This window comes from Oncorhynchus kisutch, linkage group LG14 (genome assembly GCF_002021735.2).
Source record: "Oncorhynchus kisutch isolate 150728-3 linkage group LG14, Okis_V2, whole genome shotgun sequence".
Taxonomy (NCBI): Eukaryota; Metazoa; Chordata; class Actinopteri; order Salmoniformes; family Salmonidae; genus Oncorhynchus; species Oncorhynchus kisutch.
The window spans coordinates 81,013,009-81,156,723 of record NC_034187.2 but is presented as its reverse complement, the minus strand read 5'-3'; the positions used below and the strand labels follow the sequence as shown (position 1 = coordinate 81,156,723).

The window sequence follows — 143,715 nt, the reverse complement described above, 5'->3', positions numbered from 1 at the left end:
CCCACTGTCCAAACAGAAGGGGTCACAACCCACTGTCCAGACAGAAGGGGTCACAACCCACCATCCAGACAGAAGGGGTCACAACCTACCGTCCAGACAGAAGGGGTCACAACCCACCATCCAGACAGAAGGGGTCACAACCCACCGTCCAGACAGAGGGGTCACAAGCCACCATCCAGACAGAGGCGGTCACAACCCACCGTCCAGACAGAAGGGGTTACAACCCACTGTCCAGACAGAAGGGGTCACAACCCACTGTCCAGACAGAGGCAGTCACAACCCACCGTCCAGACAGAAGGGGTCACAACCCACCGTCCAGACAGAGGGGTCACAACCCACCGTCCAGACAGAAGGGGTCACAACCCACCGTCCAGACAGAGGCGGTGAAAACCCACCGTCCAGACAGAGGCGGTGAAAACCCACCGTCCAGACAGAGGGGTCACAACCAACCGTCCAGACAGAGGGGTCACAACCCACCGTCCAGACAGAAGGGGTGACAACCCACCGTCCAGACAGAAGAAGTCACAACCCACCGTCCAGACAGAAGGGGTCACAACCCACCGTCCAGACAGAAGGGGCCACAACCCACCGTCCAGACAGAGGCGTCACAACCCACCATCCAGACAGAGGGGTCACAACCCACCGTCCAGACAGAAGGGGCCACAACCCACCGTCCAGACAGAAGGGGCCACAACCCACCGTCCAGACAGAAGGGGTCACAACCCACCGTCCAGACAGAAGGGGTCACAACCCACCGTCCAGACAGAGGCGGTCACAACCCACCGTCCAGACAGAGGGGTCACAACCCACCGTCCAGACAGAGGGGTCACAACCCACCGTCCAGACAGAGGCGGTCACAACCCACCGTCCAGACAGAGGGGTCACAACCCACCGTCCAGACAGAGGGGTCACAACCCACCGTCCAGACAGAGGGGTCACAACCCACCGTCCAGACAGAGGGGTCACAACCCACCGTCCAGACAGAAGTGGTCACAACCCACCGTCCAGACAGAAGGGGTTTCAACCTACCGTCCAGACAGAGGGGTCACAACCCACCGTCCAGACAGAAGGGGTTTCAACCCACCGTCCAGACAGAAGGAGTCACAACCCACCGTCCAGACAGAGGCAATACCAAGACAGATCATCTGGACGTAAAGAAAGGAGAGAGAGAGAGGAATGTTAAGGAGGTGTAGCTTGCAGAAGACCGAAGCAGGAGAGTAGAGAGGAAGAGGGAGATGTGACTGTAGATAGAGACGGCACACAGAGCCGTCTCGTGTTACAAAGAATCTAGAATCTGTGAGGTAACTCAGAAATGCTTGAAGTGGATGGAAGAGCATTGTAATCTCATGAGAGATAGACAATGAACAGAAAAACATCCAACTTTTTCAAAGCCTTTGTCTGTAAACGAGGCAGTACCATTATATAACATCCTGCCCTTGGTACATCCTACCAACATGTCCGTTCTGAAAGCTAACATTTTAATAGTGTTTTTAGTTGACACATTCTAACTAACATGATCATGGATATTAGACACACAACTAAACATCCAAGACCTGGAAAAACACACACACACACACTAAGGTTGAATGGTGGGAACTCGGATACCGAGATTTACCGTGATTTAACTGACCAAAACCACTCCCTTTTCCCGGGATAAATAACTGTGAGAAACTGGTAAATTATAATAAATCATTTATATGAACAGCATGGCGTGAGATGGAACTGTTATATTAGACACAAGGTCTAAATCTGGCTTCTCTACGGCCTCTAAAATGATGAATTATCAACACTCAGCGTGGGGACAGACATACCATCTCAGGGTGGGGACAGACAACCCATCTCAGCGTGGGGACAGACAGACCATCTTAGGGTGGGGACAGACAACCCATCTCAGGGTGGGGACAGACAGCCCATCTCAGGGTGGGGACAGACAGCCCATCTCAGGGTGGGGACAGCCCATCTCAGGGTGGGGACAGACAGCCCATCTCAGGGTGGGGACTGACAGCTCATCTCAGGGTGGGGACAGACAGCTCATCTCAGGGTGGGGACAGACAGCCCATCTCAGGGTGGGGATAGACAGCCCATCTCAGGGTGGGGACAGACAGCCCATCTCAGGGTGGGGACAAACAGCCCATCTCAGGGTGGGGACAGACAGCCCATCTCAGGGTGGTGACAGACAGCCCATCTCAGGGTGGGGACAGACAGCCCATCTCAGGGTGGGGACCGACAGCTCATCTCAGGGTGGTGACCGACAGCTCATCTCAGGGTGGGGACAGACAGCCCATCTCAGGGTGGGGACAGACAGCTCATCTCAGGGTGGTGACAGACAGCCCATCTCAGGGTGGGGACAGACAGCCCATCTCAGGGTGGTGACAGACAGCCCATCTCAGGGTGGTGACAGAGAGCCCATCTCAGGGTGGGGACAGACAGCCCATCTCAGGGTGGGGACAGACAGCCCATCTCAGGGTGGTGACAGACAGCCCATCTCAGGGTGGGGACAGACAGCCTATCTCAGGGTGGTGACAGACAGCCCATCTCAGGGTGGGGACAGACAGCCCATCTCAGGGTGGTGACAGACAGCCCATCTCAGGGTGGGGACAGACAGCCCATCTCAGGGTGGGGACAGACAGCCCATCTCAGAATGGGGACAGACAGCTCATCTCAGGGTGGTGAAAGACAGCCCATCTCAGGGTGGGGACAGACAGCCCATCTCAGGGTGGTGACCGACAGCTCATCTCAGGGTGGGGACAGACAGCTCATCTCAGGGTGGGGACAGAGGGCCGATCTCAGGGTGGGGACAGCCCATCTCAGGGTGGGGACAGAGGGCCGATCTCAGGGTGGGGACAGCCCATCTCAGGGTGGGGACAGACAGCCCATCTCAGGGTGGGGACAGAGGGCCCATCTCAGGGTGGGGACAGACAGCCCATCTCAGGGTGGGTGACAGACAGCCCATCTCAGGGTGGGGACAGACAGCCCATCTCAGGGTGGGGACCGACAGCTCATCTCAGGGTGGGGACAGACAGCTCATCTCAGGGTGGGGACAGACAGCCCATCTCAGGGTGGGGACAGCCCATCTCAGGGTGGGGACAGAGGGCCCATCTCAGGGTGGGGACAGACAGCCCATCTCAGGGTGGGGACAGCCCATCTCAGGGTGGGGACAGCCCATCTCAGGGTGGGGACAGAGGGCCCATCTCAGGGTGGGGACAGACAGCCCATCTCAGGGTGGGGACAGACAGCCCATCTCAGGGTGGTGACAGACAGCCCATCTCAGGGTGGGGACAGACAGCCCATCTCAGGGTGGTGACAGACAGCCCATCTCAGGGTGGGGACAGACAGCCCATCTCAGGGTGGGGACAGACAGCCCATCTCAGGGTGGGGACAGACAGCCCATCTCAGGGTGGGGACAGCCCATCTCAGGGTGGGGACAGCCCATCTCAGGGTGGGGACAGAGGGCCCATCTCAGGGTGGGGACAGACAGCCCATCTCAGGGTGGGGACAGACAGCCCATCTCAGGGTGGTGACAGACAGCCCATCTCAGGGTGACAGACAGCCCATCTCAGGGTGGGGACAGACAGCCCATCTCAGGATGGGGACAAACAGCCCATCTCAGGGTGGGGACAGAGGGCCCATCTCAGGGTGGTGACAGACAGTCCATCTCAGGGTGGGGACAGAGGGCCCATCTCAGGGTGGGGACAGAGGGCCCATCTCAGGGTGGGGACAGAGGGCCCATCTCAGGGTGGGGACAGCCCATCTCAGGGTGGGGACAGTGCCCACCTCAGTATGGAGCGCAGTTCCATGCATGTAGACCTATCATCTCATCATGGTAACTTTTTCTTTCTTGTGACAGGTAGGCCTGCCTTTAGTGCAGCATACTCTATGCTACAATAATATAAAGACCGAATGTGGTTCTAATTTACGCCACATCCATCTTATTTTTTAATTGTAAAGATTACTTTTTTAAATTGCAGCTGCAGAGTTTTTACAGAGAGTACAGAAAGGGACTGAGCACTCACCCCTGAGAGGCCCCTGTGTTGAGGATCAGCGTGGCGGATGTGTTGTTACCTACCCTTACCACCTGGGGGCGGCCCGTCAGGAAGTCTAGGCTCCAGTTGCAGAGGGAGGTGTTTAGTCCCAGGGTCCTTAGCTTAGTGATGAGCTTTGAGGGCACTATGGTGTTGAACGCTGAGCTGTAGTCAATGAACAGCATTCTCACATAGGTGTTCCTTTTGTCCAGGTGGGAAAGGGCAGTGTGGAGTGCAATAGAGACTGCATCATCTGTGGATCTGTTGGGGCGGTATGCAAATTGGACTGGGTCTACAGTTTCTGGGATGATGGTGTTGATGTGAGTCATGTCCAGCCTTTCAAAGAACTTCATAGCTACAGACGTAAGCGCTACAGGTCGGTAGTCATTTAGGCAGGTTACCTTAGTGTTCTTGGGCACAGGCATTGTAGTGGTCTGCTTAAAACATGTTGGTATTCCAGACTCGGACAGGGAAAGGTTGAAAATGTCAGTGAATACACTTGCCAGTTGTTCAGCGCATGCTCACAGTACACGTCCTGATAATCCGTCTGACCCTGCAGTCTTGTGAATGTTGACCTATCTAAAGGTCTTACTCACATCGGCTGCGGAGACCGTGATCATGCAGTCTTCCGGTACAGCTGGTGCTCTCATGCTTGTTTCAGTGTTATTTGCCTCGAAGCGAGCATAGAAGTAGTTTGGGTCGTCCGGTAGGCTCGTGTCACTGGGCATCTCTCGGCTGTGTTTCCCTTTGTAGTCTGTAATAGTTTGCAAGCCCTGCCACATCCGACGAGCGTCGGAGCCGGTGTAGTATGACTCGATCTTAGTCTTGTATTAACGCTTTGCCTGTTTGATGGTTCATCGGAGGGCATAGGGGGATTTCTTATAAGGTTAGAGTCCCGCTCCTTGAAAGCGGCAGCTCTACCCTTTAGCTCAGTGTGGATGCTGCCTGTAATCCATGGCTTCTGGTTGGGGTCACTATGGGGACGACGTCATCGATGCACTTATTGATGAAGCTGGTGACTGATATGGTATACTCCTCAATGCCATCGGAAGAATCCTGGAACATATTCCAGTCTGTGATAGCAAAACAGTCCTGTAGTTTAGCATCTGCTTCATCTGACCACTTTTTTATTGATCTAGTTACAACTGCTTCCTGCTTTAATTTTTGCTTGTAAGCAGGAATCAGGAGGATAGAATTATGGTCAGATTTACCAAATGGAGGGCGAGGGAGAGCTTTGTATGCATCTCTGTGTGTGGAGTATAGGTGGTCCAGAGTTATTTTCCCTCTGGTTGCACATTTAACATGTTGATAAAAATGAGGTAGAACTGATTTAAGTTGGAGTTCCGGTGTAGAATGTGAATGGAGAAGAAGCTTGTGGACGAGGCTCCTACGCATGAGTTAATTTAGCCAAATTTGTACTTTTCATTCCACTTTCTTACATATCATATTTGGATTGATGAGTTCGTAAGCTACCTTTTTGATTCAAATGTCACACGACCTGAGGATCAGAAGACCTGTAACTAAAGTTTCAACCGCGATGACAAACGTGAATGGTAATAATGGCGCCGACTCCAGTCCAACTGTTACAGAGCCGCGTGCGGTCACACTCCCCATAGATCTTCAGAACCTCCGTACGGTTCTGGTCTCGGGAAATTACAGCTAACAATTGCCAGTCAGCTCAAAATGCCATCGATGCTGTTCTGGACCCCTTCTCCTCCGTCCTAGATGGTGTCCGAGTCGCTGCGGATGAACAAGGCCGCCGAATTGACGGCTTTGAACATGACCTGTGTGACTACAGTGACCGCATAAGTAGTACTTGAGAAAACGGTCGCCCGCCTGAGATCCGAAAAACCAAAATCTGATTGACAAGCCTGATGACGTGGAATCCCGTTCTTGGTGTTGTTGGAATACCAGAGAAACGTGAACTCAGTTAAGTTCATGTCAGAATTCTTTGCGGATGTGCTGGGTCCGGCCATCGTTCTATCACCCCCGAAGCTGGATAGAGCCCATTGGCCCCTCGCCAGGGGGGCGGAGACGACAACTCCAAGCCTAGAGGGTTTATCGGAGCTCATCCTCCAGAGGCAGGGCAGAGACCAGCTACACTTCTGCGGACACAAGGTGTTCATCTTCCCTGACTTCTGCTCGAATGTCGCCAAGAAAATAACTAAATTCCTTGATGTGAAATGCAAACTTAACGAGAAGAAAGTAAAAATCTCACTCCGTTTCCCTGCTCGTCTGCACATTGAACATGCCGGGGGGGAAGCTACAATTCGACTCCCACGAGGACGCCCAGCGTTGGTTCGACAGTCACTTCTGAGCCGTATCTTGGATATATGATCTACTATTTTGCCAGGTAGCATGCATAGCCTAGCCTCTAAGTCGTATCCTGGATCTATGACCTACTATTTTAACAGGTAGCATGCATAGCCTAGCCTCTAAGTCGTATCCTGGATCTATGACCTACCATTTTGCCAGGTAGCATAGCATAGCCTAGCCTCTAAGTCGTATCTTGGATCTATGACCTACTATTTTGCCAGGTAGCATGCATAGCCTAGCATAGCATGCCTAGCCTCTAAGTCGTATCCTGGATCTATGACCTACCATTTTGCCAGGTAGCATAGCATAGCCTAGCCTCTAAGTCGTATCTTGGATCTATGACCTACTATTTTGCCAGGTAGCATGCATAGCCTAGCATAGCATAGCATGCCTAGCCTCTAAGTCGTATCCTGGATCTATGACCTACCATTTTGCCAGGTAGCATAGCATAGCCTAGCCTCTAAGTCGTATCTTGGATCTATGACCTACTATTTTGCCAGGTAGCATGCATAGCCTAGCATAGCATAGCATGCCTAGCCTCTAAGTCGTATCCTGGATCTATGACCTACTATTTTGCCAGGTAGCATATAGCCTAGCATAGCCTAGCATAGCCCAGCATAGCATAGCCTAGCCTCTAAGTCGGAGGTATGTTTGACTTTTACGGCAGGGCATTTTTTTCTTCTCTCCCTGTTGCTATTCCTTTTCTACTCGGCAGAAACACTAACGTTATTGAACTCTGATAAAAAGGACTAATACTATCTTGTGTGGTTGTCATTTAAGCTACACATTTGGGAGGTCCTTTTTATTTGGCTAGATGGCTAATGTAGTAACGCATGGCTACCTATGTTAGTTTTCCTTAGTTGTTTTGTTCTTTATTTTCATCTAGATACTTACTGAAGGACTTTACACCACTTTACGCCCTGTTGAACTTTCGTACATGTACGGACACTCTGCACCTTTTCTTTTTTGTAACAGGGTAACATACAGTGGGACACTTATTTGGCCATCCTTAAGACACGTTGTACGCGTTGCACTGATTGAAGACTCCCTGAGTCAGGACAGTTCCGTTACACTGTTATGGGGTGTTTGTTTTGGTTGACCTACTTTATCGGTTGACCTACTTTATCGGTTGACCTACTTTATCGGTTGACCTACTTTATCTGTTGACCTACTTTATCGGTTGACCTACTTTATCGGTTGACCTACTTTATCTGTTGGCCTACTTTATCTGTTGACCTACTTTATCGGTTGACCTACTTTATCTATTGACCTACTTTATCTGTTGACCTACTTTATCTGTTGACCTACTTTATCGGTTGGCCTACTTTATCTGTTGACCTACTTTATCGGTTGACCTACTTTACCGGGTGACCTACTTTATCGGTTGACCTACTTTATCGGTTGACCTACTTTATCTGTTGACCTACTTTATCTGTTGACCTACTTTATCTGTTGACCTACTTTACCGTTTTGTGAATGTCTTTTCAAATGTATTACACGACTGGTGCTATGGAGCCTCTCTGCATTAGGATAGGAAGGTTTTCTGTTTATATGCACCGAAGCTGTGCAAACTTCAACCTGCTGTCTCCATTCGCTGGGGAAGGAGACTTTGGGTTTGGGTGGAAGGGGAGGTGGAGTGACCTTTTTCGGGCCTATTTTTGTCATTTTTTTCTCTGCGCTTTTTTCATCAATTTTCTCTGTTATCTTTGGCAAATGTCTGTTTTCACACCTTTTTGATTTCAATATTTTAGATGGCTAACAACGCTACTATAGGTAGGCCTAATCCTATGAAGTTTTTATCTTGGAATACTAAGACAATGAACAATCCTGTCAAGAGGTCTAGGGTCTTCTCTCATTTGAAAAAGCTAAAAGCAGATGTGGTATTTTTACAAGAGACCCATTTACGCATTAAAGATCACTCAAGGCTGCAAAACTCCAGGTTTAGTCAGGTTTTCCACTCAGACTTTAACTACAAAGCCAGAAGGGTTGCAATTTTGGTTAGCAAAATAATACATTATTATTATTATTATTGTTATTTCAGACATTAACGGGATATATTTATTTGGCACACACCTCTAGTATTGGTCAATGTATATGCTCCCAATTGTAATGATGTTGAATTTGCCAATGGGTTGCTGGGTAAAATCCCTTCTCTGAACACCCATCTTTGATATTGGGCGGGGATCTGAATTGTGTTATTATCCCGGCTTCAGACAGCTCTAACCCCAGAACTATGTCTCCTGCTATGTCAAAATCCTTCTCAGGTTTTATGGTTCAGAATGGGTGACCAGATCCCTGGAGATTTCAGAATTCCCAGGCAAGAGAGTATTCTTTTCACATGTACACCATTATTTTTCTTTTATTGACTATTTCTTTATCGATCATAAGTTACTTCCAAATGCCACCTCTTCTGAATATTTACCCTGTCACGCCCTGGCCATAGAGAGGCGTTTTATTCTCTCTTTTGGTTAGGCCAGGGTGTGACTAGGGTGAGCATTCTATGTTATTTTTTCTATGTTTTTCTATTTCTATGTTTTTGGCCGGGTATGGTTCTCAATCGGGGACAGCTGTCTGTCATTGTCTCTGATTGAGAACCATACTTAGGTAGCCGTCTCCCCATCTGTGTGTTGTGGGTAATTATTTTTCCGTGTGTGTTTGTGCACCTCGGTTGGGTCACGTTCTTAGGTAGCCTTTTCCCCGTGTGTGTGTGTGTGTGTGTGTGTGTGTGTGTGTGTGTGTGTGTGTGTGTGTGTGTGTGTGTGTGTGTGTGTGTGTGTGTGTGTGTGTGTGTGGTGTGTGTGTGTGTGTGTGTGTGTGTGTGTGTGTGTGTGTGTGTGTGTGTGTGTGTGTGTGTACCTCGGTTGGTTGGGTCATGTTCGTTGCTGTTTACCTGTTTGTTTTGTTGGTTGTTTCGGTTTCACTTTCATTAAAAGATGTGGAACTACATGCACCCCGAGCCTTGGTTGATTTATGACAGGGAGTTTGAGGATAGCGAGCGTGACATACCCATTGTCATTTTTGACCATAGACCTTTAGCCCTCGACATAGTCCTGTCAGGACAAACTCATACTCCTCTCTGGAGATTCAATTCTCTTCTCCTGTCTGATTGCAGACTTCTGGAACGTTATCTCCACTTCTATTGATCATTTCATTTTTTCCCAATCAGACTCAAGCTCAACCTCATGTTCTCTCTTATGGGAATCACTTAAGGCTCTATCTTAGCGGAGGAGTTATGTATTATTCTTCTCATTTAATCAAAACTCGGAAAGCTAAACTAGCAGAAGTCACTAAAGCCATTCTTAACTCAGACCATCAATATGCCCCGACGCCATCTCCAGAGCTAATATAAAATCTGAATTCAGTCTCTTGTCCACTACAGATGCAGAACTATTGCATTCATGTGGTGTACCTACTATGAACATGACGACAGGGCATGTCGTCCGCTCGCACACCAATTAAAACGCAGTGCTGCCACCCGTCTGATTCCCCAAATTAAAGATTCCACTCAGCTTGATTTCTGACCCTACGGGGATCAATGACACCTTCAAATCTTTCTATTCCTCCCTGGGGCGGCAGGGTAGCCTAGTGGTTAGACCGTTGGACTAGAAACCGGAAGGTTGCAAGTTCAAATCCCCAAGCTGACAAGGTTTTGTCTTTCTGCCCCTGAACAGGCAGTTAACCCACTGTTCCTAGGCTGTCATTGAAAATAAGAATTTGTTATTAACTGACTTGCCTGGTTAAATAAAGGTATATGTCTGAATTTCCATCAGATACTGCCAATATGACTATAAATTTGTGTGAACTAGAGACTCCCACAATTGCAACTGCAGATTACCTTGATTCTCCTCTCAGCCTTGAAGAAGTTATTCCGTCTATCAATTCAATGCAGAGCAGCAAGGCTCCAGGGCCTGATGGGTTTCCAGCTGAGTTCTTTAATAAAGTCTATAAAAAAGAAAGTCCAAGTTGGCCCCTTTAGTTTTATCTATCACTTGAACGTGGCTCATTGCCACCTACCCTAACACAGGCTTCAATAGCGCTTCTCCTTAAAAAGGGGATAGACCCCACTTCCTGTTCTTCATTTAGGCCCCTAAGTCTCCTTAATGTGGATGTAAAGGGGCTAGCTAGGTGTCTGGAAGTAGTCTTACCAGGACTCATATCACAGGAACAAACCGGCTTAAAAAAGGAAAGATATTCACTTGTTTAACATTCGTACGCTGTTTAACATTATATTTTCTAAACAATTCTCCAACTCCCCTGAGGTGGTAATCTCCCTAGATGCAGAGAAGGCATTCAACAGAATTGAGAGGGAGTACCTATTTGCTGTTCTTAAAAAAATGTGGATTTGGGGACAAATTTAACTAATGTATCCGTCTCTTGTATACATCTCCCCAGGCCAGTATCTCTAATAATGACACCCATTCTGATTATTTTGTCCTGGAAAGTGGGAAACGCCAAGGCTGCCCACTGTCCCCTTTATTGTTCGCCCTCGCCATTGAGCCCCTTTCACTTCGCTTTGCGGACATCCTCCTCTTTCCAAGGTGTAACACGGGAAGGAGTTGAACATTATATGCAGATGATTTGTTACTCTATGTAAATAACCCTGTAACAGTTTACCTTCTATCCTTTCTATTCTGGATAACTTTGGCTCCTTCTCTGGTTACAAGCTGAATCTTCCCAATCAATCCAGCAGTGGTCCAGCAGACAGACAGCAAATAGGTACTCCCTCTCAATGCCCGCCCGAGGTAGAGTTTCTCATGATAAGCCATTTCAGCTTAGACGCTCTGGTTTCATATACATTGGAGTAACTCGTTCATTACATGCTCTTTTTTGCTGCAAACATTGCTCCCCTTCTTGCGCAATTGAAAACTGATTTTCAGAGATGGGATAGCTTACCACTATCGCTTATAGGAAGGATTAATGCTGAAAAAAATGAACAGTTTACCCAAATTCCTTTATCTATTTCAATCTATCCCGTTGTTTTTACCAAAGTGTTTTTTTAAGTCAATCAGGCTGGTGCCAGCCTCTGACCGTTGTGGTATGTAAACAGCTACAAAGAATATAGATTAAAACTCTCTCGGTAGGTAATGTGGTCTGCAGCTTATCATGAGAAACTCTACCTCGGGCGAGCAATGGCTCGAGACTTCCTTAGATATCGTACTCCAGCTGTTGTTTACAAAAATGTCGAAACCAGGCCTTCTTGGGAAGGTATGTTAATTCTTAACCCATCGTTTTATACAGTTCATTCAAAAGGGGCGGTTCCGTCAGCTGAAACGCTCTCTGACCTCACTCAAGGTGGGAGGTGACTACTTACTTGTACAAAGTTATAGAAACAATTTACTCTAATATTTTTGAAAATCACATCCCTCTCTCAACAAAAACACTTTCATCATTTTTTATATTTCATGAATAATGCATCGGATGGACACTTCACACCTATAGTGTATATACTTTTCAAGTTCTAGTATTTCCTTTATAAAAATGTTTATGACATCACAAAAGAACAACCAATTATTTTGCCCATTCCCCATGTTCTATGTTAGAAATATTGTTTCAGTATTCGCTTTAGAACGTGTTAATGTACTATCGGGAAAATGTCTGTGTAGACAAAGGCACATTACATCCGTGAATTTGGAGAGGGAGATGGCTAAATGTTCTATCCTTGATTTAAAACAGGGCGTGAGTTGTCAACCCCGCCACCAATTCCCTCCCCCCCCCCCCCCCTGTGTGTGAGAGGAGTTCTGGTTGAAGTTATTTATTGCAAAGCTGATCTGAGCTATTCAGACTCATCCTCCCAAGACAGTCGTGACAGCGTCATACCAAAAAAGACTCGAGGCTGTAATCACTGCCGAAGATGCTTCAACAAAGTACTGACTAAAGGGTCTGAATACTATGTCAATTTCAGTTTTTATTTTTAATAAATGTAAGAAAAATTCTAAAACCTGTTTTTTGCTTTGTCATTAAAATAATGACAGGATTTCACATGGTTGGGCCTGGGAGGGCATAGGACTACCCACATGAGGCCCAACCGCCCAACCGCTAGGGAGCCAGGCCCAACCGCTGGGGAGCCAGGCCCAACCGCTGGGGAGCCAGGCCCAACCGCTAGGGAGCCAGGCCCAACCGCTAGGGAGCCAAGCCCAACCGCTTGGGGAGCCAGGCCCAACCGCTGGGGAGCCAGGCCCAACAGCTAGGGAGCCAGGCCCAACCGCTGGGGAGCCAGGCCCAACCGCTAGGGAGCCAGGCCCAACCGCTAGGGAGCCAGGCCCAACCAATCAGAAGGAGTTTTTCCCCACAAAAGGACTTTATTACTGACAGAAATACTCCTCAGCAGCCCCCCTCTCCCCTCTGACGATCCCCAGGCGAAGAAGCCGGATGATGAGGTCCTGGTCTGCGGTTGTGAGGCCGGTTGGATGTACTGCCATATTCTCTATAACAACGTTGGAGGCGGCTTATGGTAGATAAATTAACATTCCATTACTTGGCAACCGCTCTGGTGGACGAACCTGCAGTCAGCATGCCAACTGCACGTGCTTTCAAAACTTGAGACATCTGTGGCATTGTTTTGTGACAAAACTGCACATTTTAGAGAGGCCTTTTATTGTCCCCAGCACAAGGTGCACCTGTGTAATGATCTTGCTGTTTAATCAGCTTCTTGATATGCCACACCTGTCAGGTGTATGGATTATCTCAATAAATGAGAAATGCTCACTAACAGGGATGTAAACAAATTTGTGCGTAAAATTTGAGAGAAATACGTCTTTGTGCATATGGGAAATGTATGGGATCTTTTATTTCAGCTCATGAAACACGGGACCAACACTTTACATGTTATGTTGATATTTTTTGTCCAGTATACATGGGTCGGCAGGTAGCCTAGCAGTATAGAGCGTTGGGCCTGTAACCGAAAGGTGACTACATGAAAAATCTGCCGATGTGCCCTTAAGCAAGGCACTTAACCTGGACAAGAACGTCTGCTAAATGGAAAAAATTTAAATATTCAAAAACAATGTATCAAATTGGTTGCATATTGAAATCCAATTGATTACAGTATGTAATAAACTTAAGGTTAATCTATATGAAATGTATATTGATGACTTCTATCTATGTAGTAGTGCCTCATAGTAAATGATGTCCGTGATTTAATCACATAGCACATCTAACTGGCAGAGACTGTTACATCATTGTTTAATTAGGCACAGCTGCTACCAGAGAGACAGGACCAAATTAGTGGCTAAATGAATGTGTTTGTATGTTATGATGATGAATCGATCTCATTTCAAGTGGAGCAGCCATAGTGATTCCAATGAAGCCTTTTTTGTTTTGTTACGATGATGAATCGATCTTGTCTCATCGCTGCAACTCCCCAACGGGTTCGGGAGGCGAAGGTCGAGTCATGCGTCGCCTGAAACATGAACCGCCAAACCGCGCTTTTTAACACCCGCTCGCTTAACCCGGAAGCCAGCCGCAACAATGTGTTGGAGGAAACACTGTTCAACTGACGACCGAGGTCAGCCTGCAGCCACCCGGTCGGCCACAAGGAGTCGCTAGAGCGCGATGCGCCAATTAAAGCCCCCCCCCCGGCCAAACTCTCCCCTAACCCGGACGACGCTGGGCCAATGGTGCGCCGCCCTATGGGACTCCCGATCACGGCCGGTTGTTATACAGCCCGGGATCAAACTAGGGTCTGTAGTGACGCCTCTATCACTGTGATGGCTTTAATGAATGTATTACTTGTGGTTACGTTTTACATTAACTGTTGATTTCATCTGATCACTATGGCTTTTCATTTCATCAGATCTATTTTTTCCCCCCAAGTGTTGTGTGGATAGTAGTGACTAGTGAGAACTGTCCGGCTGCCTATGTTCATTTGTGTTGCATCAGTATGTCCGTGTGTATCCTGTGTGCGTGTGCATGTCCGTCTGTCTGTGTGAGAGAGAAGATAAAATCTTGTGTGGTGGGAGGGCAGGGTGTCCATCTAACTCCCCCATCTCTTTTCTTCCTATTTCACTATCTCCTCATGTCTCCCTGCTTCACCTCTACCTCATCACCTTAACCACTACTCTCTGGGAACCATTCAGTCCTTGTATACTTTCCCATCCCTCTCTTGAACGTGTATCAACCTACATACACCTTCTCCTTCCCACCCCCATCTAACTCTCCTCAAACATCCTCCTACCTTCCCCTTCCCACCCCCATCTACTCTCTTCACAAGTCTTCCACATTCCCCTCCCCACGCCTCATCCCTCCTTCCCACCCTAATCCTCTGCACCACCCCTGTCTGCTCCACCCTAACCCTGTCCCACCCCCTCCCTGCTCCACCCTAACCCTGTCCCACCCTCTATCTGCTCCACCCTAACCCTGTCCCACCCCCTCCCTGCTCTACCCTAACCCTGTCCCACCCCCTGTCTGCTCCACCCTAACCCTGTCACACCCCCTCCCTGCTCCACCCTAACCCTGTCCCACCCCCTGTCTGCTCCACCCTAACCCTGTCCCACCCCCTGTCTGCTCCACCCTAACCCTGTCCCATCCCCTGTCTGCTCCACCCTAACCCTGTCCCACCCCCTTCCTGCTCCACCCTAACCTTGTCCCACCCCCACCTGCTCCACCCTAACCCTGTCCCACCCTCTACCTGCTGCACCCCCCACCCTAACCCCGATCTCACCCTGCTCCACCCAGCCGTTGGAAATCTTTGTTGATGATGAGACCAAGCTGACTCTCCACGGGCTGCAGCAACGAGAAACGGAAGGACAAGGAGAAGAACAGGAAGCTCTTTGATCTCCTCGACGTGCTGGAGTTCAACCAGGTACTGTAATTCAATCATGATGTTCCAGAGTCACATACTGTAGCAGGAGAAACTGAGGATGTTTTTTTTTACAGCTAACTGGGGAAGTTTTTATATGCAAATTCAGTGTGAAGTCAGTGTCTGAGTTCAGCCAGGTACTGTGTTTCATGTTCCACCGTGGTACATAACAGGGAAACAAAAATGCTGACTAGACGAGTAAAGTTTTAAAAATGCAGAACGTGTGTAGTCAAATGTGTTGTTGTTTCCTGGTGGTGACCTCTGACCCAGTGTGTGATATTATTATAGATGGTGATCTCTGGTCCAGTGTGTGATATTATTATATATTATAGATGGTGATCTCTGGTCCAGTGTGTGATATTATTATATATTATAGATGGTGATCTCTGGTCCAGTGTGTGATATTATTATAGATGGTGATCTCTGGTCCAGTGTGTGATATTATTATAGATGGTGATCTCTGGCCCAGTGTGTGATATTATTATATATTATAGATGGTGATCTCTGGTCCAGTGTGTGATATTATTATAGATTGTGATCTCTGGTCCAGTGTGTGATATTATTATATATTATAGATGGTGATCTCTGGTCCAGTTTGTGATATTATTATATATTATAGATGGTGATCTCTGGTCCAGTGTGTGATATTATTATAGATGGTGATCTCTGGCCCAGTGTGTGATATTATTATATATTATAGATGGTGATCTCTGGCCCAGTGTGTGATATTATTATATATTATAGATGGTGATCTCTGGCCCAGTGTGTGATATTATTATAGATGGTGATCTCTGGCCCAGTGTGTGATATTATTATAGATGGTGATCTCTGGTCCAGTGTGTGATATTATTATATATTATAGATGGTGATCTCTGACCCAGTGTGTGATATTATTATAGATGGTGATCTCTGGCCCAGTGTGTGATATTATTATAGATGGTGATCTCTGGCCCAGTGTGTGATATTATTATATATTATAGATGGTGATCTCTGGTCCAGTGTGTGATATTATTATATATTATAGATGGTGATCTCTGACCCAGTGTGTGATATTATTATAGATGGTGATCTCTGGCCCAGTGTGTGATATTATTATAGATGGTGATCTCTGGCCCAGTGTGTGATATTATTATAGATGGTGATCTCTGGCCCAGTGTATGATATATTATAGATGGTGATCTCTGGTCCAGTGTGTGATATTATTATATATTATAGATGGTGATCTCTGGTCCAGTGTGTGATATTATTATAGATGGTGATCTCTGGTCCAGTGTGTGATATTATTATATATTATAGATGGTGATCTCTGGTCCAGTGTGTGATATTATTATAGATTGTGATCTCTGGTCCAGTGTGTGATATTATTATATATTATAGATGGTGATCTCTGGTCCAGTGTGTGATATTATTATAGATGGTGATCTCTGGTCCAGTGTGTGATATTATTATATATTATAGATGGTGATCTCTGGTCCAGTGTGTGATATTATTATATATTATAGATGGTGATCTCTGGTCCAGTGTGTGATATTATTATATATTATAGATGGTGATCTCTGGTCCAGTGTGTGATATTATTATATATTATAGATGGTGATCTCTGGTCCAGTGTGTGATATTATTATATATTATAGATGGTGATCTCTGGCCCAGTGTGTGATATTATATATTATAGATGAGTCTCTGGTCCAGTGTGTGATATTATATATTATAGATGAATCTCTGGTCCAGTGTGTGATATTATAGATGGTGATATCTGGTCCCCATCCCTTAACGACTGTTGAGGTGAACATCAGCGAGCTGCCGCCTGACGAGATCTACATCGCGTCTTAAAGTAAGTACTGCTTAGTTCCTATCATCAGTCTTGGATATCAGTGGGTCCTGGGCAGGGGTATTCAACTCTGACCCTGCTATGTCTGGAGCCTGCTGCTCTTCTGGTCTATCAGTCCCTGATTAGAGGGGAACAATATAAAAATGCAGAGGAACTGGCTTCGAGGTCCAGAGTTGAGTTTGAAGGTTCTAGCATGACACTAGGTTAAAAACCAAAACATGCACCCAGGTGGGGCCCCGGGACAGAGTTTGGGAAACACTGTTCTAGAGTAAAGGCTATCGTCTTTGCTGGTCATCTGTTACTTATTAGAAAATGTATTATGTTAGGAACATCTATTTCATTACTCATCAGTGGAGGAGAGAAGATTATCAAGTGAATGTTCTGCTTTAACACGTTCTGCTTTAACACGTTCTGCTATAACATGTTCTGCTTTAACATGTTCTGCTTTAACATGTTCTGCTATAACATGTTCTGCTTTAACATGTTCTGCTTTAACATGTTCTGCTATAACATGTTCTGCTTTAACATGTTCTGCTTTAACATGTTCTGCTTTAACATGTTCTGCTTTAACATGTTCTGCTTTAACATGGTTAAACATGTTCTGCTTTAACATGTTCTGCCTTAACATGTTCTGCCTTAACATGTTCTGCTTTAACATGTTCTGCTTTAACATGTTCTGCTTTAACATGTTCTGCTTTAACATGGTTAAACATGTTGTGCTTTAACATGTTCTGCCTTAACATGTTCTGCTTTAACATGTTCTGCTTTAACATGTTCTGCCTTAACATGTTCTGCTCTAACATGTTCTGCCTTAACATGTTCTGCCCTAACATGTTCTGCCTTAACATGTTCTGCTTTAACATGTTCTGCTTTAACATGGTTAAACATGTTCTGCTTTAACATGTTCTGCTTTAACATGTTCTGCTCTAACACGTTCTGCTCTAACATGTTCTGCCTTAACATGTTCTGCCCTAACATGTTCTGCCTTAACATGTTCTGCTTTAACATGTTCTGCTTTAACATGGTTAAACATGTTCTGCTTTAACATGTTCTGCTTTAACATGTTCTGCTTTAACATGGTTAAACATGTTCTGCGTTAACATGTTCTGCTTTAACATGTTCTGCTTTAACACGTTCTGCTCTAACATGTTCTGCTTTAACATGGTTAAACATGTTCTGCTTTAACATGTTCTGCTCTAACATGTTCTGCTTTAACATGGTTAAACATGTTCTGCTTTAACACGTTCTGCTCTAACATGTTCTGCTTTAACATGGTTAAACATGTTCTGCTTTAACACGTTCTGCTCTAACATGTTCTGCTTTAACATGGTTAAACATGTTCTGCTTTAACATGTTCTGCTTTAACATGTTCTGCTTTAACATGTTCTGCTTTAACCCTCAGTTGAACCAACACGGTAAAGACGTATTATCCTGCGGACATTGTATCAGAATTGTGATTGATATTTTACCTTTGATTTTTAACACTGATAGCTACGGTCAAATCAACTATTATCAGATGGAACAATACAAAAACGTCTTATTCTGCTGGCGGTCATTCGCACCTATAATGAATCAATTAGGACTACTGTGAATTAGCACCCCCCGGTGGATAGAAAGGATATTTCTAAACATTGTCGGGCCTTTTCCAATGACCTTTGTTTAATGATGTTAATATTATTTTGTTGTATTTATCTGAAAACTAGGTAACGGTCACTGAATTAGTTATTTTTGTGTGTGTTTTATTCCCAATGTCATTTGGATGGCAAATGCTGCATTTTATTGCCTGTAAAAATAGTTGACCTGTTACCAAGCGGTAGATCCTAGAGCGACGGAAATGTTACACTGAAGGACATTTAAAGATAGACACTAAACAAGCTCTGTGCTGCGCTTAATGTGGATTCATAAATGTTTGACTAGATATAGACTTGCTGCTTCTTCTTGCCTCAACATCTAAATCTTGTCATTGTCTCAGTCTGAGGTGTCAGTCCGAAAAGATCAACATGAACAGACTATCTTCCAAGGCACTGAGTCAATATCCAAACACCCGGGTTCAAAGGTTGCATCTCAAATAGTACCTTATTCCCTATGCTACCTGGACATACTGATGCGTTTATCACCTCAGGACTGTTGCCTTTAAATAGCTAGTGAGATCATGCCAGCAGCTACACGATAAAGTACAGTCGTGACCAAAAGTTTTGAGAATGACACAAATACTAATTTCCACAAAGTTTGCTGCTTCAGTGTTTTTAGATATTTTTTGTCAGATGTTACTATGGATACTGAAGTATAATTACAAGCATTTACTTCAGTGTCAAAGGCTTTTCTTGAAAATTACATGAAGTTGATGCAAAGAGTCAATATTTGCAGTGTTGACCCTTTTTCAAGACCTCTGCAATGCGCCCTGGCATGCTGTCAATTAACTTCTGGGCCACATCCTGACTGATGGCAGCCCATTCTTGCATAATCAATGCTTGGAGTTTGTCAGAATTTGTGGGTTTTTGTTTGTCCACCTGCCTCTTGAGGATTGACCACAAGTTCTCAATGGGATTAAGGTCTGGGGAGTTTCCTGGCCATGGACCCAGAATATCGATGTTTTGTTCCCCGAGCCACTTAGTTATCACTTTTGCCTTATGGCAAGGTGCTCCATCATGCTGGAAAAGGCATTGTTCGTCACCAAACTGTTCCTGGATGGTTGGGAGAAGTTTCTCTCGGAGGATGTGTTGGTACCATTCTTTGTTCATGGCTGTGTTCTTAGGCAAAATTGTGAGTGAGCCCACTCCCTTGGCTGAGAAGCAACCCCACACATGAATGGTCTCAGGATGCTTTACTGTTGGCATGACACAGGACTGATGGTAGCGCTCACCTTGTCTTCTCCGGACAAGCTTTTTTCCGGATGCCCCAAACAATCAGAAAGGGGATTCATCAGAGAAAATGACTTTACCCCAGTCCTCAGCAGTCCAATCCATGTACCGTTTGCAGAATATCAGTCTGTCCCTGATGTGTTTCCTGGAGAGAAGTGGCTTATTTGCTGCCCTTCTTGACACCAGGCCATCCTTCAAAAGTCTTTGCCTCAATGTGCGTGCAGATGCACTCACACCTGCCTGTTGCCGTACTTGAGCAAGCTCTGTACTGGTGGTTCCCCGATTCCGCAGCTGAATCAACTTTAGGAGACAGTCCTGGCGCTTGCTGGACTTTCTTGGGCGCCCTGAAGCCTTCTTAACAACAATTGAACCGCTCTCCTTGAAGTTCTTGATGATCGGATAAATGGTTGATTTAGGTGCAATCTTACTGGCAGCAATATCCTTGCCTGTGAAGCCCTTTTAGTGCAAAGCAATGATGACGGCACGTGTTTCCTTGCAGGTAACCATGGTTGACAGAGGAAGAACAAGGATTCCAAGCACCACCCTCCTTTTGAAGCTTCCAGTCTGTTATTCGAACTCAATCAGCATGACAGAGTGATCTCCAACCTTGTCCTCGTCAACACTCACACTTGTGTTAACGAGAGAATCACTGACATGTCGTCAGTCCTTTTGTGGCAGGGCTGAAATGCAGTGTTTTTTGGATTCAGTTGATTTGCATGGCAAAGAGGGACCTTGCAATTAATTGCAATTCATCTGATCACTCTTCATAACATTCTGGAGTATAATGCCAGCAGCATACCACCCTGCATACCACTGCTGGTTTGCTTCTGAAGCTAAGCAGGGTTGTTCCTGGATAGTTCCTGGGTGGGAGACCAGATGCTGCTGGAAGTGGTGTTGGAGGGCCAGTAGGAGGCACTCCTTCCTCTGGTCTAAAAAAAAATATATATATATCCTAATTCCCACTGCCCTGTGTAGGGTGCTGTCTTTCAGATGGGACGTTAAACGGGTGTCCTGACTCTCTGAGGTCATTAAAGATCCCATGGCACTTACCCTAAGAGTAGGGGAGTTAACCCCGGTGTCCTGACTCTCTGAGGTCATTAAAGATCCCATGGCACTTATTGTAAGAGTAGGGGTGTTAACCCCGGTGTCCTGGCTAAATTCCCAATCTGGCCCTTGAACCATCACGGTCACCTAATAATCCCCAGTTTACAATTGTCTCATTCATCCCCCTCCTCTCCCCTGTAACTATTCCCCAGGTTGTTGCTGTAAATGAGAATGTGTTCTCAGTCAACTTACCTGGTGAAATAAATATACACATTTCCATCATACAAACTGAGGCAGCAGACTTTATGAAAATTAATACTTGTGTAATTCTCAAAACTTCTGGCCACGACTGAACAGTAGCTCTTAGTCTAAAGCAGAAACCTACCCAGACCAATTATCTGTCAGAACAGTGTGTTATAGCGACCAACCGCTGTCATTTTCTCCCGTTTCTAAATGTACAAATCGGTTTGCAAATTATGACAGGTATTCTGTTCAGAGGTGCTAGCACTTCTTTTGGCAGAATCTTGACAATCCTACAGGGCTGTCTATGCCTCATCATAGCTAACCTATATAAGTAATGGGAAAAGCTAAATAATTTAATATAAAATGTACTAAGCTTGAGGTATTGAACTAACTAGCTTTGGACACTCCGGCTTGATTTGGAGAGTCTACATCTTTGAGTTAACAAATATATTTAGGGAGTCACAGTTGATCAGCCAATAGTCTTAAATACTGTCATCAATGGTCTCCTAGTCTAAATCTACTTGCTGAGTCAGTTGATCTCTTCTATTCTGGATTGTAAAAATGTTTAAAAAATAATAATAAATCAGACCAGTGTTTGTGAAACAGGAAGCAAGACCGGTCAGGAAGTCAACAGGATAAGAGTGCACTCGACAGGAAGTGGGGAGGGATAGCTTAGATTGAGTCCCAAATGGCTCCTTATATAGCCCATAGGGTTCTGTTCTAAAATAGTGCACTATACGGAATAGGGTGCTATTTGGGACACGGACAAGAGGTTATGGGCACAAGTGGGGAAACGATTGTTGGAAAATGACCAGGAACAATAACATTAGCGGACACTCAAAAGTTAAGACACAATGGATTTATGGACAAATAGCAAAAAATAGTCTGTTTTATTTGCAACGTATTCCAAGTTATAAACACGTCAGGCAGTGGTTCTTACACATCACCATTTAGGACATATGAATCGATCTTCCTGACAATCAATCACCCCAGAACTAAGGACATGAATAAAAAAGCACCCTTCACGTATCACCCAGTTACGCCCGCCCAATCACGTAAATCAAGAAAACATGGAAAACAATCATGATCATTGTTGTTGTTTTTCTTCTTCAACAAACACAACTGTAGCAGACCACCGTTTGAATGTCATGGAATTACAACCGACCATTCATTTTGAAAAAGGGGCTAAAGTATATGGACGTCCCAAATGGCACCCTTTTCCCTTTATAGTGCACTTCTTTTGATCAGAGCCCATTGGGTTCTGGACAAAGGTCGTGCACTACATAGGGAATAGGGTGCCATTTGACATGAGCACAACATAATGTCACATACAGGTGTTAAACTGGCTCGCTGCAAGGCAATATATGAACCTCTGATCGTCTCTTTAGAAAACCATTTACAAGAGATAAATAAATCATTCCCAAAATAGTATTTCCCCCTCCCCAAAAAATCATGGTTTTAAGAATAAATCAGATTATATATTTATGATAAAAGTTTAATACCAGTCTAACTAATATTTCGACCTCATTCATTCACTTTGAGTGAGTGGAATACTGCAAGTTCTTCTTAAAGTAGACATCTGAGAATAGAATGTAGACAGAGGCTGTCCTAAATGGATCCCTCTAGTGCACTACTTTATACTACAGCCCTATGGTTCCTAGTCAAAAGGTAGCGCAGTAAACAGGGAGCCATTTGGATCTTTTAAGATCTGGTGACACAGAAAAAAAACACACAAAAAGCAAGTCTGAGGTCTCCAAATCCACGTAATCAACCTTTAGGTTTAAGACATCACGTTGAAGCAAACCACGTGTCAAATTCATTTCACGGAGGGCCGAGTGTCTGCGGGTTTTCACTCCTCCCTTGTACTTGATTGATGAATTAAGGTCACTGATTAGTTAGGAACTCCACTCACCTGGTTGTCTAGGTCTCAGTAAGGAACTCTCCTCACCTGGTTGTCTAGGTCTCGGTAAGGAACTCCCCTCACCTGGTTGTCTAGGTCTCAGTAAGGAACTCCCCTCACCTGGTTGTCTAGGTCTCAGTAAGGAACTCTCCTCACCTGGTTGTCTAGGTCTTAGTAAGGAACTCTCCTCACCTGGTTGTCTAGGTCTTAGTAAGGAACTCTCCTCACCTGGTTGTCTAGGTCTTAGTAAGGAACTCCCCTCACCTGGTTGTCTAGGTCTCAGTAAGGAACTCCCCTCACCTGGTTGTCTAGGTCTCAGTAAGGAACTCCCCTCACCTGGTTGTCTAGGTCTCAGTAAGGAACTGCCCTCACCTGGTTGTCTAGGTCTTAGTAAGGAACTCTCCTCACCTGGTTGTCTAGGTCTTAGTAAGGAACTCCCCTCACCTGGTTGTCTAGGTCTCAGTAAGGAACTCCTCTCACCTGGTTGTCTAGGTCTCAGTAAGGAACTCCCCTCACCTGGTTGTCTAGGTCTCAGTAAGGAACTCCTCTCACCTGGTTGTCTAGGTCTTAGTAAGGAACTCCCCTCACCTGGTTGTCTAGGTCTTAGTAAGGAACTCCCCTCACCTGGTTGTCTAGGTCTTATTAAGGAACTCCCCTCACCTGGTTGTCTAGGTCTCATTAAGGAACTCCTCTCACCTGGTTGTCTAGGTCTCAGTAAGGAACTCCCCTCACCTGGTTGTCTAGGTCTCAGTAAGGAACTCCCCTCACCTGGTTGTCTAGGTCTCAGTAAGGAACTCTCCTCACCTGGTTGTCTAGGTCTTAGTACGGAACTCCCCTCACCTGGTTGTCTAGGTCTCAGTAAGGAACTCCCCTCACCTGGTTGTCTAGGTCTTAGTAAGGAACTCCCCTCACCTGGTTGTCTAGGTCTTATTAAGGAACTCCCCTCACCTGGTTGTCTAGGTCTCAGTAAGGAACTCCCCTCACCTGGTTGTCTAGGTCTCAGTAAGGAACTCTCCTCACCTGGTTGTCTAGGTCTCAGTAAGGAACTCCCCTCACCTGGTTGTCTAGGTCTCAGTAAGGAACTCTCCTCACCTGGTTGTCTAGGTCTCAGTAAGGAACTCCCCTCACCTGGTTGTCTAGGTCTCAGTAAGGAACTCTCCTCACCTGGTTGTCTAGGTCTCAGTAAGGAACTCTCCTCACCTGGTTGTCTAGGTCTTATTAAGGAACTCCCCTCACCTGGTTGTCTAGGTCTCAGTAAGGAACTCCCCTCACCTGGTTGTCTAGGTCTCAGTAAGGAACTCCTCTCACCTGGTTGTCTAGGTCTTAATTAAAATAATAAAAAATCAGCAGACACTAAGCCCTCCATGGAATGAGTTCGACACCCCTACCATAAAGCGTTCCAGCTCTAGCAGGAGAACAACCAAGCATTAAATGGTTTGTAATGTCAGTGAGACGTTCTGTGGTTTCACTGCCTGGGTGTCGCCCTGTGTCACACTGTGCCTCACTCTATCACATATCCCTTCCCTCACCTGTCTGTTTAGCTTCAGCTCCTTCATGTTAGCTTGTTTTTGTTTTCTTTGGTTTGAGAAGGTGTTCCTCTCTGTCGAGTCTGTCTTCGATAACATTCGCAATAAGTCCTGTTCAAACCTCTCAGCTCCAGCTGACGTCGTACTTTGTCCAGCCCTCAGGTGGGGTCAAGAAGACCCGTCGTCCACGGGACAGGAAGCTGACCACACCCCTGTAACCCGCACGGGGAACCCCCGATTTCAAGTCATCCATCACCCCTAAGTTACGGGCCAGAACCTTAAAATTGTCTCGGCTGGAATATTGCACCCGGTACGGACCAGTTCCCGTCAAACCACCCCCTTGTTGTAGCTCCTCCACCTTAATCAGAGGGGCGCTGTAAACCTGCTTCACAAAGTCCACGTCAAAGTTCTCCTTCATCAAGTAAGACAGATCCTGTTTGGTGAAAGGCACAAAGTCAGTGTTGAGTTTAATATAACGCAGATACTGGTCAAAGAACTGACCCAAGCTGACACCCTTGCGTCCGAAGGTCATAGTTCTGGAGATCTCTGGGCGGATGCAGGAGCGCTCTTTACGCTGCTCGGGGTGACGCATCCAGTCGTCCCAGAAGGCTGTGGGCCACTTGGGTTCTAGTTCTGCCCAGATGTCCTTCAGCAGCATCCAGCCCAGCCCAGGGAAGAAGTCTGTCCTGTAGAGGAGGTCCGCCTTCCCAGGGTCCACCAGGCCCTCCCGGCCATTGTCGTTCCAGGCAGACGCACACCACAGGGTGGGGTCAGAGGTCAAGATGGGGTGGAGGGCACGGAAGTACTCAAAGAAGTCTGGGGCAACCTTGGAGAGAGAGTCATCTGATTAGTAAACTGTGTTACAGTGACAAATTAGTAGGCTCTCCTGACAGTGATAAGAAACAATCATTAAAATCAGTATATACAGTAGACTTCATTACTAGTTATGATCACTGAAAACTACTAGCCTGAACCCAGATCTGTTTGTGCTGCATGTCATGCCTAACATAACGAGTTGGCAAAAGAACAGAAACAGACTGGCACCCAGGCTATATTACAAAAAAAGAGACCAGAAACAGACTGGCACCCAGGCTATATTACAAAAAAAGAGACCAGAAACAGACTGGCACCCAGGCTATATTACAAAAAAAAGAGACCAGAAACAGACTGGCACCCAGGCTAGAAAATGGCCTCTGCTGTATGAATCTATGCAAAACAAGCAAAGGACCAAAATAAAAACGTGAGCAGGCCTGATAAAAACACCCATATGGGCCTCAAGGAATGACCAGTCAAATGTTTGGCCTGATTAATACAATGCCAAATGGTATGTCAACACAAAATGACTTGCCAAAAACAAAAACATGTCTTTGTCAGCATCTACAGGAACAGTTACATAAGTGGACACAGTTCCCAGTAACGGTTCGCCCTCCCTCTCTCTCTCTGGGGAGGGTGTGGGGGGAAAGTTTAGCCTAAAAGCTTTAAACTGGTGACTCAGGACAGTTCTGTTGTTTTAGCCATTTCCTGTAACTCTCATTACACCTCTGGTGCAGAATTCTGTCTGACGTTTTTTTTCCCCCAGACCATTTGTTCACCCAGCTGGCTGTTTCACTTCGTCTGCTACTCAAATGGCACCCTATTCCCTATATAGTGCACTACTTTTGATCAGAGCCCTATGGACCCACAAGGTGCCATTTGAGACACACACTTGGTCTGATTTGATGGGGGACAGAACGAACCGAGCAGGATTTAGGGATCCTTCCCATCACCCCTCTCTGCTAGGTGCCAACGTTGGTCAATCCACTAATCAGTTAAATGTGCTAATCTGGGAAGGTCAACCAGGATTACAGCTGTCCACTGAATTAGGCACATTGATTAAGACCTGTTCTGCCCCCCGACTCCTCCCCCTCGGTTCTGCCCCCTGACTCCTCCCCTCTGGCACTGTTGGTAGAGCAAGATCATGGGTTCGATTCCCACTGGGAATACAAAACATTAATGCAGGACTGTACGTCGTTTTGGACGGAAGCATTTGCTGAATGGCATAGCCTATATACTAATGTTTAGGGGAGTGATTTACAAATGATTGACTGAAAATTCCTTGGGTCTTCACAATGTTTACATACCCTACATTATTCATCTCATATGTATATACTGTACTCTATATCATCTACTGCATCTTTATATAATACATGTATCACTAGCCACTTTAACTATGCCACTTTGTTTACATACTCATCTCATATGTATATACTGCACTCAATACCATCTACTGCATCTTGCCTATGCCGCTCTGTACCATCACTCATTCATATATCTTTATGTACATATTCTTTATCCCTTTTACACTTGTGTCTATAAGGTAGTAGTTGTGGAATTGTTAGTTAGATTACTTGTTCGTTATTACTGCATTGTCGGAACTAGAAGCACAAGCATTTCGCCACACTCGCATTAACATCTGCTAACCATGTGTATGTGACAAATAAAATTTGATTTGAACACAGTGAAAGATCCCAAGTGGCAGTGTAACCACTGGTCACAATAGACTAGTAATTAGACTATCAATATCAATAGGCTAGATCAATAGGCTAGAGCCAAGCCAAAATGCTGGCTACAAAATGTTAAATGTTTCAGTGAGGAAAGCTCTGTTTTAGGTATCAAATTAAATGTGTTCTGTGTAAATGAACATTATAGGATCCACTTTCATCATCATGATGATTCCATATTTAAATGTGAGACAGATTTTAAATACACTGAAATATATATATATATATATATTAACACATGTAAAGTGTTAGTGTTTCATGAGATATCAGATCCCAGAAATGTTCCATACACACAAAATACATTTTCTCAAAAAATGTTGGGCACAAATTTTATTAAATCTGTTTGTGAGCATTTCTCCTTTGCCAAAATAATCCATCTACCTGACAGGTGTGGCATATCAATAAACTGATTAAACAGAATGGTCATTACACAGGTGCACCTTGTGCCGAGGACAATAAAAGGCCACTCTAAAATGTGCAGTTTTGTTACACAACATAATGCTACAGATGTCTCAAGTTGAAGGAGGGTGCAATTGGCATGCTGACTGCAGGAATGTCCACCATAGCTATTTCCAGAGAATTGAATGTTCATTTCTCTACTACAAGCCACCACCAACGTTGTTTTAGAGAACACGGCAGTACGTCCAACGGGCCTCACAACCACAGACCACGTGTTACCACGCCAGCCCAGGACATCCACATCCAGCTTCTTCACCTGCAGGATTGTCTGAGACCAGCCACCCAGACAGCTGATGAAACTGTGGATTTGCACAACCTAATCATTTCTGCACAAAATGTCAGAAACCGTCTCAGGGAAGCTCATCTGCGTGCTCATCGTCCTCACCAGGGTCTTGACCTGACTGCAGTTCTGCATCGTAACGGACTTCAGTGGGTAAATGCCCACCTTTGAAAGTTACTGGCACACGGGAGACGTGTGCTCTTCACGGGTGAACAACGGCACAGGGCAGACGGCGCTTAAATGTTTTGCTGCAGGCCACGGGGTCGTTGGTGACCTTAGAAGAAGTTATTGTGTTTGTCTGCCTATCGCTCAGCTCTGTGTTTTAGGACGTCCTTCTGGCGACATTTTCCACGTGATTCTACATGTAAAAATCGGTGCGGACTTGGTTCGCAAATATGTTCAGAGGTGCTAAGTACTCTCGGCCAGCAAACGCTACTGGTGTCTAAGCGCTTAAACCAACTGCAAACCATTATGCCAGGGATGGAGAGAGCAACTGCAAACCATTATGTCCGGGATGGAGAGAGCAACTGCTAACCATTATGCCCGGGATGGAGAGAGCAAATGCTAACCATTATGCCCGGGATGGAGAGAGCAACTGCTAACCATTATGCCTGGGATGGAGAGAGCAACTGCTAACCATTATGCCCGGGATGGAGAGAGCAACTGCTAACCATTATGCCCGGGATGGAGAGAGGAACTACAAACCATTAAACCATCATTAAAGGCAGCAATAGATAAATCAGCTACTTATACAAAAGCCTCGTGCAAGTCACTAAAAAGTCTTGATGCTTCACATCAATGCCTTGGGTGCCAAGCAGGGATTTCAGTTCATTTCACCGACTGAATTAATCTTCTATTGAACGTCATGCAAATCACCAGCAACTCAGACACTTCTAATCAACGCTGTCAACACATACAGACTGAGGTGCATTTTAAATCCATTCCTCAATTACAGTGCATGCAGACAGTGGTGTGTGGATTTCAGTTACTGATCACTTACCTCCAAGTCATCTTCCACGATCACCACGGTGGAGTGAGAGAGTGTGTTGAACACCTGGTTGAGGGCCCAGCGGTAGTGTCTGGCAATCTTATAGTAACCCTGGAACTTCCTGTGCTCCGGCCGTACCCGGATGTCCGAGAGGTCTGGTTGGCTAATGTGGGTCACCTGACTGCCATATGAGCCAATCACTTGGGCAGTCTCAGCATGGCCACAGTCCTGGCTAACTATGATTGGGTAGAGTTCTGCAGAGGGGCGGTATTGGATCAACTTGTCAAGACTCCTTTTCACGGTCACCCTGTCACAGGCGATGACCAATATGGGAATGACAACTTGTGGGCTGATGACAGTAACATCCAATTTGGTGTAGTCGGTCAGCTCTTTTATTTCATTGTCCAGTTGTGTGTCTACTTTAGGGTCTCGGACTGCTGTAATGATCAATTCCGGTGTATTTTCCTCTTGACTTTGGTCCTTGTTCTCTGAATCGTCCTTTGGAGGTACTGCAGACAACTGTGGCGGAGGTTTGTGTTCCTCCTCTTTATTTTCTACCTTCCCTCCATCCGTCTGTCGTTTTCCCATCCCTCTCCTCTTCTCCCACAGTGACCTGTGACTCTGAATCTGTTTCAGAAGTTCCTTCTGGGTCTCGAGTTCCGATTCTACCTCTTCGGCCAATCGGATCACCTCGCCTGCCAGATTAGTCCCACCCCCTTTTATTTTGGCCACGCCCCACTCTTCCCGCCCTCCTGGTTCAGCCCCGCCCCCTTCCCCAAAGCGACCAATGGGAGTTCGTCCCCAAAGGAACAGGAGAAGCAAGCCATTGCAGGCGACGAATAGGAAAGCTCCACACAAGATAAGGGAGCCTCTCTTGCGAACCATGGCCCAATGACATCAGAGGATGGACTACAGAGAGGAAAAGAAAACAGTTGAGGTGGGACAGTGTTGAAGTGACAAACAGCCAATAGGGTCCAAACAAAAACACAAAGATGAGAAAGAAAAAAAAACGTTGTCCAATAGGGGTGGAGAGAACTGACGTCCAATCATAAGATCCTTACTTCTCATCCAATCATTGTGTGATCAATAACACGACAGGAGAACGATCCAGAACCTCTATTGCTGGACGGAGACGGAGACGTGCTTTGTTGTTATCCGCTTGGCTGTTCTCCATGAAATAGAGGAACAAGAGAGTGAGTTGGCTCAAGGGGAAATGGAGAAAAACAGGAAAGTTAAAAAAAATTAAATAAAAATGAGGAGAGAGGTGATAAGATAAAAAGGAAGACATAGGGGTCACATTGGGGTGGAAGGGCTGAGAGTCCTTGCCGTTATCCCTCGGACATCACCCTGAAAAAGGGAGGGAGAGAGAAAAATACATTTCAATTGACATGTTTTTTCACATCAGTGAAACAGTCTGAAATGAACAAACACCATATGATCACAAAACACACAGTAGTCCCCTTATAGAATACAACTAGTTTATATTATCTACAAGTTATCAATCAGCCCGAGTATCGCAGAGGAACAGGACCTATCAGCCCGAGTATCGCAGAGGAACAGGACGTTTCAACCCGAGTATCGCAGAGGAACAGGACCTATCAGCCCGAGTATCGCAGAGGAACAGGACCTATCAGCCCGAGTATCGCAGAGGAACAGGACCTATCAGCCCGAGTATCGCAGAGGAACAGGACCTATCAGCCCGAGTATCGCAGAGGAACAGGACCTATCAGCCCGAGTATCGCAGAGGAACAGGACCTATCAGCCCGAGTATCGCAGAGGAACAGGACCTATCAGCCCGAGTATCGCAGAGGAACAGGACCTATCAGCCAGAGTATCGCAGAGGAACAGGACATTTCATGTGTGTGGTTTTAAAACCCCACTGTAAAGTGCAGAAGCATAATGCCAATGCCATCCATATACTATTCAATGGAGATGTTTTTTTAAAGCTTGTTGGCTAGACAGTAACCCAAGGGACCCTATGTGCTATATCCAAATGATTTAATTCACCCAGCCAGCTCCACAGGGAGTCTCTGAGATAACACATGTATACCAGCCAGCATCCACAGGCAGTCTTTCTGAGGAGCTCGATACCACACTCCAACCGAACACGGCCCTAAATGGATATCACCTTTTTGTCTCTTTGTTGATGGAAACAAACACAGCACAACAGCACTCGCAGGTTCAGCCTTCAGGGAAACACACTGTCAGGGTATTATCCCAAATGGCATCCTAGTCCCTATATGGTGCACAACTATTGATCAGAACCCGGTGGTCCCTTACGGAACCCAGTCCAAAGTAGTGCACTGTATAGGGAATAGGGTTCTATAGGGCCTTGGTCTAAAGTAGTGCACTGTATAGGGAATAGGTTGCCATCTGGGACTCACTGTAGGACCTCTGGTGATGGTTCACCACCAGCAGGTTTCTCCAGATAAGGAGCATCAACTTTGATGGGTGTGGGGGGGCCACACAAAAAACTAATGAGGGGCAGCCATGGCTCGCGGGTCTGTGTACCTATAACAGTATAACTTTAGACCGTCCCCTCGCCCATACCCGGGCGCGAACCAGGGACCCTCTGCACACATCAACAACAGTCACCCCCGAAGCATCGTTACCCATCGCTCCACAAAAGCCGCGGCCCTTGCAGAGCAAAGGGGAACTCCTACTTCAAGGTCTCAGAGCAAGTGACGTCACCGATTGAAACGCTATTTAGCGCGAACACCGCTAACTAGCTAGCCATTTCACATCCGTTACATCAGCACCACCGCTAACTAAGCTAGCCATTTCACATCCGTTACATCAGCACCACCGCTAACTAGCTAGCCATTTCACATCCGTTACATCAGCACCACCGCTAACTAAGCTAACCATTTCACATCCATTACATCAGTACCACCGCTAACTAGCTAGCCATTTCACATCCGTTACATCAGCACCACCGCTAACTAAGCTAGCCATTTCACATCCGTTACATCAGTACCACCGCTAACTAGCTAGCCATTTCACATCCGTTACATCAGCACCACCGCTAACTAAGCTAGCCATTTCACATCCGTTACATCAGTACCACCGCTAACTAGCTAGCCATTTCACATCCGTTACATCAGCACCACCGCTAACTAAGCTAGCCATTTCACATCCGTTACATCAGTACCACCGCTAACTAGCTAGCCATTTCACATCCGTTACATCAGCACCACCGCTAACTAAGCTAGCCATTTCACATCCGTTACATCAGTACCACCGCTAACTAGCTAGCCATTTCACATCCGTTACATCAGCACCACCGCTAACTAAGCTAGCCATTTCACATCCGTTACATCAGTACCACCGCTAACTAGCTAGCCATTTCACATCCGTTACATCAGCACCACCGCTAACTAAGCTAGCCATTTCACATCCGTTACATCAGTACCACCGCTAACTAGCTAGCCATTTCACATCCGTTACATCAGCACCACCGCTAACTAAGCTAGCCATTTCACATCCGTTACATCAGTACCACCGCTAACTAAGCTAGCCGTTTCACATCCGTTACATCAGCACCACCGCTAACTAGCTAGCCATTTCACATCCGTTACATCAGTACCACCGCTAACTAGCTAGCCATTTCACATCCGTTACATCAGCACCACCGCTAACTAAGCTAGCCATTTCACATCCGTTACATCAGTACCACCGCTAACTAAGCTAGCCATTTCACATCCGTTACATCAGCACCACCGCTAACTAAGCTAGCCATTTCACATCCGTTACATCAGTACCACCGCTAACTAAGCTAGCCATTTCACATCCGTTACATCAGCACCACCGCTAACTAAGCTAGCCATTTCACATCCGTTACATCAGTACCACCGCTAACTAAGCTAGCCATTTCACATCCGTTACATCAGCACCACCGCTAACTAAGCTAGCCATTTCACATCCGTTACATCAGCACCACCGCTAACTAAGCTAGCCATTTCACATCCGTTACATACCCACATGCGCAGTCAGAGCCTTTTAATTCTACACATTTTGTCATGAGAGAACATTTTACAGTTTTAAAGCAACTTTGCTACAATTTTTTTTTTTTTAACATCCATTTCCCCATTTTAATTCTACTCATTTTGCCAAAGGGGAGAAACATTAGCAGTTTGTAATATCTGAGTGAGAGTGAACAAAATCAATGGGGGGGGTCCCCCCGGGCTATAATTCAATCATTATTACTACAAGTTTAGATAGCTGGCTAGACTCATTTACCAGTCCCAAAAAACATTTAGCTGACAGGGGCAAATTGAGTGACTGTCTATAGCCAGGTTTCCATCCAACCTTTATATGCAAGTAAGATATGTTGAATCACAGTGGTGCAACGGGCCTGACGGAAACAGCAACTCAGTTAACTTTCCAAAGGTCGACAAAACAAAATAAACTAGACATGGATCTTTGTGTCGGTAAAATGTATTATGGAAGAAATGGAGGTGAAAAGCTTGTATACGCAAATATTGATCAAATAATCAATCAGATGGAAGTAAAGTTGTAGTCACGCGATGACGCGTTGTTCTCCCACTATGCTGTTAACTCGTCAATTAGGCTCCAGATGAAATAAGTTAGGAACTTCACAGGGTGGAGAAACTACAAGGCGATGAGCTTGATGCTCCTTTCCAATAAATATTGATCGTCTTATTCTGGTGACATGATGATTGGCTCGGGGTTGACAAATAAAAAGTCTCTCTTTTGTCCATTATAATCTCATCGTGTAGGCTATACCCGCACTGTATCTGTGAGATGTTGGCTAGAGCGTACGTGCCAATACCACAGTGGGCAAATTCACTATATACAGCAACATGGTGTTGTGACAAAACCATCAGTGAAGGTGAAAATACGATGAAAACGTAACTTTAACTTTAAAAATATAAATTATTTTTATATATAAATAATTATAATTATATATAATTAATTATATATATATATATATTATTCGGTACATGGGGATATTACCTCGCACTGCGTTGTTAAACACAGTCTTCTATTTGGCAACAAGCCAATTTGATGGTGAGAAAATGTACATATTGTTTAAATGAGGATTTTAGAACAGTCCCATGAAAATCTGTTGCCAGTTGGATGGAAACCTAGTTGACATAAGAGAGAAGCTGCTGATGCACAACCACATGTGTATAAATGGCACCTGGAGCATTCTATTATTCTAACTAATCAACAAGAATAAGTTGAGACTGAGTTCCATCAAACAAAAAGCAGCCAGCCGGCCACCCGTTTCCCATCCCTGGTTCTATCATTATTATTCATGGCACACATCCCATTTTCTAACACTACCCTGCTGCTACCACCAAAGCCTTCATGCATCCTAAATGGTACCCTATATAATGAATACATGGACAAGGTAGTGCACTGAATACGGTTCAATTTGGGACACACTTAGACAAATTTCCCAAGGGGCATATTCGAGCAGGAAGCAGTTTCCTGCCCATGAATCCTCTTAACAAGGTACTAAACCTGCATACGGACAGACTGTTAGGGGACACCAGAGTTAGGGGACAGAGGGACCAGAGTTAGGGACCAGAGTTAGGGACCAGAGTTAGGGACCAGAGTTAGGGACCAGAGTTAGGGACCAGAGTTAGGGACCAGAGTTAGGGACCAGAGTTAGGGACCAGAGTTAGGGACCAGAGTTAGGGGACCAGAGTTAGGGGACAGAGTTAGGGGACAGAGTTAGGGGACAGAGTTAGGGGACAGAGTTAGGGGACAGAGTTAGGGGACAGAGTGACAGAACGTATACTATATCAGTAGACGTACTTGTCTGGGTGCATCTCAAGTCTTACGTAGCTTCGTCAATCCCTTTTCCTCGTCTCTCCTGGCTGACTAGGTCCATCCATGCATACCACACTGACTCGACTACCACACTGACTCGACTACCACACTGACTCGACTACCACACTGACTCGACTATTGTTTAGCCTACAATAAAAAATGTTTTAAAACTTCCATTCAGGACGACTGAATGTTTTCCTGTCTGAACAGTGTTCATACCAGATGGTACGATTAGGCTTATACCTAGAACACGTGTCACACACCCGGTACATATTAGCTCTCACAGTTGATATGTCTAGCTTTAAAAAGTAAAGGAACCCAGTCATAACACACATCTGACTTATTATCCTAGTTCAGTCAAACCTTATGAGTTATTACTTAGGCAACCCACTCTAATAAGTGGTTTGAGAGAAGAGCGTACCACACAAAGTCAATATGCTGACGAATTAAAGAGAGACTCAAGCTTTCCCCTCAGAGCTCACACAAACCTGGCACCTCTTCTTGGTTTTACAAACGTTGTAAATACTTGCGGAGTGAGCATTTCAACATCAACCCAAAAAAACATCCAGCCTTAAGAAGGCAAGCAGACCAAATAATATCCCAGCTTCATAACCAGCTCAGGGATCTAGCCTACAGCGTTTTCAATATCTGGACATCTTTCAATGACTGAAAATGTGTAGAAATAACAGTCAAATTCCATAATAATAGGCCTAGATATCACAGAAAACATGGGTGGAAATTCATGGTCAAATATCTACCAAATCTGTGCTAATAGTTTAACTATTTAGTGTATCTAAGAGAACCCTTTAAACAGGTCCAGGTCTTGACCACATCCTCACCTAACTAGCCTACATCCTGAAATGCCCTTCCGAACAGACAATACGGTCTATAGAGGGAAGACAGAAAGAAATGGGGGTTACAGATACTGAGAACACAATGTAGCAGCGAGACATGGAGCATAAGGGGTTCCAGACGCCATTTGGAAGGATGAGCCTCATGAGGCTTAGATAAGGGGATTGATTGAGTCCGGGTTGGGAGAAAGAGGTCACTGTATATCCTGACAGGAGACTTTCAACAGACGAGGTGTCTAAACCAATTACAGGTGATAATAAGAACAATAATCTTGTAAGCATGTCAATCAGACTAAGTATAAACTAGCTTCTCAGAGTTAATGTCCCAGTCTGGATGAGTAATGTGCAGCTGTAGCCTACAACTTTAACATTTGTCCTCCATGCTTTGTTCACAGTAAATACTAGGCTAACTAACTGATGCTTATACCCACTTTTTTTACTTTTCAGGAAATGTAGGCTGGAGAGTAGGGCTGGATATGCCAGGGACTTTATGATACGACATTATCACAAAAAAAAAAAATCTGTCGATACGATATGTATCGCGATTCTATATGTATCACGATTCTATATGTATCGCGATTCTATATGTATCGCGATTCTATTACTGTGATTTTATTGCAAGTCAATGTTCCAAACATATTGCTCACCATATGTCTGCTGCAGAGGGACTAGACAATGTTCCAAACATATTGCTCACCATATGTCTGCTGCAGAGGGACTAGACAATGTTCCAAACATATTGCTCACCATATGTCTGCTGCAGAGGGACTAGACAATGTTCCAAACATATTGCTCACCATATGTCTGCTGCAGAGGGACTAGACAATGTTCCAAACATATTGCTCACCATATGTCTGTCTGCTGCAGAGGGACTAGACAATGTTCCAAACATATTGCTCACCATATGGCTGTCTGCTGCAGAGGGACAAGACAATGTTCCAAACATATTGCTCACCATATGTCTGTCTGCTGCAGAGGGCCAAGACAATGTTCCAAACATATTGCTCACCGTATGTCTGCTGCAGAGGGACAAGACAATGTTCCAAACATATTGCTCACCATATGTCTGCTGCAGAGGGACAAGACAATGTTCCAAACATATTGCTCACCATATGTCTGCTGCAGAGGGACTAGACAATGTTCCAAACATATTGCTCACCATATGTCTGCTGCAGAGGGACTAGACAATGTTCCAAACATATTGCTCACCATATGTCTGCTGCAGAGGGACTAGACAATGTTCCAAACATATTGCTCACCATATGTCTGCTGCAGAGGGACTAGACAATGTTCCAAACATATTGCTCACCATATGTCTGCTGCAGAGGGACTAGACAATGTTCCAAACATATTGCTCACCATATGTCTGCTGCAGAGGGACAAGACAATGTTCCAAATATATTGCTCACCATATGTCTGTCTGCTGCAGAGGGACTAGACAATGTTCCAAACATATTGCTCACCATATGTCTGTCTGCTGCAGAGGGACTAGACAATGTTCCAAACATATTGCTCACCATATGTCTGTCTGCTGCAGAGGGACAAGACAATGTTCCAAACATATTGCTCACCATATGTCTGTCTGCTGCAGAGGGACAAGACAATGTTCCAAACATATTGCTCACCATATGTCTGTCTGCTGCAGAGGGACAAGACAATGTTCCAAACATATTGCTCACCATATGTCTGCTGCAGAGGGACTAGACAATGTTCCAAACATATTGCTCACCATATGTCTGCTGCAGAGGGACAAGACAATGTTCCAAACATATTGCTCACCATATGTCTGCTGCAGAGGGAAAACATGTTGATCAGTCATGGAAATAAAAGTGCTGAAAACAAATTGGCTCCCTATTTAAGAAGGGGGGTACTTTGGGATTTTGGCAATGAGGCACTTTATCTACTTCCCCAGCATAAAGGAGTTCACCTGACTCTGGGGAAGGTAGGACCTAGACACGGTAGGATTGCAACACTAAACAGCTGTAAGGTGAGAGAACAAGGGTATAAAGCATGGAGGGAAAAAGAAAGAGAAAGAGAGGAGGTACTGGGTGTTGGGGACAGAGGAGTAGACAGCATAGACTTATGGGTAGACAAACATCAAAGATGGAAATAAAACAGGGAGATGGCAATCATTTCACAATCTATGGAAGCATTGTAAGAGACACGTTACACATAAGCCAAAGAAGAAAAGGTTTGAAAGGAGGTGCCAAAAGGTATTGTTCGTCAGTACCTGAAACAGAGCAGTCTAGTTCTCCAGTGTCTCTTCAAACAAATGATCAGAAAGTTTAAAGGCAGGGGGAGGATGGGAATTAGGTGGGAGAAAAGAAAGGGGAGGGAATTGTTGCTCTCCCTCAAAAGGAACAGACCATTTGATACTCTAACCTCCTATGTAACATACTCGCCTTTCGTTCTCGCTCTCTGACACTTAAACCTGAGTGGTTAAAACACTGTAATTAGAAGTTCAACTGATTCAGTAGTCTTGCTGAAATTACTTTAATTGTTATTAATTGTTATTAAAGTAATTACGTGGAGGTGTCCTAGTCTAGAGAAGAGTATTCTACTAAACCAAACTTGGCTTCAGTATAATGATAAAGAAAAGTCAAGTCAGTCTCAATGCAACTTATGTCACTTCGCTACATTATAACTTGCCAGTCAAAGACGTGGCCAATTACAAAGCAACAACTTGGCAAAGGCCATTGCCAAACTAATGGAATATCAGAAAATACCTACAATAGTTCATGAATAATAACACAAACGTGACCAAATTACACAACTATTTCACAATAAAAAATAAATGTAAAAAACGAATGGCAAGCAATCTGGTGCTCCCACTGAGTAACGTGTGGAACTCGTAACGTTAGCTATGTGATTGATTGCATGACTGGGACAGCTAGCTATTCACTCTTATTGCAACCACAATGAATTAGAAATCTTTGGGAAATTGCAATACTTGAACATCTGCATATTGTTGATGCTAACTAGCTCACATTCTAGTAAGTCAGAAATCGAGTTTTTCAGAAAACAAATGCTGGTTAGTTAGTTCCATAACGAGCTGGGTACATCAAGTCGAATGTATTAAGTTAACTTCAGACAATTAACAGTTAACTACCTATCCAACTAAGCATGAGTACAATTTCCACGTCACCTTTTTGTCATTTCCCATGTGGGACGTGTTTGTCTGCTTTCTGGAAAGCAGCTTGAATATGATGACTGGTCTCCACTCTCACTTTTCTTCCTCTCCCGTTTTTCACACCGGTGTCAGTACCTCACTGCATGTCCAGTTCCCATTTTCCGCTCTATCACCCCTCACTACCTCGAATCCGCCATTTAGCTAGATGGGTTTTATTTTTATATCAACAAAATAATTCACCGAGATGAATTTGCGATGATGATAATCATCATCCTCTTCACCACTGCTCTTCTACCAATTCCGTCCAAGCCCGTGTCTGTTTCACTGGCTCTAGACGTTATTTTTCATTTAACACCAACCCCCGAATTGTACACTCTACTTCCGGATTGACTCATTAAGTAAGGCCAACCTCCGCAATCCTCCTCCTCCTCCCCTTTACAATTTCCCCTAGCAACAAAGTGCCCTGCCATCTATCTGTTTTTTTGCCATCTATCTGTTGTGTCTATGGTTAGTTAAATGCAATGTTCTGCTGAAACAAAACCCTGCGCGGTGTGCAATCATTTAGACCTTTTTATCTCCGCTCAAATTTGGCCCCAAGCCTGGATCCATTGATAAGAGTTGACAAGTCATATCATTACACTTCAAACAGAGATACTTAAACTTGTCCACTAAATAATGTAGCACTACTTACTGCCTGTTGATGGTGCTTACTCATAAACAATTCATCCTGAAATGTGATATCTTTTTAATGAAAGCTTTTTTATATATACATACATATATAGGATATAGCATGCCATCTTTTGATGACAGACACACAACAGTGGTATGTGAATAATGTAATATTTTACATTCATGCCTATGTGACTCGACCCCAAGCATGGGCCACCACCACATGTAGGGGTATGGTCACAACACCAGTATGGTTATTCCAGGGCCAACTATGTAGAACATGCAATGGTCACATTAAACCATTGTTATAGTTCATCTCTCAAATCTCTGTATGGTCAACTAATAAATCCATGAGATCCATGAAGTAAAGTGTTGTGTCAACTTATCCGATACCAGGCTAATTGACATAACATGTATCTATCCAGCTGAGTTCAGTTGGGCCATTGATGTGACAGTGACTAACTGTCAGACTTCTCCTTGGTCATGTCACCCTGGACTCTGAGGAACCTGGCTACCACTCATCGCTTCCTGGACCAGAGGGAAGTCTGCTTCCTCCTGAGGGAAGTGCCAGTGTGCCTGTCAGGAAGTTGAGCAGAAATAACAAAAGAGAGAAGAGTTGTAAAGAGACAGAGAGGGACAAAGCAGATGAGAAAGACAAAAGATAACTATTTGACAGACTGGAATGAATCAAGCAAAAAAACTGAGCAAACTACAATGTTATCTGGCCCTAAACAGAGAGTACACAGTGGCAGAATACCTGACCACTGTGACTGACCCTAAACAGAGAGTACACAGTGGCAGAATACCTGACCACTGTGACTGGCCCTAAACAGAGAGTACACAGTGGCAGAATACCTGACCACTGTGACTGACCCTAAACAGAGAGTACACAGTGGCAGAATACCTGACCACTGTGACTGACCCTAAACAGAGAGTACACAGTGGCAGAATACCTTGCTATTGAGAAAGGCCGCCGTAGGCAATATTTCTGGCTCTATAACAAAGAACAAACAGCAAAAACATATACATGATCAAATACAAATCTTAGAATCAACTATTAAAGACGACCAGAACCCACTGGATTCCAGAACACACTGGATTCCAGAACCCACTGGATTCCAGAACCCACTGGATTCTCCAATTACATTGAATGAACTACAGGACAAAATAAAAACCCTCCAACCCAAAAAGGCCTGTGGTGTTGATGGTATCCTCAATGAAATGATCAAATATACAGACCACAAATTCCAATTGGCTATACTAAAATTCTTTAACATCATCCTTAGCTCTGGCATCTTCCCCAATATTTGGAACCAAGGACTGATCACCCCAATCCACAAAAGTGGAGACAAATTTGACCCCAATAACTACCGTGGGATATGCGTCAACAGCAACCTTGGGAAAATCCTCTGCATTATCATTAACAGCAGACTCGTACATTTCCTCAGTGAAAACAATATACTGAGCAAATGTCAAATTTTCTTTTTACCAAATTATCATACGACAGACCACATATTCACCATACACAGCCTAATTGACAAACAAAGGCAAAGTCTCTCCAGCTTTGTTGATTTAAAAAAATACTTTGACTCAATTTGCCATGAGGGTCTGCTATACAAATTGATAGAAAGTGGTGTTGGGGGAAAACATATGACATTATAAAATCCATGTACACAAGCAACAAGTGTGCTGTTAAACTTGGAAAAGAACACACATCTCTTTCCACAGGGGTGAGACAGTGATTCAGCTTAAGCCCCACCTTCCATATCAACTAATTGGCGAGGGCACTAGAACAGTCTGCAGCACCTGGCCTCACCCTACTAGAATATGAAGTCAAATGTCTACTGTCTGCTGATGATCTGGTGCTTCTGTCACCAACCAAGGAGGGCCTACAGCAGCACCTAGATCTTCTGCACAGATTCTGCCAGACATCGGCCCTGACAGTAAATCTCAGTAAGACCAAAATAATGGTGTTCCAAAAAAGGTCCAGTCACCAGGACCTCAAATACAAATTCCATCTAGACACCGTTGCACTAGAGCACACAAAAAACAATAAATACCTTGGCCTAAACATCAGCACCACAGGAAACTTCCACAAAGCTGTGAACGATCTGAGAGACAAGGCAAGAAGGGCCTTCTATGCCATCAAAAGGAACATAAAATTCGACATACCACTCAGGTTCTGGCTGAAAATAGTTGAATCTGTTATAGAACCCATTGCCCTTTATGGTTGTGAGGTCTGGTGTCTGCTCACCAACCAAGAATTCACTAAATGGGACATATACCAAATTGAGACTCTGCATGCAGAATTCTGCAAAAATATCCTCTGTGTACAACATAAAACACCAAATAATGCATGCAGAGCAGAATTAGGCCGATACCAGCTAGTTATCAAAATCCAGAAAAGAGCCTTTAAATTCTACAGCCACCTAAAAGGAAGCGATTCCTAAACCTTCCATAACAAAGCCATCGCCTACAAAGAGATTAATTTGGAGAAGAGCCCCCTAAGCAAGCTGGCTCTGTTCACAAACACAAACAGACCCCACAGAGCCCCAGGACAGCAACACAATTAGACCCAACCAAATCATGAGAAAACAAAATAATTATTACTTGACATTAGAATTTACAAAAAAACAGAGCAAACTAGAATTCTATTTGTCCCTAAACAGAGAGTACACAGTGGCAGAATACCTGACCACTGTTACTGACCCAAACCTAAGGAAAGCTTTGACTATGTTCATACTCAGTGAGCATAGCCTTGCTATTGAGAAAGGCCGCCGTAGGCAGACCTGACTCTCATGAGAAGACAGGCTATGTGCACACTGCCCACAAAATGAGGTGGAAACTGAGCTGCACTTCCTAACCTCCTGCCCAATGTATGACCATATTAGAGACACATATTTCCCTCAGATTACACAGATCCACAAAGAATTTGAAAACAAACCCGATTTTGATAAACTCCCAAAGCTACTGGGTGAAATACCAAAGTGTGCCATCACAGCAGCAAGATTTGGGACCTGTTGCTCATGTTATTGTCCAACTCTTTCAGAAAGAATCATCAGATAAAAGCCTGAAGAGAGGCAGGGAGGAACTCACCCTGGGCCTGGGCCTTGTAACCTGGGCCTTGTAAAATCAGACAGGGAGGAAGTCACCTTGGGCCTTGTAATCTGGGCCTTGTAAGATCAGAAAGGGAGGAAGTCAACCTGGGCCTTGTTAGATCAGAAAGGGAGTAACTCACCCTGGGCCTTGTTAGATCAGACAGGGAGTAACTCACCCTGGGCCTTGTAACCTGTACCTTGTAACCTGGGCCTTGTAACCTGGGCCTTGTTAGATCAAAGAGTGAAGCAGAGTGCGTCTGATCCCCTTAGGGAAGTCTTTCCTCTGGACACCATAGGGGAGACAGGCGTTAGGGGGCTCCGTCCCAAATGCGCCCTGGTCAAATGTAGTGCACTACATAGGGAATAGCCAGGGATGTAAGCCAGGGAGAGATCCCATTTGGATGTAGCCAGGGAGAGATCACAGATGATGTAATGAACGTGCCCAATCAGACAGAACTACCACAAATGACTGATAGGACCGAGGGGAGGGAGTTGAGGGACGGCGGAGGTCGACTGGCTGACCTGTGCTTCCATGGCAACCACGCTCTCACGGGGGTCAAAGTTGGCCTCCTTCACTTTCTCTTGGAGCCACTGAGAAGACGAGAGAGAGAGAGAGAAAGAGACAGAGGAAGACAGTAAGAGAGAAGAGTGAGATTAAGTAATTTTGTGATTTGTGACATTTACTTTTGAAATCATGCTAAGTAAATAATTACAATGACAGAGTAGCTCCACTACGGGTTGTTTGTAAAGTTGAAATTTAGAGGTTTCACTGGAAAGTTCACAGCAGCATGACATCCTCCATCTTCTCCCTTCTCCCCCTGTTGTTTTTACAGCCCAGAACAAGATTATCAATACTATGACAGTAGTGTCCTTCCAGCATCCCCAGGATTTAGTACTCTGCTGATCTTCCCTGTAATAAATAGTTTGGCTACTCATAAACATGTTGTATATCTCCAGGCTGGCTGGCTGGGCGGGTCTGACTAGGCTGGCTGGGCGGATCTGACTAGGCTGGCTGGCTGGCTGGCTGGGCAGGTCTGACTAGGCTGGCTGGCTGGGCAGGTTTGACTAGGCTGGCTGGCTAGGTTTGACTAGACTGGCTGGATGACTGTGTGCGTCTGGAACTCCAGAGAAATGCCAAAGATGACGTCTAAAGGGCCAATGACATTTACTCATCTTCCTGCCATGCTTATCCCTCACCAGTGAGTGGAGAAGCACCTGGGAGAGAGATGGTGAGCGAGAGGGAGAGAGAAGGGGAGAGAGACAGCGATATAGAGAGGGGAGAGGAAGAGAGAGAGAGAAAGAGGGGAGAGAGAGAGGGAAAGATAGAGAAGATAAGAAGAGGGGGCAGTGATTCAGACCTTGTTGTCTTTAATATCAAAACTTGTTGTCGCTGGTGCAGTTAGTCTAGACTGGGTGTTATGGGGTATTATATACCTGCTGGTGCAGTTAGTCTAGACTGGGTGTTATGGGGTATTATATACCTGCTGGTGCAGTTAGTCTAGACTGGGTGTTATGGGGTATTGTATACCTGCTGTCGCTGGTGCAGTTAGTCTAGACTGGGTGTTATGGGGTATTGTATACCTGCTGTCGCTGGTGCAGTTAGTCTAGACTGGGTGTTATGGGGTATTGTATACCTGCTGTCGCTGGTGCAGTTAGTCTAGACTGGGTGTTATGGGGTATTATATACCTGCTGTCGCTGGTGCAGTTAGTCTAGACTGGGTGTTATGGGATATTACATACCTGCTGTCGCTGGTGCAGTTAGTCTAGACTGGGTGTTATGGGGTATTATATACCTGCTGTCGCTGGTGCAGTTAGTCTAGACTGGGTGTTATGGGGTATTATATACCTGCTGTCGATAGGGGAAGTTAGTCTAGACTGGGTGTTATGGGGTATTGTATACCTGCTGTCGCTGGTGCAGTTAGTCTAGACTGGGTGTTATGGGGTATTATATAACTGCTGTCGCTGGTGCAGTTAGTCTAGACTGAGTGTTATGGGATATTACATACCTGCTGTCGCTGGTGCAGTTAGTCTAGACTGGGTGTTATGGGGTATAATATACCTGCTGTCGCTGGTGCAGTTAGTCTAGACTGGGTGTTTTGGGGTATTATAGTCACCCTGAGTCAGTTTAATGGTGTCAGCAGGCACCCTGAGTCAGTGTAATAGTGTCAACAGTCTCTCTGAGTCTGTGTAATAGTGTAATCAGTCTCTCTGATTCTGTGTAATGGTGTCAGTATTCACCCCGAGTCAGTGTAATGTTGTCGGCAGTCACCCTGAGTCAGTGTAATGGTGTCAGCAGTCACCCTGAGTCAGTGTAATGGTGTCAGCAGTCACCCTGAGTCAGCGCAATGGTGTCATCAGTCTCTCTGAGTCTGTGTAATGGTGTCAGCAGTCACCCCGAGTCAGTATAATGGTGTCATCAGTCTCTCTGAGTCAGTATAATGGTGTCAGCAGTCACCCCGAGTCAGTGTAATGGTGTCAACTGTCACCCCGAGTCAATATAATGGTGTCAGCAGTCACCCCGAGTCAGTGTAATGGTGTCAGCAATCACCCTGAGTCGGCGAAATGGTGTCATCAGCATCTCTGAGTCTGTGTAATGGTGTAATCAGTCTCTCTGAGTCTGTGTAATGGCCTAATCAGTCTCTCTGAGTCTGTGTAATGGTGTCAGTAGTCACCCCGAGTCAGTGTCATGGTGTCGGCAGTCACCCTGAGTCAGCGTAATGGTGTCAGTAGTAACCATTACACAGTCACTCAATAGGCTGGAATCTGATGACCCCACCAAAATCTGCCTGGAAACGCACCGATCACTGACGTGAAAAACACAAACAGACAGCTTATTGTTAAAACCACATAAGTCATAACAAGGACTTGTTTATGACATCAGTGTCATAGAGCCAGGGGACAGCGGGCAGCAATAAAACAATAAAGATGTCAGGGCCTGGTGTAGCTTAGCACGGACAACGTCAGCCAGTTCAGCAGTAAAACAAACAGACCTGTTGTTGCTTCAATCACACGTCATACTATTGTTCACTGATCACAGTTCAGTTTGGAATGTACATTTTAAAAAAACAGGCTGACTGACGTCCTGAAATCCTAGTTGGAAGATTCCAGATGTTCTATTCCCGGGAATATTCCAACCAGGTTTTTGGGGGGAAAACAGGGAATTTTACAACCTGATACTATCCTGATAGAAAGAGGAGGCAGGGAAGCGCTACTAAGGTACACGATAGTACATTTTGGTAGACAGAAGGTGCTCTTTGGTAAAAAGGGTTGAATTGGTCATCAAAAAGAAAGGAGGACCAAGGCGCTATTCATATAAAATTCATTAAAATGCCTTTATTTGTACGGCATGTTCAATAGAAACAAAGTTGAAAAAATCCGACGCGTTTCGGTTGCATGGCCTTCGTCAGGGAGTACAAAGAAATAATACAATGTCCTCTTTTGAACATATTTTCCAATTGGCCCTAATTAGAAGAGGGAGTGGTTACAAAATTGATTGGACACACCTAGTAAACAATACTATACACATTAAAAAGTGAAATACTGTAACTATGTTATAATAAAAATACAACTCTAAGCTAATAGTATTAGAACACTTAGAAAGGTAGTTCTAACCTTTAAATATGACTGGGAGAAGTGTCAAGAGTAAGAAAGCAATATATCCCATAGTACACACAGCAAAACATGAACAACAACAGTCTAAACATAGCTGAGGGGAATAGAGCAACATGTCCACTAGATGACAACAAATGGACCTAAGACGACCCTACAGGAAAGGTGATAAATCCCTATCTTCATTTAAACCAGGGTACTTAGCAGCCTGTAGTTTGTAAATCCATATCTTCATTTAAACCAGGGTACTTAGTGGCCTGTAGTTTGTAAATCCAAAATCGTTTCCTTTGGTTTAACTGTTTAATTGAGGCCAGAACATAATCAATACCCATAGCTTGTAGGGAGGCAGGGTTGCCATGGTGTTAGGACTTGGTGTAGTCTTCATTACCTACCCGTATGGCGTACTTGTGTTCCACTAAGCAGTCTTGAAGGTGTCTCTTTGTCCGTCCAATGTAGAACACCTTGCACTGTGGACATTCCAGTGTAGAACACCTTGCACTGTGGACATTCCAATGTAGAACACCTTGCACTGTGGACATTCCAATGTAGAACACCTTGCACTGTGGACATTCCAATGTAGAACACCTTGCACTGTGGACATTCCAATGTAGAACACCTTGCACTGTGGACATTCCAGTGTAGAACACCTTGCACTGTGGACATTCCAGTGTAGAACACCTTGCACTGTGGACATTCCAGTGTAGAACACCTTGCACTGTGGACATTCCAGTGTAGAACACCTTGCACTGTGGACATTCCAGTGTAAAACACCTTGCACTGTGGACATTCCAGTGTAGAACACCTTGCACTGTGGACATTCCAGTGTAGAACACCTTGCACTGTGGACATTCCAATGTAGAACACCTTGCACTGTGGACATTCCAGTGTAGAACACCTTGCACTGTGGACCTTCCAATGTAGAACACCTTGCACTGTGGACATTCCAGTGTAGAACACCTTGCACTGTGGACATTCCAGTGTAGAACACCTTGCACTGTGGACATTCCAGTGTAGAACACCTTGCACTGTGGACATTCCAGTGTAGAACACCTTGCACTGTGGACATTCCAATGTAGAACACCTTGCACTGTGGACATTCCAATGTAGAACACCTTGCACTGTGGACATTCCAGTGTAGAACACCTTGCACTGTGGACATTCCAGTGTAGAACACCTTGCACTGTGGACATTCCAATGTAGAACACCTTGCACTGTGAACATTCCAATCTATAGATGACATGAGTGGTTTTAAAGTTAATGAAATGCTTGACGTAAAACTCCATTTTAGAAGCATTCTTCTGTACCATATTACTGCAATGGTTGCAATGGTTACATTTAAAAGAGCCCTTGGGTTTGTGGTCAAGCCAAGTTTTTTAAGAGTCACCCGGAATATAACTGTGGACTAATTTGTTATTTAGGGTAGGACATCTCTTAAAGCTTATGACTGGTGGCTCAGGAAAGACTTGGCGTAGTAGCGTATCACTTTGGATGATTCCCCCAATTATTTTTAATTATTATTTTAATGTGCTCTGCTTCAGTGCTGTATTTTGTAACAAAATATCACGATGTATCACGAGGCATTTCCCTTCACAACAAGTTCTCTCTGACAAGTAATCCAGCCCTTATACAGTACCTGCATCTTTCAGGACCTGAACGCTGTAGCCCCGATTCAAGAAGCGATTCTCCAATTCAGCAGATTTGACACTGTAGTCTGTTTCCTGATCGCAAATTCTGCGGACTCTTTGGAATTGGCCATATGGAATGTTCTCTTTTAGCCTTTTGGGGTGGAAGCTGTCTGCCCTCAGAATGGTGTTCCCATCTGTAGGCTTCCTAAAGATTGATGTGTGCAAACAACCTGTCATTTTTACTGATGTCGAGGTCCACAAAATGAATGTTATCCTTGCTGTTCTCCATAGTTAGTTAGGGTTAATGAATGCTATCCTTGCTGTTCTCCATAGTTAGTTAGATGTGAGGGTTAATGAATGTTATCGTTGCTGTACTCCATAGTTAGTTAGATGTGAGGGTTAATGAATGTTATCGTTGCTGTACTCCATAGTTAGTTTGATGTGAGGGTGAATGCTGTTAAGGTATTTGTGGAAATAAGAAATAAGTTCATCTTCTGAGTCGAACCAAAACAAGGAAAACATCATCAATATAGCGTCCCCACCATATAATCCGGTCAAAGAAATGGTTATTAGAAGGATCCAAAAATGAAGTCATTTTCCCATTTACCCAAGTACAAACCAGCGTAGGAAGGGCTGTAGCTCCCATGGCTGTAACGGCTTTCCTCCTGGGAAGGAGAGGCGGACCAAAATGCAGCGGGGTTATAGTTCATGGTTTTTTTAATAGGTAAACTCAACATGAACATAATACAAAACAATAAACGTGGCAAAACCGAAACAGCCCTATCTGGTGCAACAAACACAAACACAGGAAACAACCACACACAAAACCCAACACAAAACAGGCTAGCTAAATATGGTTCCCAATCAGAGACAATGACTAACACCTGCCTCTGATAGAGAACCATATCAGGCCCAAACACAGAAACAGACAAACTAGACACACAACATAGAATGCCCACTCAGATCACACCCTGACCAAACAAAACATAGAAACATAAACAGCAAACTATGGTCAGGGTGTGACAATGGCAAATCGTTGAACCTGTTTAAAGTCCTGAAAGATAAAGATGTTGTGATTAAGAGTCCATTCAGTCAGTGAGACAGTGAATTCTGTAGGAGGCATCTCAGTCTCAGTCCCGGGTACTCGAGAAATGGTGCATAGCTGCCAAACCTTGTTCATGTTCAATGGTGGTGTATAGAGACTCCACATCCATGGGGACTAAATAGGAAGCTGTACCTATATGGTTCAATTCCTTAATGTTGTTCAACACGTCTGTGGTATCTTGAAGACGGGCTGGAAGTGATGTCACAAAAGGCTTAGTAAAGTAATCAATGTACTTAGAGATGGGTTCTGTCAGACTTTCATTACCACCAACGACTGGTCTGCCTGGGGGGGTTCAAGATTCCTGTGGACTTTTGGAAGAAGATTTTTAAAAAGCCATACGCGGGCTGCTATTGAAAATAAATTTGGACTCCTTGTCTGAAATGTAGCCCTTCTCCTTAGATTCTGTGAGGACCCCTTTCAATTCAGTTTTTAGGTCCTCTGTAGGGTTGAAGGTAAGAGATTGGTAGAATTCATCATTGTCTAATTGACGGTAGCCTTTTGTCACATATATGTCTTTACTCCACACTACTGTAGCACCACCTTTGTCTGCTTTTTTAACCACAATCTGTTCATTTTTGGACAATGATTCAACTGCATCCCTCTCTGTCTTAGAAAGATTACGTCGTGTAATGAAAAAGATTCTCCACATCAAAATGCACCTTCTTGGCAAATGTATTTAGTGTGGCATTCTGGACGATGGGACAAAAGGAGGACTTGGGTTTAAAAGGTGTTTTTGAGGGTACAGAAACTGCCTGACCTGAGACACTGGTGTCTGTAGTTAGAGAGATGTTTTGTTTGTACCAGGCAATCAGATGTAGATTCCTGTAGAAACGAAATAGGTCAATTTTTGTATTGAATTCATTAGTTGAGTATGTGGGGGCAAAGGACAGTCCTTTAGGCAAGACCCTTAAACTATCATCAGGAAAGGTGTTCTCCAGAAATGTTGATTACAGCCTTGTTCTGGTCCTGCTCCGTGCGGTTGGATATTCTTGATTGCTTCCTCCCCCTCCGTGTTGGCCTCTTCCGCGTCCTCTCCCTCTCTTGTTGAGGAACCTGCGTGACTCCTCTTCCTGATCTAAAACATGTTGGAGAGCTACTTACTCTCGCTTCTCAATTCAATTCCCTCCCTCCCTCTCCTCTCTCTCACCGCCTGAGAGAAAGAAGAGAGAGGAGAGGGAGGAGAGGGAGGGACACAGAGAAGAGAGAGGAGAGGGAGGGACACAGAGAAGAGAGAGGAGAGGGAGGGACACAGAGAAGAGAGAGAGTCAGTGCCATGCTTTACATCCTTTTCATTGACATGCTCAAATGATCGAAAGACCCTCTGATGTACATAGGGCTCTGGTCTAAAGTAGTGCACTATATAGGGCTCTGGTCTAAAGTAGTGCACTATATAGGGAATAGGGCTCTGGTCTAAAGTAGTGCACTATATAGGGAATAGGGCTCTGGTCTAAAGTAGTACACTATATAGGGAATAGGGCTCTGGTCTAAAGTAGTGCACTATGCTGGGAATAGGGCTCTGGTCTAAAGTAGTGCACTATATAGGGAATAGGGCTCTGGTCTAAAGTAGTGCACAATATAGGTAATAGGGGGGCATTTGAGACACAGTCATAGCCAGTGACCAACATGCAAATACTACAACACAAAGAGAAAATCAAATGCCCTGTGTGTCTCTCTGGGCCATCTCTTCACGATGCAAAAAAAACACTGCTTCTTCAACAAAGGTTCTGCAGAGCGGCTGAGAGACAGGAGGGGGGGAAAGAGGGCAAGAGAAAGAGAGAAATATTTAGCATATAGAACAAGATAAGAGATTTACCATGGCAACTGGGTGTGGCCTTTACTGTATGGTGTCAAAAGAACATTATAAATAACTTAATGTAGTTCCATAATAATGTAATGCCCTAATAATGTAGTGCCCTAATAATGTAATGCCTTAATAATATAGTGCCCTAATAATGTAGTGCCCTAATAATGTAGTGCCCTAATAATGTAATGCCTTAATAATGTAGTGCCCTAATAATGTAATGCCTTAATAATGTAGTGCCCTAATAACGTAGTGCCCTAATAACGTAGTGCCCTAATCATGTAGCGCCCTAATAATGTAATGCCTTAATAATGTAGTGCCCTAATAATGTAGTGCCCTAATAACATAGTGCCTTAATAATGTAGTGCCCTAATAATGTAGTGCCTTAATAATGTAGTGCCTTAATAACGTAGTGCTCTAATAATGTAATGCCTTAATAATGTAGTGCCCTGATAATGTAGTGCCCTAATAACGTAGTGCCTTAATAATGTAGTGCCCTAATAATGTAATGCCTTAATAATGTAGTGCCCTAATAATGTAGTGCCCTAATCATGTAGTGTCTTAAACATGTAATGCCTTAATAATGTAGTGCCCTAATAATGTAGTGCCCTAATAACGTAGTGCCCTAATAATGTAATGCCCTAATCATGTAGTGTCTTAAACATGTAGTGCCTTAATAATGTAGTGCCCTAATAATGTAGTGCCCTAATAATGTAGTGCCCTAATAACGTAGTGCCCTAATAATGTAGTGCCCTAATCATGTAGTGCCCTAATCATGTAGTGTCTTAAACATGTAAATCCTTAATAATGTAGTGCCCTAATAATGTAGTGCCCTAATAATGTAGTGTCCTAATAATGTAGTGCCTTAATAATGTAATGCCCTAATAATGTAGTGCACTAATAACATAGTGCCCTAATCATGTAGTGCCCTAATAATGTAATGCCTTAATAATGTAGTGCCCTAATAATGTAATGCCTTAATAATGTAGTGCCCTAATAATGTAGCGCCCTAATCATGTAGTGTCTTAAACATGTAATGCCTTAATCATGTAGTGCCCTAATAATGTAGTGCCCTAATAATGTAGTGCCCTAATAACGTAGTGCCCTAATAATGTAGTGCCCTAATCATGTAGTGTCTTAAACATGTAAATCCTTAATAATGTAGTGCCCTAATAATGTAGTGCCCTAATAATGTAGTGCCCTAATAATGTAATGCCAAATAATGTAGTGCCCTAATAACGTAGTGCCCTAATAATGTAGTGCCCTAATCATGTAGTGTCTTAAACATGTAATAACGTAGTGCCCTAATAATAACGTAGTGCCCTAATAATGTAGTGTCCTAATAATGTAGTGCCTTAATAATGTAATGCCCTAATAATGTAGTGCCCTAATAACGTAGTGCCCTAATCATGTAGTGCCCTAATAATGTAATGCCTTAATAATGTAGTGCCCTAATAATGTAGTGCCCTAATAATGTAGTGTCTTAAACATGTAATGCCTTAATCATGTAGTGCCCTAATAATGTAGTGCCCTAATAATGTAGTGTCCTAATAATGTAATGCCTTAATAATGTAGTGCCCTAATAATGTAGTGCCCTAATCATGTAGTGTCTTAAACATGTAATGCCTTAATAATGTAGTGCCCTAATAATGTAGTGCCCTAATAATGTAATGCCTTAATAATGTAGTGCCCTAATAATGTAGTGCCCTAATAATGTAATGCCTTAATAATGTAATGCCCTAATAATGTAGTGCCCTAATAATGTAGTGCCCTAATAATGTAGTGCCCTAATAATGTAATGCCTTAATAATGTAGTGCCCTAATAATGTAGTGCCATAATAATGTAGTGCCCTAATAATGTAGTGCCCTAATAATGTAATGCCTTAATAATGTAGTGCCCTAATAATGTAGTGCCCTAATAATGTAATGCCTTAATAATGTAGTGCCCTAATAATGTAGTGCCCTAATCATGTAGTGTCTTAAACATGTAATGCCTTAATAATGTAGTGCCCTAATAATGTAGTGTCCTAATAACGTAGTGCCTTAATAATGTAGTGCCCTAATAATGTAGTGCCCTAATCATGTAGTGTCTTAAACATGTAGTGCCTTAATAATGTAGTGCCCTAATAATGTAGTGCCCTAATAATGTAGTGCCCTAATAACGTAGTGCCCTAATAATGTAGTGCCCTAATCATGTAGTGCCCTAATCATGTAGTGTCTTAAACATGTAAATCCTTAATAATGTAGTGCCCTAATAATGTAGTGCCCTAATAATGTAGTGTCCTAATAATGTAGTGCCTTAATAATGTAATGCCCTAATAATGTAGCGCCCTAATAACGTAGTGCCCTAATCATGTAGTGCCCTAATAATGTAATGCCTTAATAATGTAGTGCCCTAATAATGTAATGCCTTAATAATGTAGTGCCCTAATCATGTAGTGCCCTAATCATGTAGTGTCTTAAACATGTAATTCCTTAATAATGTAGTGCCCTAATAATGTAGTGCCCTAATAATGTAATGCCTTAATAATGTTATGCCCTAATAATGTAGTGCCCTAATAATGTAATGCCTTAATAATGTAATGCCCTAATAATGTAGTGCCCTAAAAATGTAGTGCCCTAATAATGTAGTGCCCTAATAATGTAATGCCTTAATAATGTAGTGCCCTAATAATGTAGTGCCCTAATAATGTAATGCCTTAATAATGTAGTGCCCTAATAATCTAGTGCCCTAATCATGTAGTGTCTTAAACATGTAATTCCTTAATAATGTAGTGCCCTAATAATGTAGTGCCCTAATAATGTAATGCCTTAATAATGTAATGCCCTAATAATGTAGTGCCCTAATAATGTAGTGCCCTAATAATGTAGTGCCCTAATAATGTAATGCCTTAATAATGTAGTGCCCTAATAATGTAGGGCCCTAATCATGTATTGTCTTAAACATGTAATGCCTTAATAATGTAGTGCCCTAATAATGTAGTGCCCTAATAACGTAGTGCCTTAATAATGTAGTGCCCTAATAATGTAGTGCCCTAATCATGAAGTGTCTTAAACATGGAGTGCCTTAATAATGTAGTGCCCTAATAATGTAGTGCCCTAATAATGTAGTGCCCTAATAACGTAGTGCCCTAATAATGTAGTGCCCTAATCATGTAGTGCCCTAATCATGTAGTGTCTTAAACATGTAAATCCTTAATAATGTAGTGCCCTAATAATGTAGTGCCCTAATAATGTAGTGTCCTAATAATGTAGTGCCTTAATAATGTAATGCCCTAATAATGTAGTGCCCTAATAACGTAGTGCCCTAATCATGTAGTGTCTTAAACATGTAATGCCTTAATCATGTAGTGCCCTAATAATGTAGTGCCCTAATAATGTAGTGCCCTAATAACGTAGTGCCCTAATAATGTAGTGCCCTAATCATGTAGTGTCTTAAACATGTAAATCCTTAATAATGTAGTGCCCTAATAATGTAGTGCCCTAATAATGTAGTGCCCTAATAATGTAATGCCAAATAATGTAGTGCCCTAATAACGTAGTGCCCTAATAATGTAGTGCCCTAATCATGTAGTGTCTTAAACATGTAATAACGTAGTGCCCTAATAATAACGTAGTGCCCTAATAATGTAGTGTCCTAATAATGTAGTGCCTTAATAATGTAATGCCCTAATAATGTAGTACCCTAATAACGTAGTTCCCTAATCATGTAGTGCCCTAATAATGTAATGCCTTAATAATGTAGTACCCTAATAATGTAATGCCTTAATAATGTAGTGCCCTAATAATGTAGTGCCCTAATCATGTAGTGTCTTAAACATGTAATGCCTTAATCATGTAGTGCCCTAATAATGTAGTGCCCTAATAATGTAGTGCACTAATAACATAGTGCCCTAATAATGTAGTGCCCTAATCATGTAGTGTCTTAAACATGTAATGCCTTAATCATGTAATGCCTTAATCATGTAGTGCCTTAATAATGTAGTGCCCTAATAATGTAGTGTCCTAATAACGTAGTGCCCTAATAATGTAGTGCCCTAATCATGTAGTGTCTTAAACATGTAATGCCTTAATAATGTAGTGCCCTAATAATGTAGTGCCTTTATGTATTCTGGGATAAGTGCCTTAATGTAAAGATTCTGGGATAAGTCAAAAACATGATTATTTTTTGTACTGAAAGAAAATGTGTTTTCAGGTGAAATGCAATAGTTTTTCTTCCCTGCAGTGGAAAGTGAAGGATTCTCCACTAAAAAAGATCCTGATATTATATTTTTTTGCAGATTCAGTTCATATTAGGTAACTGATCCCATTTCTATGTGACATTACAGGAGATGTGCCCTGTGGGCATTCTTGATGAATAGCAGGTAACCTACATCTCATGTGTACACATTAGATTATTGGCTTGACTAAATCAAACCCGGTTCTGGGATAACTGACAAATATGATTCCTTTTGGCCAGAAAATATGAACGTGGAGATTCATTCACTTTCCACTGTGCAAATCAAAAATCTTGGCCGTATTTCACTTGAAAACACATCTTCTTTCAGTTCAAAAATAATAACGGGTATGTTTGTTTAGGGCAATGCATTATTAGGGCACTATATTATTAGGGCACTATATTATTAAAGTACTATATTATTAGGACACTACATTATTAAGGCATTACATTATTAGGGCACTACATTATTAAGGCACTACATTATTAGGGCACTACATTATTAAGGCACTACATTATTAGGGCAAGGCATTATTAGGGCACTACATTATTAGGGCAATGCATTATTTGGGCACTACATTATTAGGGCAATGCATTATTAGGGCACTACATTATTAAGGCACTACATTATTAGGGCAAGGCATTATTAGGGCACTACATTATTAGGGCAATGCATTATTTGGGCACTACATTATTAGGGCAATGCATTATTTGGGCACTACATTATTAGGGCAAGGCATTATTAGGGCACTACATTATTAGGGCAATGCATTATTTGGGCACTACATTATTAAAGTACTATATTATTAAAGTACTACATTATTAAGGCTCTACATTATTAGGGCACTATATTATTAGGACACTACATTATTAAGGCTCTACACTATTAAGGCACTACATTATTATGGCACTACATTATCAAGGCACTACATTATTAAGGCTCTACATTATTAGGGCACTATATTATTAGAGCATTACCTTACATGATTCTTACACCCTTTCTATCTCAAGAGTGAGGGAACAGACACGTATAGTTGTAGAGATACAGTGAATGTGGCTCCCTCTACATACAGATACAGTGACTGTGGCTCCCTCTACATACAAACACAGTGACTGTGGCTCCCTCTACATACAGATGGATCAATACATGACTTTATCCCTTTTTCCTCTGAACATGATCTCTATTAATGAACTTGTTCTCTGGCATCAAAACGTTTCACTCCGTGAGAAGAGGAGTATGAGAGGAAGAGATAGACAGAAGAGAAAGATTAGATATGTCTTAGACATCTAAGCTATTAGATAACTGCCAGACAGACAACAACCACGTCTAGATGAGATTGTGTACCCAGCTCCATATCCACCATAGTGTCAGTGAAGGGGTGTCTGTTGAGAGAACTAGTAATCATATATATCACAGTAGTACTAAAGGGGTACAATAAATATTGATTTTCTATGTTTGAGTATGAATACAACATCTAAAGCCAAACGTGTATGGATAAGTCATTTTAATCGTATACTAGTTTGACTACAACATCTAAAGCCAAACGTGTATGGATGAGTCATTTTAATCGTATACCAGTCGACACCTCCCCATCTAATAGAGAGAAAGAAAAACATGATCAAATCAAAAGAGTGAATGAAACAACAGGAACTATGGAAGAAACAACAGGAACTATGGAAGAAACAACAGGAACTATGGAAGAAACAACAGGAACTATGGAAGAAACAACAGGAAATATGGAAGAAATCACAGAGAAGATTAGACATAAAGGAGGATCACGACCCAGATTAAGGCTGTTTCCCAAATGCTACCCTATTCCCTATATAGTGCACTACTTTAGACCAGAGCCCTATTCCCTATATATATATATGTCAGTCGGGGGTTTGGTCTTGCAACCTTTCGGTTACTAGTCCAACACTCTAACCACTAAGCTACCTGCCATCCCAGTTTCTTGATATGCCACACCTGTCAAGTGGATGGATTATCTTGGCAAGGGAGAAAAGATCACTAACAGGGATGTAAACAAATTTGTGCACAACATTTGAGAGAAATAAGCTTTATGTGTGTATGGAACATTTCTGGGATCTTTTAAATCAGCTCATGAAACATGGGACCAACACTTTACATCTTTGCATTTAATCCATTTAATGTTACCCCTTTAAAACAAAACATAGTTCTAGGCATTTGATGTTTTTATTCTGTCTTGATAGCGAAGAACATGAAAGTTGTGGGAGTAAATACAGACACACATACCTACTTCTAAACAAAATTAAGGAAGTTTAATTTAAAATTATTCATAGACATGGGATCAAAGTGTTAATTTTTTTGGTATATTATAATTATCTTCAGTTCATATTTGTTTGCTTTGTAAATACATTTGGATTAATAAGAGAATAATAATAAACCTTTTTTAAACAGTTTCCCTTGATAATTATGTTCGTGTCATTTAACTAGCTAGCTGCAGCAACCACACAACAATCAATGTTTCCGGCGAACACGTTTGCGTACGGAACTGCCGGAAGTGGTCCGTCTAGGAATTACTTCCTCCATATAGCCCAAAATATTTTTTTTGTAATTCTGATACAGCTTCTTGCCGAACATCTAACGACAACGAGTCTGTTTAGTGTTGCAGAAACAGGGTGGTTGTTGTTCCCAAAACAACGTTGACGTTTGTTGACGGCTGGCGCGACCTCAATACCGCAAAACTAACATCATCGGGATGGCGGAGGCGCCAGGTACTTCTAACGAGACGATAACGGAGACCATTCAAGTAGAAACACCGCCACCGCCCCAGCAGGTAAACTAGCTATAGAAACCCAAATCATTTGCCAAGTAGTAGATACAGGAAGATAACGAATAGACTGTTTGGAATCGAGTCCAATATGCATGCAGAGGCCGCAGTAGATCAGTTATCTAGTTACAATAGCTAAAGTAATCCATTATTACCTAAAGCCAGCAATTCCATGGTAACGCGGCATTTATGCAGAGGCACAGATTTTTCACTTTAAAATCTATGCCAAACAAAAGTAATTGATTTCGAAGTTTAACAAGCGATACAAATGTTTGCACAATGACTACTTTGAACAATTTACTACACAGTAAATAAATAAAACATTTACTGGTAAAAACTGTGCAAATGCAACGTTTGGTAATTTACAGAAGAAATACGTTCAAATCTTCGCTCTGTTTTTATTGTGTTGTCAAACTTCTGCACAGTTCTTCCTATAAATGTTATTGTTAAATTCAGTGCAAATTGTTCACAATAGTAATTGGGCATAGAGATCTATGGTTTGTTCAACTTTGAAAAAAAAAAATCTGATTCTTGGCGTAATTCCGTTAGAATTCGCGTAATTCCATAGAAATGCCCCTTACTAATTAGCTCATACAATCATGGTGAAACGATTTGATCCTAGCTGTCAAGTGTAGCACATTGCCAGTTGTACCAGCCCATCAACTAACTAGCAAATGTGATGTTGACTGACTACATGACCTTGTTGACAAGAGAAACACCAAATGCCTGTATGAAGGTGAAGCTTTAACAGTCTCCTGTTTGTGTCTCTCAGGAGGGGCGTAGCCTGACCATCAAGCTGAGGAAGAGAAAGACTGACAAGAAGGTGGAGTGGTCCAGCGACACAGTGGACAACGAGCATATGGGAAGGAGGTCCTCCAAGTGTGAGTATTTACCTCCCTCTGTTTCTAGCTGTTTAGATGCACTTCTCTGTTATCTCGTGCTCTAAAATATATGCATGCAATTGTAGGCATTATTGATGACTGAGTATTTCTGACACCTTCACAGGTTGCTGCGTCTATGAGAAACCCAAACAGTTCGGAGAGTCCTCCTCTGAAAGCGAGGGAGATGACGAAGGCTGTGGAAGTGCACAGTGCATTCTAGGACATGGGAAAGACATGCATGGACACAGTGGAGGGGGTGGGGGGAACTCTGGAGGATCACATGCCCATTAATGATTAAGAGTGGAGACTGGGGGTTACGACACATACTGCTACACACACATTCTCATTTAATTCAGTCACTGCAGTACTGGGAGGAAAAGGGATAAAGATTAGAAGAGACAGAACAAAGGAAAGAAAACAACCTATACACAACCTGTTTGATAAGAAAATGGCGTGCTGTTGAGTTCATTGTATATATTACAATCAGTTTTCTTTTTTTATAAAGAGTACTTTTCCTTATTTGTCTAAATACTTGATTTTACTTATGTTGCAGTATCTTAGCCTGTGTGCCAGACAGTCTGTTCCTGCTTGTCAAACAGGGATTTGGAAAGATGATGATGTAACATTGTAGAGAGCTGAAATCGTCTGGTACCCAGACTACTACTAGGGAGCGAGTTCCAAACAACAGCCTATCCAGGGCTCTCCAACCCTGTTCCTGGAGAGCTACCATCCTGTAGGCTTTTGTAGCTGGTCGATGAGCTGAATCAGGTTAGTTACAACTGTGGTTGGAGTTAACCTACAGGAGGGTAGCTCTCCAGGAACAGGGAGGGAGAGCCCTGCCCTATTCCCTATATAGGGCCCTGGTCGAAAGTATTGCACTTTAAAGGGAAGAGGCTGCCATTTGGGTCGTAACATCTTTTATCTCTACTTCAAAGTAATGAGTACTCCATGAATACTTAAGTAGCAAACAGTCTTATTTTATGGACACAATGTTGTACAGACAAACCGTTGTCTATCTGTAACATTAAAGAAGTTTAGGGGAGTATTTAGGACACTATTTTAAGGAAAAGCTAGTCTTGTTTTTCTTATTTTCATGTAACATTGCTGACATTACCTTTCAGTTGAGTGCAGTGAAAATGTGTTGATGCACAATCCTCTCCCTGCCCTTTACAATCCTCAGAAGTGTTGAGTACATTAGTTTCAGCACTTCAAATAAGAATAGAATTGATGGCAGATTGCCTTAAATTCTGAGAAGATGTTGTGAAGATATGTCCTTTTGTATTGATGAGGTGAGAGAATGTCAACATACCAATAATTAGAAAAATCTTAGAAACCATGCATATGCAACAAATTATATACAGATTATATACACTGAGCTACAAAAGTATTGGGACAGTGACATTTTTGTTGTTTTGGCTCTACTCCATGGCTACTCAAATGACAAAATGACTATGAGGTGAAATTGCAGACTTCCAGCTTTAATTAGAAAGTGTTTTCATATCGGGTAAACCGTTTAGAAATTACAACACTTTTTGTACACAGTCCTGCCATTTTAGGGGACCAACCGTATTGGGATAGATTCACTTAAGTGTATTAAAGTAGTACAAAGTGTAGTATTTGGTCCCATATTCATAGCACGCAATGACTACATCAAGCTTGTGACTACAAATTTGTTAGATTCATTTTCTGTTTGGTTGTTTCAGATTATTTTGTGCCCAATAGAAATGAATGGTAAATAATGTATTGTCATTTTGGAGTCAAATAATATATGTTTCTGAACACTTCTACATTAATGTGGATGCTACCATAATTCTGGATAATCCTGAATGAATCTTGAATAATAATACGTGAGAAAGTTAGACGAACATATCACATCCCCCGCTCCCCCTAAAAATGCTAACCTCCCGTTATTGTGATAGTGAGAGGTTAGCATGTCTTGGGGGGTATGACATAAAATGCTAACCTCCCGTTATTGTGATAGTGAGAGGTTAGCATGTCTTGGGGGGTATGACCAAAAATGCTAACCTCCCGTTATTGTGATAGTGAGAGATTAGCATGTCTTGGGGGGTATGACCAAAAATGCTAACCTCCCGTTATTGTGATAGTGAGAGATTAGCATGTCTTGGGGGGTATGACCAAAAATGCTAACCTCCCGTTATTGTGATAGTGAGAGATTAGCATGTCTTGGGGGGTATGACCAAAAATGCTAACCTCCCGTTATTGTGATAGTGAGAGATTAGCATGTCTTGGGGGTATGACATAAAATGCTAACCTCCCGTTATTGTAATAGTGAGGGGTTAGCATGTCTTGGGGTTATGACATTTGTGTGTCTGTAACCCTCAAGTTAAAGCTGACAGTCTGCACTTTAACCTCATAGTCTGTGAATAATTTTACATCCCCAAGTGCTGGAGTACAGAGCCAAAACAACAGTTGTGTCACTGTCCCAATACTTTTGTAGTTCACTGTATATCCTTTAATTCATTATCCCCTCTGAGAATGAATGCACCAGGGCAACATTGGCAGTAACCTCCGCTGCATGCTGGTTGGTTATGAAGGAAAAAAAAGTTGCCATTTTAAATCAGTCTTATATTTGCATCATACTTATTGCACTGTGATCTGCTGTGATCGGGCAGAGAAGATAACGTTTGTTTCAGTGAGAGGAGATAAATGCCATTTATTTAGTGCTGCTGTGTACTTTCCGTACTAGACTGAACATAAAGTGGGAGAAAATGTAGTATTACCGCAGTCCAGATCATGCAGTTCAACTGAAGACATGGGAGAAAGAGAGTTTTTGAATGGATAGGGAGAAGGTGTATGATGAATTGCTGGCCCAAGCTGTGTTCACCAGTGTCTCAACTGACCAAATGTCACTGGCCATTTCCCCATTGTATACTCCTCGCATCCTCTCTCGTCTCCTTCTCAAAACCCAATCGAAGGAGACGGTTAGAGGGGTGGGACCTTTGGCTTTCTCATCCAATGGATTTTGAGGAGAGAGGACATGAGGAGTATGCAATTGAGAAAAGGCCAGTGTCTCGCGCTTCATCCTCTGTGGTTCCAAACACCGTATTACTACTTAAACTGTACTTGATCTGTGACAACATGGACTACATCCAATTTCACCATACGTCACCATTTTCTATTACAGATACACACATACAATGTTCCTGTACTGGTAAAGCACCTTTCTGTACATAAAATACATCATATGAGATCAGATTTAATGTGAATAAAAGATTAAATCACTTTGTCCAAGTGTGTTACATGAGTTGAACTTGAGATGTATGTGTATATCATAGCACAAATAAAGATTCTTCAAGGCTGCATGGAAATTAGAATATTGGTTTATTATTATATTAGTTCTGGACCTCCCAACAATCTCTCCTACAACACTGATAGTTCAGGCCAGGGGTGTATTCACTAGGAACCAAATGTAAGCAAACAGGCCAAAAGGGGGAAGACTACCAGAACTAATTTCCGTTGCACAATGTTTATCTACGGTGTGCACTAATGAATAAACCCCTGGGTCTCCCATCAACCCCACCTACAAGACCGTTCAGGTTTCCAGGACTGTACCGTAGTTACCTCATCTCACTATAGGTCAACACAGAGGGATACTGAATTAGTGGTTTGTGGCCATGGAGACGAGTAGAAATAAGTCAAATGACCAGGTCACATCCAGGGACCTCATCAGTGAGGTTATTCTGGTCTTTGTCCTGGCTGCCAAAAGTATGAATCCTATTGACGGAGAGCTCCCAATACCTGACACATGGCCTTGGATGCATCCCAAATGGCACCCTATTCCACACATAGTGCACTACTTTTGACCAGGACCCATAGGGCTATATAGGAAATAGGGTGCCTTCTAGGGATAAACACACCATATGAGATATTATGTCACTCGTTTCATGGCATTTTTTACATCTGCAACATTGATCAATGTTTGGCTACTGAACATGGCCATGGTGAATTTTTATGTGATTGTTTTGCTACCTTTTGAGAATCTGATTCTCGAGTCATTTTGACAGTGATCCAGCACTTGTCTGGGGACATTGCACATTCTCGTTACAAAACAACATCTTTCTTTATAATCAACACATGGAGTAACAAGTCAAAAATGTGACAAAAACACACACGAGATAAAAGGCAGAGAGGAATTGCAGATAATGGTATCACTGTTCAAAGTTCTCATTATCAGTACGCAGCGAGGGTAGTATCGTATAACGTTCTGCATCACTGTGAAGTTTTGATAGGTTTTTTTGTATCGCAGCAAAACAGATACAGCCATCTGAAAAAGGCCATTGTAGAAACTAGAACATTCTTTCATGATACAGGGGCACTGTGGGTAAAAAAAAACCTCTTCCACATGCAATACTGTAGATTGTGGCTCATGCTGAGGAGGAAGAAAACCTTTGCAGGTAGAATTTAGTGTTCCTGAGCTTGACTGTTGGTTTCTATGGGATTGTGCAAAACTTGCTACTGGATAACTGCACAACCAAGTTACATATAAACACATTTTCAAAAAAATAATAAAAAGGGTTACCATTGAATGTTTCTGGTCTGTAAGTTACCTTTCAAATCAGGAACCATATGTGTGATAAGACAGATACATATATAAATGTGTTGTTTCTGGTCTGTAAGTTACCTTTCAAATCAGGAACCATATGTGTGATAAGACAGATACATATATAAATGTGTTCAATTTGTAGTGTACTATTGAGAATTTGATTATCGTGGAGAAAGACAGGGATAATATATTAAGGCATACTTGTAAAGTTAAACTACCTACACATGCAGTATTATGGCACAGGAAATAAACAGAAAAGGCGAATAAACCTTACGTCCAAAAAACAAACATCAAGCTTTGAAAGGAAACTATGAAAAAAAAGGTGCTGGTATCTGTCGAGTAGATATTCAAAAGTGAATCTGAACAAAACAAAAGAATCCCTCTTGCCATGTCTAATTAAACATAATTGTATGAATTTGAGTCTCAAAGAAAAGTATTTTAGGGGGAGGGAAACTCAACACAACAGTGTTATCACTGGGGCCTATTTGACCAAGATTGTAGTGGATGTGCTTTGCCTCAGCTCCAATGAATATCACAGTAGTGAGGTGAAATGTAGCTTCAAAGTCCTTCAGCCTCTCCCTCTCCTCATTGAACACAGTGGGCTCAGCTCTTTTCACGTGACTGTCTTTGCATTGATAGGCTGTCGAAACGTAACTTCTCAGTCCCTCCACATCAGGGTCCCGAAACAACCCCCCCCCCCCCCCCCCCCCCCCACACACACACACACACACACACACACACACAAACATCCCTCTTCCCTCCAACTTTCCTCCATGTCAAAGGATTTCCTGTGGGGAGAAATGATCAGTAAACAGATCAGATCTAATGATCAGTAAACAGTTAGTGGTTCAGATGCTTTAAAATAGCCTCAAGCTAACTGTAACAAAATCACATGGGAAGGTCATAAGGATGACAACAGCAAGAGAGAAACAGGAGATGAAAACAACTTCAAAACTGTCAACTCTAAAAGTCTGGGTTGTATCCACTAGGCAAACAGAAGAAAACGTACTGAGGCAGGGACAACGTGACCTTGCCCAAAAATAAACGCTTTTTGTAATTTTCTGTAGCAAACGTGCACTTTGACCCTATTACATGGACAAAACCCTCACTTTATTCCCGTGGGGCTGCTGTTTGTGGCTATTATAGCAGCACCCCTTCAGGCAAATAAAATCCCATCCTTTCTTCATACATAACTGCTCTCTATGTAAACTGTAATGACATGTCTTTCCTCAAAGCCATTCATTAGTTCAAGCTGGTTTCACACAACTTGGAGAATGTCACAGCTCCTTTTCTCTGGTTGCAAGATTAAAATAGCTGAAAGAGCCGTTTGTGGCGGGCTGTAGATTAAAATAGCTCAAAGCAGAGCAGTTTGTGGCGGGCTGTAACCTAGCGGTTAAAAGCTTTGGGCCAGTAACTGAAAGGTCGCTGGTTCGAATCCTCGAGCAGACTAGGTGACATGTGGCCTTGAGCAAGGCAAATAACCCTAATTGCTCTGGATAAGAGTGTCTGCTAAATGACCCCGCCCCCCCCAAAAAAAAAAAAATGTGCAAAGATTGCCAAACTAGACAAGAATAGTCTCCATAGTTTGAGTTTACACTAAGTTTGCCCAATATTTTTAATTCTTTCTGCATTTCGTTAACATGAAAACTCACACTTTACATCCCAAGGCTGTAATACAGTTTGAAAACACAGAAAATCAAACAGAGAGAAAGAGACTGAAAGAACTTACCAAAACAAACTTTCTTTCAGGGATCATCTTTCCTCTGATGTATTATTTTGTAGTCAGGTACATTTCTGTAACTTCCCCATCGTCTCCCACTTCCTCCTCCTCCTCATCTTCCACCTCCTTTTCTCCTTTCTCTTCCTCCACCTCATCGCCCTCTCCTAAGATCACACACTGCCGGACGCTGACAGAGATGACTAGTGCTTGCACGATGCCGTACACCAGAGCAAAATGTGGAAGATACTCCTGGACCAACCAGAGCAGTCCTGCCATTCCAACAGTGGAGACAAAAAACATTGCCATTCCATGGAGCCACAACTTCAGTCCTCCTTGGACCCCTAGCATCTCCAGGACCAACTTGGTAGGGGGGGACACAGTCCACAGGAAGCCCACCACGAGCAGGTCAAACAGGTGGCGAAGGAGGTTGAAGCAGATCTCATAGTGTTCCGGAACTATCTCCCCATTCCAGGCACGTGCAAAGAACCGGAAGGCTGATGAGGAGCTAGGTGTGGGAGAAGGTGGAGGAGTTCCATAGTCAGAATACTCCCCATCGTTGTCAGAGTCCCATCCTCCACCGATACATTTCCTCTGCTTGAGCCCACCAGGTTCAGCTGCTCTTGGCCAGAGGAAGTCGGAGGACGGCAGAACCTTAGTCCACCATCTGGAGCCACCATGTTCTGCTTTCCCCTCAGCCACCTGCTTGCCCTTGCCCAGATCTTCAATTTCCAGGGACTGGATTTTCTCCTCACTTGCTTCCCAGTACTCGTCAATCAATGTTGTTTGGTCACTTGCTTGCCTTTTCTGTCCGGTTCCCCAAAACCATGTTGTTAACCCTCCCAAGCCCCAGCTGCCTCTTGTCTGCCTCTCGTCTTTCATGTTTTTGTCAGATGCTACTTTGCTGCCCCAGGGCCGGTACGAGCCAGCTGGACACACCCACCCCCAGACTCTTCCTACTACAGCTGTCATGTCAGCTCCCTTAGTTTAGTTCCCTTAATTCTGTCTGGATTTTAGACTAAAGGACTTATGAAGAATGTACTAACGGGTTAAACTGTATATTATTTCTATCAGCTCAAAGGTTATGTTAGAGTATAGTACATTACATGAGTCAAATTAACAATAAGAGGGTGTGCACCTCAGGACATGAAAGACCTGTAGGTGTTCAATGTTATATTGAAACCAACAATACGGTCCCTACACAGCACAACACCTACACCCAAGGGAAAATTCCAATGTGAGGTACTAGCTACATGTCTTCCCCAAATAGACTTTCACCTTGCTTTAGCCAATTTTGCTCTTATAACAGTGAGTGCCATACAAACCATACCAAAACACAACTGAGTAAATCAAATAGCCAGTTTTACATCTACAGTGTAAAGATTAGGGATTCAATTGTAAGATATCGTAGTCTATACATATATGTACTTGGCTACAATATTTTCAGGTACTTCCTGAAGAACATGTCCAACTTTACAGGGTAAAGACGTTTAGTGGAGGAATGTAGCAGGCCAATATTACATCTCTGACAGTGTTTCTCTTGAGTCTCTTCCACTTCTTGATCTGTGGAGGGTTAAAATAGGAGTCAACTCATTGTTACATCATAAAAATAGTAACTAGTAAGATGGTTAACATTAGCCAGCTAAGCGCTAGATAATCTTACAAAAAAAAGTTTGATATTGATAGCTAGATAAATTTAACGGTAGTCTAAAGTTAGTTGTCACTCGCTAAAGCAAAACTCACCTTGTCCCCTATAACAGTTCGCTAATCAAGATCCGCAAACGTCCACGTAGCTAGCTATCAACTTATTGGCAAAGTAGGTTCATTTGAGTGCCAAACGTACTGAACTGTTATCTAAACGTCGTGGATGTAACCACTTAAACGACTGGCATCTTTTACAATGACGTCCATACGATATCAACTAGAACGTTTATGCCGAAAACTGCGAAAGTCGCCGATTATCTGCAGTAATTGAAGCTGCTAACTAGTTAGCATACAATAGAACGCACCTGGAACCGGAAATAGCTGGCATACTTCCGAGCCGAGTGAAACGAGTTCTGTACCAAAGATTATATAACCCTAGATAGGCTACGGTCAGTCTTTCCACTGTAGAAATTAACCATAGCAGGCAGAGTCAAGCACAAGCTAGTGAGCTCCGATTGGTGCGTTCTAGCATTTATTTGCATATTACATTTTAGTAACGCCTGATCTGTGATGCGTAATAACTCAATTAGGCCATGCATGCCTTAAACGTATTTGATAAACTTAAGTCTACAATTCTTCCAGTCCGATTAGATTCTAGTTTCGGAAAGAAACCCACACGAGGAGCAAATGTCACCGATGAGAAAAGTGGCATAATGTTCGCCAAAAATCCACCTTCTCCCATCACCAAATTTGGTGGTGAGTGGAAACGCTAACCGGATGCTTCACATTACACCACCCGGTTATGCGCCATTGTTCTGCGTGTACCCGTGGATGACATGGCCATTGTTGGCTGTTATTGGTTATTATTTGTAGTGGCTTAGTCCCGACTGCTGGATAGAATTGATACACTAGCAAACTTGACAAAATTGAAAAACTGTAGAGAGCATTTACTATTCATGTGAAACTTCTGCATTGAATGCCTGTGTTGGTTAGTAACCTTTCATACAGGGGCAACCTTAAGAGGTATGGGGGTAGTGTTACATATCAAACCATTTGCAAGCCCATACCCAGTCAAACAGTACACAGATGACTCCTCATTTTTTTTTATTCAAACACTGCAAGCACAAATCACATGATAAGGGGCAATTGACTTTCAATTACATATCCTTTTTACATCAGCAGTTGTCAGTGTTAACCTTTGGTAGGAAGGTGTCAGATATCGCCAATGAAATTCCTTGATTGTCTTGCCAACTTGAGGGAATCAAAGCCAAGATAAATTGTTCATGCCCACAGTATACAGCAAAGTCCCCCAATCAACTAAATGCTTACATTAAGCATTTCATTTCACAACCCAAGCTCTTGAAGAATCTCCCATCTACTTCAAGATCCTCCAAGTCCTAAAAAGACAAATGTGTCAGTTAAACACATAACATGATTAGGAACTTAAGCCAAACAAATTGCAGTGTCAGTGCATTGAAAGAGCTTAATGGTAACCAGACACCGTCAACTAGTATATTCAAAGAGACACCATGGCACCAACACAGCAAGGAAACAACCACCTTCTGTACTGACCTGTCAACTTATACAAGTAATCCTGGAGTCCGCGGTCTGGTCTGGGCAGGGCAAAGGAGCAACACAACCTCAAGGAAAAAGCAGCAATTACTACCTCCATTACAATGTACATATGAAAACAGCCCAATAGAATTTATCAGCTACTCAGTTGAAACAATAAAGTCACGTCACTTGCAAAACAAGTGACGTGACAGATTCAAGACTAATTCATTCACATGCTCTTGATATTTGGCATTTGTGTCTCAGTGCGCTGCGAGAAAGCATCAGTTTAATTCAGGAACCGAAATCGCAATCATCATAGACGCGCTACAGGCATTATCCCATTACACAAGTACACCAAAAATGCGAATGTCACAAAAATACAAAGTGTCAATTACTTACATTTGTTCCAAAGATGTTGACACCCTCAACCACCTTGTGGCCTGAATGCAGAGAAATCCATGATTACATATTGAAACATGGACAAGTACACAGGACCACTATAATATCCACTGTCTCAGATGGTAATGTGAGTTATCATTGTAGTTACTCAAGCAATGTATGTTAAGCAGAATCACTGACAGCTGTAGCAAGTTATATATTAACATAACTAAGTAATCATGGTGTAAGTACACATGTCAAGTGACATGAAATCCTTGGACTGGATAATTAGTCATTAGATGGTACTAAAATGGATCAAAATAATTGATTTCACAACTCACCCAGCAGAACTTTTGTTGCCACAATGGCAGCAAGCAGACAAATTAAAATGGCCCCTGCCATCTAGCAGCAGAACCTGGTAAAGTAACACAGCAAAACGTAAGCTTTTTTTTGCTACAACCTGAGGTTCACATGATTCAACAAGGTTGCTTTTATGTCTCAGATGGTAGTGCATGTAAAGTATTCTCATGGTCGTTAAACTCAAATACATTACTGTGGTAAACATCACTGACAAGCAAAAATATGCACTTGGATAAATGTATATAGCCTTGTCTCAGGATGGTAAGTTGGTGGTTGAAGATATCCCTCTAGTGGTGTGGGGGCTGTGCTTTGGCAAAGTGGGTGGGGTTATATCCTTCCTGTTTGGCCCTGTCCGGGGGTGTCCTCGGATGGGGCCACAGTGTCTCCTGACCCCTCCTGTCTCAGCCTCCAGTATTTATGCTGCAGTAGTTTATGTGTCAGGGGGCTGGGGTCAGTTTGTTATATCTGGAGTACTTCTCCTGTCCTAGTCGGTGTCCTGTGTGAATCTAATTCTCCCCTTCTCTCTCTTGGAGGACCTGAGCCCTAGGACCATGCCTCAGGACTACCTGACATGATGACTCCTTGCTGTCCCCAGTCCACCTGGCCATGCTGCTGCTCCAGTTTCAACTTCCACCTGACTGTGCTGCTGCTCCAGTTTCAACTGTTCTGCCTTATTATTATTCGACCATGCTGGTCATTTATGAACATTTGAACATCTTGGCCATGTTCTGTTATAATCTCCACCCGGCACAGCCAGAAGAGGACTGGCCACCCCACATAGCCTGGTTCCTCTCTAGGTTTCTTCCTAGGTATTGGCCTTTCTAGGGAGTTTTTCATAGCCACCGTGCTTCTACACCTGCATTGCTTGCTGTTTTGGGGTTTTAGGCTGGGTTTCTGTACAGCACTTTGAGATATCAGCTGATGTACGAAGGGCTATATAAATAAATTTGATATATAACTACGGTTTAGGGAATTGATTTTCAGCCACTGGTACTCTGGATAAACATATTTAACTATGGTTTAGGGAATTGATTCACAGCCACTGGTACTCTGGATAAATGTATTTAACTACGGTTTAGGGAATTGATTCACTGTTAGTCTGAGCCACGAAGAGACCTCAAATGAAAACTACTTTAATGCATAACAAATATTAGACATAAAGGGTAAGAGACTTGCATGAAAGGATCCTCAACTGGTCTAGAAAGTCATGAAATACATTAGAATCCAAAGGTACTTTATGGCATGATACCCAGTATGCATTTCCAGAGCACAGTTACGTGAACTTCACGATGTACTCAGAGGCTAGACTAGGAAATCATTAATGCATACACTGATGGAGCCAACAGGGCTTCTGTGCATTAATCTCACCGATTGGCTGAACACTTGCAGGAGTTGGCATTCATTGCGATCCAGCTATTTCCCCCCACAGAACAGACGTGGAATCTGAGAATGCAGTGTTAAAGATAGGAGAAATAGTTAACACATGACATTATGTAACTAAAGTGTGAATATTGGTTAATCAGAAAAAGCATTATGTCAAATTTCATAGTTTGCAAAACCAACCAATAACTCAGTTGATAGTAAACCATTTTGATGGCCACCTAGGATGTAAATTATATTTTTTTATCTAGGCAAGTCAGTTAAGAACAAATTCTTATTTACAATGATAGCCTACCCCTGCCAAACCCTAACGATACTGGGCCAATTGTGCCCCGCCCTATGGGACTCCAAATCACAACCGGTTAAACAGCCAAGGATCGAACCAGGATCTGTACTGACTCGTCTAGGACTGAGATGCAGGGGTGGGAACAATTTGTTACGTTCCAAAAAACGTCAACAAACGCATACAAAAGTAGCATTTGCAAATAACCTAGCCAACTAGCTGCCGAATAGGTATCAACTCACAACGTAACTTAGGACAGACATTTTTGGGAATAAACATGGCGTGTGAAAGACGTTCCAGAATTGCCCACTCCCTGCCCGGTATCTAATTCTGCCACGATACGTCGTATGCGTTCGTTGCCAACCTAGTTATTTAAGACGTTTTTGGAACGTTCACCAAATTATACCGACCCAGATGCAGTGCCGTAAAAAGCAGCACCACTCAGGAGTCAGTCATCAGTACTGTCCCGACAAAATGACAAGGTTAACTAAATGTTTGTTGGACAAGCTCGGAACATCGTGCTGCACATTTAAACTTCAGTCCCCAAGACGAGAACAGACTAGGGGAGGCGCACAGTACTACAACGAACTCTATTCCACATCAAGTAACTGATGCAAGGAGTAAAATTAAACTTATGGAACACAGGCACAGATATGTTATGCATACACGGATTTTGTATTGTAGATGTGGTAGTGGCTTGAGGGCACACTTGTGAACTCTGAACCTAGATTACTGTTTTATTAAATTGTAATAACTGGCGTATTTTGCTGGACGACAGGAAGGGGATCCATAATACAAAAAAAACACACGTGTTTTAAGCACGCAAAATGTAGAGTTCGAAATTAATTGCAGAGTAAAATATACATTTACGGGCGGAAAGCAAACAATGGATCTTACTTCAATACCTTGAATTATTTGTCAACCTCCAGGTGCCACAGAAACTCACCATCAAATGATACACTGCTTGAGACGCCCGTCCACTTCCCTGAGAACACCAAACATGTTGCATTAATTAAATTCTTTCAGCTATATAGATAACGTTAGTGAATGATACAATTGAGGGAAGTGTCTCAGTGCACTGTGAAAGAACATCACTGTAAAATCAGAGACTCTAGTCTAGTAAATCATCATAAACACTCCAAACGCAAGAGAAATTTCATTATTAGGGTCAGCGGTGCACGTCTTTCGTGCATGCGCACATGGTGTTGCTGGCTAGCTAAAGTAAGTACATGAACTAGTTAGATTTACCTTGCAAACTTCTGGTGACTTGGGCAACCTCTCAGCCACACTCGCCGTCTTTATAACAAGCATTACCAACCCATTTGGGGTGTATTTTTCCCGACATAAATGTAACGCGTGTCTTCATCTTTTTCTCTTTTGCCTACACCACTCATTCAAGCGTCTTGACTGGAGAGAGGCCTAATGAACGGGGGTGCGTTCTATTTATACGGCTGGGTCCTTACAGCTATACGGCTAGCACATATACTGCCTGTTTTTATATTTTTATTCATACATATCCCATAATGATGTTTAGATACAATATTGTAACGTCTATATTTCCACGTTTGTTTTCAGGAAAATATTTACAAGGTGATAAACTGGAAAATATCGACAATTTCTGAGATTTCGAAACCTCCGACAAAATACTTATTATGGGCACTAGGTGGCGTATTTCCCACTAAATATCCATGACAGGCCTACAAACCACACCCTCTGGCACGCCCACTTTTATATGACAAAATACACTTCTCTCCGCCATGACAATTTTTATTTTTTAATTTTATTTCACCTTTATTTAACCAGGTAGGCTGGTTAAAGTTCCCATTTGCAACTGCGACCTGGCCGAGATAAAGCAAAGCAGGTAGACACATACAACAACACAGAATTACACATGGAATACACAAACATACAATCAATAATACAGTAGAAAAGTCTATATACAGCATGTGCAAATGAGGTAGGATAAGAGAGGTAAGGCAATAAATAGGCCATGGTGGTGAAGTAATTACAATATAGCAATTAAACACTGGAATGGTAGGATGTGCAGCAGATGAATGTGCAAGGAGAGACACTGGGGTGCAAAGGATAAATAAATACATTATGGTATCTACCTACCTCATCCCCATGCAGTATTTATTTATTTATCTTTATTTAAAGGTGATATATATATATATATATATATATATATTAAAAGGTAGATTGGATGGGATATTTACAGATGAGCTATGTACAGGTGCAGTGATCTGTGAGCTGCTCTGACAGCTGGTGCTTAAAGCTGAGGGAGGTAAGAGTCTCCAGCTTTAGTGATTTTTGCAGTTCGTTCCAGTCATTGGCAGCAGAGAACTGGAAGGAAAGGCAGCCAAAGGAAGAATTTGCTTTGGGTGTGACCAGAGATATATACCTGCTGGTGCGCGTGCTACAGGTGGGTGCTGCTATGGTGACCAGTGAGCTGAGATAAGGCGGAGCTTTACCTAGCAGAGACTTGTCGATGACCTGGAGCCAGTGGGTTTGGTGACGAGTATGAAGCGAGGGCCAACCAACAAGAGCATACAGGTCGCAGTGGTGGGTAGTATATGGGGCTTTGATGACAAAACGTATGGCACTGTGATAGACTGCATCCGATGGAAGTCAATGGAAGTCTTTGTCCACAAAGCGGCACTAGCTCCCATCTATTCTTTAGATTGGTGGATACGTTATTGCAGTGGTGATATCATTCATTGCACTATAACGGTGACAAATGGTGCCCACAAACGGTTAGGGCCAACCTAAAGCTGTCACAACAGCAGAGTCCCAACCACAGTACCAGCGGTCTAAGGCACTGCATTTCAGTGCTAGAGGTGTCACTACAGACCCTGGTTCGATTCCAGGCTGTATCATAACTGGCCATGATTGGGAGTCCCATAGGGCGGTGTACAATTGGCCCAGCGTCGTCTGGGTTAGGGTTTGGCTGGGGGTAGGCCGTCACTGTAAAATAAGGATTTGTTCTTAACTGACTTGCCTAGTTAAATAAAGGTTAAACAAAAAAATGTATAAATATGGCTGACTTGCTTAAACAAATGTGGTTGGTTTCTACTGACAATTGAGATGTAAAAACTATGGCATAAGGGGACGACAAGCGGATAAGAGGTCATCCGTAATTTTGACGTGAATGAGCGAGCTAGGACGGACGTAGTCAATATAATTTGTTCAGCACTTTTTAAATGTACAGCGACAGAATTCAGAACATGGGCCGTTCTTACAGTATTCTCCCTGTACACCAAGTCAGAACCGTAGGATAAATAAAGAGGGGGTATAAGCAGACAATGAAAGCTCTTACAATATTCGATGATTACATTTCTCAAAAACAGCTGACTACAAGTCAGGAGGATAGGCAAAATTAAGAGGTGAAAATAGACCAAATTATTAGGTGAGGCACATGGGCTACTAACAGCTTACTACACAACATACACTTAGTATTATTTTCTTAGCTACATATCTCCGTGACATCATTTATTTAGCAGCATACAAGACATTTTTAGATTCACCGTGTCATCAAAGTCTGTAATTCTCTGGATTGATGGTGCTTTCAAGACAACTGGGGGGAAAAAAACAGAATCATGATGTCATCAGTGATCTTCAGATAGTAGCTCTAGAAAGAGGCGGCAGGTAGCCTAACGGTTAGAGTGTTGGGCCAGTAACCGAAAGGCTCGAATCCCCAAGGTATAAATCTGTCGTTCTGCCCCTGAACAAGGCAGTTAACCCACTGTTCCTAGGCCGTCAATTGTGAATAAGAATTGTCTTAAAACTCTCTGGGATAGGCGTCCAACTAGAGGGACAACATCCGGTGGAGGTCATGCAATTCAAATAAATAATCATAAAAATGATGGATATTAAACATTTAGGTACATACAAGTGTCTTATATCGGTTGAAAAGTTAAATTCTTGTTAATCTAACTGCACTGTCCGATATACAGTAGCTATTACAGCGAAAGCATGCCATGTGATTGTTTGAGGACGGCGCCCCACATCAAAATATTTTTCCACCGGCATAGGTTTCATTGAGCTAGGCTGAAACACCTGCATTTTGGAGCTGCCTTACTCAAGAAAACAAAAAAGAGACCATGTTTGTATGTGGCTTTATTAACTCAATGATAAATATATATATATTCTTACATTGTTTACAAACTGATATGTGACACCTATTAATGCCAAAATGACATGCAAAAACAGGAAAGCCTCCATTTTATTTTTTGAAAAAAATGTGGGTCTCAAAACAGGCCCTGCCCCGAATGACGGGTCGCCACTGCATTATTGTAATCCTTTTCTGAATATTCGATGAGGGTTATTGACGTCAATCGCCTGTATTCAACTGGCCTCATGTCATGAATATGCATAAATATCTCGAGACAACTTTGATATGAACTGTTTTTTTCTCAAATTTGCCGGGATGTCACGTGTCCTACTTACATCGTACCAACTTAAGCCTTACGAAACTTATATTCGATCAAATAAACCTCAAGTAGCAAATAAGCAATTTTTTTGTTTACCAAATTCGACACTCATTGACCGACATACAAAAACTCCTATGCTTAACAACGAAAAACCGCCACCCGCTGGAGAGAGACTGATTTTCCTCGGAGTTGGGCTTCTCTCTTCCTCTTCCTCTCTAATACCTCAGTGTACTGAGTTTTTTTTATTATTTTTAATTACGTTTTTTAATCATTTCCCGCAACCAGTAGTGGGCGGCAATACACCATTTCCGGTGTTGTCCGCTGTAAAACACCACCACCGAAGAAGATTATTAAGGTCAGATTGATACAAGAAGTGAAGATGCCGACTGCCTACGAGAGGTTCAATTTGTAAGTATTGTGCTTCACTTTTAAATGTAGTTAAACGACACCGATCAAGTATACTCAATATCAGGTTCACGGTTTCACCCAAAGAGACGTACAGTGGACATGTGTCAATATCTTGTCATGAATTTCAAAATTCGGGTTGACATCAGCTAGTTAGCTTGATTGCCTGCTGTATGCTAGCTAAGCTAACAATCAATGGCAATCCAGTCTAGAACTCGCTTAAATACCTAGTTAACAAGCTAACTATCTATTTGTCTAAATTAATGGAAACGACGAAATGCCATTAATGTTGTATAAGCAGTTGCCTGTCATTTCAGGTCAGCTTATTAGCTTGTGTAGTTGCAAAAAATATAAATAATAATAACATAATTGTCTTATTGTTTACTAGTAGACAAGTCATATGGATAAGCAGCAGGGGATAACACTGACCAGAGATCTGGCCTTTCAGCTATATGATATACAATACATGGAGTAGCCTACAGGGTGGGCAATCAGACCAATCGTATATCAATCCAAGTTTTGCATAACATTTTTTTTAATGTGCTGTCTTTGTAGTGGGTGTGACAGTTTGCGGGACATATTGGGCAACATTGGGGTGCGGTGCTGAATAGCTGACTGAGTGGCTCAAAACGACAAGTAAATGGGCCAAGTCAGTAGTAGATGTATTACCACAACAATGGTGCTCATGAAGTATTGATGCTGTATCAGAGTTGGCACCGTTAGCTTGTTGAGAATAGGTATCTGCCCATACAATGGCCATGAACAGGTTCTAACCTACATGTTAAGTCATGAGAGCAGCTAATTGAAATATGGAGTAGTTGTTATGTCAGCAGTATATCTGGTTGTCCCAGGCTTTCCTGTGGCATGAGAATGTGCTGAAAAACCCCTAACAATAAGGCTTTTGTCTGGCAGCCACTTCTCCTCAGTCCTCACTTAAAGCTCCGGGTAGTGCATGATGGCACTCCATTCTACAGACTTTATTGTCGCCCAGAAATGAGGTCACATTTTTCTGGTGCTTGATTTTCAAGCTCTTAGAAAACCTGCTTGCAGGTTGAGTTGTTCAGCCCGTCTTATGCTGCTATAGGAAATCAGTCATAGCCAGAGAGGGAGAGAGAGAAACACCTTTGTTACACGGTACATTGTTCTTTGCCGTTCCTTTAAGGCCAAAATGTTCTTTTGTTTGCACAGGCGTGGATGAGCTGTTGTAGGCTAGGCTTACGTGGCTTTGTGTCATACAAGGCCTCGGCTAAGACAAGTGTTGCAATCTTTCTTTCAGTCTCTTGCTGAATGCACCATTTTAAGCCTAATCATTGAAGAGATTCATGCACTACAATACTCACGGACAGGCAGTGGTGTAGAAGAGAGTTGCCTTAATGCAGACAGACAGTTGCAATGCTCAGTCCTCTTGAGCGAACCTGTTTAAATGATCTGACGGTGCAGATCTGTTGTGATGTTAAGCTTACATCATTACATGCCATGCTCTCTTGACCCAACATGTCACTGGATGTTCTCTGTAAACCTTCTCCGGGGTGAAGTATTCCCTAGGTACTTCACCCTAGTCCACAACATACTTGAACTTTATTATTCCCCCTCCCTTCCCACAGGCACACCAGCCCAGAGAAGTTCTACATTGAGGCCTGTGATGACGGGGTGGATGCAGTTCTGGCCATCGACAGGGTGTCCAATGAGATGACCCTGACTGGTAAGACATAGTGCACACTGTAGCAAAACGCTTTGCAACAGAAAACAAAAATAATATTTTCTTATTGGATGAAATCAGTTTGGTTCCTACCAGTTTCATCTTCCATTTGGATTCTAGTGAATACGACGCTGGTGGCTTCAATGTGGAAGATTGTCAACACAAAACAGAACTACGTTGCCATTGATTGGTGTGAGTCAACAGAGTTCAGGGTCAATACCATTAGAATTCCTGTCAGTTGATATGGACATGAAGATGCTCTGAGTTGCAATGTAAATAGTGGACCCCTGCTCATGGTTCTAACCACGCCTTGCCCCTTTAATGGCTCTGTACGAGTGCCTTGCCTCATTGCCGAGAGGGTTTTTCTAGGTATCCAGTGGAGTTCCTGAAGCGAGGCAGTTATGAATAGTGGCCAATGGTGCTGTTTCTGACCGACGTCCTCTGGGCCACAGAGACATTTAGCTGTTTTTAAAGCTAGTTTTCTGCAGTTCTACGCGTGTGTCTGTGGCTTACGCTGTGTTCTAATGCTATCTGAGTGACTCAAACATTTATTTCAAAATCAATTCCATTACCTTTTCAGGAAATGTTGATTCTCCCGGTCTGTCTTTTTTTTTCAATTTTGGTGATTTGTTAGTTCTCAAAGATTATATTTCAAGATGTATAGCTCCATTATCTTTTCTACGTATGTTACGGTATGTCTGGTTTGAGTTGTTTTATACTGAAAGGTTTTACCATCTCGAAAACTAAATGATTAAAGGTGAACCACTGATTTTAGTCTTGTTTCTTTAGGGAAGAAGGATGTGCCGCCGTCAGCCAACACCAGGCCCATCTGTGGCATCATGGGAACTGTCCGCCTGGTGGCAGGTAGGTCCACAGCCTGACAACACTGGGCTGGTCCTGTATATGTTGTCACACAAGATGTAGGACTACCACTTGGTGCGCCCCAACAATATCTCCTTCATTCTGAAGTGTGTACTCGTTCACTACTTGCCACAAATCTAAAAACATTGGATTGGTGGAGGCGTGGCCTAGCCACTAGCGGGAGTTTCCACCATATTCCTTAGAGCAGTAATTTACTTTCAAATGAGTTGAAGTGAACCAATTGCACACTTTGGAAGAACGGCGAGATCATTTGTACATAACTTCCATCTTGTCCCACAAGATGTACCCCTGTAACACTGCTACTGTTTAGATATGAGGCTGACCAGGCTGCCTTGTTAACCCATGGATTTCCCCTCTCACAGGGATGTACCTGATTGTCATCACCAAGAAGAGGAATGTGGGCAGCCTCTTGGGTCATGCTGTGTGGAAGGCAGTGGATTTTGATGTCATTTCCTACAAAAAGACTGTGCTTCACCTCACTGAGAACCAGGTGACATACACGCTCTGGCACATTTTTGGGGATATTATTTTTTTGCTGTTTAAATTTGTTTAAATTTGTTTAAATTTGTTTAAATTTGTTTAAATTTGTTTAAATTTGTTTAAATTTGTTTAATTTTAGACTAGATTTAGAAACAGAGGGGAAGACAGGCAAGTGAGAGAACAGGAAGGGTGGTCGTGTTTATTCAACCCCAGTCTCTGGTGGTAAATAACGTATATGTGACTAGGCAGGGTTGTTACCAATTACCAATTCCAATATGCATCAGTGTCAGCTGATTCTGTTTCAGCCTCTTTCTAGAAACTGTATGTGTATTCATTGATAGTTGGTGCATGTTATCACTCCATCCGTACACAGGGAGAATTTGGTTAGAATTTATGCTAGTGTTTGCCAAGCAGTAGGGAAAGCACACTCCCATGGAAACAGTCCACAGCCCTGAGGAACTGGCCTATATACCGTGTCTTTGAACTAGAGGGGACCTAGCTACAGTAGCGTTAGGATGGCTAACAGACAGTAGCTTTTGAACTAGAGGGGACCTCCTGTTTCAACAACAAGCTCCTTTGCCTATATTCCCTACTGTTGGAATCACACAATGACAAAGTTAGTATGTCATTTCAGTGACGCAGGCCATGTACATTATTCATCAAGGCTGGCTATTCCTGTAGTGCTAATTGAAAGAGCAGCCTTGGCTTGAGACTGTAAGGTTACATCCCAAATGGTATCCTTTTCCCTATACTACTTTTGTAGTGCACTAGAGTCCCATCAAAGGGACTAGGGTGCCGTTTGGGACAACTTAAGTCACTAACTGCCACCGGGGAGTTTATAGACGCACCACAGCACAGTCAGAACAACGCTGGCTAACGGCACGGCTGACTAAGGTTACACTGTATTGCCTTTATTATGGAAAAGGGAAGTTGTCACTGTTTAAATAAATATATATATACACTTTGTTTTAGGCCCATACACCACAACTCTTCAGAGGACAGAAATATACTTAAAAAAATAAAATTACACTTCTTTTGTTGTTACACGTAAACTACACAGATTTGACATGCACTACATGTATGTGGACACCTCCTCGTCGAACATCTCATTCCAAAATCATGGACATTAATATTGTGTTGGTCCCCCCCCCCCCCCCCCCCCACACACTTTGCTGCTACAACAGCCTCCACTCTTCTGGGTGTTGGAACATTGATGCAGGAACTTGCTTCCATTCAGCCACAAGAGCATTAGTGAGGTCGGGCACTGATGTTGTGCGATTAGGCCTGGCTAGCAGTCGGCGTTCCAATTCATACCAAAGGTGTTCGATGGGGTTGAGGTCAGGGCTCTGTGCATGCCGCTCTGTAGCCATTTCTGTATGGACCTCGCTTTGTGCACGGAGGCTTTGTCATGCTGAAACAGGAATGGGCCTTCCCCAAACTGTTGCCACAAAGTTGGAAGCCCAGAATCATCTAGAATGTCCTTGTATGCTGTAGATTTCCCTTCACTGGAACTAAGGGGCCCGAACCATTATTCCTCATCCACCAAACCTTAGTTGGCACTGTGCATTGGCATTGCGCATGGTGATTTTAGGCTTGTATCCGGCTGCTCGGCCTTGGAAAACAATTTTAATGAAGCTCCAGAACAGTTATTGTGCTGAGGCAGCTTCCAGAGGCAGTTTGGAACTCAGTCGTGAGTGTTGCGACAGAGGATATACGTTTTTTTTTTACGCTTCAGCACTCGGTGGTCCCGTTCTGTGAGCTTGTGTGGCCTACCACTTTGTGGCTGAGCCGTTGTTGCTCCTATACGTATCCACTTCACAATAACAGCACTTACAGTTGACCGGGGGCAGCTCTAGCAGGGCAGAAATTTGACGAACTGACTTGTTGGAAAGGTGGCATCCTATGACGGTGCCACGTTGAAATTCACTGAGCTCTTCAATACGGGCCCAGTGTTTTTTTTTTTTTTCTATTTGTATACACCTTTCAGCAACGGGTGTGTCCACATACTACTAGTACGTGGTTGTCACACTGTTTACTTGACATGTAAAGAAATAACTTTATAATAAGATATAGGTAAGTTTGGACCTAAATGCTGCAAGAGTTTTAATATTTTTCATATTTCCATGAGTGCCGTAGTGGAAACTGGGGCTGGAGATTAGTTTGGAGGTGTTAAGAAACATGTATGATTCCAAATGCCACCCTATTCCCCCCCCATGCAGTGCCCTACATTTGACCAGAGCTCCTGGGGTGCGGGGAGAGGAGACAGACTGCACTCACTGGCAAAAACAGGATATAAAGTGCTGACACATAATGCAGGGAAGCAGCCTTGTAGTGGGTGAGGAGGTATAGGACGATTCTCATTTGTATTTCCTTGCATCCTCTCTCCTTGCCGCCTCTTCAGAACGCATTGGAGAAGACCTGAGGAGGAACCTTGGACCTCTTCTCCAATACTGTTGAGAAGGACACAAGCAGATAGGATGTGAGGGATCGCGTAAAGACACTTGGGGAGAAATCCTTATGGGCGTAGTCGTAGAGTCATTCATGTCCGTCTTCTCTCCCTGGGCTAACTGGCTTAGCATTCAGAATACAGATCCTATTAGACATGTGGAGGGAGGGGCCTTAATGCCTGGGGTTGCTCGGTAGCTGAAGTAAGACACCTGCACCATATAGGGAATAGGCTGCTGTCATTTGGGATGCAGAGATCATTAGCGGTCATGCATCCTAACCTCCACGTGCAGTAAAGCCCTGTGAGGGAGGTGAAGTGGACAAGGTTTAGATGGAAATCTATCAACGGGGGGCTATTGTAATATGTCAATGATGTCGTCATCATCCATGCAATAAGGCCACCTTTAAAAAAATATATATATGTGTATTTTTTTTTAACCCACTGGAGTCAATTGAGTCTGTGATACTGCTAATATTGTCAATCTGATTCAAATGTTTTTAATTTGTTTATTGGTCACCAAGTAAGATTTTATTTCCATGATTCTAAAGCATACTGTTTAATTTCATATATGAAAACATCCCTGGCTTAACAGCCTCTCTTCTCACACTTCACACATACAACTCCTACAAACTGCACTGTCATGAGTTGTGCCCAGCCAGCTAATCTATTTTCTCGCTCTCTCTCTCTCTCTCTCGCTCTCTCTCTCGCTCTCTCGCGCTCTCTCTCTCTTGCGCTCTCTCGCTCTCCAGACGCAAGACAACAAGACATTCCTGTCCATGATTAACAACGTGCTGACTACAGATGGATTCTACTTCTGCACTGACTATGACCTGACCCACACCCTCCAGAGATTGGCTGACGTCAGCCATGACTTCCAGGAGATGAGCCTGCTGGAGAGGGTAGGAGAGGAGGGGAGACCTTACATAACCTTCTAGGTTCTTTTGTAGACCTGGAAAGATTGGATATTAGCAATATGGCAAACTATCTACCTCTATCAGAGGGCAGACACTTTTTTTTTTTGTGTGTGACATTGCGTCCAGCTCTTTTTACTCGACATAAGATAGTTAAATGGAAATGCATCCTAGCAGGAAATTGTCTCATCTATTTTATAAATCACAGGACAAATTAACAGAACACGGCTAGAGGCTGCAGTCTTCACTATATATAGTGCCTTACTTTGAAACATGGTCCATAGGGTGACAGTACGGGGGGCGGACTGGGTACGGTACGGGGGGCGGACTGGGTACGGTACGGGGGGCGGACTGGGTACGGTACGGGGGGCGGACTGGGTACGGTACGGGGGGCGGACTGGGTACGGTACGGGGGGCGGACTGGGTACGGTACGGGGGGCGGACTGGGTACGGTACGGGGGGCGGACTGGGTACGGTACGGGGGGCGGACTGGGTACGGTGGGCGGAGGGGGATAGATAGTGACTCATGTTCCATGTCTAAACTAGGGGCACACGTTCTACTCGCCATCAAACCAGTTGAACAAGGTTTCATTGGAGAAGAAAGTGAAAATCCTGTACACATTCTGCACATCTGAGACTGAGGGGGGGGGGGGGGGGGGTTTGAAAAAGTCAATCTGTGTGTACACATGAGGGCAAGGTGACTAGTGTGGTTTACATGCATGGCAGGAGCCCAAACACCACAGTTAATCTGGCAGTGACACTCCTCCAATATGGTTGAGCCATGGATATCATCTAATGGGACAATACCACAGATAGATGACAGACCACATCCTGTGAAATATCTATTTTAGACGAACATCTTTTGATGATACACTCTGACCTCAGCCTTCGTGGTTGACTAGCTTTGTACGCAGTAGGAGAACTCTGGCCGTTGCCCCCCCCCCCCCCCCCCCCCCCCCCCAAATACTCTTATGCTCCTAAAATAAGCACTTCATCTAGATTTGAAAGAATAGGTTAGTTATAAGCAATAGGGTGGTAGCTTCACCTTGCCCTCGTCTAATCAAAGTAGTGGTTGAAGCTTTTAGGAGAATTGTGCACTAATACATTGGAGAGCCTGTATTCCCTTCCCTCATGTCTCAGGATAATAGCCTGCGAAAGCCAGCATGTATAGAATGTAATAATTAACTCATATTTGTCATATTCTAACAATTCTCTTGTGCCAACGTATCGCCACGGCGAACTTTAATAATTGGATGGTGAAACTTGTCAGCCAATTAGAAAAGCGAAGCAATTCAGGCATAATTGAAAGTCAATTAAAAAAAATATAGTTGAAAAAAATGATTTTAGGAAGCAGTAGGCATTTAGAATTAGATGTGGAGTTTTGTAGTTATGGCGAAATCACGTTCCTTCAAAATTATTTGGTAATCTTTGTTGGGGGAGGGGACAGTTTCCATCATTTGTCGTCATAAGGAAAGCTCGACAATTTTAAAATCCACCCGTCAAACAGATGTTGTACGATCTTTAGAAAAGGTTTCCTATATCTGCCTTTTCCATGACACATCGCAGTGATAAAAAAAATATATATACTTTTAAGAAATGGGACTCTCAGTCAATGGAAACCTGGCCATTGTCTGCTAAAACTCATTGAGTGGAAATAATTTACTGCAGATTGGACAGATTTAAGGAGTTGATTGACTCTGACTGACTGATTGGTTCTCTTGTTTCTAGGCAGATCAGAGGTTTGTGTGGAATGGAAGCCTCCTGAGAGAGTTCCTTGCCCAGCCGGAAGTGAGTGATATGAAGAGGACATCACAACACCTCCACCTGTTTGCATTATAATACATTACACATGTCCACAGTCTTCCTTCGGTTGTTTTCTTATTCTGATGTACCAGAGGTAATAGTATTAGAATATGGACAAGATAACATCAACCTTACCCCTCTGAAATTCTGTTTTAACAATAACGCACTATAGATGACCAGTGTTTTATTCTTCGTTCGAATGTATCTAGTGACAAAGTTTAAAAACAATATTATCTTTGTTCCCCTTTTCAGCTCCACAAGTTTGCGATCCCTGTTGTCCATGGCTGTATCCTTTTCACGGCCTTGCTTTGCTCCCACTGATCTTTCTTGTAGTAATAATCAGTGGAACCACATCAGAACACAAGAGTTTGAATGGGTCTCTGAGTGTTTTCAAGAACCAATTTCAACTCAGTGGAACTTAAATCATTCCCATCGGGAACTTTAGAAATCCATTGCAAGGTCACAAATAATAGCGTCCTCCGCTTAGCTTACCCAGTACCATGGCGTCCTCCGCTTAGCTTACCCAGTACCATGGCGTCCTCCGCTTAGCTTACCCAGTACAATGGCGTCCTCCGCTTAGCTTACCCAGTACAATGGCGTCCTATTCCCTATATAGGGCACTTCTTTTGCCCTGATCAGTAGTGGTGCACTATATAGGGAATAGGGTTCCATTTTGGATGTTAACTTGGTATAATTTGGCCTGTGATGTAGCAGTGTATTCTGTGAGGTCCTTGACCCTGACCCAGTCATCGTGATGAAGCCGTGCCGTGTCAACGGGAAGATCTTTGAATGGATCCTAATCTCCAGGAGGAGCTGCTTCAGAGCTGGGGTCAGGTACTACGTCAGAGGTAAGACACGGGTCACGTCCCGATTGGCCACTTGTTCCCTATGTAGCGCACTACTTTTGACCAGGGTCCATAGGGCTCTGGTCAAAAGTAGTGCACTATATAGGGAATAGGGTGCCAATTGGGATGGAACCATGGTACTGAGCAGCACTACTGGCATGTTGAATAGGTAATCATTCTCATTCTCATTATTGTTTTGTCCCCCCCCCCCCCCCCCCCCCCTCAGGTATCGATTCTGAGGGCCACGCAGCTAACTTTGTGGAGACTGAGCAAATAGTTCTGTACAATGGAGGAAGGGCTTCATTCGTACAGGTGAGTAGTTGTGGTGCTCGCAGCGATGGTAGTGTTAGCAGTGGCAGCGCCGGCAGTGGCAGCGCCGGCAGTAGCAGCGCCGGCAGTAGCAGGGGAAGAGGTGGTAGATGACTGTTTAGGAATAGTCTGGGAGAGAATGTATAGCCCTAGGCGATGCTGTTGGTTCATTGATTGTGCAGGGCGGCTTACAGTTAGCCTACAATTATAGTGAATTTGTCTTTTATTTTGAAAAGCCTACTTATAGGGATTTTTTAAAAACATTTTAATAATTAATTGGGTGACCCATTACCTTTTTAGCTATATAGAATATCTCACCATGTGTTCCCATCTCCTCTCTCCTTTATTCATTTTTCCAGTATGCAGTGGGGCTATCAACAGTTTAATGAAATATATGTTTTGTTGTGAAAACAACATGTTACTATCAATGTTCCCGAACAGATTTCACTTGGTTTCCCAAAATGTAAGCACTGGGTAGCTGCAGGAACATGGTTGGAGAGATCATGGCACACAGAGTTAGGGCAGAATATCACCTGTCACACAGCGAGAGCATGCACCTCAAACAGTGGTTTACACACAGAGTGAAATAAGTGTTCTTAGATTTATTTCTCAGCTGCTCATATTCCGTACAGCTCTGCTATAAAACCGAAGTAGCCTACCCGGCGTCATTGTAAACAGATACGCGGGAAAACGTGCTGCCTCCATTCGGCTATTGGAGTGTATACAGATAACAACATGTATATTATCTCTTGTTCCTGTTTGTTGCTGCCCACTTAATAACAGGCCATTCTAAATCAACTGGTTGTATGTATTAGTAAAGACTAGATTAAATTGAGAATAGGCTGATGGGAGGGCCTCCTGTAAATGAACAAGCCATATAACATACAGTATCTAGTCTGATAAATGAACAAGCCTATAGCCATATAACATAAAGTATCTAGTCTGATAAATGAACAAGCCTACAGCCTATGGCATGGAGCATAGCCATATAACATACAGCAGACCAATTCATGTTCTGTTTTAAGTAAATACATATTTTTTTTCATATAATGCTTCTTTAGACCAGACTAAAGTAAATCATGGATTTATTTTGATGGTGTATATTAAATTGATCTATTAGACCTTTAAAAAAAAATGTAATGAATATTTTCCAAAGGTGTGCATCAGCTGCTTGTATTCATTCAGCTTATATGCATCGAGGCCTGGAGATGCTCAACGTGTTTATGTAAATTACCGTGAGACCGGCAGTCTTTTGCATGACAGTAACCGGCTGGCAAAATTGAAAGACCTCCACAACCCTACTCTGAACCAATACAGAGAAATTAGTTTTTTAGTTTTTTTAGTTTTTTTAAACGAAATGTTAATTAAAAAAAATATATGTTTTCCGTCAACAGACACGAGGCTCCATGCCCTTCTTCTGGTCTCAGAGACCCAACCTGAAATACAAGCCCAAACCACTGATCAGCAAGAACACCAATCACGTAAGAGCTTTCATATGTTCTGGCAGCTTGTCAGTATAACAGGTCAAAGGTTAGGTAAACCCACTCTGTGGATCTCTTGTCGACCAAATCCTCAATGAACTAATTCTCCCCCAACTGTCTTCCTAGATGGATGGTTTCCAGAGGCATTTTGACTCCCAGGTCCTCATCTATGGAAAGCAAACAATTCTGAACCTGGTAGGACCCTCTTTTTTTTTTTTTTTTTTTAAACCTCACGATGGCTAAAACAAATCCCTGTCAAAGCATTGTGAAAGAGAAGCATTAGAAAGATTAATATGCACTAAACAAAAATATAAACCCAACATGCAACAATTTCAAAGATTTGACTGAATTACAGTTCATATAAGGAAATCGTTCAATTGAAATAAATTCATTAGGCCCTAATCTATGGATTTCACATGACTAGGAATACAGATATAAACAGATATCACACATTTAAAATAAAATAAATTTTATTTTTTAAAGTAGGGACGTGGTTCAGAAACCAGTCAGTATCTGGTGTGAGCACCATTTGCCTCATACAGCAAATCTCCTTCATATAGAGTTGATCAGGCTGTTGATTATTGCCTGTGGAATGTTGTCCCACTCTTCAATGGCGGTGTGAAGTTGCTGGATATTGGAGGGAACTGGAACACGCTGTCAATCCAGAGCATCCCAAACATGCTCAATGGGTGAGATGTCTGGTGAGTAAGCAGGCCATGGAAGAACTGGGACATTTTCAGCTTCCAGGAATTGTGTACAGATCCTTGCGACATGGGGCCATGCACCATCATGCTGAAACATGAGGTGATGACGGCAGATGAATATCACGACAACGGGCCTCAGGCTCTCATGGTATCTCTGTGCATTTAAATAGCCATCGATAAAATGCAATTGTGTTCGTTGTCTAACTTATGCCTGCCCATACCATAACCCCACTGCCACCATGGGGCACTCTGTTCACAACGTTGACATCAGCAAACCGTTCGGCCACACGACACCATACATGCAGTCTGCCATCTGTCCGGTACAGAAACCAGAATTCATCCTTGAAGAGCACCCTTCTCCAGCGTGCCAGTGGACATCAAAGATGAGCATTTGCCCACTGAAGTCGGTTACAACACCGAACTCCAGTCAGATCAAGACCCCGGTGAGGTTGATGAGCAGGCAGATGAGCTTCCCTGAGACGGTTTCTGACCGTTTGAGCAGAAATTCTTTAGTTGTGCAAATCCAGTTTCATCAGCTGTCCGGGGTGGCTCGTCTCAGACGATCCCTCAGGTGAAGAATCTGGATGTGGAGGTCCTGAGCTGGCAGGCGGTTGTCAGGCTGGTTGGACATAATGCCAAATTCTCTACAACAACATTGAGACGGCTTATGGTAGAGAAATGAACATTCAATTATTTGGCAACAGCTCTGGTGGACATTCCTGCAGTCAGCATGCCGATTGCACACTCCCTCAACTTGACATCTGTGGCATTGTGTTGTGTGACACAACTGCACATTTTAGTAGCCTTTTATTGTCCCCCAGCACAAGGTGCACCTGTGTAATGATCATGCCGTTTAATCAGCTTCTTGACATGCCACACCTATCAGGTGGATGGATAATCTTGGCAAAGGAGAAATGTTCACTGACAGGGATGTATAAACCATTTTGGCAACATTTGAGAGAAATAAGCTTTTTGTGCATATGGAACATTTCTGGGATCTTTTATTTCAGCTCATGAAACATGGGAAAAACAATTAACATTTTTTTTCCCCTTCCTCCAGATCAACCAGAAGGGTTCAGAGAAGCCACTGGAGCAAGCCTTTGCCAAGATGGTGACTGGCATGGAGAACGGCATGATCAAGTAAGACCCAAACACCGCACTCCAGAACACCCTCTCACCCATCGTCTTATCATTTCTATGATTTTTATACATTATTTTTATAGGTGAATGGATTCATAGCTGGATGGATCTAAACACATCCACTCGTTGTTTCTTATGACTGCAGGTACGTAGCATTTGACTTCCACAAGGAGTGCAGTGGGATGAGATGGGATCGTCTGAATATCCTGGTGGACAATGTGGCTGAGACACAAGATGAATACAGGTATTACTCTCCTATAATGACAATCTGCTAGTCTACACCCACAACTATACAAGACTCGGGTTAATGTTCTTTAGCAAGACTATAGGTATATGAACATAGACGAGGCTAATTGTTTTCTCCTCTGCCCTTTTATCTCTGGTCTGTCTTCAGGGAACAATGCCAGTGATTACATTACAGTCAGTGACTTCTGAAATTCCTCTGGGCATATGAGTTTTCCCAGGCTGCATCCCAAGTGGCAGCCTATTCCCTTCCATTGGGGCTCAAGTAGACGGTGCACTATATAGGGAATAGGGTGCCATTTGGGACTCCTCTAGCCTTTTCTCCCGATGATGACCCCTCTGTTGTCTCCCTGCAGAGGGAGCGGTAGGTGTTCCAAATTTACAGTGCTGTCACTGGCTCCGTGGATATGTGTTCTCCTAGCCTTGTCTCCTGACTGCTCTGTTGTCTGTCTGCAGCTACTTCATGGTCGACACGGCGGGGAAGGTGTTGTCCCAGCAGAAGGGGACGTTCCGCAGTAACTGCATGGACTGTCTGGACCGTACCAATGTCATCCAGAGCATGCTGGCCCGACGTTCCATACAGTCCCAGCTTCAGGTAGGAAGTCCTCCCGAGCCGGCCTGCTGTTCCATACAGTCCCAGCTACAGGTAGGAAGTCCTCCCGAGCCGGCCTGCTGTTCCATACAGTCCCAGCTACAGGTAGGAAGTCCTCCCGGGCCGGCCTGCTGTTCCATACAGTCCCAGCTACAGGTAGGAAGTCCTCCCGAGCCGGCCTGCTGTTCCATACAGTCCCAGCTACAGAAGGAAGTCCTCCCGAGCCGGCCTGCTGTTCCATACAGTCCCAGCTACAGAAGGAAGTCCTCCCGAGCCGGCCTGCTGTTCCATACAGTCCCAGCTACAGAAGGAAGTCCTCCCGAGCCGGCCTGCTGTTCCATACAGTCGCAGGTACAGGTAGGAAGTCCTCCCGAGCCGGCCTGCTGTTCCATACAGTCCCAGCTACAGGTAGGAGCTAGGAGGGTTGCACTCGTTATTACTTGAAACCCCCTTTGTTTCACACACTGGGGCGTGATCCTTCTGACCGTTAGATGAGAGAGTTAGAGATGAGAGGCAAAGGGTTGAACAAAGACAACCAGTGGCTACTGTTTCCCACAGTATCATTGCCAGTTTATTTTCGAGAACAAGCTGAATGACTGAGGCCTGTCCCCAGTTCCCAAACTTATCACCTTCTAAATGGACTTATGTATGCTTGTTTGGTGGTTGTCCACAGAGGATGGGTGTCCTGCATGTGGCCCAGCGGATTGAGGAACAGGCCGATTTTGAGAAGATCTACAAGAATGGTAAGTGGGCCCCATCCCTCTACAACTTATGAATGGCAGCTGCTTTAGGCCTTTTCACACTGCATTCTCTTAGCCCAGGACTTTTCCTAACCCTTAGTTAAAATCAGCCCTGGGCTAAGGAGAGGCTGTCAGCCCTGGGATAAGTGTAGTGTGTGTGTGTGTGTACGCAGCTTTTGAGTGTCATGAGGCGGCAGCGTAGCCTAGTGGTTAGTAACCGAAAGGTTGCAAGATCGAATCCCTGAGCTGACAAGGTAAAAATCTGTCCTTCGTTAACCCACTGTTCCTAGGCCGTCATTGTAAATAAGAATTTGTTCTTTAACTGACTTGCGGAGTTAAATAAATAAAATATGAAGTTGATCTGTGTGGTCCCTCACACTATTCTCATGTGACCACATGTCCCGAATTGTGTGGGACAGTCCTGCATTTTGTCCATTTGTCCTGCAACCAAACAATAATGTCCAGAATAACTACAAAAAGTGTGCTTCTGAGGAAGAGCTTCATATATCCGGTAATTTCCTCAAACTTATGTTCTCCATGTTCATTAGTTTCTCATTTAACAGATTTTCTGCTACTTCACTGTTGTTTTTTTAAAAGCCTCCCTAACTGTTTTCTATTACCGGAGAAACCTTGGCCAAATATTCCCAGCTCCACGTGGTCTCGTTTCTGCATCACCACATTTTGCGCGAGGCAAAAAGAGTAGGCTACACGCGCATCAATTAGCTCGTTACGAGTTATACCCAACTTGGTGTTTAAGGTTGTTAAATGTACACTTTTCTTGATGCAGTGTGTGGGCATAGGCAGACGTTGCAAATGGAGGATGCATTTGATGTGTATTCTGTAATGATATTTAATGGGACTACTCTGTCGGTACAAACTTTGAGGAAATGATGACGTCATTTACAGGGGGATGGGGTTGCTGCCAACACTTTGTATTCGTGCAGGCTACACTGTCCCGCAAAATCATTCTCTTGTCCCGCATTTTGGGTATTTCTCTGCTCACTAATAATGTCTGTCCGTGTTATTTATGTTTGTTTCTCTGCGCTAGCTTGGGCTGACAATGCCAACGCATGCGCCAAGCAGTACGCGGGTACCGGAGCCCTGAAGACTGACTTCACAAGGTATTGAACGTCCGTGTGCTTTAATTTATATGTGGACTTTCTAGGTACTTGCTGGTTGGTGTGTACAAGTAGATAATGTGCCTTTTGGGCATGAGATGTAGTGTGTTGATGGTTGTTATTTCTCCAACACCAGATTGATGCTACGTGGACAAAATGGCAGACTATCTGTCTTTCTGGTTATTTGTGACGTGTGTCACTCGTCCTTGTTGTGGAGAGTTTGATATGTGTTTACGGTGTCTGTTATTGACGTTTCTTGTCCTTCATCAGGACAGGGAAGAGGACCCAGATGGGTCTGGTGATGGACGGCGTGAACTCTGCCATCCGTTACTACAAGAATAACTTCTCTGACGGTTTCAGACAAGTACGTCTGGTTTTAAGGTCTAGAAAAATGACAATTAATTTAGTGAACTACTAGTCGGTAATAAATGATTATATCAGATATCTACTGTATAGTTGAAGTCTTTCTATAGACCAATATTGCTTTCTTCGTTTCTGTTTTTGCTTTGTTAGTTGTCAGCTCGTTTTGTTACTCAAAGGGTACGTGTGTTTCTTGTCTCCAGGATTCCATTGATTTGTTCCTTGGAAACTATGCTGTTGATGAAACGGACGGCCCCACTCCACTCCGTATCCAGAAGGACTGGAAGTTCCTCACGGTTAGTTGCATCCCCATTACTGCTGAGAGATGGAGACCGGTATCATCATAGGATTCAGGAGATGCCTTTTTTTGGGATGTCCAGACTGATCAGTCAAGTTTTGTCATCCATTTTACACGACTACATCTCTGCTCCTCTTGTCCTATTCTAATATGGAGTTCTGCTCCACCCTCTCCTCCACCCTCCCCCTCTCCTCTCCCCACCCTCCCCTCCCCTCTCCCCTCCCCCTCCCCCCTATGGGTAATGTATTATGTTCTTTGCTTGCAGCTGCCCATCATCATGGTGGTCGCGTTCTCCATGTGTATCATCTGTCTCCTCATGGCTGGTAAGAAAACCACTGTCAATTTTTTTTTTTTTTGCCTTTTAACTTTAGCTCTACTAACCTCAGGACATTAGGGCATGCTAGCTTTATCTGATTATGTCTATTTCCATCAAATGTGTTCATCTCTGGTCACAAAAAAAAATCGCTGTTTCTTTCTGTATATCTTTTTGTGTACTTTATTGGTTGTTCTCACGTCCCCCTCTTTCCCAGGTGACACATGGACTGAGACCCTGGCCTATGTGTTGTTCTGGGGCGCTGCTGCCGCCGTCACCGCTGCTGTCATCGTCTTCAACGGCCGTGACTTTGTGGACGCCCCCAAACTGGTGCAGAAAGAGAAGATGGACTGAACCTGTGTGTATGTGGAAAGCAACTCGGCTCAGCAGACTCCTATACCTCTTCATTCAACTCTTCTTCCTCTTCTTCCTCCCGGCTGCTCGAGGCTCGGACTCTGCACATAACTGCTCTCTACGCTGTCGTCCTAGGGGGCGGCATCCCAAATGGCACCATATTCCCTATATAGTGCACTTTAATGGGGTGCCATTTGGGAGGTAGCCTTATAGTTTCTATTGGGGCTTCTATTCTAACCCTGAACTCCTGTTTATCAGGCAGCAAACCCGTTGAGGAGACTACAGTTCAGCTATCAGACTCTCTCACCTCCTTCACTTTCCAGGCCATCATCCTATTCCACATTCCTTAGATCATGGTGTTTCATTTATTTTGTTGTCTGGTGTTTGGAGAGGGTTGGTGGTTAGCGTAGTCGGCCAACCGTGGTGACGGTTTAACCAACTTAAGGCACACAGGGTTATTAGAGTTCTCTGAAAACATGTCATAACTTCAGTGACTTGCAGGAGAATTCTTCATTTTCCACGAAGGCAACATAAAAACAAGAGAATATTCATGTTATACATTAATGAATGGTTTCTTTGGTTTAACGTTTCTGTTTACTATAATTTTAAAATGCAATTATGTATTTTTAACTATAGAAATCCACAGAGAAACGGTTGGTATTTTCACAGGCACTAGAATGACTGGGGTACATTGTTCAGAAAGATAACATGTTTTGGTTGTCCTATTGAACGTGATAAGCCTTACTTAAACTCATTTAAAAAAGCGCTATACAACTAAACTAGCTAGTTATCCTAGAGAAGAATGACGTGGGGGGGGAGAATGTCTTCCTACTATGAACATAATCATGTATAGTATTTATGATTGGCGGCAGGGTAGCCTAGTGGTTAGAGCGTTGGTCTTGTAACCGGAAGGTTGCAAGTTCAAAACCCCGAGCTGACAAGGTACAAATCTGTCGTTCTGCCCCTGAACAGGCAGTTAACCCACTGTTCCTAGGCCGTCATTGAAAATAAGAATTTGTTCTTAACTGACTTGCCTAGTTAAATAAAGGTAAAAAAAAAAAATTATATTTATAAGTAGGGGTGTTGTGCTTGTCTTACCATCTTATTTTTGCACTTTGGGTGAACATCTAAGAAGTTGCACATTTAGTATTTGATCTGAGAGGTGTGAAATCTTTCAATGTTCATTCATTGTTGGTTGTAGTGGTCATTATACCAGTGTTCTCCAACCCTGTTCCTGGAGAGCTACAGTCCTGTAAGTTCATTCCAACCCTTAACTAGCTCACCTGATTCTAATAATTAACTGGTTGATCAGCTGAATCAGGTTCGTTCCAACTGGGGTTGGAGCAAAAACGTGCAGGAGGGTAGCGCTCCAGGAACAGGGTTGGAGAGCCCTGCGCTGATACCGTAGTTGTCATGTGGTGGCCATTTTCCAGCTGTTTATAATAACCTTGTCTTGTCAGTGTGTTCTAGTTGACGTCTCACACGTTATGGTCTTGCTGATGGTTTCCCCTAGCACTACTAAAACCCTCAGTGGATTGAGTTTGACACTCCTGCTCTAGATCAGTGTTTTCCAAACCTGGTCCTCCAGTACCCCCAACAGTAAACACTATTGAAACCCTTTACAAGCACACTTGATTCAACTAATCGTCAAGCCCATCAATGAGTTGAACGAGGTGTGTTTGTAGCCCTTGACAATTAAACTGTACTGTTGGTGGACCAGGGTTGGAAAACACAAATTTAGATACTGCCTTAACAAGCTCGCCCCACAATGGATGACGGGGTGGACTTAAGAGAATCATTCCTTGTTCTAATTAATATGATTGCGTATGATTAATGGTTTTCAGGGTGTTTCCAGATGTACTGTATTCATTAGAGATTGTATTGTAGACTGTTTATGTTGCTATGCCTTTCTGTGCCTGCTTTCCAGCTTGGATTTTGATCTTGCATTCATAATACAGAAGTCGTTGTCATGGTGTAAATATTCTAGAACATAATTGCAATTCCATTGCTCATTTAGAATGTGTTTATTGTAATCTGCCAGTGATTTACTACATGCAGTTTTAGATCTTTAGCTAAGTTAGAATCATGTTGATATGCTAGAACTGTTTTATTCAAGCTGGACAGTGGTAACACCAGAGGGGAGGACCAACTCAAGCTTGTCTACTGTGCTACCGTTATGTGTTTCCATGAACATATCCTTGTAATTATATATACTGTATATTTTTACATTAAGATTGTATGCTGAGCACTTAGTTGCAGCTACTAAATGTAAAGATCAAGCAGTGATTCTTTGTTTTTCTTCTTTCTGGATGAGACTTTAGAAGAAGTGTTTCGTGTGAGTCAACAAGAGCATTTTTTTTGAAGGTGTATGATTTTGCCTGGTGAATATTTCAGTTTCCAATCCCCATATAAAAACAATATTGGGCTTATGTTTCGAATGTCTTTATTTAGGAATATGGTTGTTGTATTCATGATGTGGTAGTGGATAATATAATATTTTTTTTATCCTCTTTCCTCATTACTATTCCTTGGTTGTTATTCAAAACCCTGAACATTCATTTCCTATGATCATAATACATTTTAACTGGACTGTGATGTAGCCTGGTCTCAGATCTGTTTTTGCTATAATGCCAGTCCTTGTCATGACAATGGGTGACCATGGAATTAGCATGATAGCACAAACAGACTGGAACCCAGGCTAGCTTTGAAGATTCTGGCTAGTAAATCAACTGAGGTCAGTTGTAAACATACCTAAATATGGTAAATTCTCATGACTTTTTTTCATTTAGCAAATGTAAGTGGCAGGCTGTTACTATGAAACTAGTGATTTATCGTCACGTGCTGTGACATTGGTTTGCTAGAAAGACCATACCCAGTTGGTGCCGTGTAACTTCAGAAAATGTAAAAAGAAAATTACATCCTTCAAAAATTGTTACTGAGTGGTTCAGCGATATGACAGGATCAGTAGCTTACTACAGTTTAAAAACTTAACATCACATGTTTATACTTTTGCAATCTGATTTGCAAAAGCAAGGGACATGTGGTAGCTAACTCTTTGCTAAATAAACGTTAAAGTTAGATATTTAACTCGCAATGTAATTTAGAGGGTAGTTGCAGATGTCCTATTTTTATAGTGAATGGTCAAATACCTGAAGATAGGATAGCCTATCCTCTTGTCCGAGAACTAGGCGATGACCTTGCTGTGAATGCAATAATGTAAACTGTCAATTGACACATTATTCCCCACTTTGTAATTCCATGTGAGGTTTATGGATGATTTATCAATAAACGACTATTTAAAAATAAAAAAATAAAAATTTCGTTCAATTTATATATATATATTTTTAAACATTTTGGGCGTGAGTGGTATGATGGCACAAACCGATCTGGGACCAGGCTAGAGAGCAGTCAGTTGGACTTGTTTTCAAGGCGCCTGCGCAGGAACGTCCCTGTTGCCTCTTCCGACACGACACTTACAAGGGGCTGCATGTGTTATTTCGGGGATTAACAACTGTAAATGTAAAAACAATTATAAGGTTGACAACTACAGGTCTTAACATGAGCACGCTATGGATGGGGAACGTGAGTATCTCAAACCTGTTCAGTCGATATTTTTAACGCTTCAGGTTGTAGGTAAATTAGCTAGTTGAAGCTAAGTAGCTAGCTTCAACTTAAGTTGTTTGCTAGCATGCTAGCTAGTAGTAACATAACTAGCCACCTGACGTTAACTTAGTTTATTAGTGCTAAATCGGTTAACTTGCTGCAGATGGAACATTTTGACACATTACTAGCTAAACGCAGCATTCTATAATATTTGCAAGGGACATGTGGTAGCTAACTCTTAGCTAAATAAACGTTAGTTAACCTTACATGTTATGATAATTAAGTCTTTTTGTTTGTTAGTTGGAGCCCTACATGGACGAAAACTTCATAACCCGAGCCTTCGGCACTATGGGGGAGTTGGTGGTGAGTGTACGGATTATACGCAACAAGATGACCGGGTGAGTATTTTATCCATGATGTTTGACCCGAGTTAAAAACTACACTAGCTCTCTAACCCCTTTCTCCGTATGTAACGTTAGGGGTTTTCAGCGATTATATTCGCCCACATTTGGCTCCATATGAACTACAAGTCCAACGTTATAAACATATGGGAAAGTTAATCATAGCTTTCAAACCGGTTTGCGAAACATAATCTGATATAACTTGTATCTTTCACATCAGCAGTTTTTCACTGTAGCAGTTTTGCACAACCACACTTACTCCCCACACTGACAACCACACTTACTCCCCACTTACACACAGGTGATCGGAGCATGCTAGATAGCTAATTAGCACAGGAAGCCACCTATGTCTTCTGTCTGGCACCTGTAAACAAGCAATGAGATATGGCCTTGGGGGAACCATAATCCTATAAAAGTGTACTGTGTAGTAATTTAGCCTTATTTTGGGGAAATGTATTTGGGAGCATGGTCTCTAGGCTTTTTATAATAGGCATTTTGGCTGTTGCATTAGTGAATGCCACTCTGTATGTAGGCTTGTTATAGCCATTTGCGTTGCACAACTTTATCACACAGAGATTATATCCATATTGATAAATGAGACAAAACAAAATATGAAGTCTTGGGTGAAATCGCTAAGGGGTCCCAAATGTTCAAGACTATCTCAAGCTAATTTTTATTGCCAGATATGTTTTCCCTATCAGCCACTGCATGTGCTGCTGCAACAATTGTTTCAAAATGTATTTAGAGGAGTGTGATCAAGGGTCTCTTTTTTTGGTGGGGGTCTGCGGGTAGCCTTCTGGTTAGAACAGGGACGGGGAACTCTAGGGCCTGATTGGTGTCACACTCTTTCTCCAATCCCTAGCAAACACACCTGATTAATCAAATTTAGGTGATTATTGGAGTAAGGTGTGTTAGCCGGGGCTGGGGAAAAACTGTGACACCAATCAGGCCCTAAAGGACTGGAATTGCCCAGGCCTGGGTTAGAGCTTTGGGCCAGTAACTGAAAGGTTCCTAGATTGAATTCCTGAGCTGACAAGGTAAAAATCTGTCATTCTGCCCTTGAACAAGGCAGCTAACCCACTGTTCCAAGGCCGTCACAATGAGGTAATGAGGGTGGGGTGAGGGTGGAAGAGAGGAGAGGAGCAGGATGGTGGAGAGGAGGGTGGTGGAGAGGAGGATGGTGAGGGTGGTGGAGAGGAGGATGGTGAGGGTGGTGGAGAGGAGGATGGTGAGGGTGGTGGAGAGGAGGATGGTGAGGGTGGTGGAGAGGAGGATGGTGAGGGTGGTGGAGAGGAGGATGGTGAGGGTGGTGGAGATGAGGATGGTGAGGGTGGAGGAGAGGAGGGTGGTGAGGGTAGAGGAGAGGAGGAGGATGGTGATGAGGTGGAGGATGGTGATGAGGGAGGAGGAGGAGGGTGGTGAGGGTAGAGGAGAGGAGGGTAGAGGAGAGGAGGAGGATGGTGAGGGTGGAAGAGAGGAGGGTAGAGGAGAGGAGGAGGATGGTGAGGGTGGAAGAGAGGAGGGAGGAGGTGGAGGATGGTGATGAGGGAGGAGGAGGAGGAGGGTGGTGAGGGTAGAGGAAATGAGACTGACTTGCCTAGTTAAATAAAGGTTAAGTAAAACAATTAAGGGGAGCCTTATAATAAAAACAGTTCTAAACAGTTCTAAAATTATTCTGCAAGACACCAGTACCCAAAGTGATTGCCTACAAGTTGAAGTCCTAGGGTGCTCGGCCCTCAGTTTCCTTTAGTCCACGATCAGCACCTTTTCTCTTGCTGACCTGGAGGGAGAGGTTGTTGTCCTGGCACCACCACCATTTCCTCCCTATAGGCTGTCACGTCGTCGGTGTTCAGGCCTACCACTGCTGTGTTGTCAGCAAACTTAATAATGAATAATGATGTTTGAGTAAACGCCCCGGGGAACTTAGCTCACACCCCTGTGGGGCCCCATGTTGAAGGTCTGTGTGGCGTACGTGTTGGTGCCTACCATCACCACCTGGGGGCGACCCGGTTGCAGAGAGAGTCCTGAGCTTTTGTGCCTTTGACATGACAAGTAGTGGCACGAGGGTAGGCACTAGCTGGTACCCCGGCTAGCAACATTGTATTATAGCTACACACCATACACAGTTAAACAATCCATCCTTTGAATGCAACATTGGACTGATATCCCTTCTCTGTGTTGCTCTTCAGTAGGGGTGCAGCAGGCTACTGCTTCGTGGAGCTGACGGATGAAGCCACAGCTGAGCGGTGTCTTCGTAAAGTCAATGGAAAAGCACTACCAGGAGCCACACCGGTAAATATACAGTTTTAACAAGGCTGCTTGAATGTTATGGATTCCGTTTTTGCATCTCAAATGGCACCCTATTCATCCCCATAATATAGTACACTACTTTTGACCCGGGCCCCAGTGGAAATGCAGACCTAGATTGTATCAGTTTATACATAATGCTTTTTGGTAGCCTGAGACAAACAAGATTTTTATGCAATTTTCCTCATTAGCGCTTGTATAAATGATTATTATTTTTTTAAATAATTTTATTTTACCTTTATTTTACTAGGCAAGTCAGTTAAGAACAAATTCTTATTTTCAATGACGTCCTAGGAACAGTGGGTTAACTGCCTGTTCAGGGGCAGAACGATTTGTACCTTGTCAGCTCGGGGATTCGAACTTGCAACCTTTCAATTACTAGTCCAACGCTCTAACCACTAGGCTACCCTGCCGCATATTGTCATGATATTATAAATGAGCATTTCTAAGGAAGCCTTTTTGTACTTCACAGCCCAGAAGATTTAAATTAAACCGGGCCACTTTTGGGAAGCAAGGAGAAAGCAGGTATATCAACCAGCTTGATTGTAAAGTCAAACTAAATGTCATGAGATGCCATATAGAAACATTGGAAATGAACACACAACTCCTCTCCCCCCCCTTCTCTCTGCTACAGTCCACTCTATTCCCTGTTTGTTGGGGATCTCACGCCTGAAGTGGATGACGGGATGCTGTACGAGTTCTTCTACAACCGCTACCCTTCCTGTCGTGGGGGGAAGGTGGTGCTGGATGGCACGGGGAACTCCAAGTGAGTCCCGTAGGGTATTATAATCCCTTTAGAAGGGTTTCAATATATAAAGGTTGATGTGATCTAATAGGATGTGAGTACAATTGATACGGCCATTTCCAAAACATCTGTTACTCTTCCACGACTATTTATAACAGTCACTACTTCTACACTAACAATTTTAAATGTCTTCTTCCACTACCCCAAAAACATATTCACAGACGAAGCTAGTTATTTACTTGTATACTTGTCTGAACGTTTCTCTTGTTTCCAGGGGTTGTGGGTTTGTCCAGTTCCCAGACCAGAGGCTTCAGAAGCTGGCCCTGGAGGAGTGTCAGGGAGCGGTGGGGCTTGGGAGCAAGCCCCTACGACTGAGCCTAGCTGCTAACAAGTCAGTTTTACTTCAGTTCTTACTGTTGTTGTGTTATAAACCATCTCCAGACATGGTGTGTATATGCCATTCGAAAACCAGGGTTGTAGCATAACCCATTCAGTTTCCAAACCACCTTTTTTATAGCCTTTAAAACTGTAGCTATATGTCCAATGTTATTTGACTATTCCCTTGGTTTTGCAACGTGCTCATGAAGACCTGAGCAGAGAGTATCTTTCCCCAAAATAATAGTTTTTCAACTCATGAAGATATGTGTTTTTAATAATCACTGTCAGATGCCTCGGTTACCAATAATTCTCTCTCACTCACAGAACTAGGCATAATCAATCAGACAGGGGGTGGGGGTCACATGGAGGAGGCTACAGACACAACCAGCAACAATACAATCAACAGTCATATGGTGGTGGATGGGGCTCTTGGGGCTACGACCAGAATGGAGGCAACTATGGCGGCTACAACTACAACCAGTATGATTACACACAGAATCCTGCACAGGTAAGATTGCTGCCCTGCTTCCCCTTTACTGGTGATATGTTTACGTAGCTCAACGTCACCTTTACTGGTGATATGTTTACGTAGCTCAACGTCACCTTTACTGGTGATATGTTTACATAGCTCAACGTCACCTTTACTATAGATTTAAATATTTAAATTAAACCTGGCCACTTTTGGGAAGCAAGGAGAAAGCAGGTATATCAACCAGCTTGATTGTAAAGTCAAACTAAATGTCATGAGATGCCATATAGAAACATTGGTGATATGTTTACGTAGCTCAATGTCACCTTTACTGGTGATATGTTTACGTAGCTCAACGTCACCTTTACTGGTGATATGTTTACGTAGCTCAACGTCACCTTTACTGGTGATATGTTTACGTAGCTCAACGGCTCAACGTCACCTTTACTGGTGATATGTTTACGTAGCTCAACGGCTCAACGTCACCTTTACTGGTGATATGTTTACGTAGCTCAACGTCACCTTTACTGGTGATGGCAAGATTACTCTGACAGACATGGCAGCGCTGCTTCTAGCTCCTTAGCAACTTTACAGTATTTTGTTTTTTGTGTGTCATGTCTTACATTATTAGCCCAGAAAGTGTTTTTTGTGTTATTACATATAGCTGGAAATAACTTTTTGATATCAGAGCGGGGGTAACTCACCAGCATTACGACCTGGAATACAACATTACCGAATTGAATCCTTTGTTCGTAACCCCCAGGGCTATTGAACTTATTACAGAGGCTGCTCCAAAACATACCCGGCAAAGAAGCGGTATTCGGAGTGGACTTCTGCACACCATCCACCGCTAATGTTGGGGCGGCAGCGTAGCCTAGTGGTTAGAGCATTGGACTAGTAACCGGAAGGTTGCAAGTTCAAACCCCCGAGCTGACAAGGTACAAATCTGTCGTTCTGCCCCTGAACAGGCAGTTAACCCACTGTACCTAGGCCGTCATTGAAAATAAGAATTTGTTCTTAACTGGCTTGCCTGGTAAAAATAAAGGTACAAAAAATTTTTTTTCACTCTCTGGACAATAAAGTCAACGAGCTCAGGGCGAGGATATCCTTCCAGAGAGACATCAGGGTCTGTAACCTAAATTTTACGGAATCATTGCTCTCTCTGGACATACTGTCCCTGTCCATACAGCCAGCTGGGTTCTCAGTACATTGCGCAGACAGGAATAAAGAACTCTCCGGGAAGAAGGAAGGCAGGGTGTATGTTTCATGATTAACGACTCATGTAATTGCGGTAACGTACAGAAACTCAAGTCCCTTTTTTAACCCGACCTAAATCACAATCAAATGCCAAATGTATTACCTCCCAAGGTAATTATCTTCGGTTATAGTCACAGCCGTGTATATTCCCCCTCAAGCCGATATGGCGGCCCTCATGGAACTACACTTTGTGCAAACTGGAAACCACATATCCTGAGGCAACATTTATTGTAGCTGGGGATATTAGCAAAGCATATTTGAAGAAAACACAACCAAAGATTTATCAACACATTGACTGTAGTACTCGCGCTGCTAAAACACTTGACCACTGCTACTCCAACTTCCGGGATGCCTACAAGGCCCTCCCCTACTCTCCCTTCGGCAAATCAGATCATGGCTCAATTTTGCTGATCCCTTCCTATAGGCAGAAACTCAAACAGGAAGTACCTGTGCTAAGGTCTGTTCAACGCTGGTCTGGCCAATCGGAATCCATGCTTCACGATTGTTTTGATGAAGCAGACTGGGATATGTTCCTGGGAGCCTCTGAGAATAACATATATATATAACATGTACACTGACTGGGTTCACCCAAATCAGAAACCGTGGATAGATGGAGGCATTCGCGTGAACCACTGCATTTAACCATGGCAAGGTGACTGGGAATATGTTTGAATACAAGTAGTGTAGTTATTCCCTCCGCAAGGCAATCAAACAAGCAAAACGTCAGTATAGAAACAAAGTGGAGTCTCAATTCAACGGCTCAGACACAAGACGTATGTGGGTCTACTGACGATCACGGATTACAAAGGGAAACCCGGCCACGTCGCGGACACTGGCGTCTTGCTTCCGGACTAGCTAAACACCTTCTCTCGCTTTGAGGATCACACAGTGCCACCGACGTGGCCCGCTCCAAAGGACTGTGGGCTCTCGTTCTCTGTGGCCGAAGTGAGTAAGACATTTAAACATGTTAACCCTTGCAAGGCTCCCGGCCCAGACAACATCCCTAGCCACGTCCTAAGAGCATGCACAGACCAGCTGGCTGGAGTGGTTACGGACATTCAATCCCTCCCTATCACAGTCTGGTGTCCCCACATGCTTCAAGATGTCCACCATTGTTCCTGTTCCCGAGAATGTGAAGGTAACTGAACTAAATTACTATTGCCTCGTAGCACTCACTTCTGTCATCATGAAGTGCTTTGAGAGACTAGTCAAGGATCATGTCACCTCCACCTTACCTGTCACCTGTTGAGTATTATTACCTGTCACCCTGGATTCACTTCAATTTGCATACCGCCCCAATAGATCCACAGACGATGCCATCGCACTGCACACTGCTTTATCCCATCTGGACAAGAGGAATACTTACGTAAGAATGCTGTTCATTGATTGTAATACAGACTTCAACACCATAGTATCCTCCAAGCTCATCATTAAGCTTGGGGCCCTGGGTCTGAACCCCGCCCTGTGCAACTGGGTCCTGGACATTTCTTCAGCCTCCTAAGACCCTCAAACTTTTACAGATGCACAATTGAGAGCATCCTGTCGGGTTGTATCACTGTCTGTACGACAACTGCACCGCCCACAATTGCATGGCTCTCCAGAGGGTGGTGCGGTCTATAAAATGCCTCGCCAGGGGCAAACTACCTGCCCTCCAGGACACCTACAGCACCCGATGTCAAAGGAAGGAAAAAAGACAATAACCACCTGAGCCACTGCCTGTTCACCCCGCTTCCATCCAGAAGGCGAGGTCAGTACAGGTGCATCAAAGCTGGGACCGAGAGACTGAAAAACAGCTTCTATCTCAAGGCCATCAGACTGTTAAACAGCCACAGTTAACAAACAGTTAAATAGACATCACTAACTGGCTACCATCCAGTTACTCAATCCTGCACCTTAGAGGCTGCTGCTCTATATACAGAGTTGGAAGTTAACATACACTTCGGTTGGAGTCATTAAATCTCTATTTTTCAATAGAATGTCTTGTCCTAACTGACTTGCCAAAACTATAGTTGTTAACATCTACTTTGTGCATGACCCAAGTAGTATTTCCAACAATTGTTTACAGACAAGATTAATTCACTTATAATTCACTGTATCCAATTCCAGTGGGTCAGAAGTTTACATACACTATGTTGACTGTGTCTGTAAACAGCGTAGAAAATTACAGAAAATGATGTCATGGCTTTAGACTCAAATGACGTCAATTAGCCTATTGGAGGTTTACCTGTGGATGTTTTTCAAGGCCTACCTTCAAACTCCGTGCCTCTTTGCTTGACATCATGGGAAAATCAAAACAAATCAGCCAAGACCTCAGAAAAAAAGACTGTAGACCTCCACAAGTCTGATTCATCCTTGGGAGCAATTTCCAAACACCTGAAGGTACTACGTTCATCTGTACAAACAATAGTACGCAAGTATAAGATGTGTTCTGTCTCCTAGAGATGGATGTACTTTGGTGCGAAAAGTGCAACTCAATCCCAGAACAACAGCAGGACCTTGTGAAGATACTGGAGGAAACAGGTACAAAAGTATCTATATCCACAGTAAAACTAGTCCTTTATCGACATAACCTGAAAGACCGCTCAGCAAAGAAGAAGCCACTGCTCCAAAACCGCCATTTTTAAAAAGCCAAACTACGGTTTGCAACTACACATGGGGACAAAGATTGTACTTTTTGGAGAAATGTCCTCTTGTCTGATGAAACAAAAATAGAATTGTTTGGCCATAATGACCATTGTTATGTTTGGAGGAAAAAAGGGGAGGCTTGCAAGCCGGAGAACACCATCCCAACTGTGAAGCACGGGGGTGGCAGCATCATGTTGTGGGGATGCTTTGCTGCAGGTAGGACTGGTGCACTTCACAAAATAGATGGCATCATGAGGAAATAAAATGATGTGGACATATTGAAGAAACATCTCTAGACATCAGTGAGGAAGATAAAGCTTGGACGCAAATGGGCCTTCCAAATGGACAATGACCCCAAGCATACTTCCAAAGTTGTGGCAAAATGGCTTAAGGACAACAGAGTCAAGGTATTGGAGTGGCCATCACAAAGCCCTGACCTCAATCCCATACAAAATGTGTGGGCAGAACTGACACAGCGTGTGTGGGCAAGGAGGCCGACAAACCTGACTCGGTTACACCAGCTCTGTCAGGAGGAATGGGCCAAAATTCACCCAACTTATTGTGGGAAGCTTGTGGAAGGCTACCCTAAACGTTTGACCCAAGTTAAACAATTTAAAGGCAATGCTACCAAATACTAATTGAGTATATGTAAACTTCTGACCCACTGGGAATGTGAGGAGATAAATAAAAGCTGAAATAAATCAATCTCTCCTATTATTCTGACATTTCACATTTTAAGTTAAGTGGTGATCCTAACTGACCTAAGACGAGGAATTTCTACTAGGATTGATTGTCAGAAATTGTGAAACTGAGTTTAAATGTATTTGGCTACGGTGTATGTAATCTTCCAACTTCAACTGTAGGTACATACAGGAATCACTGTTCACTTTAATAATGAAACACTAGTCACTTCAATGTTTACATACTGCTATACTCATTTCATATGTATATACTGTATTCTACTGTATTTTAGTCAATGTCACTCCGACATTGCTCGTTCTAATATATATATATTTCTTATCCATTATTTTCCTTTAGATTTGTGTATTGTTGGGAATTTTTAGATATTACTGCACTGTTAGAGTTAGGAACACAAACGTTTTGCTACAACCGCTACAACATCTGCTAAACATGCGTATGTGACCAATACAATTTGATTTGGTTTGTTACGTAGCTCAACGTTACTGGTGACGTGTTACGTTGCTCAACGTCACTACAACTTCTTAGACAATATTAACACCTGAATGCATTGTCATTTCCTTCGTGTAGTTAAGACTTTTCAATATACTCGATCATTTTATTAACTCGTTTAAAATTTTCAGGAAAATGAAGCTGTTGAAGAGGATGGTCTGGAAGGTAGGTGTTATTTTTTGTTGTTCCTACTTGTTTTTCTCCAGACTTTTGTGGCCTATTATCTATAAAGGCTCTTGATGACATTGACTTGCTGACATTGAGGTGTTTCATAATGAACTTAGATTGATATCCTGCATGTTCTGAGGATTTACCAGTGTATATGGAATTTAGCGGAGTCAGACTTGTGCTCCTCTTGGTCTAATGGTTAAGGCGTTCGTTTCACGAGCAGGAGACTGGGGTTGTTGACATCAGTCAACAAATAATCACTGCCAGTCTTTTCCTCACTTGTAGATCCTAACCCAGAGCTGGATGTGTTGGAAGCCAACAGGAAGTTTATGGAACACAGTGAGGAACTGTATGATGCCCTTATCCAGTGCCACTGGCAACCCTTGGAATCCTCAGAACAAGCATTTGGAACCACAAGTAGCCTTCCAGAACCTGTCTACTGTTGAGGCGTACAATGGAATGGCAATATCCTCTTTTGCCATGCTCTTTGGTCTTTCATATTATATTCTGTAAATGTTTGATCATGGAAAGGTTAAAGACATATCCCCAGTCCTTGGCCATAACTGCCATTTGCTTTACAATACTTTTTTTTTTTTTTGTTAATTGACATGTTTTATTTTGTGTGTCTTTATAAAAGTCATGCTGTGCCTAAGAATAAGCTTCCTGTTTCCATTTGTTATGCTTCGCTAAACTGCACAGAAGAATGTATTCCAAATGGGACCCTATTCTCTATTTAGTGCAGCACTACTTTTAGCTTAGGGCCTAAAAGTGCTTAGGTCAAAAGTATTGCACTATATAATGAATAGAGTGCCATTTGGGACATCATTTTTCTCAATTGAGTGATTGTGTAATCTGCTATGTTAAACTGCCTTCTGTCTGTTTCCATATGTGTTTGTAAAAATGGAGTAAACGTGTATGTATCATGTTGCCAGGTAGAGATGTCTTATAAAATGACCCAACCAAAATTACAGGAGGAGTAGCCGCCAGGCTACCCTGGGGAAGCTGTAACCGAAATCCCCGAGCTGACAAGGTACAAATCTGTCGTTCTGCCCCTGAACTGGCAGTTAACCCACTGTTCCTAGGCCGTCATTGAAAATAAGAATTTGTTCTGAACTGACTTGCCTAGTTAAATAAAGGTGAAATAAATTAAACGTTTAAAGTCTCATAGACTGGGGAGAGTTTAGCCAGGTACAACGTTATGGAACGCTGCGGATAGAAATGTCATGACTAGAGTGGACATGATTCCTTATTCTACATGTCAGAGGCATGATGGTTTTATTTTTCTATCTGCGTGTTCTCTAACGGTGTGTACTGCTAAATGTGCCCCAGTCTCTGTTGAGCAAAGTGAGAGCGCTGGTTTCATCAGCAGAAAACCACGAGTCACAAGGTTTCCCAGTGACTGAAAGGGAGGGACGGGATGCCCATTGAATGAATCCCACGCTGGACAGGATTTGAGATATTATTTTGCATGACTAAGCCTACTCTGAGTTTGTTTAGTTTCTGAATACCATTTTGCAGGTAATCGTCTTCTGCCCCCGATTGAAAGTTGTAAAACGCGTTAACATTTGTATTTATTTTTTACAATATGTACGTAAACATTTTTTTTTACTATTACTCATATTTATTTATTACTGTTGGCGCCACCCAAAGGTTGTTTTTTTAATGTAAGCAATGACGTCATTTGACAGTTTTGGGAGGCTAGCTTCTTGACGGAGGAACAAAGTGAAAGCTCAGCGGATGTTTTATGTGCAACAGCCTACTAAACAAGTAAGATTGGGTAATTTTTTTCAGTTTAAACCTGCGTTAATGTTTAACTCGCTGTTTGAAATTTTAAAAAAGTCACATTTTGTTGACAAGCGTCTACAATTTGCTGGGAGCCGAGTAACGCATCTGATGTCTTTGTGCTAACAATTAGCATTGAAGCTAGCTAGCTAGCGCGGCTATTTTCAGCGTCATCAGAGCAGGCCTGTGTAAGCAATACAACTCCCAATTAAATTATACAATTTGGAGACATTCATTAACTTTGTATTAAACAACAGCTGTTTTGTGGAAAGCCAGCTACATAACTTTAGCTGTAAATCATCTAGCAAGCCAACTAGCTAGCAGCCATAACATAACTAGTTAAATTCGGAAGAAAAACCCGATGGCAACAAGGGCTAAATCTCACTTGTGGTCTATTTAATAGCTTACCTACTCAATATCTGGCTAGGTAGTTATGTGGCAGTCTGATGTTTTGGGAGTGAGAAACTGCTATTTCAAAATAGTGTGTCACTCAATACACTGTCTGATTTGCTACTGTGTGACCTGGCACTTTGTGTTTGTTCCCTGGAACTCTCCTGTCTAAAAGCTTGTGGAAGAGAAAATCGATTAAACCAATGATTGTCCTAAATGGCTAGATAGTGTTTGCTACTATGTGTATTTGAGCTGCTCCGGATGGATCGTGAAATAAGTGTGTGGAGTCATTACCTTTTAAATCATACTTAACACTAAAATAAAATATATTTATAAAGCCCCTTTTACATACATTTGTGACAACACTTCTCTCCAGTTATGACTAGGCATTTAGCTGTTAATATGTAACTTGTGACACTTTAATAGGCCTATCTTAGGACAAACCTGACTGATACGTTTGATAATAGTTCTTACACTACTTGGACAAAAGTGTGTGGACACCTGCTTGTCGAACATCTAATTTAAAAAACATGGGCATTAATATGGAGTTGGTCTCCTCTTTGCTGCTATAACAGACTCCACTTTTCAGGGAAGGCTTTCCACTGGATGTTGGAACATTACTGCAGGGACTTGCTTCCATTCAGCCACGAGCATTAGAGAGGTCGGGCACTGATGGGCGATTAGACCTGGCTCGCAGTTGGCGTTCCAATTTGTCCTGATGGTCTTGAGGTCAGGGCTCTGTGCAGTCCAGTAAAATTCTTCCATACCGATCTGTAACGATTTCTATATTGACCTAGCTTTGTGCAAGGGGGCACTGTCATGCTAAAACATGAAAGGGCCTTCCCCAAACTGTTGCCAAAAAGTTGGAGGCCCAGAATCATCAATAATGTCATTGTTTGCTGTAGATTTCCTTTCACATGAACTAAGGAGCCTAGCCCGAACCATGAAAAACAGCTCCAGACCATTATCCCTCCACCAAACTTTACAGTTGGTACTATGCATTGGTGCAGGTAGCGTTCTCCTGGCATCCGCAAAACCCAGATTTGTCCTTCGGACTGCCAGATAGTGAAGCGTGATTCATCACTCCAGAAAACGCCTTTCCACTGCTCCAGAGTCCAATGGCGGCGAGCTTTACACCACTCCAGCCGATGCTTGACAATGCGCATGGTGTACTTTGGCCTGTGTGCAGCTGCTCGGCTATTGAAACTAATTTCATGAAGCTCCCTATGTAGGCTGACTTGCTTCCATAGTCCGTTTGGAACTCGATAGTAAGTGTTGCAACCGAAGACAGAATTTTTACATGCTTCAGCACTCAGCGGTCCTGTTGTGTGAGCTTGTGTGGCCTACCACTTCGCAGCTAAGCTGTTGTTGCTCCAACTTACAGTTGACCGGGGCAGCTATAGCAGGGTAGAAATTTGACAAACTGACTTGTTGGACGGTGCCACGTTGAAAGTCACTGAGCTCTTCAGTAAGGCCATTCTACAGCCAATGTTTGTTTATGGAGATTGCATGGCGATGTGCTCGATTTTTATACATCTGTCAGCAAAGGGTTTTGCTGAAAAAGCCTGAATCCACTAATTTGAAGGGGTGTCCACATACCTTTGTATATACAGTGCAAAGGAAAGTATTCCTTTTTTCCACATTTTGATAATGACAAAGCAAAAATAGTTAAAAAAAAAATGTTTTGCTAATTTTGTAAAATAAAATGAACTATCACATTGACGTAAGTATTCAAGCACTTTACTCAATACTTTGTTGAAGCACCTTTGGCAGTGATTACAGCCTCGAGTCTTCTTGGGTATGACGCACACCTGTATTTGTGTGTTTTTTCTCTGAAGATCCTCTCAAGCTCTGGCTGGTTGGATGGGGAACGTCACTACATGGCTTTTTCAGGTATCTTCAAATATGTTCGATTAGGTTCAAGTCCGAGTTCTGGCTGGGCCACTCAAGGACATTCAGAGAGACTCCTACGTTGTCTTTGCTGTGTACTTAGGGTCATTGTTCTGTTGGAAGGTGAACCTTCGCCCCAGTCTGAGGCCCTGGGGGCTAAGCAGCAGGTTTTCATCAAGGATCTCTTTGTACATTGCTCCGTTCATCTTTCTGTCGATTCCTGACACCACAATACTTTACCGTAGGGATGGTACCAGGTTTCCTCCAGACGTGACGCTTGGCATTCAGGCCAAAGAGTTCAATCTTGGTTTCATCAGACCAGAGAATGTTGTTTCTCATTGTCAGAGTCCTTTAGGTGCCTTTTGGCAAACTCCAAGCGGGCTGTCATGTGCCTTTTTACTGAGGAGTGGCTTTTGTCTGGACACTCTACCATAAAGGCCTGATTGGTGGAGTGCTGCAAAGATGGTTGTCCTTCTGGATGGTTACTACACAGAGTAACTCAGGAGCCCTGTCAGAGTGACTCGGGTTATTGGTCAACTCCCTGACCAAGACCATTTCTCCCCGAATGCTCAGTTTTAGCCGGGCGGCCAGCTCTAGGAAGCGTCTTGGTGGTTCCAAAAACTTCTTCCATTTAAGTATGAATGAGGCCACTGTGTTCTTGGAGAACTTCAATGCTGCAGAAATGTTTTGGCACCCTTCCACAGATCTGTGCCTCGACACCATCCTGTTACGGAGCTCAACCGACAATTCCTCCGACCTCATGTCTTGGTTTTTGTTCTGACATGCACTGTCAACTGTGGGACCTTTTATATAGACAGGTGTGTGCCTTTCCAAATCATGCCCATCAATTGAATTTACCACAGGTGGACTCCGATCAAGTTATAGAAACATCTCAAGGATTATCAATGGAAACAGGATGCACCTGAGCTCAATTTCGAGTCTCATAGCGAAGGGTCTGAATACTGATGTAAATGTATTTATTTTCTTTTATATATATATATATATATATATATATGTAAATGTAAAACTAAAAATAAATAAAAAGTAACGTTTTTTTTGCTTTGTCATTATGGGGTATTGTGTGTAAATCGATGAGGAAAATAAGTAATTTAATCCTTTTTAGAATAAGGCTGTAAAGTAACAAAGTTGGGGAAGGGGTCTGAATACTTTCCGAATGCACTATATAGTGGACATCATGCTCTATTCTCCATTATTAACAGCTGGATAGGATTTTTAGGCTGTGTCCCAAATTGCACCCTCTGTATATCTCTGTCTTGATAACAAAACTTTTAAACGACTTTCTCCTCTCCCAGAGTTTTCCCAATACACCTGCCACGCAACCACCCAACAGTCTTCACCGTGAGACCTAAGAGCACGCCACACTGGCAGCAATGTCTTATAGTAAAGCAGACGGCTATCGCACCCAGCCACGGGACTCCAATACCCTCATCCAGACATGCAGCTCAAACATCCAGAAGATCACACAGAACAGTAAGTATTGCTGCAGAAAGAGAAGAGTTGATGTGATGAAGATAATTCAGTCAGTACTTTAATGATCTATACATGATGTATCCTATAGCGTACATCAGGGCTGCCCGACCCTCTTCCTGGAGATCTACTGTCCTGTAGGTTTTCAGTCCAACCCTCTTCCTGGAGATCTACTGTCCTGTAGGTTTTCAGTCCAACCCTCTTCCTGGAGATCTACTGTCCTGTAGGTTTTCAGTCCAACGCTCTTCCTGGAGATCTACTGTCCTGTAGGTTTTCAGTCCAACCCTCTTCCTGGCGATCTACTGTCCTGTAGGTTTTCAGTCCAACCCTCTTCCTGGACATCTACTGTCCTGTAGGTTTTCAGTCCAACCCTAATTTAGCATATGGTTTCTTGGTTTCCTTGGTTTCTCAAATGATTGCCTCGCCTGGTTCACCAACTACTTCTCTGATAGAGTTCAGTGTGTCAAATCGGAGGGTCTGCTGTCCGGACCTCTGGCAGTCTCTATGGGGGTGCCACAGGGTTCAATTCTTGGACCGACTCTCTTCTCTGTATACATCAATGAGGTCGCTCTTGCTGCTGGTGAGTCCCTGATCCACCTCTACGCAGACGACACCATTCTGTATACTTCCGGCCCTTCTTTGGACACTGTGTTAACAACCCTCCAGGCAAGCTTCAATGCCATACAACTCTCCTTCCGTGGCCTCCAATTGCTCTTAAATACAAGTAAAACTAAATGCATGCTCTTCAACCGATCGCTACCTGCACCTACCCGCCTGTCCAACATCACTACTCTGGACGGCTCTGACTTAGAATACGTGGACAACTACAAATACTTAGGTGTCTGGTTAGACTGTAAACTCTCCTTCCAGACCCATATCAAACATCTCCAATCCAAAGTTAAATCTAGAATTGGCTTCCTATTTCGCAACAAAGCATCCTTCACTCATGCTGCCAAACATACCCTTGTAAAACTGACCATCCTACCAATCCTCGACTTTGGCGATGTCATTTACAAAATAGCCTCCAATACCCTACTCAACAAATTGGATGCAGTCTATCACAGTGCAATCCGTTTTATCACCAAAGCCCCATATACTACCCACCATTGCGACCTGTACGCTCTCGTTGGCTGGCCCTCGCTTCATACTCGTCGCCAAACCCACTGGCTCCATGTCATCTACAAGACCCTGCTAGGTAAAGTCCCCCCTTATCTCAGCTCGCTGGTCACCATAGCATCTCCCACCTGTAGCACACGCTCCAGCAGGTATATCTCTCTAGTCACCCCCAAAACCAATTCTTTCTTTGGCCGCCTCTCCTTCCAGTTCTCTGCTGCCAATGACTGGAACGAACTACAAAAATCTCTGAAACTGGAAACACTTATCTCCCTCACTAGCTTTAAGCACCAACTGTCAGAGCAGCTCACAGATTACTGCACCTGTACATAGCCCACCTATAATTTAGCCCAAACAACTACCTCTTTCCCAACTGTATTTAATTTTTATTTATTTATTTATTTTGCTCCTTTGCACCCCATTATTTTTTTATTTCTACTTTGCACATTCTTCCATTGCAAAACTACCATTCCAGTATTTTACTTGCTATATTGTATTTACTTTGCCATCATGGCCTTTTTTGCCTTTACCTCCCTTCTCACCTCATTTGCTCACATTGTATATAGACTTGTTTATACTGCATTATTGACTGTATGTTTGTTTTTATTCCATGTGTAACTCTGTGTCGTTTTATCTGTCGAACTGCTTTGCTTTATCTTGGCCAGGTCGCAATTGTAAATGAGAACTTGTTCTCAACTTGCCTACCTGGTTAAATAAAGGTAAAATAAAAAAATAAAAAAATAAAAAAATAAAAAAATATCTGATTCAGCTAGTTAAGGTCTTGTTGAGCAGGTAATTAGTAGAATCAGGTGTGTTAAATTAGGGTTGGACTGAAAACCCACAAGACTATAGATCACCAGGAAGAGGGTTGGACTGAAAACCCACAAGACTATCGATCACCAGGAAGAAGGTTGGACTGAAAACCTACAGGACAGTAGATCACCAGGAAGAGGGTTAGGCAGCCCTGGCCTACAGTTTAGAGAATGTACGTCTTCTCTCTTCCCAGCTGCTCAGATAAAGAGCATGGTGAATCAGCTGGGGACGAGACAAGACACAAGCGAACTGCAGGACCGTCTGTAAGTATTCTCAAAATGTTTTGCTTGTACATACGCTGATAAACGTAGTAATGTACATACAGTACTAGTCAAGTTTGGACACACCTACTCATTCCAGTTTTTTTTCTTCTTTTTTTTACTATTTTCTACATTGTAGAATAATAGTGAAAACATCAAAACTATGAAATGGCACATATGGAATAATGTAGTAACCAAAACTGGCTCTCATGAGGACCGCCACAGGAAAGGAAGACCCAGAGTTACCTCTGCTGCAGAGGATAAGCTCATTCGAGTTACCAGCCTCAGATCTTGCAACCCAAATAAATGCAAAGACAATCTGCAGGACAATAACCCAAAACACACCTCCAGGCTGTGTAATGGCTATTTGACCAAGAAGGAGAGTGCTGCATAAGATGACCTGGCCTCCACAATCACCTGGCCTCAACCCAATTGAGATGGTTTGGGATGAGTTGGACCGCAGAGTGAAGGAAAAGCAGCCAACAAGTGCTCAGCATATGTGGGAGCTCCTTCACGACTGTTGGAAAAGAATTCCAGGTGATGCTGGTTGAGAGAATGCCAAGTGTGTGCAAAGCTGTCATCAAGGCAAAGGGTAACTACTTTGAAGAATCTAAAATATATTTTGATTTGTTTCTTTTTTTGGTTACTACATAACTCCATATGTGTTATTTCATATTTGTTGTCTTCACTATTATTCTACAATATAGAAAAATAAAGAAAAACCCTTGAATGAGTAGGTGAGTGCAAACATTTGACTGGTAATTTACTTACAGTACATACACTGACAAACTTGTTAATGTGCTGTATACAGAACAGTGTGTGTGTTTGTGTTCTATGTTTGTCCCTGAGAGTTTAGTATCTCCCTTACTGTTCATGTTCTTTCAGGCAGCACATACAGCACTTTACAAACCAGCTGGCCAAGGAGACCAACAAGCACCTGAAAGACCTGGGCTCCGTCTCACTATCTTCAGCACCTTCAGAGCAGGTTTGTGTGTGGGACGGACATCCCAACAATGACAAATGGAGTTCCTTGAGTAACCTTTTGTGTGTTTGAATGGCTCCAGGTTGAGGTTTCCCATAGGTACAGATCTAGCATCACCTCTTCCCCGATCCTAACCTTAACCGTTGTGGGGGAAATGCAAAACTGACCCAAGATCTAGGGGGGAACTCGGTGTCTAGGGGGGGGGACTCGGTGCCTAGGGGGGGGAAACTCTGTGCCTAGGGGGGGGAAACTCGGTGCCTAAGGGGGGAAACTCGGTGCCTAGGGGGGGGAACTCGGTGCCTAGGGGGGGGAACTCGGTGCCTAGGGGGGGGAACTCGGTGCCTAGGGGGGGGAACTCGGTGCCTAGGGGGGGGGAAACTCGGTGACTAGGGGGGGGGAAACTCGGTGCCTAGGGGGGGGGGACTCTGTGCCTAGGGGGGGGGGGGACTCTGTGCCTAGGGGGGGGGGGGACTCTGTGCCTAGGGGGGGGGGGGACTCTGTGCCTAGGGGGGGGGGGAACTCTGTGCCTAGGGGGGGGGGAACTCGGTGCCTAGGGGGGGGGGGAACTCGGTGCCTAGGGGGGGGGGGACTCGGTGCCTAGGGGGGGGGGGGGGGGGGGACTCTGTGCCTAGGGGGGGAAACTCGGTGTCTAGGGGGGGAACTCTGTGCCTGGGGGGGGGACTCCTTGACAGGGACAATGTGTTTGAATGACCCATTTCTTCTTCTTCTCAACCCACAGAGGCAACAGAAGATCCAGAAGGACCGGCTGATGAATGAATTCTCCGCTGCCCTCAACAACTTCCAGGCCGTACAGCGCCAGGCAGCACAGAAGGAGAAGGAGTCTGTGGCCAGAGCCAGAGCTGGTTCCCGTCTCTCTGTAAGGCTTTGAAAATACAGATAGAACAATGGCTGGAATGCTGTGTATCATACCATTGGCAGGTTTTCTATGATCAAACTTCAAGTGATGTCTGGTTCCTCTCTGTCAGGCTGAAGATGGTGCCTCTGAGGAACAGCTCGTGTCTTTTGATAAGTAGGTTCAAGCTTCTCTCTCTGAGGGAGGATGTTTTGATACTTCTCTACTCCAGGATATGGTGCCTGGTTTCTTAAATATTGTTTGTATCTCCTTCTCTCCATACAAGTGTTTCTTCGCTCTTTCTTTTTTTTGTAGCCAAGAAGATTGGGGTCAGACAACCACACAGACGACAGAGGAGGCCATAACAGAAGAGGACTTGGAGCTTATCAAGGAGAGAGAGACCAACATCAGACAGCTGGAGGTCAGTCTGTTTCTCTCTGCCCGTCCCCGGCCCGCCCCACCTCCTTCAATCTGAAATAGTGGTCATGTCCCTTATTACACCCGGTTCCCTACATTTTGAATAGGGTGCTGGTCCAAACTAATTCCCAGGGGAATAGGGTGCTGGTCCAAACTAATGGCCAGGGGAATAGGGTGCTGGTCCAGGGGAATAGGGTGCTGGTCCAGGGGAATAGGGTGCTGGTCCAAACTAATGCCCAGGGGAATAGGGTGCTGGTCCAAACTAATGCCCAGGGGAATAGGGTGCTGGTCCAAACTAATGCCCAGGGGAATAGGGTGCTGGTCCAAACTAATGCCCAGGGGAGTAGGGTGCTGGTCCAAACTAATGCCCAGGGGAATAGGGTGTTGGTCCAAACAAATTCCCAGGGGAATAGGGTGCTGGTCCAAACTAATGCCCAGGGGAATAGGGTGCTTGTCCAAACTAATGCCCAGGGGAATAGGGTGCTGGTCCAGGGGAATAGGGTGCTGGTCCAGGGGAATAGGGTGCTGGTCCAAACTAATGCCCAGGGGAATAGGGTGCTGGTCCAGGGGAATAGGGTGCTGGTCCAAACTAATGCCCAGGGGAATAGGGTGCTGGTCCAAACTAATGCCCAGGGGAATAGGGTGCTGGTCCAAACTAATGCCCAGGGGAATAGGGTGCTGGTCCAAACTAATGCCCAGGGGAGTAGGGTGCTGGTCCAAACTAATGCCCAGGGGAATAGGGTGTTGGTCCAAACTAATGCCCAGGGGAATAGGGTGCTGGGCCAGGGGAATAGGGTGCTGGTCCAAGCTAATGCCCAGGGGAATAGGGTGCTGGTCCAAACTAATGCCCAGGGGAATAGGGTGCTGGTCCAGGGGAATAGGGTGCTGGTCCAAACTAATGCCCAGGGGAATAGGGTGCTGGTCCAAACTAATGCCCAGGGGAATAGGGCTCCATTCAGGATGCATCCAGAGCCTTTCTCACTGAGTCATGTGTTATTTCAGCGTTGCCTTTTTTATTGAGTTATATTGTGTCATTTCAGTCGGACATCTTGGATGTGAACCAGATCTTCAAGGATCTAGCAGTGATGATCCATGATCAGGGAGAGATGATTGGTGAGTCCCATCACTGTTGTAGTACTGGAGTACAGTGCCCAATCAGTTACTTCCTTCATAAAAACCACGCCTCTGAAACATGATTTGAACTCTCTCTAAAAAAAAAAAATAACTGACCCCAAAACAACTGTATTATAGTATTCATACCCCTTGACTTAATCCACATTTTGTTGTTGCAGCCTGAATTCAACATGGATTAAATGTATATATTTTCTCACCCATCTAAACACAATACCCCATAATGGCAAAATGAAAACATGTTTTTAGAAATTGTAGAAAATGTATTAAAAATGAAATACAGAAATATCTCATTTACATAAGTATCTAATTTACATTAATACATAAGTATTCTTTAAAAAATTATTCAACCTGCTGCTGAAATGTGAATTCATCTCCCAGTGTCTGGTGGAAAGCAGACTGAACCAGGTTTTCCTCTAGGATTTTGTCTGTGCTTAGCTCCATTCTGTTTTATTTTATTTTTATCCTGATAAATTACTCAGTCCTTAACGATTACAACCATTCCCATAACATGATGCAGCCACCACTGTGCTTGAAAATATGAAGAGTGATACTCAGTAATGAGTTGTGTTGGATTTGTCCCAAACATAACACTTTGTATTTTGGACAAAACGTGAATTGGTTTGCCACATTCTTTGCAATATTACTTTAGTTCCTTGTTGCAAACAGAATGAGTGTTTTGGAATATTTGTGTTCTATACAGGCTTCCTTCTTTTCACCCTTGTCAATTAGGTTAGTATTGTGGAGTAACTACAATATTGTTGATCCATCCAGAGTTTTCTCCTTTCACAGCCATTAAACTGTTTTAAAATCACCATTGGCCTCATGGTGAAATCGCTGAGTGGTTTCCTTCCTCTCCGGCAACTGAGTTAGGAAGGACACCTATATATCTGTAGTGACTGGGTGTATTGAAACACCATCCAAAGTGTAATTGATAACTTCACCATGCTCAAAGGGATATTCAATGTCTACTTTTTAATTTATTTGTACCAATCTGCCAATAGGTGCCCTTCTTGGCGTGGCATTGGCAAGCCTCCCTGGTGTTTGTGGTTGAATCTGTGTTTGAAATTCACTTCTCGACTGAGGGACAGAGATGAGGTAGTCATTCATAAATCATGTCAAACTATTATTGCACACAGAGTCCATGCAACTTATTTGACTTGTTAAGCAATTTTTTACTCCTGAACTTATTTAGGCTTGCCATAACAAAGGAGTTGAATACTTGTTGACTGAAGACATTTGTAAAAAAAAACATAATACCACTTTCACATTATGGGGTATTGTGTGTAGGTCCGTGACACAAAATCTCAATTTAATCCATTTTAAATTCAGGCTCTAACACAACAAAATTTGGAAAAAGTCAAGGGGTGTGACTACGTTCTGAAGGCACGATACATATGTGTAAAAAAATAAATCTGCCGTACCTTAAGGCAGTAACAAGCTAAGGCAGTAACAAGCTGAGCCAGTATGTCTGACCCTCTGTGTTTACACCACAGACAGCATAGAGGCCAACGTGGAGAGTGCTGAGGTCCACGTAGACCGAGGGACAGAACAGCTCCAGAGAGCCTCCTACTACCAGGTAAGACTGAATATCACTGCGGCAGAGTTAAGTGTGTGTCCGCTGCTAGCTAGCGATGACTGCCGACAAAATGAGGGAACCCATTACATTTCAGTAGAAGGAAAGTGCATCACGGCGAACTGAGTTTGAACAAAGTGTGAACAGAACATTAAGTTGACAAAAGCTGAACATTATGCAAATTCCAGGTGATATCATAGCACGATATATAATGGTGCAACTGACCAATCGAGGATTGTTATAGCTTCCAGCCCGTGCTTGATTGGATTGGCTGTTGATGCCATGGAGAAGTGGGTATACTCAAATTTTCTAAATGGCCTTCCCGGTGTAGGAAAAGGGTGTGAAAAATTCGGAGAACCGGTGACATGTACTCTGAATGACCTAAATCATGGCAATGACCATGATATCCAGAATGAAACAATAGGCTCAGCCCTTATGGCTGATACGTTAGGGTAAGGGACCAGATAAGCACAGAGTTCAGAAAAGGACCAGCTTACTGACAGAGCCTGGGCTCGAACCCAGAGTCTCTGGTGGCACAGCGTTACATGAGAACGGGATAGTTCCTGCACTTCACCTCAGCTAAAGGCTTGGATGCTACTCGCTCCTGAGATCAGCAACAAGCGCTTTGCTGGAGGAGAGTTATGGGTAACAAAACAAGGCCTAGGCTACATTTCTACGCTAATATTACTATTCTTGTATAACTTTTCTTCTTAGATTTTTTTCAAAACAAATGTACCCCCTTTTTCTCCCCAATTTCGTGGTATCCAATTGTTAGTAGTTACTGTCTTGTCTCATCGCTACAACTCCCGTACGGGCTCGGGAGAGACGAAGGTCGAGAGCCATGCGTCCTCCGAAACACAACCCAACCAAGCCGCACCAATGTGTCGGAGGAAACACTGTGCACCTGGCGACCTGGTTAGCGTGCACTGCGCCCGGCCCGACACAGGAGTCGCTAGTGCAAGATGAGACAAATCTAATTTTATTTATATATCCCTTCGTACATCTGCTGATATCTCAAAGTGCTGTACAGAAACCCAGCCTATTTCATCTACAGTGGGAATGGTGGCTACCTGTTCAAGTCGGGGCCTAAACCTCATAACCTGTCTCTTAAACTCTTCCGGTCCGGTGCTGAAACCTTTGATGCGACTTTCGCCGGGTTCAACAAGCGCCGGGCCACATTATCTACCCTGGGGTGCGGAATAATATAGGTTTCTTCTATGTTTTCACACTCGTACTTTTCACACCCATATATATTTGCCAAATATTTTACTGACTTGCATTTGTGTAGGTTACGTTGTTCATGATTGATTCGCCGTGTACCCTCCACCTACACTACTTTGATACACGTCAGTGGGGATTGAGGAGTGAGTATACACAAAGCCCAATGAAAATATACAAAGTAATACCCTCCGCTACACCACTGAGCACGACCTAGCATGCTGTTGGTTTGCTGCTTGAAAAAAAGATCGCCCACATAGCGTTGAGCTGTCGAATCGAGTGTTTCATCACCAGTAACAGGTAACATTAAATTAATCGGTGCCATGATGTTTTCTGCACATCGACTGTCACCAACCTACCATCCCTCTGCTCTGTTTCTCCCCTCAGCAAAAGTCCCGTAAGAAGATGTGCATTCTGGCTATGGTCATGTCCATAGTACTGACCATACTAGGCATCATCATCTGGCAAGCCACCAAATGAGAAGAGAGACAGACAACCCTCCTCTCTTTCACATCTTTATTTATTTCATTCCCCCACCCAACCTGAAACACCAGCCCAGGATAGATCCCCTCCAACCTGAAACACTAGCCCAGGATAGATCCCCTCCAACCTGAAACACTAGCCCAGGATGGATCCCCTCCAACCTGAAACACTAGCCCGGGATAGATCCCCTCCAACCTGAAACACCAGCCCGGGATGGATCCCCTCCAATCTGAAACACCAGCCCGGGATGGATCCCCTCCAATCTGAAACACCAGCCCGGGATGGATCCCCTCCAATCTGAAACACCAGCCCGGGATGGATCCCCTCCAATCTGAAACACCAGCCCGGGATGGATCCCCTCCAATCTGAAACACCAGCCCGGGATGGATCCCCTCCAATCTGAAACACCAGCCCGGGATGGATCCCCTCCAATCTGAAACACCAGCCCGGGATGGATGCCCGGAGCGATGCCCAGCTAGCTCACTGTTGCCAGGGTCAGGGGAGTGGCATCAGGGCAAAGGGGTGGGTCTGGGATATGTAACCTGACACTCCCTACCTGAGCTCAAGGCCTCCAGCTAACCCCCTGTCTCATTTACCCTGAGACAAGGCAGTAGTATTTCTATTCAAATGAAGGAGAGTATTGGAGTAAAATGGGGCGGGAGAGAGTGGATTAATATAAAGATATTCTGTTTAATTCTACTTGTGATATTTACTACACTAACATTCATTGTATTTCCAAACACATAATACATAATTGTTGTTATATCATTGTTGATGAACTATTATATATCAAATGGGGACGGACACCGATATGGAAAAAAAATAAAACTGTTGTTTTTGTAAATTCATCTCTGGGTTTTTGTAGGGAGATAAATGATTTTGGTAACCTGTACATTTCCTGCACCTTTCTGGTATGTAAAACAGTTTAGAGTGCCACACTCCATTCAAGTTATAGGAGAGGTTTCCTGAACACAGATTGAGCCTCGATGGCGATTCTGCATTGATCTTGTATTTTCGTCCAGGACTAGTCTTAATCTGTGTCCGGGAAAACCACCCCATAGTCCTTATATTGCTCAGGTGAGATCAGGTTCTGATAGTGAACCTTTTTTTTTAAACGTTTTTTTAAATCCAACTGTCTACATGATTATAACAAACTCTCTGGTCGTAATAAACACATTTATTAACACTGTTGAAGAGCAAACCTCTTAGCAGTTTCCAAAACACAGATTAAGTTTCAAATGATTTGTAATTACGTTTCCGGCACCTTGACCATCCATCAATTCTTTTAAAATCATCCCACGGTTCAAATCTAGTTTATAATCCCTGTCGTAGATGGTGTTGACTGGATATGATGACCATAGTTGTTGATGTGCTGTAAAACTTCATTTATGACTGATGTTCTCGTTATGATGCAATTTTTTTGTAATATATTACAATCTTGGACTACAAACCCATTATAATGACAATATTATATCTGTTAATTGCAACCATAGTTTTAAAAACAAAACAAAAGTAATTGTCAACCTGTTTTATTGATATCTATGGCTTCTATCAATATGCTTAAATAAATACTCTTAAATACAAGTTCCTTTTGTCATGACTTTTCCTTCCAAATAGACAATAGTGTAAATATAATCACTGTTGTACCTTGTAAAGCTGTTTTATATTTTGTATATCTTTTTATTGTCCAACTTATAATTGTTATAATGTTTTGCATATTTTAGGGGGTGGATCAGCTTGAATATTGTAGATTCCATCCAATGTAATTATCTGCATCATTTCTAATCCCCCCCATATATTTTTTTCATACATATATTTATTTAATTTGACCTTTTTTATTTAACTAGGCAAGTCAGTTAAGATCAAATTCTTATTTTCAATGACTGCCTAGGAACAGTGGGTTAACTGCCTTGTTCAGGGGCATAACGACAGATTTGTACCTTGTCGGCTCGGGGATTTGAACTTGCAACCTTCCGGTTACGAGTGCAACGCGCTAACCACTAGGCTACCCTGCCGCCCCAATGATTTGGAAAGGTACACACCTGTCTATACACAGGATTGTGTTGAGGCACAGATCTGGGGAAGGGTACCAAAAAATGTCTGCAACGTTGAAGGTCCCCAAGAACACAGTGGCCTCCATCATTCTTAAATTGAAGCGGTGTGGAACTTCCAAGACTCTTCCTAGAGCTGGCTGCCTGGCTAAACTGAGCAAGCTGGGGAGAAGTGGCTGACCTCACCAGCTTGCTCAGTTTAGCCAGGCAGCCAGCTCTAGGAAAAGTCTTGGAAGTTCCACACCGCTTCAATTTAAGAATGATGGATGCCACTGTGTTCCTTCAACGCTGCAGACATTTTTTGGTGACCAAGCATGTTATGGTCACTCTAACAGAGCTCCAGAGTTCCTCTGTGGAGATGGGAGAACCTTCCAGAAGGACAACCTTCTCTGCAGCACTCCAAAAATCAGGCCTTTATGGTAGAGTGGCCAGACGGAAGCCACTACTCAGTAAAAGGCACATGACAGCACCTAAAAGACTCTCAGAACATGAGAAACAAGATTCTCTGGTCTGATGAAACCAAGATTGAACTCTTTGGCCTGAATGCCAAGCGTCACGTCTGGAGGAAACAGTGAAGCATGGTGGTGGCAGCATCATGATGTGGGGTTGTTTTTCAGCGGCAGGGACTGGGAGACTAATCAGGATCGAGGGAAAGATGAACGGAGCAAAGTACAGAGAGATCCTTGATGAAAACCTGCTCCAGAGCGCTCAGGACCTCAGACTGGGGCACCGGTTCACCTTCCAACAGGACAACGACCCTTATCACACAGCCAAGACAACACAGGGGTGACTTCAGGCCAAGTTTTGTTTATTTTTTAAATTTATTTTACCTTTATTTAACCAGGCAAGTCAGTTAAGAACAAATTCTTATTTTCAATGACGGCCTAGGAACAGTGGGTTAACTGCCTGTTCAGGGGCAGAACGACAGATTTGTCAGCTCGGGGGTTTTGAACTTGCAACCTTCCGATTACTAGTCCAGTCCAGTAACCTTCCGATTACTAGTTCAGTCCAGTAACCTTCCAATTACTAGTCCAGTCCAGTAACCTTCCGATTACTAGTCCAACGCTCTAACCACTAGGCTACCCTGCCGCCCCAAGTCTCTGAATGTTGAGTGACCCAGTCAGAGCCCGGACTTGTGTGTATTTTTTAGTGATCCAATACGTAATATAGTACACATCATAATTTGGTTGTAAATCCATAGAGGTTGGAACAAGTATCTATTTCATCTATGAGGTCGTGGAGGGGTCAACATTGTGGATTTTATATTGTTGTTGGATCTGATTTTAATAGTTAACATTTTGATGGCCATAATAAATAGATATGCCGATAGTGGACAACCTTGTTTTACTCCTCTTGACAGTTTGAAACTTTCTGAGATGTAGCCATTGTTTACTATTTTACACCAATGGTTTACTATACATAATATTGTGTAAGAGATCCTCCTAAAATTGAAAATAGTCCAGGCATTTATATATAAGCTCTAGTCATACTTTATCAAAAGCCTTTTCAAAGTCAGCTATGAATACCAGGCCTGGTTTCCCAGATATTTCATAGCGTTCTATTGTTTCCAGTACTTGTCTTATATTATCTCTAATGTATTGTCCATGGATTTTTTTTTTTTTAAACCCAGTCTGATTAGGATGAATAATATCCGACAATACCTTTTTAATTCTATGTGAATTGCATTTTGCTCTATTTTTTGCTTCACCATGTTGAAGTGGAAGGGGCCTCCAATTTTTCAATGTACTGGATAATGGTGTTATAATGGTGTTATAGTGGTGTTATAATGGAGTAGTTAAAACATGCTAGTAACGGTCCACTGAGTACATAAAAAAGGTTTGGCATACCATTCTTATCTATCTATCTTCTCACAACTGAAATGAAAGTTAAAGAAGTTCTCTGTTATATAAGGTGAAATGCAAAACATACAATCTTATATGTGAAGTAGAAGCTTTGACCTCAACCAGCAGGGGTCAGTGGAGCTCTGACTACAGGCTGAGGAAAACAGTTGTGACCTCAGCCAGCAGGGGTCAGTGGAGCTCTGACTACAGGCTGAGGAAAACAGTTGTGACCTCAGCCAGCACGGGTCAGTGAGCTCTGACTACAGGCTGACTACAGGCTGAGGAAAACAGTTATGACCTCAGCCAGCAGGGGTCAGTGGAGCTCTAACTACAGGCTGAGGAAAACAGTTGTGACCTCAGCCAGCAGGGGTCAGTGGAGCTCTGACTACAGGCTGACTACAGGCTGACTACAGGCTGAGGAAAACAGTTGTGACCTCAGCCAGCAGGGGTCAGTGGAGCTCTGACTACAGGCTGACTACAGGCTGAGGAAAACAGTTGTGACCTCAGCCAGCAGGGGTCAGTGGAGCTCTGACTACAGGCTGAGGAAAACAGTTGTGACCTCAGCCAGCACGGGTCAGTGAGCTCTGACTACAGGCTGAGGAAAACAGTTATGACCTCAGCCAGCAGGGGTCAGTGGAGCTCTGACTACAGGCTGAGGAAAACATGTAATTGTCTACACAACTTTAGTTCTAAAAGAGGAGCTGCAAACTACTAACCATCTGTTGAGACATACTCTAAAGTGCCTTCAGAAAGTATTCATACCCCTTGACTTATTCCACATTTTGTTGTCACAGCCTGAATTGAAAAGGGATGAAATATATTTTCTCACCCATCTACACACGATACCCTATAACGACAAAGTGAAATCATGTTAAAAATGTTTTTGCAATTGTATTGGAAATACAGAGATTAACAATATATGCAAAAGCATGTGGACACGCCTTCAAATTAGTGGATTCGGCAATTTCAGCCACAGGTGAGTAAAATCGAGCCCACCGCCATGCAATCTCCATAGACAAACATTGGATGTAGAAAGGCCTTTCTTAAGTGATCAGTGACTTTCAATGTGGCACCGTCATAGGATGCCACCTTTCCAACAAGTTAGCTCATCAAATTTCTGCCCTGCTAGAGCTGCCCCGGTCAACTGTAAGTGCTGTTATTGTGAAGCGGAAATGTCTTGGAGCAACAACAGCTCAGCCGTGAAGTGGTAGGCCACGCAAGCTCACAGAACGGGACCGTTCGTTTGTCCTCTGTTGCAACACTCACTACCGAGTTCCAAACTGCTTCTGGAAGCAACGTCAGCACAATAACTGTTCTTCAAGAGCTTTGTGAAATGGATTTATCTGGCCGAGCAGCTGCACGCACACAAGCCTAATGCGTATAGCGCCAGCTGGAGGGGTGTAAAGCATTGGACTCTGGAGCAGTGGAAATGTGCTCTCTGGAGTGATGAATCACGCTTCACCATCTGGCAGTCCGACTGACAAATCTGGGTTTGGCAGATGCCAGGAGAACACTACCTGCCCCGATGCATAGTGCTAACTATAAAGTTTAGTGTAGGAGGAATAATGGTCTGGGGCCTGTTTTTCATAGTTCGGGCCAGGCCCCAGATCCAGTGAAGGTAAATCTTAACACTACAGCATAAAATGCCATTCTAGACCATTCTGAGCTTCCAACTTTGTGGCCCTTTCCTGTTTCAGCATGACAATGCCCAAGTGCACAAAGCAAGGTCCATACAGAAGGTTTGTCGAGATCGGTGTGGAAGAACTTGACTGGCCTGCATAGAGCTCTGACCTCAACCCCATCGTTCAACTTTGGGATGAATTGGAATGCCGACTGCGAGCCAGGCCTAATCGGCTAATATCAGTGCCCGACCTCACTAATGCTCTTGTGGCGGAATGGAAGCAAGTCCCAGCATCAACGTTCCAACATCTAGTGGAAAGCCTTCCCAGAAGAGTGGAGGCTGTTATAGCAGGGGACCAAATCCATATCAATGCCCATGTTTTTTGGAATGAGATGTTCGACCTGCAGGTGTCCACATACTTTTGTTCATGTAGTGTTCACAATACATGTTAGAATCACATTTGGCAGCGATGACTCTTCCTAGATACCTCTCTAAGAGCTTTGCACACCTGGATTGTACAATATTTGCACATTATTCAAGCGCTGTCAAGTTTTTTGTTCGTCATCACTTGACCGTCATTTTCAAGTCTTGCCATAGATTTTCAAGCCGATTTAAGTCAAACCTGTAACTCGGCCACTCAGGAACATTCAAGGTCGTCTTGGTAAGCAACTCCAGTGTATATTTGGCCTTGTATTTTCAGTTATTGTCCTTCTAAAAGGTGAATTTATCTCCCAGTGTCTGTTGGAAAGCTGACTGAACTAGGTTTTCCTCTGGGATTTTGTCTGTGTGTTTAGCTCTATTTTGTTTATTTTTATATAAAAAAAGAAACTCCCAGTCCTTGCCGATGACAAGCATACCCATAACAGGATGTAGCCATTACCATGCTTGAAAATATGAGGAGTGGTTCTCAGTGATGTGTTGTGTTGGTTTTGCCCCAAACATAACGCTTTGTATTCAGGACATAAAGTACATTTCTATGCCACAATTTGTTTTTACTTTGGTGCCTTATTGCAAACAGGATGCATTTAAAAATGTATTTTTGTTCTGTACAGGCTTAGTTATTTTCCCACTGTCATTTAGATTAGGGATAGATACAAATGTACAGAATGGTTACTTGAAAGACAATGGGGAGGGTCATGCTTTTTCAATTTCAGTCAAGGGGAGGGTTTAGTGTTTTTGAAATCTAGTCCAGGGGAGCGTAATTTGTAGTTGATGAAATTTCAATATTTCTCTTTTTTTTTTGAATGAGTTGCTTATTAGGCTTTATATATTGATGTGTGCCCAATGCGGCCCATCATCCCTGATTCTCCGCTAGGCGAGCAATATCAATTACACCTATAGGCTATTTAGTGTGGTCTCCATCCTATGGGCTATTTAGTGTGGTCTCCATCCTATGGGCTATTTAGTGTGGTCTCCATCCTATGGGCTATTTAGTGTGGTCTCCATCCTATGGGCTATTTAGTGTGGTCTCCATCCTATGGGCTACTTAGTGTGGTCTCCATCCTATGGGCTATTTAGTGTGGTCTTAATCCTATAGGCTACTAAATGTCTGCTTGGAGAAAACAGTTTTATTCCTAAAATAGCTGCTGGGGATGGTGTAATTAAAACTAGGCTGCATTACACACTACAGTGGATATTCCAACCCTGAGCCCCGGCCTGCTCTGCTCTTACTGATCAAAAACGTTATTGTGTCCTGTTTACACCCAGCCAACCCCGTTTCCTTCAGAGGTGTCACTCTGACACGTCATGTTTCTTTTTCACCCAGCCAACCCCATTTCCTTCAGAGGTGTCACTCTGACACGTCATGTTTCTTTTTCACCCAGCCAACCCCGTTTCCTTCAGAGGTGTCACTCTGACACGTCATGTTTCTTTTTCACCCAGCCAACCCCGTTTCCTTCAGAGGTGTCACTCTGACACGTCATGTTTCTTTACACCCAGCCAACCCCGTTTCCTTCAGAGGTGTCACTCTGACACGTCATGTTTCTTTACACCCAGCCAACCCCGTTTCCTTCAGAGGTGTCACTCTGACACGTCATGTTTCTTTACACCCAGCCAACCCCGTTTCCTTCAGAGGTGTCACTCTGACACGTCATGTTTCTTTACACCCAGCCAACCCCGTTTCCTTCAGAGGTGTCACTCTGACACGTCATGTTTCTTTACACCCAGCCAACCCCGTTTCCTTCAGAGGTGTCACTCTGACACGTCATGTTTCTTTACACCCAGCCAACCCCGTTTCCTTCAGAGGTGTCACTCTGACACGTCATGTTTCTTTACACCCAGCCAACCCCGTTTCCTTCAGAGGTGTCACTCTGACACGTCATGTTTCTTTACACCCAGCCAACCCCGTTTCCTTCAGAGGTGTCACCCTGACACGTCATGTTTCTTTACACCCAGCCAACCCCGTTTCCTTCAGAGGTGTCACTCTGACACGTCATTGCTGATTCGTGTGACAGGTTGCGTTACGACACAGCACTTTCAGGGCTTACATTGAGTGATGATAATAAAGAACCATATATGTTTAAGTTTACTTTTCTTTATTCTCCATAAATGTATGAAACCAAAACATTGAAGAAATGTGAAAATCTCTAGATTTAGATGTTTTTTACTGCGGTAACTATGGATACCATAAGATCAGTGTCTTGTAAATCAGTCATGCTTTCTTCCTATGTGACGGCCCCTGATCACCCACAGATGCCCAGTCTCAACAGCAGAACAAGCTGGCTTCATTCCCAGTCTCAACAACAGAACAAGCTGGCTTCATTCCCAGTCTCAACAACAGAACCAGCTGGCTTCATTCTCAGTCTCAACAACAGAACCAGCTGGCTTCATTCCCAGTCTCAACAACAGAACAAGCTGGCTTCATTCACAGCCTCAACAGCAGAACAAGCTGGCTTCATTCCCAGTCTCAACAACAGAACAAGCTGGCTTCATTCCCAGTCTCAACAACAGAACCAGCTGGCTTCATTCTCAGTCTCAACAACAGAACCAGCTGGCTTCATTCCCAGTCTCAACAACAGAACCAGCTGGCTTCATTCCCAGTCTCAACAACAGAACAAGCTGGCTTCATTCCCAGTCTCAACAACATTACAACAATGTCAACAGTAGACCGTACACACGTGCTCTGTTTTTACAGTCAACAGTAGACAGTACACACGTGCTCTGTTTTCACAGTCAACAGTAGACCGTACACACGTGCTCTGTTTTCACAGTCAACAGTAGACCGTACACACGTGCTCTGTTTTCACAGTCAACAGTAGACTGTACACACGTGCTCTGTTTTTACAGTCAACAGTAGACCATACACACGTGCTCTGTTTTTTTTACAGTCAACAGTAGACCGTACACACGTGCTCTGTTTTCACAGTCAACAGTAGACCGTACACACATGCTCTGTTTTCACAGTCAACAGTAGACCGTACACACGCGCTCTGTTTTCACAGTCAACAGTAGACCGTACACACGTGCTCTGTTTTCACAGTCAACAGTAGACCGTACACACGTGCTCTGTTTTTCACAGTCAACAGTAGACCGTACACACGTGCTCTGTTTTCACAGTCAACAGTAGACCGTACACACGCGCTCTGTTTTCACAGTCAACAGTAGACCGTACACATGTGCTCTGTTTTCACAGTCAACAGTAGACCGTACACACGTGCTCTGTTTTCACAGTCAACAGTAGACCGTACACACGTGCTCTGTTTTCACAGTCAACAGTAGACCGTACACACGTGCTCTGTTTTCACAGTCAACAGTAGACCGTACATACGTGCTCTGTTTTCACAGTCAACAGTAGACCGTACACACGTGCTCTGTTTTCACAGTCAACAGTAGACCGTACACACGTGCTCTGTTTTCACAGTCAACAGTAGACCGTACACATGTGCTCTGTTTTCACAGTCAACAGTAGACCGTACACACGTGCTCTGTTTTCACAGTCAACAGTAGACCGTACACATGTGCTCTGTTTTCACAGTCAACAGTAGACCATACACACATGCTCTGTTTTCACAGTCAACAGTAGACCGTACAGACATGCTCTGTTTTCACAGTCAACAGTAGACCGTACACACATGCTCTGTTTTAACAGTCAACAGTAGACCGTACACACATGCTCTGTTTTCCTACAAGCTCACCACCAGTTATATAAGAGCTGAGCCCAATGGATTTATCTGATGTTTAATTTCTTATTTTCAAGTCTGACTTCCTTCTTCTTGGCTAACTCACAGGACAGCCAATGGCAGCCTCTTATTGCTGCCAGCTTTAATCATCCATTTCTTTTTCCTGCACCAACAGGATGTATGAGAAAGAAGATGAAAGAGGCAGAGTGGAAATAAAGAAACCCTCCAGTCCTTCATTACTTGGAGGGAATAGCTCACATGTCTTGGCTGTGACTCAGTGTCCTGCACATGTTATATTTCGGTGCCTACGTTGTCAGTAGATGTCTTGTTAATTTACCAGGCTAGCGAGTGGATTCAGAACAGAGTGGAAACTGGATAAAGACAGCTAGGACCAAGCAGGTTTCCCCCAATGTGGAGGAACACAATAGGCCATGTCCCAATTAGCTCCCTATTGGCTCTGGTTTAAAGTAGTGCACTAAATAGGGAATATGGTGCCATTTGGGATGCTGTCTAAAGCCCCCCCCCCTCTCTCTCTCTTCAAACATCCAGGCTTGAATTAGATCCAGCTGCAGCACCACTCCCTCCTCACCCGTCAAAACTCTGGAACTAAAAGATTATATACACAGAAATGTAAAACATAAGGCACAAGCTGTCATTCCTGCTGTCAGGAGCCAGGGATTCTTTCTGTGTTTTCATTTTGCCCTGCTGTCAGGAGCCAGGGATTCCTTCTGTGTTTTCATTTAGCTTTGCAGTCAGGATCCAGGGGTTCCATTAACTTAGTTTGAGTAATTAAAACTGGTCCAAAATGGTAATGTAAATGATCCTTATTCAGTTTAATGCAAACCAAGATGAGTGGAAACCCAAGCCTCAATTCAATTAAAACCGGTTCTCAGAAGCATCAAGACAAAGCAACATTTGTCTTGCACTACCAAGCAAGCCTTTTTGTAAATAAATGTACAAGTTGCTCTTACACAGGCCCCTACCTGGTTGGGCTTCTGCTCTTACACAGGCCTCTACCTGGTTGGGCTTCTGCTCTTACACAGGCCTCTACCTGGTTGGGCTTCTGCTCTAACACAGGCCTCTACCTGGTTGGACTTCTGCTCTTACACAGGCCCCTACCTGGTTGGACTTCTGCTCTTACACAGGCCCCTACCTGGTTGGGCTTCTGCTCTTACACAGGCCTCTACCTGGTTGGGCTTCTGCTCTTACACAGGCCTCTACCTGGTTGGGCTTCTGCTCTAACACAGGCCTCTACCTGGTTGGACTTCTGCTCTTACACAGGCCTCTACCTGGTTGGGCTTCTGCTCTAACACAGGCCCCTACCTGGTTGGGCTTCTGCTCTAACACAGGCCTCTACCTGGTTGGACTTCTGCTCTAACACAGGCCTCTACCTGGTTGGATTTATGCTCTTACACAGGCCCCTACCTGGTTGGACTTCTGCTCTAACACAGGCCTCTACCTGGTTGGATTTATGCTCTTACACAGGCCTCTACCTGGTTGGATTTATGCTCTAACACAGGCCTCTACCTGGTTGGGAAACCCTTACTAGGAGTTGTTCACCTTCTGTACGCCAGTCTTTAACCAGTCTCTGTGCACATGTTGTGTTTGGTGTGCCTGGCATGTGTAACAGAGGCCCACCACTGTACTGTACTGTACACTCTCCTCCCTGTCTGTCTGAACGCATGAGCAGGTTTTATCACAGGCCTGGGTATACAGGCAGGCTCTGATGACGGCTTCAACATCCCTGTTGACTCACCATAATTGTTTCAGCATTTAGAATTGTTGTGCCGTGCACATTCCTCTAGAATTGCTTGTTTTGGATGTTGGGAAGATTCTGGCAGTGATTTGGAAATCAGTAGCTTTTTTTTGCAATGGGAAGGCACATAGCCAACATAACCAGGCATGCTTCCAAATGGCACCCCATTCCTCTTAATAGTGCACAACTTCAGACAAGGCCATAGGGAATAGGGTGCTATTTGACAAGGGAATAGTGTGCCATTTGGGACACAAACCAGTACTGCAGCCTTGATCTAATGTTCTATTGTGACCATGTGTTGTGTTTGCCTTATTCTTTCATAGTCAGTGTACCATGAACAATCAGCCACAAGTCAGAGTGGAAAATGCTTCTTATGTGTCTTTTGCATTGGCAAGCCATTGCCAGCCGGTACAAGCCTCACAAGGGCAACCGTGGCGGAAGGTAGCCAAGTGGTTAGAGCGTTGGGCCAGTAACCGAAAGGTTGCTGGATCGAATCCCCGAGCTGACAAGGTAAAAATCTGTCGTTCTGCCCCTGAGCAAGGCAGTTAACCCACTGTTCCCCGGGCGCTGAAGATGTGGATGGAGATTATGGCAGCCCCCCTCACCTCTCTGATTCAGAGGGGTTGGGTTAAATGCAGAAGACACAAAATTCCCCTTTCCGCAACCACACACACACACACACACACACACACACACACACACACACACACACCAAAACACGACACTTGAAAAATCACAACAACAAAAAATCATGTTTAATAACAAAGAGACATGCAAACTGAAAAGAAACTGCCCTATCAAAGTGTCTTTATAGGGCATTGGGCCAATCACGAACCAGACTAGCTTCAATGCACCTTGGTATAGATTCTACACAGTGGTGGAAAAAGTACCCAATTGTCATACTTGAGTAAAAGTAAAGATACCTTAAAAAATGACTCAAGTAAAAGTCATCCGGTAAAAATAGTACTAAAAGTATTTGGTTTTAAATAGAAAACAAAAGAGAACAGTCCTCAATGGGTTGAGTTTACATTCCAATGGCTTGTGTCGCATTTTCCATGGGGTTCACCGGAGGATAATTAAAGGGGTGCAATGATTTGCAGATGTCGGTCACGGTGGGTGATGGTGGAGCGGAGAAGGGCAATGGCCCATACAGACCGGCTAGGGCCTCTGGGTAACCCATGTCAGGGCTAAGAGTCTGGCTCAGTCTCTGAGTGCCCCATGTCAGGGCTAAGAGTCTGGCTCAGTCTCTGTGTAACCCATGTCAGGGCTAAGAGTCTGGCTCAGTCTCTGAGTGCCCCATGTCAGGGCTAAGAGTCTGGCTCAGTCTCTGGGTGCCCTATGTCAGGGCTAAGAGTCTGGCTCAGTCTCTGGGTGCCCCATTTCAGGGCTAAGAGTCTGGCTCAGTCTCTGGGTAACCCATGTCAGGGCTAAGAGTCTGGCTCAGTCTCTGAGTGCCCCATGTCAGGGCTAAGAGTCTGGCTCAGTCTCTGTGTAACCCATGTCAGGGCTAAGAGCCTGGCTCAGTCTCTGAGTGCCCCATGTCAGGGCTAAGAGTCTGGCTCAGTCTCTGAGTGCCCCATGTCAGGGCTAAGAGTCTGGCTCAGTCTCTGGGTGCCCTATGTCAGGGCTAAGAGTCTGGCTCAGTCTCTGGGTGCCCCATGTCAGGGCTAAGAGTCTGGCTCAGTCTCTGTGTAACCCATGTCAGGGCTAAGAGCCTGGCTCAGTCTCTGAGTGCCCCATGTCAGGGCTAAGAGTCTGGCTCAGTCTCTGGGTAACCCATGTCAGGGCTAAGAGTCTGGCTCAGTCTCTGTGTAACCCATGTCAGGGCTAAGAGTCTGGCTCAGTCTCTGGGTAACCCATATCAGGGCTAAGAGTCTGGCTCAGTCTCTGGGTAACCCATGTCAGGGCTAAGAGCCTGGGCTAAGAGTCTGGCTCAGTCTCTGTGTAACCCATGTCAGGGCTAAGAGTCTGGCTCAGTCTCTGGGTAACCCATATCAGGGCTAAGAGTCTGGCTCAGTCTCTGGGTAACCCATGTCAGGGCTAAGAGCCTGGCTCAGTCTCTGGGTGCCCCATGTCAGGGCTAAGAGTCTGGCTCAGTCTCTGAGTGCCCCATGTCAGGGCTAAGAGTCTGGCTCAGTCTCTTTACAGGCATGGCTTCAAACCCCTTAACAAGCTTAGCCCTGGTCAAAAGTGGTACACTACGTAGGGAATTGAGTGCCATTTGGGACATTGTTGTGGAAATTCTAACCAGAAAGGAAGAGACTGTAGATTCTTCAAACAGCAACTTTTTATTGTAAGATTTTCAAATCTGGAGCTGGTCAACAATCCACTCAACAACAGTGTAGAGGTAAGAGCTCAACAAACAAGAGTTGGGTCTCAGCCTTTATAGGAAAATACAACCTCTGTCTACGTAGCAGTTTAGCAGGTGTGTGAGATCATGGTGGGAACATAGCATACAAACAAGTGGGCTTCCAGTTTTGTTACTCCTTTCTGCTGATAGAATTGTTGCTGCTGCTCACGCTAGCCTCTATTCTCGTCATATCTACACACAGCTGTGCCCTTGAAATATACGAAAAGAACCGGATGGACCCGAAAACTGTGGTCACTCTCAGAGGCTCTTTGTCTTGGGCCGCTTGACCAAGTTACATAAAGACAAGTGAGGAAAAATACTACCTTCTTCATGACAGAAACAGACAGTGGAAATGTACAGGTTGAAGGCTCATACAGCGTGTATAACAGAGTTTGTAATATTGCCACCGTATTCCTCCCTTTTAAGACTCATCTCAACCTAATACAAAATTACAAGTAAGCAATCATTCATAATATAAGACAATTATGTCATAATCTCAGCAAAACTTCAACCAATGAAAATATGAAACATTGTAGCAGAGGGCTTTCTTACACTAGTACATCGTCTTTGTAAATGGCTTCTGTTGTGTCAGAGTATATCACCTTCACATAGTGCTAAACATTCTTAAGGGAATAATTTAAACAATTAAACAGTTATACGGGAAGTACACTCTTCATATGTACAAAAATAAAGAACAGAATGGACTCAAAGAGACTCTTTGTCTTTTGCCGCGTACATACCAAGTTACATAAAGACAAGAGAGGAAAAATACTAGCTTCTTCATGACAGAAAACATACAGTAGAAATGTACGGGTTTAAGGCTCATACAGTGCATGTGCATAAGAGGTTTCAATTTTGCCACCAAAACATACAGCAGGGCTGGGCAAAGGCCGGCCCGGAGTCCGTATGCTGCCCACGACCTGATTCAATACGGCCCCGTGGAACAATACTCAGATCACAAAGAATTTGCAATAGTAAAGTTTTGAAAAACATATTTGTTATTCGAATTAAAAGCCCAATGAATACTTTCTGTAAGGATTTAACTCCCACCTCTTGAGGGACATTTATTTTTGTTAGCATGCGGCAAATAGCACTGCTGGGTGAGGCAAATAGCACTGCTGGGTGATTTAAAATGTTTATCTTTAATTTACAATTGATAGAACCTATGAGAATAGAACTCTAAAGCCAAAGATGTGTTTGGGATGGACTCTACCTTTCTTAAAAACTACAAAGAGTCACTCATTGGCCCCATTACTAAGGTCACCAACACATCTATTGGTCTCGGTGTGTTTCCAAGGGTATGGAAGTCGGCCATAATAACGGCCATCTTTAAATCAGGCGACCCTGCTAACGTGAGTAACTACAGGCCCATTAGTATACTACCTGTGGTGTCAAAGGTTGTTGAAAAGTGTGTAGCAGAACAACTGATTGCCCACCTCAACAACAGCCCCTTCACATTACACTCCATGCAGTTTGGCTTCAGAGCGAAACACTCCACAGAAACGGCCAACTGCTTTCTTCTGGAAAATGTGAAGTCCAAGATGGACAAAGGGGGTGCTGTTGGGGCTGTGTTTCTGGACCTAAGGAAGGCTTTTGATACTGTTAACCATGAGATTCTCATCACAAAATTGTCCAAGTTCAACTTTTCCCCTGATGCCTTGAGATGGATGAAATCATACCTTTTAAGGCAGAACTCAGTGTGTCAAAGTGAGCAATGAGCTGTCGTCCACTCGTAGCTATGATGTGGGCGTGCCCCAAGGGTCAATACTGGGGCCCCTCCTGTTCAGCCTGTACATTAATGATCTGCCTTCTGTCTGTACTGGGTCGGAAGTTCAAATGTATGCAGATGATACAGTGATATATGTGCATGCAAAGAGAAAACAACAAGCTGCACAAGAACTCACTACTGTAATGGTCCAGGTTACAAAGTGGCTCAGTGACTCGTGTTTGCATCTCAATGTGAAAAAAACTGTTTGCATGTTCTTCACAAAGAGGGCAACAGATGCTACTGAGCCAGATGTCTATGTGTCAGGGGAGAAGCTCCAGGTGGTATCCGATTTTAAGTACCTTGGCATCATACTTGATTCCAACCTCTCTTTTAAAAAGCATGTGAAAAAGGTAATTCAAATAACCAAATTCAACCTAGCTAATTTCCGATTTATACGAAATTGTTTGACTACAGAGGTAGCAAAACTGTACTTCAAATCTATGATACTCCCCCACTTAACATACTGCTTGACTAGTTGGGCCCAAGCTTGCTGTACAACATTAAAACCTATTCAGTCTGTCTACAAACAGGCTCTCAAAGTGCTTGATAGGAAGCCCAATAGCCATCATCATTGTCACATCCTTAGAAAGCATGAGCTCTTGAGTTGGGAAAATCTTGTGCAATACACTGACGCATGTCTTGTATTCAAGATCCTTAATGGCCTGGCTCCCCCTCCACTCAATATTTTTGTTAAACAGAAAACCCAGACATATGGCAGCAGATCCACAAGGTCTGCTATTAGAGGTGACTGTATAGTTCCCCTCAGGAAAAGCACCTTTAGTAAATCTGCATTCTCTGTGAGAGCTTCCCATGTCTGGAATACACTGCCATCAGACACACATAACTGCACCACATATCACACTTTCACAAAATGCTTAAAGACATGGCTAAAGGTCAATCAGATTTGTGAACATGGTCCCTAGCTGTGTGTTGCCGCTCTCCATGTTGTCTGTAGCTTGTGAGGTGTGGAAACACTTTGTTGCTTTTATGAATTTTGACTTGCTGCTTTTTGTTCTATGCTGCTCTGTCTGTATGCTACGTCTTGCTTGTCCTATGTTGCTCTGTCTGTATGCTATGTCTTGCTTGTCCTATGTTGTTATGTCTTGCTTGTTCTATGTTGCTATTGTCTATATTGTAATTGTTTTTAATAACCTGCCCAGGGACTGCGGTTGAAAATTAGCCGGCTGGCTAAAACCGGCACTTTTACTGAAATGTTGATTAATGTGCACTGTAAATCAAAATAAACTCAACTCAGACAGGTTCAGAACTTTGTGAAACATCACAGTTGAAAAATATTTGGCAAATAGAAGTCAAACCTGGATTGTGTTCAGAGAGAGATGGGAGGGATTGAATGGAGCAGGATGGGACAAAAAATAACAAGTTAACTAAAGTAAAATATACTGTGCCCATAAAATATATATAGTATGTATCAACTGGAAGTAGAAACCTAAGTGTAGGGGTAGGAGAAAATAATAAAAGGAAACTATATATTTTATATGTTTACGGCAGGTAGCCTAGTGGTTAGAGCATTGGACTAGTAACCGGAAGGTTGCAAGTTCAAATCCCCGAGCCGACAAGGTAAAAATCTGTCGTTATGCCCCTGAACAAGGCAGTTAACCCACTGTTCCTAGGCCGTCATTGAAAATAAGAATTTGTTCTTTAACTGACTTGCCTAGTTAAATAAAGGTGAAAATAAAATTAATAACAACTGCACGAGGACAGACAGTGACTGGCAGACTGACACACACGTCACAGTTACAAATAGTAGCTAGCTAGAAATTGCACAAAAACAATCGTTTTCAAAAACGTTTTAAGAAAAGGAAAGTCGACAATAAATGTAGGGTGTTCCAGCAAGAGTGGACATGTCATGTATTGTCATATTATGTCTTGTTCCTGTTCTTTCTCTTCACTCCGTTTCCCTCTGCTGGTCGTATTAGGTTACCTTCTCTTCCTCTCCTTCCCCCAGCTGTTCCTCATCTTCTCTAACTACCTCGTTCACCCTTTTCCCACCTGTTCCCTTTTTCCCTCTGATTAGGTCTCTATTTCTCTCTCTGTTCCTGCTTCTTTCTTTGTCAGATTCTCGTTTGAGTTTCTCATGCCAGAACCAAACTATCGTCTCGTTTGCTTCACCCTTGTCCCACCCTGTCAGTATCTGCCTGTTCTTCTGATGCTACGTGTGATCAGGTACCTCTGTCCGCTACGACCCGCGCCTACCCAGAGAGACCAGCAGTCTGTCGCCGCAACCCAGCTATTCTCCTCTGCTGCTAAGAAGGGGACTCTTTTGTAAATATCAGAAGGACTTTCTGTTTCATTTGTCGCCCTCTCTGAGGGTTGTCTATTTTGCCATTTTCTACATCTGAAGAGGATCTATGTCTTCCCTGTGTTTTTACATTAAAGGACTCTGTTTTTGTTAAACCGCTTTTGGGTCCTCACTCAAGTGCACAACAGGACATGTAAATATTTCTTTATTGAGGTATCAGGGAAAGCTGTGTGCTTAGTGTGCAAAGAGAGCATCGCTGTCTTGAAAGACTGCAACTTGTCCCAACACTTCCAGACGAAGCATGCAGAGAAATATAGGAATATGTCTTCTGAGCATCAAAAGTTTCTTTCTCAGTTGCAAGGACTTTTCACAAACGGTGGAATTGCGAGAGCTAGCTATGTACTGTCTGTCCCACAAAATTGCTAAATTTGTTAAACCGCTTTTGGGTCCTCACTCAAGTGCACAACAGAAGAATCTGACCAAGAATGGACCCAGCGATTTCGGATCCTTTCCACTCAGCCGTCGAGATCCAGGGAGCGATGCTAGGCAGACACGAGCAGGAATTGTCTGTTGCTCGACATGCCGTTGAGACCCTGACCGCCCAAGTCTCCGACCTCACAAGACAGGTTCACCATCTCCGCCTCGATCCACTGGCCACTTCCAGGGCTTCCGAATCTCCGGATCCCAGAATCAATAACCCGCTGTGTTACTCTGGGGAGGCCACTGAATGCCGCTCGTTCCTCACCCAGTGTGATATTGTGTTTTCTCTCCAGCCCAACACTTACTCCAGGAGCACAGCTCGTATCGCCTACGTCATATCTCTCCTTACTGGACGGGCTCGTGAGTGGGGCACGGCTATCTGGGAGGCGAGGGCTGAGTGTACTAACCAGTATCAGGACTTTAAGGAGGAGATGATACGGGTTTTTGATCGTTCTGTTTTTGGGGAGGAAGCTTCCAGGGTCCTGTCTTCCCTATGTCAAGGTAATCGATCCATAACAGATTACTCTATTGAGTTTCGCACTCTTGCTGCCTCCAGTGACTGGAACGAGCCGGCTTTGCTCGCTCGTTTTCTGGAGGGTCTCCGCGCGGAGGTAAAGGATGAGATTCTCTCCCGGGAGGTTCCCTCCAGCGTGGATTCCTTGATTGAACTCGCTATTCGCATAGAGCGACGGGTTGATCTTCGTCACCGAGCTCGGGGAAAGGAGCTCGCGTTCTCCGTTGCCCCCCTCTCCGCATCACTACCATCTTCCTCTGCCGGCTCGGGTGCTGAGCCTATGCAGCTGGGGGGTATCCGCATCTCGACTAAGGAGAGGGAACGGAGAAACACCAACCGCCTCTGTCTCTATTGCGGTTCCGCTGGTCATTTTGTCACTTCATGTCCAGTAAAAGCCAGAGCTCATCAGTAAGAGGAGGGCTACTGGTGAGCGCTACTACTCTGGTCTCTCCTTCAAGATCCTGCACTACCTTGTCGGCCCATCTACGCTGGACCGGTTCGTCAGCTTCCTGCAGCGCCTTGATAGACTCTGGGGCGGAGGGCTGGTTTATGGACGAGACATGACATTCCTCTCAGACAGTTAAAGGAGCCCACGGCCTTGTTCGCTCTGGATGGGAGTTCTCTCTCCAGGATTCAGCGTGAAACGCTACCTTTAACCCTCACTGTCTCTGGTAATCATAGCGAAACCATTTCTTTAAAAAAAATTCGTTCACCTTTTACACCTGCTGTTTTGGGTCATCCCTGGCTAGTTTGTCATAATCCTTCTATTAATTGGTCTAGTAATTCTATCCTCTCCTGGAACGTCTCTTGTCATGTGAAATGTTTAATGTCTGCTATCCCTCCTGTTTCCTCTGTCTCTTCTTCACAGGAGGAGCCTGGTGATTTGACGAGGGTGCCGGAGGAATATCACGATCTGCGCACGGTGTTCAGTCGGTCCAGGGCCACCTCTCTTCCTCCGCACCGGTCGTATGATTGTAGTATTGATCTCCTTCCAGGAACCACCCCCCCCCCCCGGGGTAGACTATACTCTCTGTCGGCTCCCGAACGTAAGGCTCTCGAAGATTATTTGTCTGTAGCTCTCGACGCCGGTACCATAGTCCCCTCCTCCTCTCCCGCCGGAGCGGGGTTTTTTTTTGTTAAGAAGAAGGACGGGTCCCTGCGCCCCTGCATAGATTATCGAGGGCTGAATGACATAACAGTTAAGAATCGTTATCCGCTTCCTCTTATGTCTTCAGCCTTCGAGATCCTGCAGGGAGCCAGGTTTTTCACTAAGTTGGACCTTCGTAACGCTTACCATCTCGTGCGCGTCAGGGAGGGGGACGAGTGGAAAACGGCGTTTAACACTCCGTTAGGGCACTTTGAATACCGGGTTCTTCCTTTCGGCCTCGCAAACGCTCCAGCTGTCTTTCAGGCATTAGTAAATGACGTCCTGAGAGACATGCTGAACATCTTTGTTTTCGTTTACCTTGACGATATCCAGATTTTTTTCACCGTCACTCCAGATTCATGTTCAGCACGTTCGACGTGTCCTCCAGCGCCTTTTAGAGAATTGTCTTTATGTGAAGGCTGAGAAGTGCACTTTTCATGCCTCCTCCGTCACATTTCTCGGTTCTGTTATTTCCGCTGAAGGCATTAAGATGGATCCTGCTAAGGTCCAAGCTGTCATTGATTGGCCCGTTCCTAAGTCACGCGTCGAGCTGCAGCGCTTTCTCGGCTTCGCGAATTTCTATCGTCGTTTCATCCGTAATTTCGGTCAGGTGGCAGCTCCCCTCACAGCCCTTACTTCTGTCAAGACGTGCTTTAAGTGGTTCGATTCCGCCCAGGGAGCTTTTGATCTTCTCAAGAATCGTTTTACATCCGCACCTATCCTTGTTACACCTGACGTCTGTAGACAGTTCGTTGTCGAGGTTGACGCGTCAGAGGTGGGCGTGGGAACCATTCTTTCTCAGCGCTCCCTCTCTGACGACAAGGTCCACCCTTGCGCGTATTTTTCTCATCGCCTGTCGCCGTCGGAACGTAACTATGATGTGGGAAACCGCGAACTGCTCGCCATCCGCTTAGCCCTAGGCGAATGGCGACAGTGGTTGGAGGGGGCGACCGTTCCTTTTGTCGTTTGGACTGACCATAGGAACCTTGAGTACATCCGTTCTGCCAAACGACTTAATGCGCGTCAGGCTCGTTGGGCGCTGTTTTTAGCTCGTTTCGAGTTCGTAATTTCTTATCGTCCGGGCTCTAAGAACACCAAGCCTGATGCTTTATCTCGTCTCTTCAGTTCTTCAGTAGTCTCCACCGACCCCGAGGGGATTCTCCCTGAGGGGCGTGTTGTCGGGTTGACTGTCTGGGGAATTGAGAGGCAGGTAAAGCAAGCACTCACTCACACTCCGTCGCCGCGCGCTTGTCCTAGGAACCTTCTTTTCGTTCCCGTTCCTACTCGTCTGGCCGTTCTTCAGTGGACTCACTCTGCCAAGTTAGCCGGCCACCCCGGCGTTCGGGGTATGCTTGCTTCCATTCGCCAGCGTTTTTGGTGGCCCACTCGGGAGCGTGACACGCGTCGTTTCGTGGCTGCTTGTTCGGTCTGCGCGCAGACTAAGTCCGGTAACTCCCCTCCTGCCGGCCGTCTCAGACCGCTTCCCATTCCCTCTCGACCGTGGTCTCACATCGCCTGCCGTCAGCGGGGAAGACTGTTATTCTTACGGTTGTCGATAGGTTCTCTAAGGCGGCTCATTTTATTCCCCTCGCTAAGCTCCCTTCTGCTAAAGAAACGGCACAAATCATCATCGAGAATGTTTTCAGAATTCATGGCCTTCCGTCAGACGTCGTTTCGGACAGGGGTCCGCAATTCACGTCTCAATTTTGGAGCGAGTTTTGCCGTTTGATTGGAGCTTCCGTCAGTCTCTCTTCCGGCTTTCACCCTCAGTCTAACGGTCAAGCAGAACGGGCCAATCAGACTATTGGTCGCATCTTACGCAGTCTTTCTTTTCGTAACCCTGCGTCTTGGTCAGAACAGCTCCCCTGGGCAGAATACGCCCACAACTCGCTTCCTTCATCTGCGACCGGTCTATCTCCTTTTCAGAGTAGCCTCGGGTACCAGCCTCCGCTGTTCTCGTCTCAGCTCACCGAGTCCTGCGTCCCCTCCGCTCAGGCTTTTGTCCAACGTTGTGAGCGCACCTGGAAGAGGGTTAGGTCTGCACTTTGCCGTTATAGGGCGCAGACTGTGAGAGCCGCTAATAAGCGTAGAACTAAGAGTCCTAGATATTGTCGCGGTCAGAGAGTATGGCTCTCCACTCAAAACCTTCCCCTTAAGACAGCTTCTCGCAAGTTGACCCCGCGGTTCATTGGTCCGTTCCGTATTTCTCAGATCATTAATCCTGTCGCAGTGCGACTTCTTCTCCCGCGATATCTTCGTCGCGTCCACCCGGTCTTCCATGTCTCCTGTGTTAAGCCCGTTCTTCGCGCCCCCGCTCGTCTCCCCCCCCCCCCCCCCCCATCCTTGTCGAGGGCGCACCTATCTACAGGGTCCGTAAGATTTTGGACATGCGTCCTCGGGGCCGTGGTCATCAGTACCTAGTAGATTGGGAGGGGTACGGTCCTGAGGAAAGGAGTTGGGTTCCCTCTCGGGACGTGCTGGACCGTTCGCTGATCGATGATTTCCTCCGTTGCCGCCAGGTTTCCTCCTCGAGTGCGCCAGGAGGCGCTCGGTGAGTGGGGGGGTACTGTCATGTATTGTCATATTATGTCTTGTTCCTGTTCTTTCTCTTCACTCCGTTTCCCTCTGCTGGTCGTATTAGGTTACCTTCTCTTCCTCTCCTTCCCCCAGCTGTTCCTCATCTTCTCTAACTACCTCGTTCACCCTTTTCCCACCTGTTCCCTTTTTCCCTCTGATTAGGTCTCTATTTCTCTCTCTGTTCCTGCTTCTTTCTTTGTCAGATTCTCGTTTGAGTTTCTCATGCCAGAACCAAACTATCGTCTCGTTTGCTTCACCCTTGTCCCACCCTGTCGGTATCTGCCTGTTCTTCTGATGCTACGTGTGATCAGGTACCTCTGTCCGCTACGACCCGCGCCTACCCAGAGAGACCAGCAGTCTGTCGCCGCAACCCAGCTATTCTCCTCTGCTGCTAAGAAGGGGACTCTTTTGTAAATATCAGAAGGACTTTCTGTTTCATTTGTCGCCCTCTCTGAGGGTTGTCTATTTTGCCATTTTCTACATCTGAAGAGGATCTATGTCTTCCCTGTGTTTTTACATTAAAGGACTCTGTTTTTGTTAAACCGCTTTTGGGTCCTCACTCAAGTGCACAACAGGACATGTAAATATTTCTTTATTGAGGTATCAGGGAAAGCTGTGTGCTTAGTGTGCAAAGAGAGCATCGCTGTCTTGAAAGACTGCAACTTGTCCCAACACTTCCAGACGAAGCATGCAGAGAAATATAGGAATATGTCTTCTGAGCATCAAAAGTTTCTTTCTCAGTTGCAAGGACTTTTCACAAACGGTGGAATTGCGAGAGCTAGCTATGTACTGTCTGTCCCACAAAATTGCTAAATTTGTTAAACCGCTTTTGGGTCCTCACTCAAGTGCACAACAGAAGAATCTGACCAAGAATGGACCCAGCGATTTCGGATCCTTTCCACTCAGCCGTCGAGATCCAGGGAGCGATGCTAGGCAGACACGAGCAGGAATTGTCTGTTGCTCGACATGCCGTTGAGACCCTGACCGCCCAAGTCTCCGACCTCACAAGACAGGTTCACCATCTCCGCCTCGATCCACTGGCCACTTCCAGGGCTTCCGAATCTCCGGATCCCAGAATCAATAACCCGCTGTGTTACTCTGGGGAGGCCACTGAATGCCGCTCGTTCCTCACCCAGTGTGATATTGTGTTTTCTCTCCAGCCCAACACTTACTCCAGGAGCACAGCTCGTATCGCCTACGTCATATCTCTCCTTACTGGACGGGCTCGTGAGTGGGGCACGGCTATCTGGGAGGCGAGGGCTGAGTGTACTAACCAGTATCAGGACTTTAAGGAGGAGATGATACGGGTTTTTGATCGTTCTGTTTTTGGGGAGGAAGCTTCCAGGGTCCTATCTTCCCTATGTCAAGGTAATCGATCCATAACAGATTACTCTATTGAGTTTCGCACTCTTGCTGCCTCCAGTGACTGGAACGAGCCGGCTTTGCTCGCTCGTTTTCTGGAGGGTCTCCGCGCGGAGGTAAAGGATGAGATTCTCTCCCGGGAGGTTCCCTCCAGCGTGGATTCCTTGATTGAACTCGCTATTCGCATAGAGCGACGGGTTGATCTTCGTCACCGAGCTCGGGGAAAGGAGCTCGCGTTCTCCGTTGCCCCCCTCTCCGCATCACTACCATCTTCCTCTGCCGGCTCGGGTGCTGAGCCTATGCAGCTGGGGGGTATCCGCATCTCGACTAAGGAGAGGGAACGGAGAAACACCAACCGCCTCTGTCTCTATTGCGGTTCCGCTGGTCATTTTGTCACTTCATGTCCAGTAAAAGCCAGAGCTCATCAGTAAGAGGAGGGCTACTGGTGAGCGCTACTACTCTGGTCTCTCCTTCAAGATCCTGCACTACCTTGTCGGCCCATCTACGCTGG

At 43.9% G+C, this 143,715-nt stretch overlaps 6 protein-coding genes, 1 non-coding gene and 1 pseudogene across 10 annotated transcripts; 5 read left to right on the top strand and 3 right to left on the bottom strand.

The window, feature by feature from the left end:
- The window catches only part of LOC109880386 (spliceosome RNA helicase DDX39B-like), a 17,276-nt pseudogene extending 2,129 nt beyond the window's left edge, over positions 1-15,147 (top strand).
- Positions 15,148-24,142: 8,995 nt separating this feature from the next.
- Positions 24,143-38,955, bottom strand: LOC109887254 (alpha-1,3-mannosyl-glycoprotein 2-beta-N-acetylglucosaminyltransferase-like). Its single transcript, XM_031789056.1, has 5 exons — positions 38,606-38,955; positions 30,105-30,154; positions 29,869-29,970; positions 28,820-29,716; positions 24,143-25,366 (listed from the first exon to the last, which is right to left on the bottom strand). The coding sequence occupies exons 4-5, from the start codon at positions 29,690-29,692 to the stop codon at positions 24,665-24,667; spliced, it is 1,575 nt and encodes a 524-aa protein (XP_031644916.1). The 5' UTR covers positions 29,693-29,716; positions 29,869-29,970; positions 30,105-30,154; positions 38,606-38,955; the 3' UTR covers positions 24,143-24,664.
- An 18,219-nt stretch (positions 38,956-57,174) lies between these two features.
- Positions 57,175-61,707, top strand: LOC109880392 (E3 ubiquitin-protein ligase PPP1R11). Its single transcript, XM_020472598.2, has 3 exons — positions 57,175-57,511; positions 58,278-58,386; positions 58,511-61,707. Exons 1-3 carry the CDS (start codon positions 57,434-57,436, stop codon positions 58,675-58,677), a joined length of 354 nt encoding a protein of 117 aa, XP_020328187.1. The 5' UTR covers positions 57,175-57,433; the 3' UTR covers positions 58,678-61,707.
- Positions 61,708-61,711: 4 nt separating this feature from the next.
- Positions 61,712-71,702, bottom strand: LOC109880391 (uncharacterized protein C6orf47 homolog). 3 transcript variants are annotated; one of them, XR_004202911.1, is made up of 10 exons: positions 71,515-71,702; positions 71,213-71,251; positions 69,972-70,046; positions 68,585-68,658; positions 68,265-68,305; positions 67,884-67,951; positions 66,411-67,708; positions 64,680-66,230; positions 63,029-63,738; positions 61,712-62,954 (listed from the first exon to the last, which is right to left on the bottom strand). XR_004202911.1 is itself a non-coding variant. In XM_020472587.2 (3 exons), exon 2 carries the CDS (start codon positions 65,637-65,639, stop codon positions 64,722-64,724), a length of 918 nt encoding a protein of 305 aa, XP_020328176.1. In that variant the 5' UTR covers positions 65,640-66,230; positions 66,411-66,879; the 3' UTR covers positions 63,655-63,738; positions 64,680-64,721. The 3 variants fall into 3 exon arrangements, 1 of the variants encoding a protein (XP_020328176.1); XR_002253692.2 differs by having other exon boundaries at positions 61,712-63,738; positions 71,515-71,700; XM_020472587.2 differs by lacking the exons at positions 61,712-62,954; positions 67,884-67,951; positions 68,265-68,305; ... (2 more) ...; positions 71,213-71,251; positions 71,515-71,702 and having other exon boundaries at positions 63,655-63,738; positions 66,411-66,879.
- Positions 68,736-68,818, bottom strand: LOC116353504 (small nucleolar RNA Z195/SNORD33/SNORD32 family). The gene has a single exon (XR_004202937.1). It is a non-coding gene; the product is annotated as a small nucleolar RNA Z195/SNORD33/SNORD32 family (small nucleolar RNA).
- A 2,673-nt stretch (positions 71,703-74,375) lies between the features above and the next one.
- On the top strand, positions 74,376-94,329 carry LOC109880389 (phosphatidylinositide phosphatase SAC1-A). The gene is made up of 20 exons (XM_020472597.2): positions 74,376-75,104; positions 76,706-76,803; positions 77,590-77,664; positions 78,045-78,172; positions 81,358-81,507; positions 83,248-83,307; positions 83,575-83,608; positions 84,069-84,170; positions 84,394-84,479; positions 85,871-85,957; positions 86,084-86,152; positions 87,722-87,801; positions 87,947-88,045; positions 88,501-88,639; positions 89,310-89,379; positions 90,425-90,497; positions 90,765-90,858; positions 91,058-91,150; positions 91,418-91,475; positions 91,683-94,329. Exons 1-20 carry the CDS (start codon positions 75,076-75,078, stop codon positions 91,817-91,819), a joined length of 1,761 nt encoding a protein of 586 aa, XP_020328186.1. The 5' UTR covers positions 74,376-75,075; the 3' UTR covers positions 91,820-94,329.
- Positions 94,330-95,261: 932 nt separating this feature from the next.
- Positions 95,262-120,943, top strand: LOC109880382 (tRNA selenocysteine 1-associated protein 1). The gene is made up of 18 exons (XM_031789053.1): positions 95,262-95,401; positions 95,723-95,820; positions 98,016-98,115; positions 98,603-98,655; positions 98,765-98,896; positions 99,150-99,266; positions 99,578-99,761; positions 104,927-104,960; positions 105,249-105,993; positions 110,339-110,516; positions 112,633-112,702; positions 113,585-113,684; positions 114,421-114,558; positions 114,668-114,711; positions 114,850-114,955; positions 115,992-116,064; positions 117,579-117,661; positions 119,264-120,943. The coding sequence occupies exons 1-9, from the start codon at positions 95,378-95,380 to the stop codon at positions 105,407-105,409; spliced, it is 903 nt and encodes a 300-aa protein (XP_031644913.1). The 5' UTR covers positions 95,262-95,377; the 3' UTR covers positions 105,410-105,993; positions 110,339-110,516; positions 112,633-112,702; positions 113,585-113,684; positions 114,421-114,558; positions 114,668-114,711; positions 114,850-114,955; positions 115,992-116,064; positions 117,579-117,661; positions 119,264-120,943.
- Positions 95,268-120,943, top strand: LOC109880383 (syntaxin-12). 2 transcript variants are annotated; one of them, XM_031789054.1, is made up of 18 exons: positions 95,268-95,401; positions 95,723-95,820; positions 98,013-98,115; positions 98,603-98,655; positions 98,765-98,896; positions 99,150-99,266; positions 99,578-99,761; positions 104,927-104,960; positions 105,249-105,993; positions 110,339-110,516; positions 112,633-112,702; positions 113,585-113,684; positions 114,421-114,558; positions 114,668-114,711; positions 114,850-114,955; positions 115,992-116,064; positions 117,579-117,661; positions 119,264-120,943. In XM_031789054.1, exons 10-18 carry the CDS (start codon positions 110,417-110,419, stop codon positions 119,354-119,356), a joined length of 807 nt encoding a protein of 268 aa, XP_031644914.1. In that variant the 5' UTR covers positions 95,268-95,401; positions 95,723-95,820; positions 98,013-98,115; positions 98,603-98,655; positions 98,765-98,896; positions 99,150-99,266; positions 99,578-99,761; positions 104,927-104,960; positions 105,249-105,993; positions 110,339-110,416; the 3' UTR covers positions 119,357-120,943. The 2 variants fall into 2 exon arrangements, with proteins under 2 accessions (XP_031644914.1, XP_031644915.1); XM_031789055.1 differs by lacking the exons at positions 95,268-95,401; positions 95,723-95,820; positions 98,013-98,115; ... (4 more) ...; positions 104,927-104,960; positions 105,249-105,993 and adding an exon at positions 106,071-106,730.
- Positions 120,944-143,715: the final 22,772 nt, after the last annotated feature.

Bases quoted from the DNA above. Each gene is read 5' to 3' on its own strand.
- LOC109887254 (XM_031789056.1), bottom strand. From the start codon at position 29,692: ATGGTTCGCAAGAGAGGCTCCCTTATCTTGTGTGGAGCTTTCCTATTC. The intron at 25,367-28,819 runs GTAAGTGATCAG...TCTCTCTCCAAG, and splicing joins TCGTGGAAGATGACTTGGAG to GTTGCCCCAGACTTCTTTGA.
- LOC109880392 (XM_020472598.2), top strand. From the start codon at position 57,434: ATGGCGGAGGCGCCAGGTACTTCTAACGAGACGATAACGGAGACCATT. The intron at 57,512-58,277 runs GTAAACTAGCTA...TGTGTCTCTCAG, and splicing joins CACCGCCACCGCCCCAGCAG to GAGGGGCGTAGCCTGACCAT. The intron at 58,387-58,510 runs GTGAGTATTTAC...ACACCTTCACAG, and splicing joins GGGAAGGAGGTCCTCCAAGT to GTTGCTGCGTCTATGAGAAA.
- LOC109880391 (XM_020472587.2), bottom strand. From the start codon at position 65,639: ATGACAGCTGTAGTAGGAAGAGTCTGGGGGTGGGTGTGTCCAGCTGGC.
- LOC109880389 (XM_020472597.2), top strand. From the start codon at position 75,076: ATGCCGACTGCCTACGAGAGGTTCAATTT. The intron at 84,480-85,870 runs GTGAGTAGTTGT...TTCCGTCAACAG, and splicing joins GAAGGGCTTCATTCGTACAG to ACACGAGGCTCCATGCCCTT. The intron at 91,151-91,417 runs GTTAGTTGCATC...CTTTGCTTGCAG, and splicing joins AGGACTGGAAGTTCCTCACG to CTGCCCATCATCATGGTGGT.
- LOC109880382 (XM_031789053.1), top strand. From the start codon at position 95,378: ATGAGCACGCTATGGATGGGGAAC. The intron at 98,116-98,602 runs GTAAATATACAG...TGTACTTCACAG, and splicing joins CACTACCAGGAGCCACACCG to CCCAGAAGATTTAAATTAAA. The intron at 99,267-99,577 runs GTCAGTTTTACT...TCTCACTCACAG, and splicing joins CTGAGCCTAGCTGCTAACAA to AACTAGGCATAATCAATCAG.
- LOC109880383 (XM_031789054.1), top strand. From the start codon at position 110,417: ATGTCTTATAGTAAAGCAGACGGCTATCGCACCCAGCCACGGGACTCC. The intron at 110,517-112,632 runs GTAAGTATTGCT...CTCTCTTCCCAG, and splicing joins CCAGAAGATCACACAGAACA to CTGCTCAGATAAAGAGCATG. The intron at 114,559-114,667 runs GTAAGGCTTTGA...CCTCTCTGTCAG, and splicing joins GAGCTGGTTCCCGTCTCTCT to GCTGAAGATGGTGCCTCTGA.